Here is a 135725-nt window from a genome sequence, read left to right as displayed (position 1 = left end):
TAAATAATAATGTTATATATATAGGGCGGTAATCAAAATAACTTTATTTTGTTTTGGTATAAAAAAAAATTGGCGTAGATAAGTGTTCAGGCATGGGATGCACATGGGATTAATCAGTATCACAATTAAACAATGTTTGTTGCGTTGCGTGGGGAATCACATAACTAATATATATTCACCACATGAGTTGGGTTCGGAAACTAATCTGGTCGATCGATCGAGAGAGAGAGAGAGAGAGAGAGAGAGAGAGTGAGTGTATTTGCTTTATATGTTTTACTTTTATCTATATTGGGGCTTTCTTTTATTTAGTCAAAACCCGTGTTAATGTCCATTCTTCAACTTTCAATATGATAAACACTGGCATGGCAGTTTAATTTAGAACGTTTGATGTTTCTTTGTAAATCTTCTATACAATTTGTGTTTATAGCTTTAAAATCAAAATTTTAGCTTTAAACTTGTGTTTACATACATACTATTGTCAGGTAAAATAAAAAAGTTCCACCATCAAAGAAGTTAACATAATTAGTTATTTCTAATTAGTGGAAAGGTCGGCGATAGCTTAAATGTATTAAAATTTATATTTTTCCGATAACTTGTTATAAAATCACTTTATGGCCGATGAATTTCTCATTATAATGTGAATTTATCGGTATGATTGGATCTATCCCCGAAAGCTAAATAACCTTTAAACATTCTCGTAATTAATGCGTTCAGGATAGTTGTATTTGGATTGTTTCGAACCGTTTTAATGACTTCAATATCATGCAACAATAAAGTTGATTATTGTCAAAATTCATATTATTTAAAATAAAGTATTGTCGAAATTCACGGTATTATTTATCACTCTAAATATTTGCTTCTTGTCAAAATTCATTCGCTGAAATGTAATGTCGTTGATTTTCCTTTTTCTAGCATGATAGTGCAGATTATTGGTTAGGTTCAATATATTGCCATCAATCCAGCTAGCAATAGTGTATATGTATAACTAAATATCTATTAAATCCTTTAATTTCGAAAATTTGGAATAGTTACATGCATATCCACAATGAATTAAATTGCGTGGGTCCCCAAAATATATAGAAATTAAAGTTTATGAGGTGAACTAAAATAGAGACGTCGTTTTCCATATATTAATTGCACAAAATCTGGATGATCATCTTCGAAGCTGCTTTCATTTAGTAATTGGACATCCCATGTGTTGTTGAAAATTCCACAGTAGACATTAATATATGATTTTTTACCCAACTGGTCCTTCAAATCCAAATCGAATGTCTTATTATCACTATTTACCGACTTTTTCTTCTCTTCTTCTTCGGTACCATCGCTATCTGTGGCCATCGTACACGCTTTAAAATGGCAATATGAATGTGTTTCACTTTATGTTTTGGGTATGTATGCAAGGGAATTATAACCATAAATATCACAAACATTCATTGAAGTGGTCTCGTAGCTTATTGGTATTAATTATAATAACATTCCGTACTTATTATGTTATACAATGACAAATAATACGTATAATATCTTCCCAAAATCTATTTGTAAAAACTTTGATTTTTATGTGTATTTTGGTCATATTGCCGTTGACCACATCATACCAATGTTGTGACTCATCGTCGGCCAACAACAAAAAATGCATTTTTTAAAAAACATATAATATTTGGAAGAAAAAAAATTGAAGCTTTTTTTTTTCCTTATTCACAAAACAATTCAAATTGTATAATAAAATATAAAACCACCGAAATAAAATTGCTTACTCGTAGTAAAAGACTTTACGAAATCTCTGAAAAGATGTTTATTGTAATCTTAATATTTTATTCTGCTATTAAAACATTTTATTATACTTTTATTGGTTTAAAATGCAATAATAGAGAACATTATTTTTAGTAAGAATTTTGATGTTGTGATTGGAGAAGAAAAAAAAAATTGGTACTAAAATTTAACTAAAATAATATAATGTCAACTACTGTGGTTAGAGATGCACTCATAATTATCAGTGTCATAACCAAACAATGAAAGGAGAAAATAGAAATCAAGTACATTGTGGATTTTAGAGTTTAAAAAAAAAAAAAAAAAAAAAAAGCTGATTTGTTTGTACCGCATAATTTCACCGAATTCGCACAACAATTAAAGTGTCCAATAGTTAAGCATCATTAACAGGAAAATTATATTGTGTTATGCTTTAAGCATAAGCATATATCTAAGCATATAGAGATAGTAATGTCAGTTCCATTGATTTGTTTATTTTTATTTTTTACATATACCAGTTGACGATGAATCAATTATCAATATGGTGAAGCCAAGAATTGGATGAAGCATAATTTTTTAGCACTAATCCCGAAGCCACAACTCCAAAAATTTAAAAAGAGACAAAGAGTAAGTGGAAAATAAAAAGGCGTGCTCATCAAAAATCACAAAAAGTGACCCAAAATTCTAAAAAATCAACCTACTTTTGGCCACCAACTTTCTTTGAGTTGAGAATTGAAATATTCAAATTCATGTTGATCTATAGCTTAGCGTGGGAACGTCAAATATCTCTTCTCATCATCATATTTCACTTTTATAATTATATAATTTACATAAACACACACACACACACACACATATATATATATATATATAATTGTTGTCATCTTAAATCATAATTGGAATAGTGTCTTTTTGGTTTCTGAGTGAATCAGGAGATGACACGTGGCGTATCGGGCTTAGGCAGTGCATGCACATAGTGAAGTGCGTATCCGTGAAACCTGCCTGCTTTTGAGCTTCTTACATGCACGCCTTATTTATTTATTCACTTGTTCTCTAATCTAAATTAGTATTTAAAAAAAATTAAATTAGGGATTAATTATGTTTATAATATAATAATAATAATAATCAAGTAATTTATCAGGAAGTCTCACGTCGATTGAGATGTATTTTTGTGATTCTTATAAAGATCATGAGTTATCCTCTTATTGCCAATTGTTTTGGTTTTAAGATGGAACTTCATGATAGTTTAACATGGTATCAGAGTCAAACTCATTCTCGATGATAGGTCACTCGTTTTTACAAACTTCGTGTACCAATTATTCAATCTTGGACGTGAGGGGGTGTATCAGAAAATCCCACATCGACTGATGATGTATCTTTTATACTCTTTATAAAAATCACGAGTTACTCCTCATATTGCCAATTGATTTTAAGATGGAAACTCATGATAATTATTGCAAGTTTATATTCATTCATAATTTTTCGCTCACTGAACATCTATTACACATAATTTAAGATAATTGAAAGGGAGTATATCATACGAGCAAATAAAAAAGTAAATGTATTACTCAAATAAAGGCAACTCGTCTTAAGCATGAGTGAAATTGGTACTTATTAAATTTTGAAGAAATAGTCTATAATTTTTGTGATTTTCATATTTAAATTTAATATAGTTATGGCATTCAAAATCGATACGTATGTATGAGAGAATTAGGGCAGCGCAAAAAAACCGGTAAAACCGTAAACCAGAACGAACCTTTGGTTTTTAAATCGTTGGTCCGATTTTAAACGATTTAAAATTTCATCAGTCCGGTCCGGTCCGGTTTGAACTTGTAAATGGTTCAGTCCGGTCTAAAAAGTCTAAACCGTTGTTTAGACTGAACCGGATCGGTTAGTATTTAAATAAATAAATTAATAAAAAAATATGTCTAAAACGGTCCGGTCTAAAAGAAAACCGGACCGGTTATTATTTTATAAAAATATGCTAAAATAAAATGGTCCTGTCTAAAACGGTCTAATGGTCCAAAACGGTCCGATCTAAAACGATCTAAATGGTCTAAAACGGTTTAAACCGGATCAGACCATTTTAATCGGTTCGGTCCAGTCCGGTCCGGTTTATTTCCTTATTTGATCCGGTCCGGTTTAATTTTTTTAAATCGTTTAAGCCGATTCGGTTTGATTTTTTGATCGATTTTAGATCAGATCGGACCGTGCACACCTTATAGAGAATTCTATAATTATAAGTCTTTGAAAAATGTTTAGATGAAATCACTAATATCTAAATCAACTATACCTATTCGTGCGTATACGAGTGTATAGATCAAGAGACTACAAAAGTCAAAACAAACTATTGGATTAATTTGACAACTCAACTCTTGTCAAAATGTTATTGTGTGGGATAGAGATTATCAACATGACATAAGTTATGCCAATCGTTCTTTGATAATACTCCAAAAAGATAAATCTAACCATCAGATAATATCATAGACAGTAAATTTAATTTTGTTACAATACAGAAGATTGTGGGATGGAATGATTGCATTGCATTATTGAGATTCGGGGCTCCTGATTGATAATGACTTCACATACTAATTAAAGTTAACCACACCACAATCATAATTGATAATGTATTATATAATGTGATTAAGCTAAACCAACACCATGTTACTTCACCAGCTCATCTTCTCTACCCATTCTTGCCCCCACCAATTTTGTCTATTTATTTATTTATTTTAGACCCAACAAAAATAAATAATAATAGTAGATTAGATGCTCCCAGATTTACTGGGAATATGCAATATTTATATATATATATATAGTCCAATAATCCCCTGCCAAAACACAGTCCATTCACGATAGTTGTTGAAAATCAAACATTAAATATGGACCGTGGATGGTGCCACGTCATATGTTTTCTTTTTTCATTGGTAAGGCAAGCTGCCGAAGATGGTCAGAGAAGCAGGTCCCACCACCCGCCTTTCCGGGAAACACGGTCCCCTTCGTGGGACCCATATACACCAACATTTGCTTTTATTTTTTTTTATTTTATTTCTACATCAATATTAGCGTAGATAATTAATTAGCCAAGGAAAATTTTGATCTTTATGCAATATATGTTAATTGAAGTCTAAAAATTATTTGCATTTTTTTCATTAAAATATATATATATATATATATATATATATTTAACCTTGATATACTTCTCATTTTCTCTTAATAAACACAATTCTATATCTCAATCACTAAAAAAAATCTTGTCATCAAATGCAACAAATCTTCGTCCACCGTCGCAATTCTCTGTAGATAATCACTTTTGCGAAACCTCTTAGCTTTTTGTACTTCTTTGTCGCCATTTATACAAAAAAAAAAAAAAAAAATAATTGAAACAAAAGCTTAAGAATTTTGATGCCTATCAAACGTTAATTTGTATTGCTGAATAATGCGATATTTTCGCACACACAAGTGCATAAATCGCTCAAATAATATAAATTAATAAGTACGTGTGTCGAATCTACAAAGATTAAAATTAATTAATATTAAATCAACTAATAAGATTAATTAATAATTACATCAACTAGAACGAGTTAAACTCGAAAGAGGGGAAAAAGGTTGCCACAATTTTTTTGACAAGAAATTAAATAAATCAATTAAATATTAATTTTACGATTATGCGAAGGTAAGGACTATGGTTTCAAAAGTCTATTCGACAATTTGGATTCACATAAATAATGCACGATTTAAACATTCATACTTTGCTAGTCACGTTCTCAATAATAATATCGCTAAGTCTCGAGCATGTAGTAACCTATACATATGCTAGAATTTTATCTCTCGATCTCAATTCCTACAAACAAGACAAACATTAGACACAAAAATGCTTAAACGAATCAGTAACAACGTAGCTATCTCTAGCCTAGGAATGTATTATAGTAATTCAATTAAAAAACATAATAACCCTAATATTTCTCAAGCATCAAGTCAATATAAAATTCATGAACGAGGTAGCTAATCTCATACAAGTATTAATAATATAATTGAATTAAGCAAAACAATATAGAACGAGTAAATACTTCAATAAAGTGAATTTAAATCTATAACCATGTTGAAGACTCGCTACACCATATCACTTAAAGGGGATTGGTCATGGCGACAAGAGTAACAGAAAAGCAAATTAACCAAAAGCAATCCATGACAATCATAATAAACATAAATAGGAGTTCCAAGGATAGGGATAAGAAAGAAAAAAAAACTGAATTCGCAGTTGTCAATCATGACAAACAGTGATTTTCTTCTCCGGTTTCCTCTTTTCTCCCAACTAACCAAACAACTAAGAAAAACTAAAAATAAAATACAAGTGTGCTATTGGATTACAAGAGCTTATTATATAGGTTTTCTGCTGATTTTCGGAGCGATTTGAGTTGTTATTAAAATTGATCCGACGGCTCAAAACGATTCAAAAATTGTTAATTTGTTGTTTTGTCTGACGGGAGGTCACAGCGAGCAAGAAGAAGATCGTGTCGCGCTTCGAAGGATTTGAGAAGCTCGTCGAACGCACATATCGTTCTGGGACTTTTGACGATATTTTGCTGACACCTCGCCGCATGCGGAGAGGAGCTCGCGCCGCGAGGTATGGGATATCACTTCTTCGCGGAACGCGCGTATCGCTCGGTGATTTGCCTAAAGCTCCGCGCGATACGCAAAAATATCACATTTTGGTTTTTTTTTTTTTTGACCGGTTTCGACTTCCGATTGCTTCGTTTTGCTTGAAAATGACTTCGAAGAATTTGTAGAGGCTCTTTTACTCATTTGCACATGTAAATTTTCATAAACACAATAAAACCATCAAAATTACCCAAGAATCCGCTAAATTCAAGTTGAGAAATATGACTAATGAGTACAAAACACACCTATCAAATACGAATAATTTTTTGACTTACTGGTCATCATATATTTAAAATGATTTGTTACAATTTTACTATAGGCTGCCATCATTTTTTAAATTTCACCTGTTGATATTCGTGATACTTTGTTTTAAAGTTTCAATCGTGTGATGTGTTACAATTGTCGGGATATTTTATAATACGCTGCGACGGTTATAGTCGGAGTCTGAGAGATATAGAGAAAGATAATTGATTTCAATAGTGTGTAGAATAAAAAATGGTTACTCTCATTTTGTATCTTCCTATTCTTATATCTATCGCTGACAAAGAAAGACAGTAAAACATGTTATAAATAAACAATTAAGCATGAAGACTTTAATTTAGAATGGCAAGCAAATGGCAAATAATATATATTTCTTTCAACTAGGAAGAATATGATAATGAGGTTTAAGAAACAAGAAACCGACAATTAGAGTTTTAGGTAAGTAGTATTTACACTCATGCCTTTTCTCTCCATGCAACCTTTAATTTGTTATAATTTAATATAAGCAACTAAGAAAAGCTAAGTGACCCATTAAAATAAAAATATTGATAACTAAAATGAAGTATTGAGATATTATATGAATGCGCTCACTTACTGCTGCATAATATTTTTATTATGACGAAAGATATATAATTATATATAAAAAGGCATCTAATCGTAAAATTTAAATAAATATTAAATACTCTATTGGTTCTAGTTAATTAGGGATCGAGAGATCCAATTAGTATTTATAAGTCAGTACACTTTGGTACCGAAATGATAAGTGTTGAGCACTAATATCTATTTTCTATTTTTAGAAACAATACAGAATGTTGGATGAATTCTTTATTTAATTAATATAATTATGAAGTAATGTTATGAGACAAAAATCTCACATACCATACAAAGAAAGAATAATGAATAACTAATATATTATACAGTAATTCTATATATACACTATTATACTTTATACAGTATGCAAAATAATAAGATTTGAATATGAAATAAAATGCCCTTTATCTCGCCAATTTTTTATTTTTTTTTATAATCTTACTTTCATTTCACCAAATTGTTAATGATTAATGGTGTACTTAGAATAAAGAGTTAGGATTGCATATCAATCATCAGGCGAGCTCAGTTTGGTTGGGGCAAGCAAAAGAACAATGTGAAAAGAATATGGTGAAAGAGTCAAAAATTGAAATAATCGATAAGTTCGGGTCCTAAACGAAACCAAAAGGCAGAGTTGTCAAAGTCATAGATACAGCCGCCGACAAATCTGCCACATCATCAAGTACTTTATAGGCCGAGCCGATAGCGTTACTACAACACAAGCAGTTAATTAATAATAATAAAAGAAAAATAAAAGAGTAATTTTAGAGGAGCTCGGTTTTACCCCGGATAGTAATTTTAAGGTATCATAATGGCAGCTCAAAACGCTTTCACACACTTCACAGTCCACTATGTGAGTGTAGGGCCTATTATGGCCCACTATGTTTCATGATTCTTTACCACTTTGTCCTCCAAATTATTGTTTTTAGCTCTATTATTGTATTGACAATGACAATTGTGGAGCATGGCTATTGGATTTTCAGAATTTACGGCAACTCTCTAAAACCATCTAAAAATATAATTTATAATTAAATTATTCACATATTTGTAGGGCCTTATTGATTAGAAGCGGTTCAGCATTAAGAGTATACTTAATTTATAATCATAAATATAAGATATTGAACTTTTCATAGTTAATTATTCAATCAAATACGAATTCCTTAATGTTCACTAGTTTGAAGTTTGAACTTTGATTAACCGTACATAATTGTTTGTCAATCTATAAATCTCAAGTAATGATGTGATCCCATGTTTTCAACACACAATATTTCCGTCCTTTTTTTTCGTCCCTTCTTCTTTTCCCTTATTTAAAAAGTAGTTTTATATTTGTATCACGTTGATGGAACGGAAAACGAACTCTCGTCATTGTATATTTGTTTCTTTTTATTTATTAATAAAAGCTGTATTTCCACTTGTAAGTTGTAACATGATACGTTTATTAATTTATAAAAGATAATAACAATAATAATAAAAGCAGGTGTTGTAAATTTCTACTATTAAGATTTAAGACTACAAATTGGATAGATTAGAGGAGGTTGAATTAATGAAACCAAATACTAACTTAAACGAGAAGCTTTTGTTATCAATTTCCACTGATTTGATGATATAATTAATGCTAAAAATAGGAAACAGAGGGGTAGTTTAGGAAATACGGAAGATAGAAAGAAATGGATTAGTAGGAAAGTAAACCAACCATGGTTACTTAGTAGGAATTTAATAGGGAACTCTCTCTCTCTCTCTCTGGACAGAGAGGTCAAAGGCACACGCACACAGACACAGACATTGTCTGGAAGACAAGACCAACAGAAACAGAAAAGAAGAGGAAGAAGAGGAAAGGAAATAGAAAAGAGAGATTGTCTGGTTGTTGTTGTTGTTGCTGTTGAAGATCAGGTATTCTCTCTATCGGAGAAAAAATGAAGCCGTGAGCTGAGCTAGCCAGAGTTAGAGATAGAGAGAGAGAGGAAGAGGAAGATGAAGGCTCCGGCGACCTCCTCCGTCGGCGGCGGCGCCGGAATCCCGAGCGGAGAAGGTGCGTATTGAGAGAATAGAATAGAGAATGTGTTGACTGTGAGTTGATTGAGTAATGCGTGTTTATAGGGAGTTTGGGCATAATGGAGAAGAAGAGCAGCATAAACCCTGAGCTATGGCAGGCATGTGCTGGTCCGGTGGTGAGCTTGCCGGCGGCGGGGACGCACGTGGTGTACTTCCCGCAGGGCCACAGCGAGCAGGTGGCGGCGTCCATGAACATGAACACCAACGACGCCCAAATCCCGAATTACCCTAACCTCCCCTCAAAGCTCCTCTGTCTCCTCCTCAGTCTCACCTTACACGTAAGTAAGCCTGTCTCTCTCTCTCTCTCTCTCACTCTCATCATCACCTTCTTATTCTCAATTACTGTCTCATCATCTTCATCGTTCAGGCTGATCCGGAGACTGATGAAGTGTATGCTCAGATGACGCTTCAGCCCGTCCCCACCGTAAGAATCCAATGCTTATTTCTTGTTGCTGTTCTTGGTTGTGTTTACATTCTTGTGTTTGGGGTAAAGGTGGACAAGGAGGCGCTGCTGCGGTCGGATCTGGCGCTGAAGAGCAACAAGGCTCAGCCGGAGTTCTTCTGCAAGACCCTCACGGCTAGCGACACCAGCACCCACGGCGGCTTCTCCGTCCCCCGCCGCGCCGCCGAGAAGATCTTCCCTCCCCTCGTCAGTCTTCTTCTTCTTCTTCTTCTCTTTATTATGATTATGGATGATCCGAATTCGTGAGTGTCTTCTTCTTCTTCTTGGGTTAGGATTTCACGATGCAACCGCCGGCGCAGGAGATCGTTGCCAGGGACTTGCACGACAACGTCTGGACGTTCCGCCACATCTACCGCGGTACGATCAACGTGTGTAAAAAGGAAAAGAAATGATAGGAAAACTGATTGGTTGTTGCAATGCAATGCAGGGCAACCGAAGCGGCACTTGCTGACGACGGGTTGGAGTCTGTTTGTGAGCGGGAAGAGGCTCTTCGCGGGGGACTCCGTTCTCTTCATCAGGTCGGTTTGCTTTTTATCCAACGAATAGAGTCGATAGTCGAGTTTCTGTGAATGAAGCCAGTTGATTGGGCAGGGACGAGAAGCAACAGCTGCTTCTGGGGATAAGGAGGGCCAACAGGCAGCCGACGAACCTGTCGTCGTCGGTGCTGTCCAGCGACAGTATGCACATCGGAATCCTGGCGGCTGCCGCCCACGCCGCCGCCAACAACAGCCCATTCACCGTCTTCTACAACCCCAGGTTGGTCCCACCTTCCTTTTTTTCCTATATATATTGTTTCTCAATTTTTTTTTTTGTTTTTGTCTGAGCACAAGACTTTGTTTATGTGTGTTGCAGGGCTAGTCCGTCGGAATTCGTTATTCCGTTAGCCAAGTACTACAAAGCCGTCTACGGAAACCAGTTGTCGCTCGGCATGCGTTTCCGTATGATGTTCGAAACGGAAGAGTCCGGAACGAGAAGGTACTTGTATCTCTCTCTAGAAAACAAGATTCAAGAGAGCTACAGTATTGGAACTTTAATCTCTATTCCTTGTGCAGGTATATGGGAACAATCACTGGCATTACTGATCTCGATCCCGTTAGATGGAAAAACTCGCAGTGGCGTAACTTGCAGGTAAGAAAGCTCATTGATTCCCGTCTCCTCTGTCTTTGTGAATTAGTTTTCGATCGCTAATATAATTATATATTTCCATAGGTTGGCTGGGACGAGTCGAGTGCCGGGGAAAGGCGTAACCGGGTCTCGATCTGGGACATCGAACCCGTCACCGCCCCGTTTTTCATATGTCCACCTCCCTTTTTCAGATCGAAGCGCCCGAGACAACCCGGGATGCCCGGTAAGACAGTGTTTGGAATATTAAAAAATAAATAAATAAATTTTTTTTTTCTGCGAGTTGGTGTGCATGTCTGAGACCTTGGAATTTCGCAGACGACGATTCCTCGGACTTGGACAGCATGTTCAGGAGAACGATGCCGTGGCTGGGCGACGATTACGGGATGAAGGACAACCAGGGATTCCCGGGCCTGAGCCTGATCCAATGGATGAACATGCAGCCCAACAACACTTCTTCCTTACCCAACTCGATCCAGTCCAATTATATGCCTCAGTTCTCGGGTCCGGTCCCGGTCCCACAAAACCTCCCCGGAGCGGACATCTCTCACCAGCTGGGCTTCTCGGCTCCGCAGCAGCCAAACAACTTGCAGTTCAATCAACCCCCGAAACTACAGTCTGCGCTGATTCCGCCGCAGCAGTTGAATGATCTCGCTCACCAACATCAACAACAACAACAACAACAACAAAGACACAACATGGTCAGTCAAGGTCAAGCTCCGAGTCAAGCTCAAGCGCAGAGCTTGCAGACTCAGACGAACAACATGCTCCTCAACCAGCAAATGGTGATGCAAAGCAGTCAGGCTCAGAGAAGCGTCTCTCAAAACCCGCTTCACCATCATCATCAACAACAACAACAACAACAACAACAACAACAACAAAGCTCGATTCAGCAAACCCAGATGCCAGATCAGCAGTTTCACCAACACATGGACAATCAGTTGCATCTCCAGTTCTTGCAGAAGCTGACTCAGCAGCAACAGCAACAGCAACAAGCTTCGCTGCAACCGCCATCTCAGCTCGCTCAAATCCAGGATCAGCAAAGGCAGTTGTTAGACATGTCACAGAGCTTCCCTAAATCGTCGGCCCCGACCTCAGTCTCCACACAAATGGTCACGAGCTCACTGCTTCCCCCCCAATCCGCCGCCGCCACCTCGCAGCATACGCTGAGCCAGAGATTCTCTCACGCGCCACATCAGCAGCAACCAAAGCCACATCAGCAGCAGCAACACCACCCGGGCCATCACTTGGGGGTGACCGGAGCCGGGCAGTCTGGAATCACCGACGACATTCCGTCGTGCTCGACGTCGCCGTCGACGAATAATTGCTCGAACGTCGCTCAGACGGCCATGAACGGGAGACTTCCTCGGAGCTCGGCGATCGTCGAAGACGCGGCTCACTCCGCTGCGGCTATGTTGAACCCCAACGGCTTGGAATTGATCCCCGTCGCGAAATCCGAAGTAAAGCCCACGGTGAACATTGCGAGGAGTCAAAGTCAAGGGCTTTTCGCGCCGCTTGCGTACATGAACGGCACTGCTCAGACAGATTACTTGGACACGTCGTCGTCGACGACGTCAGCGTGCCTTTCTCAGAACGAGATGAACTTGCCGCTGAGCAGCGGGTCGTTGCCTTTCAACACGCAGTCGATGCTGTTCAGAGAAGAGGCTCAAGCGGAGCAGAGGAGCGTTGTCAATCCGTACGGGAATAACAATAACAGTAACATCAACGGTCAACTAGAGGTGCCTCTGGATCCCGATCCTTTGTCGGCCAAGGACTTGGTGGGGCTGGGAAAAGATTACCCGAATAGTAATAATAATAATAATAATAATAATAATAATAATAATAATCTCTCCTCGGGAGATTTGCTCGGCGAGTACCAGAATGGCAAAGAAACTCAGGAGCTGTCGTCTTCCATGTCGTTTGGGGTTCCGGATATGACGTTCGACTCAACGATTGACCACAGCAGTTTCTTAAACAGAGGCCCGTGGGCCCCGGCGCCGCAGTACCAGCGGATGCGCTCGTACACCAAGGTCTCTCTTTGTTTTAGACATATTTCTGAGTGATAATCTTTTTTTTTCTTTCTTTCTTTCAACCTTCTGAAATTGTTTGTTGGAAAAAAAAAGGTGTACAAACGCGGGGCTGTTGGGAGGTGCATAGACATCACGCGTTATTCGGGCTACGATGACCTGAAACAAGACCTTGCTCGAAGATTCGGGATAGAAGGGCAGTTAGAGGAGCGGCAGAGAGTGGGGTGGAAAGTGGTCTACGAGGATCACGAGAACGATGTTTTGCTCGTCGGAGACGACCCGTGGCAGTAAGTTTCGATTTTTTTTTTCTTTTGGGTGTGTGAAATCGGCTTTTCGACAATGACACTGTTTATTTTGTTTTATTTTTTCCAGGGAATTTGTGAACTGTGTACGGTGTATAAGGATATTGTCGCCGCAAGAAGTTCAGCAAATGAGTTTGGACGACGATTTTGGTGGCCGAAGTAGTCTTCCCAACCAAGCCTGTAGCAGCTCCGATGGCGGAAATGCTTGAACACGGAGGAAATGATAGTAATATTAATATTATTATTGCTGTGATTATTATGTTGGGGAAGGGAAGGGAAGGGAAGGGAAGGAAATGCTGATATAGTTGTATTGTAATTTGATTTTTGACGCCCAAGTAAAGTACATTGTAGAATGAAGAATCATAATTTTTTTTAGTGAGTAGTAGTTGAGAGTTGCGTGTGTAAAAATATGTAGAAGAAGAATCAGGTTACCAGGAAAAATGTATGGCTTAATTTAATTAAATATTCCACTGAAACTAGGTGCAATATACAATATACTCGCTTCCAAGCTATATCATGTATTTCATTTCATTTACAAATATTCACTAAAGCATCACTGTACCATAATTCTTTTGATAACAAAATTTTAGAAAATTCTGAGCTTGTCGTTTATTTAAGAAACTACGACAGAAAAATTACATTGCTCTTCTGAATTCTGTTTTGTGGTTCTGTAATAATGGAAAATGAGCCCATAAAAACAGAACAGACAAGCCCAATTTATTAAACCCTAACCAAAACCCCGTTACTTATCTTCTTCTTCTCCAATTCAACGCTTGAACCTCCGGAGCTTTAATGGAGGAACCGGTAATCTCTCCCACGCCGGAGAAGCGCAAGCTCAACGACGACGACGACGTCTCATCGGAATCCGCAAGCGCGAAGCGCCGCAGCCACCAATCGACCCGCACGTGCGTCCACGAGGTCGCTGTCCCGAAAGGCTTCGTCTCCGGCAAGGACGAGGCGATTCACGGAACCCTAGCGGACCCTAGGTTCAATGGCGAGCCGGCGAAAACCTATCCGTTCGCTCTCGACCCGTTCCAGAGCGTGTCCGTGGCGTGCCTGGAGCGAAACGAGTCGGTGCTGGTCTCCGCCCACACCTCCGCCGGAAAAACCGCGGTGGCGGAGTACGCGATCGCGATGAGCTTCCGAGAGAAGCAGAGAGTGATCTACACTTCGCCGCTGAAGGCGCTGAGCAACCAGAAGTACAGAGAGCTGAGCGGAGAGTTCGTCGACGTAGGGCTGATGACCGGCGACGTGACGATATCGCCGAACGCGAGCTGTCTGGTGATGACGACGGAGATTCTCCGGGGAATGCTTTACCGGGGATCGGAGGTGGTGAAGGAAGTGGCGTGGGTGATCTTCGACGAGATCCACTACATGAAGGATCGCGAGCGAGGCGTGGTGTGGGAAGAGAGCATCATCTTCCTCCCGACGGCGATAAAGATGGTGTTCTTGTCGGCGACCATGTCCAACGCCACCGAGTTCGCAGAGTGGATCTGCCACCTCCACTCCCAGCCCTGCCACGTCGTCTACACCGACTTCCGGCCAACGCCGCTCCAGCACTACGCCTTCCCCGTCGGCGGCTCCGGCCTCTACCTCGTCGTCGACGAGAACGAGCAATTCCGCGAAGACAACTTCCTCAAGCTCCACGACACCTTCGCTGCCAAGGTCCTCGACAAGAAATCCGCCGCCACCGGCCGGATCGCTCGCGGCGGCTCCGCCGCTTCCGGCGGATCCGACATCTTCAAGATAGTCAAGGTACACTGAAATGAGACTTCCTTGTGGTGTTTGGATTTAGAAATCCAAGTGACGGGTCGACTCTCTTTCCCTCGGAATTTCCTTTGATTTTTGGGTGTGAACTGTGAAATGGTGTGGTAGATGATCATGGAGAGGAAGTTCCAGCCGGTGATAATCTTCAGCTTCAGCAGGAGAGAGTGCGAACAGCATGCGATGTCGATGTCGAAGCTGGACTTCAACACGAACGAGGAGAAGGAGACGGTGGAGCCCATATTCCGAAACGCGATACAGTGCTTGAACGAGGAAGACCGCGAATTGCCGGCCATCGAGCTCATGTTGCCGTTGCTCCAGCGAGGCATTGCCGTCCACCACTCTGGCCTTCTTCCCGTCATCAAGGAGCTCGTCGAGATTCTTTTCCAAGAAGGCCTCGTCAAGGCGCTCTTTGCCACCGAGACCGTAACACCCCTTTTTTATCCTATGCCTTTGATAACAACGAGAGTTTAGCTTTCCTTTTTATACTAAAGATCTCCCATTTTGTCGCAGTTTGCTATGGGGTTGAATATGCCGGCCAAAACCGTCGTATTCACGGCGGTCAAGAAGTGGGACGGTGATAGTCACCGTTACATCGGATCAGGTGAGTATATCCAGGTGAGTCAACATTACCGCGCCTTCTTTCTTTACTCCTTAGGGTCGAACAAGATATATAATAGAGTAACAGAATGCAAAACCGGCTTCATCTGTAGATTTTGATCGTTTTTACTTCTTTTTTTAAACCGACAGATGAGTGGGCGGGCAGGACGGCGTGGCAAAGATGAACGGGGTATTTGCATTATAATGATTGATGATCAGGTGAGTTTTGCCGCTTGGTTGTTATGGTGTGTGCTTTTTGCTTTTTTAATAAGTTACATTTTCTTTGCAGATGGAGATGAGTACACTTAGGGATATGGTTCTGGGAAAACCAGCCCCTCTAGTGAGTACTTTCAGACTGAGCTACTACTCCATTTTGAATCTAATGAGCCGCGCCGAGGGTCAATTCACCGCCGAGCACGTCATCAAGAATTCGTTCCACCAATTTCAGCACGAGAAGGTCGGTCTCTTTTGCTTCTCCCCTCTTCATTTGCGTTTTGAGTTTTGACTTTTTGTTTTATTTTATTTATTTCCTTGCTGTTTCAGGCTTTACCTGAAATAGGTGAGAGGGTTTCAAAGCTTGAGCAGGAAGTTGCGACCCTTGAGGCAACCGGGGAGGTACCAGTATTATATATGTTAAAATTTACTCATTTATTTGTAGTTAGTTGCTTATTTTTAGTTAATGCAAATTGTTTCTTTTGTGTTAATGTACAGGCCGCTGTTGGCGAGTATCACAAAATCAAACTCGACATAGCCCAACTCGAGAAGAAAATGATGTCAGAAATTATGAGGCCCGAACGAGTGCTCTACTATCTTCAACCCGGCCGTCTGGTATGTGTGCTTTTGCTTTGTTGGTGAAATTTGTTTATGATCCAAAATTGTTTGTGTGCTCGAACACATGCCGTGGAGTAAGGACAAAATCACACTTTATTTTGCGCAAGGACATAGGATTTTCGGCTCATGAAAACACCACTCCCTTCTTTTGGAATTACAAAAAAAAAAAAAGGAGAAAGCTTTAGAAAGGCAAAAGCAAAATACCCTTGAGCCTATATCATCTTCCTTTTCTTTTTGGTTTCAGGTGAGAGTGAGGGAGGGTGGGACGGATTGGGGCTGGGGAGTTGTGGTTAATGTGATAAAGAAGCCCTCGACCGGGTCTTCGATCGGCGGAAATTACATTGTGGACACTTTGCTACACTGTTCGGCCGGCTCGAATGAGCACGGTTCGCGCCCAAAACCATGCCCACCTCGTCCTGGAGAAAAAGGTGAAATGCATGTGGTGAGTCTTGGATTGAACGTAAAGATACACCGAGCACTTGAAGCTACAGTGATAGTGACGACTCACTCGCTCCGTATGTGTATGTGTTATATTAGGTCCCGGTTCAGCTGTACCTGATTTCTTCCATGAGCAGACTCAGAATAGCCGTTCCTGCTGATCTGCGGCCTCTAGAGGCGAGGCAGAGCATTCTTCTTGGGGTACAAGAGCTGGGAACTCGTTTCCCTCAAGGCCTTCCGAAATTAAATCCTGTTTCGGTATAATCTCAGCTTTTCTTCTGGGTTTTTCTCATAAGTAAGAGGGAGGTTTTATAGGAGGATATGTTGATTACAGGACATGGGTGTTGAAGATCCTGGAATCGTTGAATTGGTCAAACAAATCGAGGAACTTGAGAAAAAACTATATTCTCATCCGCTCCATAAGGTTTTTTTTTTTTTTTTTTTTGTATTGCTGGCTGAATAATGTTGATGGTTGAAGGAGAAGCTGTTGCAATTATTATATTACTTGGGCGTCTTACAATTAATTACTCTTTCCTGTCCCAACTGCAGTCTCAAGATGTGGATCAGATTAAATCATTTCAGAGGAAAGCTGAGGTGAATCATGAAATTCAACTACTCAAGACCAAGATGCGCGATTCTCAGGTATGTTTTACTTTGGCACTGTGTCTAACTAGGTGTGCCACAAGTAGTTTCGTGGAGGATTTGGAGCAAATAAGTTGGTATCAGAGTCGATGCTTGTTTTGGGTTTTGACTTTGACTCTTGTTCCACAGGGTCATCAAAAATAATTTATTTTTTGAGAAGACAGCAAAGTTTTCCTATTTATTTGCTGATGCTTAAGTTCTTCTGGTTAAGTATATTGTACTGCTGTTAGGGTAATGTTTGGATTCGTACTTGCACAGTTTGGTATTGGTATTCGTTTTGGGTCAAATTCGTTTCACATTGTCGTAGTGAAAAAAAAGTAGAATTTTATGCGGGCTCTTCAACATTTGTATTAATTTTGAGAAACACGTGCAGCTTCAAAAATTCAGAGACGAGCTTAAGAATCGGTCTCGAGTGTTGAAAAAGCTTGGTCATATAGACGCTGATGGTGTCGTCCAGTTAAAAGGGCGAGCGGCGTGCCTGATTGACACAGGGGACGAACTCCTCGTCACCGAGCTCATGTTCAATGGTACTCAATATATGTATATATATGTATATATATATATATATATATGTATATCTGTAATATGGGAACACAAATATCAAAGTCGAGTAACAAACAATGTTTGTTTGTAAATCAGGCACATTCAACGATCTCGACCATCACCAAATTGCGGCTCTGGCAAGTTGTTTCATTCCCAGCGATAAATCATCGGAGCAGATACAACTGAGGGCAGAGCTTGCAAAGCCATTGCAGCAACTCCAAGACAGTGCGCGCAGAATAGCAGAGGTTCCCTCGCAAATTTCAATTTTAATTTAATATTATCCGATTTGATACTTGACAACTCACTACTATATATATCTTGTGCAGATACAACATGAGTGTAAATTAGAGATAAATATCGACGAATATGTGGAATCGACTGTTAGGCCGTTTTTGATGGATGTTATATATTGCTGGTCAAAGGTAAAGCTCGCTTTTATGTTGTTAATGTATTATTCCATCAGTAAGGGGGTAACAATATGCATATATATATCTTGTTATGACAGGGTGCGAATTTCTCGGATGTAATACAAATGACTGATATGTTTGAGGGCAGTATCATTCGAAGTGCCAGAAGGCTTGATGAGTTTTTGAACCAGGTATAACAAACTATTTCATGTTAATATTTCGATATAAATTGATTGCATTTGTGATGTTTTTTTTTTTGTCCCTCTGTTTAGTTACGCGGCGCTGCCGAGGCCGTGGGAGAAGTTGATTTGGAGAAGAAATTTTCCGGAGCAAGCGAAAGCCTTCGTCGCGGCATCATGTTTGCAAATTCTTTGTACATCTAACATTAAATCATGAATCAGAAATAGTAGATCACACAGAATCATGTTGTATTTTTGGGAGCCTTAAAAAGCTCGTCTTTCACATGTACGAACATTTCAAAGAAGCAATCGATGATTCAATGATTTTTGTAGTACATATTATTCTTTCTTGTCGCTTTGGTTCCTTTCTGTTACATAAAGAGAAGATTAGTTCATTACTGTTGATGGAGAGAGAGTGAGGGAAGAGAGTTTGTTTGTTCTTTTTTTTAACGTTATGGTTTTTACTCAACACTGGATTAAATACATAATTTAATCCTCTATATTAAGTTCCCTTTTCCCTATTCTTGGCCGTTTCTATAACTTCTCTTCTTTCCTTGGTTGAACATATCTATAACCAATTTTCCCTTTATTCATTTACATCGTGTTCGTCTCAACTAAATCATATTCATTTATTCATCTAAGTTTTCTCCGCATATCTAAACGCCTTAGTTTTACACGCACGTTAGTCGGTTGAATGGCGTTTTTTTTTCCCTTCTATATCATATGTTTTGTTATCTCTTTCCCGCGGATGTGTAGTATGATAATAAAATAATTAGATGCCGGTCCATGTTTCAAATACTTTGTTAGCTAAATCATTTTTAAAAGTTATCTCTCACTTTATTATAATGTGAAGTGTAGTAAATTATGTCTCTAAGGACTCTGTCAATGTTTATACACTCGACTATTAACGTAGAACTTGTTTTCTGTTTTTTTTTTTTTTTTGGTGTTTACCAAATCTTGTAACGTGAATCACTTGTTAGCTAGTTCTCTTCTAATTGTTTTTACACTGAGTTTGAATATCACTTTAAGGGCAACGTGATATACATAACTGTTAAGTTTCTGTGACTAATTTTATTCCAAAAATAACGCACGAGAGTAACGTGGTGTGACTTCAACATTTTCAATACATAAACAATGAAAGAGAACGTGACTAGATTAACACGCAGCAAAATAAACCTAAAGAATATGTCTTGAAATCAAAGCAACGAAATCTAAATAATGTCTGATGAAAATGTGTGCGAGAGAAGAGAAGCACTAAATTTTACGCAATCACTTAACTTCACACATCTAGATATCAGTGAAGAGACAGAACTGCCCAAAGAATCAAAGAAAATCTCATCATCTTGAGTTATAGACGAGAACTTAAAAATAAATAAATGATCAAATAAAAACACTAGCATCACTAAATCTTGATATCAGTCAATCTTCTCGTCATTTTTGGAGATGCGATATGTTGTCAATGTTTCAAGACTGTACACAACAACAGGGCAGGCATTCAATGGAAGTCAGACTCTTATCACAAAATAATATGGTTAATTATTAATTGACGATCAGAAAAATAAGAATGTCTTACGTGGCAGAGGGTTTGTAGGCGAGGGGCTATACATGTCCGGCGGTGTTTGGTTGTGCTGTAGCTTAAGCCTTTTTATGTCTTCTTCCATCAATTCCTGAGGAAACAAAAAAGCATGAGTATATACATATCTGTATGAAAATCAAATTCAGAGAGGCAAAGAAAACTCGCCAGCTTGTGTGTCAACAAGAGTGAGGTCTGGTTGAGAAAACGGAATTCGCGGATGTCAAAGTCTTGGGAGGGACTGCTGGCCACGGAGCTTGGAAACAGCCCGAAGTCGACGCTCTCTCGTTCCGAGGCCGTGTCCTCGCACCACGACTTGGGACCCCCTCTCCCCGACGCCACCAATCTGCAAAAACACGACGGTTTATTTATTTACGAGATCACGAGTTACTCTTCGAGCCCCAACAGGTAATTATGATGTGTGAATTAGAGGAGGCTCACATGTTGTTGGCTCCGTGGTGAAGTGGCGGTACGGCGGTCCTGACGTTCTTGAGCTTGCCGAGGTTGGAGATGATGAAGACGTTGCAGAAATCGGGGACCCATTTGACGACGGTGCGCGCGTTGGCGGACCGGTGGTTGAACAGCCTCGACAGTCCCGGCTTCTTCGAGGAAGCGCCCATCAGCAGGTTCCGCACTCGGTGCCGGACCGAGTAGTCCACCAGCGCCTGCCCCACGTCCTCGTCCTCCACCACCACTATCTCGAACCCAATCTATATATATATATATAGTGATCCCACAACTAGCTCTAGTCAAGCATTTCATATGAGACCGATGATGATCATCACTTCTTACTTGTCTGCGGCCACAGAAGCCGCGGAAGGGACGCAGAAGCTCCATCTCCCGCTCGTCCGCCTGTCTCTCCACCACCGCGTGGCCGCCTTATCAAATCAATGTATAAGGACAAACATGTATCATATCATATGATGATCGAGAAAAAAAGGAAAGAGAAGCGGTTAATTACAGGCATAGGCGGAGGTGTCGACAGAGGAGGGGTGGCGGACGTTGAGGAGGACTATGGAGGTGTGGTGCCAGGTGTCGCGGTGGAGAAGCCGATCCACCGCCCATTTCAGGGCGTACTGGCTGGCCTTGTGCTCTCCGTCCACCGCCACTACCACCGATCCCACTCCTTCTTCTTCTTCCTCATCCCCTGACTCTTCCTCTCTCCCCTTCCTCCTCACCTTTCTGCGACCTTCCTCTTTCCCATTCATCGGCATTGTCGTCAACACACAGACAAAGAAGAAGAAGAAGAAGAAGAAGAAGAAGAAGAAGAAGAAGAAGAAGAAGAAAAAGCTACACGTAATGATGATGTAGCAGCAGTTACGTTCTTCATATTCTCTTTTTCCAAAACTAATTACCAAACAAACAGATATGAGTGATTTGTTTTTCAATTTCACGGCTATACCTTCTTCCTAGCTCTCCATCGCTATTCCACTATATATAGACTAATGTAGTTGCACTTCTTCACCTCATTTTAGCCACGTCAGTATTTCAGTTTTTTTGCTTTGTTGCGCGCACACACACGAATAATCATGGGATAATTTATACCAATCGCAGACACAAAAAGAGTAATAAATAATCACTACTAGTAATAGTCTGAGCTAGTAAAATTGTATCCATACATACATATATAACATAATATAGTATCTATCTATGTGTTGAGTTGTAATCAAATGATGTCAATCTCGGTGGTGTGGGTGGACGTGGAGGCAATGAGGGGGTCGTGGTGGCAATTTTCGATTTGATGAAGGGCTTGTTTGAGGTCGAGCCTGGAGTCGACGTCGGGGTGGCAGCAGTCGAGGCCGATCTTGAGGAGCCTGCGGAGGGCGGGGTCCGCGTTGGGGAGGACGGTGTCAGGGTGGGAGGAGGCGGCCCAAGCGAGGAGGTCGTCGTCGCGTTTGGCGGTGAGGGTCTCGAGGATCAGGAGTCCGAGGGACCACACGTCCGACTTCTTGGTGATGCGGCCGTGGTGGACGTACTCGGGGCACATGTACGCCGCCAGCTCCTCCTCCGCGCGCTCCTGGTTTATCAGCGGGCCCAGCCCGTACTCGCTCAGCACCGCCTCCCCCGTCCCCTCCCTCACCACCACGTTCGACGTCCTCAGGTTCCCGTGCGCCGCCATCACCCCCGCCAGCTCCTCTTGCAGATACAGAAGCCCCCTCGCCACCCCCTTCACCATCTTCACCCGCCCCGCCCCGTCCAGCCCCTCTCCTCCCCCGCTACCTGTCATCACCATCATTTTTATTACGAGAGTGACCCGCTATAAATCTGTGTTTTTTGTTTTATTCTTTTTTCAAATTTTAAACATGTTGAGTTGTGGAGCTTGATTTGCCGTCTACACTACGCATAGTGTTTCTGGTTATATATAGTAGTGTACAGGAAAGATTGAATTGAGAGTGAACTACTTTAAATCAGTCTTTGCTTTATGAAGTGTTGGATACCATGAAGAAGGGAGGCCAAGGTGTAGTTTCCGGCAAAGTGGGAGATGAAGAGCTTCTCGTCCCTCTTGAAGTAGAAGGCGATGAGGGGGAGGATGTTGGGGTGGGAGAGGGCTCCGAGGCGCTTCATGTGGTGGTGGAAGTCGTCGCGGCCCACGTTGTTCATGTACTTGAACCTCTTGACCACCACCACGGGGCCGTCCCTCCCCAGAGCGGCCTTGTAGGTCGACCCGAGGCTTCCGCTCCCCAGCATCTCCGCCGACGCCCCCAGAAGCTCCTGCATTCCAAACCGCTCTTCGCCCTCCCTCACAAACCACAGCCTCGACTCCGCGCTCGCCGACTTCCGACCCCCTTGATGCTCTTCCTCCTCCATAGCCTCCACTCCCGACGGCGGCTTTGCCACCCGAAACACTATCACCACCACCGCCCCGATGGCCGAAAGAGCCATCACCACCACGATCGCAACCACCACCACGCTCAACGTCAACGACTTGCTCGGCGTGCATTTCCCCAAGGGCTCTCCGCACAACTCCTCGTTGCCTGTGCATGCAAAGCACGTGTCAGGAATCCCACACTGAAAATGAAAAGAGAATAAGAAGTGAGAGTATAGTAATTACCGTAGAATGAGGTGGCGTTGATGGCCTTGAGGGCGGAGGGGATGGGGCCTCGCAAGAAGTTGTGGGAGACGTTGAAGGAGAGCCAGGGTCGGGGGGCGAAGTCGGGGAGGGGGCCATCGAAGAGGTTGCCCTCGAGGTGGAGGTCGAGGAGCTTGGGCAGCATAACGAGGGAGACGGGGATGGGCCCATCCAGGCGGTTGTGCGCCAGGTGGAGCTTCTTGAGGGACATCATGCGGAGGAAGAGGGCGCTGTCGACGCCTCCGCTGAAGCTGTTCCCGGAGAGGTACAGCGATTTGAGGGACCCCAGCTGGGCCACGTCCGGGAGCGGGCCCGCAAAGTTGTTGTGCATCAGGCTCAGGCTCCTCAGCCGCGGCAGGCTCGCGAGGGCCGCCACGTCCACCTCCCCTCGCAGCGACATGTTCTCGAGCTTCACGCCGTACACGCGCCCTTCCGAGCTGCACAGGATTCCCTCCCACTTCGCCGTGCGGCCCGAGCACGGCTCCTCCGACGGGTCCCACGTCTCCTCCAGAGATGTGCTGTTATCTAGAGAGTATTTGAATCTCAGAAGGAACTCCGAGTCCGACAGCGAAGCCACCGAGGAGGAACCAATGAACAAGAAGAAGAAGAAGAAGAAGAAGAAGAGAGAAGAATGCCTGGATTTGGATCCGGGCAGTGACATTGTGGAGAGGACGCGTGTGGAGTTCATGACATGATGAGAAGAAACAGTAATAGTGAAGGAGCGAAGAGGAAGCAATCAGAGAGAAGAGAAAAGAAGGAAAACAAAGGCGCTGATGATGATTGATCGTTTATATTGATGAAAAAAAAAAATACATGCGATGATTTGGGTGGTTTTTTTTGACAAAGTCTGTTCTTTTGCATGAGAAATACGCTCTCCGCCTTCCAATTGGACAGCTCATCATTGCTAAGCTCACTTTTCACAACTAACTATTGTAATGATTTCTCGTTACATTCGTCACCCAAACCACACTAGTGTAACAAATTAATTAATTACAAATTCCTCAATTAAAAATAAAAAGACCAGCGCATAATAGGTAAATAAATATATAAAAACCACCTTGGTGAATGAATGAATGCTCTGGGATTAATACAAGTAGAAGCTTAAATGGAATGGAATGAAGTGTCATAAAATAAAATGAATATAAATATGAATTCAGTGTTTGGGAATGAGGCAAAATCTGGGATTGAAGTCGGAATAACCGACATCAGCGAGACACAGACCGTCGGGCGGGGCGGGCGGTGCGGTGGCTCGTCTGCAGGTGGCGTCCATCAGCTTGAGCAGCGCGTCTTCGTCTGCTCCCGCTGCCGCCTCCCTCATCGCCGTCGCCACCAACACCCTAACCATCTGTTTAATTTATAATTACAATTACATTGAACACACACACTTACACCTAAACAAGGAGAGAAAATTCATAATGATGATTAGAGAAATACCCTGCGCAGGAATCGATTAGCCACCAATTCAACGCACATAACCCTCGTCCCTTGTACACACTCCCCCTCTTCCTACAGCAACAACGACAACAAAAAAAGTTCATTTGCGTTCTAAACCCAACAAATAAAGAAACATTCATCGGTTGTTTGTAATACCGGATGAGGAGGCAATCTCCCCTCTGCAGCTCGAGCGTGGTACATAAAGCACTCTGTCGGCGGACCTCTGTCAAAGTCAAACCATCCCACAATCAGCTTTTGATTCCATGCATATAGTATTCTCACATTAACTTACGTGTTTCTAGACGGTTTGGTGTCGCGTGCGAATATCTTGTACGACAAAAGCTTCCCTTCTAGTTTCTGCAACAGCCGGTTCACCCGCTCCACTTTGAACTCCATTGGCTTCTCATTCACGTTCACGTTCACGTCCACACCTTGTTCTGTATCCATCGGGAATATGTAAACGTAGCGTCTCCATTTGGCCGAGAAGTTGGGATGGAAAGCGCGCGACACCTACACGAATAGCACACACACACCATATCATATGGATTCCAGCCCCAAAAACAGTCGCATATCACGCACAATTACCTGAGTCACGGATTCGACGCTGAGCTTCCCCGGAGCAGCGCCGTTGATTGCTTCTTCGATGTCCTTACACTCAATGTCTTTCCTCCAAGTGACTACACAGTAGATAGATAGGTACATTATGAGTACGAGAAGAGTGAAGAGCAGCGAGTTAAGAGGAGTGAGACGTACAAAAGGAGCAAACTTGGCGGAGGGCAGTGACGCCCTTGTCGGTGCGGCCAGCAACACAAACCGCCACTCCTTTCTTCTCGTCGTCCCCGAATTTGGCCAGACACGATTCCACCGAGCTGTTGAATCAAAACAAAACGCGTGAGAGACGATCAGAGAAGAGAGAGAGAGAGAGAGAGAGAGAGAGAGAGAGAGAGAGAGAGAGAGAGAGAGAGACCTCTGGACAGTGTTCAAAGAGGGCTGCTTTTGCCAGCCATCGAATGAAGTTCCGTCGTAAGCCAACACCACTTTGAAGGTGGCTCTGCCCCATCTCCCTTTCCCTTTCCCTTTCACTTTCTTCATATCTTCTTCTTCTTCTTCTTCTCCCGAATCTCCGACTTCGTTGCAATCACTATGATTATCATCATCAGCGAGTCCGCCGAACAAGGAAGCCAGTGGAGGAGGAGAAGAAGAAGAATTGGCGACGAGGTTGGCGTAGAAAGCAAGGACAGAGTGCCATGGCCTGGAATAGTACATGAACTCGTAGCTCTCTCTGGCGTCCCAACGCAACAGTCTGCAATCGTCGGTGTGCTCGTAGTGCACGTGTTCGCGTGTGGACGATTCCATGCGAAACCACCTGCGATTGCGAATCAGTACGGTCGGTCTCAGAGAACAAGACACACAGATCATCTCATCGCTTCGTCCCAGCCGCCGCACCACAAGACAGGCTCATCTCGAGAAGAGGGGCCCAAAAAATACGACACTTTTTGGGGTTGATATCTTGTCGTTGTTATTCAATTGAAAAAAAAATGACAAAATTACCGATTTTAAAAGATACGAATTACAATCTATCCGCCTAACTCTCGAAATTCTATTATTAGCTATTCTAATCAAAATAATTGACAATTTTAACCTTGATGATTTCCGGATTCGTTAGTTATTGACAAACTCAATTAAACTTTAGAAGACATATTTTGACGAAGATTTGTTTCTTTCTCAAAATCGCTTTGCCCCATCTTCAAATCTGAAGCAATACTCAATTATTACGATGATGCTAAAAACTCAAACTTTATTTCGAAACCAAGAGTAATAGTTGTGATCATGGGTTACGGGAGGAATGTTCGCGAACAAGTGAATTTTGAATTTAAATATATTGAGGTTTGTGGTGTTTAGTTTGAGTTATGGATATAAATTTTTTATCCAATATTTTTTGTTTTGTTGACATTTATATTTTTGATGTGTTATATTTTATCAATTTTTGTGACAAACTTTTGACTCAAACTCGTTTAGGGATAGGAATATTACAAATTGTTCAAGATCATGCTCTTCCTCCCATTGTCAACATGAAGCTCGTATGTTTCGTGTTACAGATTATTTCCTTAAAAGATTAAGTTTTTACTTCTTAAATTATTTATATTTTCATCTTATTATTATTTCAATTAGCCCAAATGTCTATATCTATTGAATTGGTTATTTGGCAACTTACTGCTTACACTCTTTCAAGTGTGAAAAAATATACACAATTCCAGTGAACTTAAATAATTTCAATAAAAATAAATAAAATTAGAAAGTAAATAATTTTATAACGTATCAATTTCAATAAAAAAAAAGAGTTAATAATAAAAGTTACAATTTTAAAAAATACGAGTAAAAACGGTACTTTTGGAATTTCAGAAACTAACACATGTTCGTGACTTACCCAAGTAATGTCTGTCGGGCTTAAAATTTGATAGGCTGAGTCAATATATTTGGAGGCCCATCTTCTCTCTTTCTCTTCTTCGCCACCTGAAACCAGTCCCGTCACAAGAGTCTATCAAAAAATCCCCTTTCTTCCGCAAAACCGCTGTTTCTATTCTTCAACACTCAACGAGTTTCGTAGTCCATGGATTCCTCGTCAACGCAAATGCTGGTAAGAATTCCTCTACTCACTAACTCGCCCCTTCACTCAGCTCCGATATCATATCTTATCTCCGCAGGAAACCATGGTCGAGTTTCGCGCCGGAAAGATGAACTTCCAAGGCACTAAGGTCGTCCCCGATAGCCGCAAAGGCCTTTTCCGCATAGCAAAGGTACGATACTTTTTTTTTTACTATTATTATTTAAAATATTGTTTTTGTCTCAATCGCAGATTCATATACATATACATATGTGTGTGTGTTACAGGGAGACGAGGGTTTAGTCCACTTTCAGTGGCTCGATCGCACTCTGAACGTCGTAGAAGACGTATCCTAAATTCTGATCATATTCGTTATCTTCAGATAATCAATCTGTGTTTCGATTTCTGCTTCTTGTTTCCCTTTACTTGTCAAGAATCGCAGGACCAGATTATTTTTCCAGATGAAGCCGTTTTCGAAAAGGTCAATCAATCTTCCGGAAGAGTTTACATATTGAAGTTCAACACGGATGATAGGAAGTTCATCTTTTGGATGCAGGTACTCAATCAATCCATAATTTTTTTTTTTTTTTTTTTGTTTTTCTCAATCTTCTTATCATTCGTTTGCTGTTCTCGTGTCTCAGGAGCCCGACCCCGAATCTGACTCCCGGCATTGCATCTCCGTCAACCACTTTATTAATCGGCCTTTAGGTGAGACTTGTATCGACTTGGATTCGATGCTTATGCTGGGTCTACTATTGTTGACTTGCTAATCAATGGATGTCTTTGACTATATCTGTGGTTCTAGACTTCGGAGTTGAAGAAGAGCCCGAAGCTTCTGCTCCGCTTCCAGTCTCTGAAGACACGGCTGGCGATGCAGACGATGATGACGATATCTCCTCAAGGTTGCTTTTCGGAATCCGTTACACTCTTGCTGAATCATTAAAATTTTCTACGAGGATTTCATCTCGTACTAACGGTCTAAGCAATCGGATTTGAATATGACCTTTTTGAAAAAAGTGGCTTTATTTTTTCCTCTTGTAATTTGTTAGGACTCTAGATATTAGAGGATTATAATAATTAGTAGATAAGTTAGGGGTTAATATAGAATGCTTAGAGAAGATGTATTAGCATAAAATAAGAAGAACTAGTGGAGAAAGGTTATTAGAAGAAATTCTAATCTTTTGGGAGAACCAATGGACTCTCGAATTTTCCCCGTGATGCACTTGTGGTTTGGTTTTGATTTTACAAACTGTTGTTGGTTTCCGATTTTCTGGTTTCGAATATTGTTGATTATTAACGGTGAACAATGGTCCCAGGGCTGGAAACTTAATTGTCCCAAACTGGGGAACTGAAGTAAGCGGCGATGTGAGCTCATCATCCGGTGCTGTGAAGCTCGAAGACCTTCAAAGAATCTTGGGTAGCATCGGGCCCGCAGGTACGCAAAGCGTCTCTTCTTCATCACTGTATGTCTCGGTCCTTGTATATTCATGACCGAGGTTTGTTTGAGCTCTATTCTTAACACATTTTACGATTTACCCACTTATTCCAGATGGCGGTGGAGACCCAGATCAAGGTAATTATGAGGTCTTTTTTTATTATTCATTTTTCTAGGAGAAACCATAAGTTTTAATAGAAGTAGGGAAAAAAAAAATTCACACTTGGATTGATTCCAAACTAGGACAAATCTATCTGTCCAGTTTGAATCACCTGCAAAGCATACAAGAATATATTTCAAAATGACACAGAATTGATTCGGTCTTGTCATCTTGTTATGTTGGCTAGGCTTGGGACTGGATGACATATTGAAGCCTGATCTGATAATGCCGTTGTTGGAGACATTGTCTCTGGAGCAGGATTTAGGATCTTACCTACCCGAGGTGAGAAACGCGCGTGTGTGTGTGTCTGCAATTTTTAAACCTCTGTTTTATTATTATTCTGAACACCGATGATGTGGTGCAGGGTCAATGGTCGCCGGAGGATATATTGGAGTTGCTGCAGAGCCCGCCTTTCCGTCAACAAGTTGATTCATTCACCTATGTAATCTCCGAGTCTTTCGTACTCTGTCGTGCTTGTGATGATAAGACTTTAGGCAATCAAATAATTAGCTAAATGTAACGGGTTAGAAGAATAAATCGAAAGGGGAAGGAAATTAGTTTTGGGACCTAGGCTTAGCCTTTTGGAGTGTTTCAATTACCAACGTATTTCTTGTAATTTTCTATCATCCATCGATGAATTTCAAAGGTTCTTATCACGTTGTTGTTTACTCTTTGACATTTTGTACTCCACATGTTATGCAGGTGCTTCGAACCGGACAAATAGATTTGTCCCAATTTGGAATTGACCCGAGTAAATGTAAGTGATGCTCGAACCTCATAACCGATGTTCAATTTTCTGTTTGAGTTTTACGGTCATGTTCTTTCTGTCTAATTTTTAATTTTCAAAATTGATTTGCAGACAAGTTTACTGTGCTATCTTTTCTGGAGGCACTGGAGGATTCAGTCACGAGTGGGTTGAGACAAGATGACAAGGATTTGAGGTCGCAATCTTGCAACCGAAATGATCCCATGGATGAGTCCTCGTAGTAATACTAGTATAGCTGTAACCGAAATACTCTGATGCTGATGTTTTTTTAAATCCCGATTGTTTATTTGTGCTCGGACTTGTTTTCCGGGTCACTTTTTCTGTGGTGTTGAAAGACATTTACATTTATGAAAGCAGGAAAAAAGGAAGATGAATTGATGTCGATATAGCACGGTTTGCATGATATAAAAGGAAAAACAAAAAAGAGTGGATCTACTGCATTTTTCACAACATGCATATTAAAAAAGAATATATTGTTTTAGCAATAGTTCATATGAAATATGTGCAATCATAAAAAAATTCAAAGATTAATGTCATCGGGTTGGTTTGGCTCAATGCAATCTCACGACTATTAAACAAAATCAACCCAAAGTACTTGCGATTTGAATATACTATAACCCAAACTTCTTCCAATTTTATTGGAACTGTCTAAAAAAAAGAGTGTGAGATGATCTTGTTTGGTTTGACGGTTTTCATTAACAACATAGATTGTATATACTAGGTGAAACTCGGTAGCAATGCCAAATGCGTGAGGCTAAGACGATGCCCTTATAAGCATGTTTGTAAGTAAATTAAGGTTAAATCAAATGATTTAACTTGAGCTCGTTTAAAATTTTGATTGACCGTTCTAGCATGTTTTTATTTTTCTAAAAAAAAAGGAGAAAAATCGTCATCATGTTAATCAGGGAATAAATCTAAATTTAGGGTAAAAATCCAAACACAAGTTTAAGGCCCATTAGTGTATTGGGCTTCATCTTCATCGTCTCAAACGGACTAAACCCTAAACCCTCTGAAAGTCATTTACGTCTTCCATTAAAACACAGAAAGCACGAACACGTACACAGTTACTCCGCAAGAAGAATGGGGATCTTCGAGCCGTTCAGAGCAATAGGCTACATCACAACCAGCGTTCCGTTCGCTGTTCAGCGACTGGGCACCGAAACCTTCGTTGCTGTTTCCGTCGGAAAAGCTTTTCAGATTTACAACGTTTGTACTTTCTTTTCAATTCCTTTCTTCTTCAGTGCACCGAAATATTTACCGTTCCTTACTAATTCGAATTAACGTTTCAATTTCTCTCCCCTTCTTCAGTGCGCCAAGCTCAATCTCGTCCTTGTCAGTAAGTCCTCTTCCTTTCTCTTTAGTTTTACTACCATAGCACAAACTGATTTGATTACTGTTCACAAACCTGAAAACATGAAGCTTTGAACTTCAAATTGGCTTCATCAGAAAGCTTAAACTGACTTGCTATGTTCTATAAAATAATGAAGGTCCACAAGTGCCAAAGAAGATCAGAGCTCTTGCGTCGTATCGAGAGCTCACTTTCGTTGCGTATGGAAATGAGATTGCCGTTTTTAAGCGTGCACATAAGGTTAACTTTTTAATTTTATTTTCTTGATCAAGATGAGCTTTCACTGAATCTGTTTCAAGACTGACATTGATTCTCGTCTCTCACCGATCACGCTATTTTATCAGATAGCGACTTGGAACGGGCACAAAGCGAAAGTTTGCTCTTTGGTAATATTCGGAGACCATGTTCTCAGTGTCGACGTCGAGGGGAATCTTTTCATATGGGCTTTCAAGGAAATCGAGGAGGAGAACCTTGCTCCGATTGGACATATCGTGCTCGATAAGAACTTCACTCCGAGCTGTTTGGTTCATCCCGATACTTACCTAAACAAGGTGATTCCTCATCACAATTTTTACCGGCCTTAAAATTGTTGTTCCGAGCTCGAAAATAACGAAACCCATGTGACCAGGTCATTATCGGGAGCCAGGAAGGGTCGCTGCAGCTTTGGAACATAAGTACAAAGAAGAAGCTTTTCGAGTTCAAGGGATGGGAATCTCCGATCACGTGCTGTGTCTCTTCGCCTGCGTTGGACGTCGTTGCTGTTGGGTGCGCCGACGGAACAATTCACGTTCACAATATCCGTTTCGATGAAAAGGTAGTCACGTTCACTAACTCTACCCGAGGTGCTGTGACTGCATTGTCTTTCTGCACAGGTAATGGCGGTGCTTTGATTTATGTTTGAGTTGAATTGAATTGAATTCTATAGTAAAACTAGATCTCACACTCTGTTTATTTTATTTGTTTTTAGATGGGCAACCTCTTTTAGCATCTGGCGGGTCATCGGGCATGATAAGCATATGGAATCTCGAGAAACGGAGGCTCCAATCGGTCGTCAAGGATGCTCACGATAGTTCAATCCTTTCCCTCCATTTCTTTGCCAATGAGCCCGTGCTCATGAGTGCGTCGTCCGACAATTCTATCAAAGTAAGCCTCTTTGCTTAACTTGTCCATAAATTTAGATGCAATTCCCTCATCTCATCTTTGATCATATTGCTCGTGTAGCCCTGTTCTTATCTACATTTTTTTTTCCTTTTTATTTTTCTGTAGATGTGGATTTTCGATACAAGTGATGGAGATCCACGTCTCTTGCGTTTTCGAAGTGGGCACAGTGCTCCTCCACAGTGCATACAGTAATGCTGCTCTTATCTTCTTCATCTTCTTGTAGCTGGTTGTAGACATAATTGTTGCTGTAAATAATATTTACTCTACAGTTAAATATGACATATTGTCATACTTAGTGGAAGAGAGTATTAATTGTAGGGATTTAGACCCTCTATGTACTGCTTAAACAGTCACCCTTGAGTTAGTCGTGCTCATTTTTCATAGTCTTTTTTTTTCTCTCTGCGACTTTGGAAGGTGTTACCTTATATTTCTAACATGACATCTTACTCGATGAATATTGTTGTTCTAGGTTCTATTCTAATGGGAGACACATTCTATCTGCTGGTCAGGATCGTGCATTCCGGCTTTTCTCTGTAGTCCAGGTATGAAGCTTGTAGTTTGTTTACTGTTGTAATTACGTTTAAAGTTTTACCTCTCACTTGATTATATTCACATGTTAACTCTTTGACCGCATGTATCAAAGTCAAGATAATCATTAAATTGACTTTCATTCTAAACGCTTTTGGTTGAACTTTGGCCGCTGAATAGGATTTTTCTCTATTTGAATTTATTAACATTTCATTGGAAAATCGGTTATCCCATGCTTCAATGTAGAAATGAAAAAAATTTGTGGGCTTATGCATAATTTTTAACTCTATCCATAATGTTTCACTTGATGCAAGTAGGATCAACAAAGCAAAGAACTCTCTCAACGCCATGTATCAAAACGAGCCAAGAAACTGAAGATTAAGGTACGTAACAGAGCTCTTTCTAATGAGTTCTCAGGTTTATAAAGATGAAGGTACATAAGCTAGTAAATTCTAAGGTGTATACGTGGCTGTGTTGGATCATTTCAAAATCAGATAATATGTATTTCATATACTAGATGTGCACATCTCAACTTCCTTACCGTTGTTTTGACCAGACCAACTCCTTATTATACATAATGAACTGGCCTCCAATAACCCTCACTCATTTCGAGATTGATGTCCAGTCATTGTGTTTTTTTTTTTCTTCTTTTCTTTATCATACATAATGAACTGGTCTCCAATAACCCTCACTCATTTCTTTCAGGAAGAGGACATAAAACTGAAGCCTGTGATTGCTTTTGATTGCGGTAAGTCATCTGATTATTATATTTTAGATTGACGGAAGTCCCGTGAACTTATTTATCACTTGTCCACAGCCGAAATTAGGGAGCGAGATTGGTGCAATGTGGTTACATGTCACATGGACACTGCACAGGCATATGTGTGGAGACTCCAAAACTTTGTTCTGGGCGAACACATTCTTAAGCCTAGCTCGGAGAAGAAAACACCTGTTAAGGTTAGACCTCGTTCTACTTGTAATATAATAAATAGCATTGTATCATTTTTGGACCACGTTGACTTGAAATGTCTGTTGATCACAGGCGTGTGCTATCAGTGCATGTGGTAATTTTGCGGTGCTGGGGACAGCTGGCGGTTGGATTGAGCGCTTTAATCTTCAATCCGGAATAGGACGAGGTTCTTACCTTGACTCTTTTAAGAGAAGCAGCTCCGCCCATGACTCCGAAGTTGTTGGGATCGCCTGTGATTCGACTAATACTCTGATGATAAGTGCTGGCTATCATGGCGACATCAAGGTTCACATTTCTTTTTCTAAACTAGTGATCTTTCGTTTTGCTATGAATCAGTGCCTAGAATTCAATTTGAACTCGGATTATCTGTTTGTTGGTCACTTTCTCATCTAAAGTCTTGTTTGCCAAATGTGTTGTTGAGCAGGTTTGGGATTTCAAATCGCGCCAGCTTAAGTCCAGATGGGAAATTGGATGCTCTGTTGTGAAGATGATTTTCAATCGTCTCAATGGTAAAGCTGTATTTCATTTGTTAAATTTATGCATCACTGGGGAAATTCTAATTTATTTCACGGCAACTTCCAGGTCTTTTGGCTATAGTGGGCACTGATTTAGTGATCCGACTGTTTGATGTCGCGGCGTTGAGGTTGGTTCGTAAGTTTGAAGGCCATACAGACCGCGTGACTGACATGTGTTTCAGTGAAGATGGGAAATGGCTTTTGTCGACGAGCATGGACGGAACGCTTCGTGTGTGGGACGTGATCTTAGCGAGGCAGATTGACGCCATACATGTTGATGTGTCTATTACATCGCTGGCTCTCTCGCCAAATATGGACATTTTAGCGACTACCCACGTTGATCAAAACGGAGTCTACCTATGGTAAGGGACCCACAACTTATCTCATGCGAAGCCAAAGATTTGTGTTTTATCTTCTGTTATTTATTTATTTGGGAGATGGGTACCAAATTTATATACCAGGGTGAATCAGTCGATGTTCTCTGGAGCTTCTACTGTGGATTCGTATGCGAGCGGGAAGAAAGTTGTGAGTGTAAAGCTACCATCTGTATCTTCAACAAATGGCTCTGAAGCTGAGGATCTGACTAGGCCCCTCGAAAATCCACAGCAACAACCAAAAGAGGCCTCTGTTTTCGATGGTCTTGAATGTCAAATCCCAGATTTAGTCACGCTCTCTCTGCTACCGAAAAGTCAATGGCAGAGTTTGATCCATTTAGACATCATAAAGGTGTGTCTTCTGTTCTATTCGATTCACGTATGATTGCAATGTATTTTAATTCACCGCACATTTGACTGGGGACTTGGAGATATAAAATGTTTTCTGTGCCTTTGTTATCATAATCAGGTTAGGAATAAACCAGTTGAACCCCCAAAGAAACCCGAAAAAGCTCCCTTCTTTTTGCCATCAGTTCCGACTCTCTCTGGTGAAATTTTATTCAAACCCAGCGAGCCAACCAATGAGGAGGCAAAGAAAGACGACCAATCAGAAATCCGTGCGAAACAATCTGATACAGCTTCATCCCAGTTCTTGCGATTCCTTAACTCCGCTGCCGAGATTAAAAACTGTGAGTTAAATGCTATTTCATATATATGTCAGTTTTATCTAGCACTAATGAACGGAGCCATGCAGATGATTTGAGAGTATATTCTAACTGGTTGATCATCATTTTGCCGAACCTTACGTTGCATTATTGTACATAAATGCAGTTTCGGCTTTTACGGATTACATGAAAGGCTTGTCTCCATCAGCACTGGACATGGAACTCCGAATGCTTCAGATCCTAGATGACGATGATCATAATAAGCCTGAGAATCGACCCGAGTTTGCATCAATCGAGCTGCTTATGGATTACTTCACCCACGAGATATCATGCAGGAATAATTTCGAGTTTGTACAAGCCGTCGTTAGGTTGTTTCTCAAGGTAATATTCTTTACATGCTTGTGTGTGGCTGAGCTGAGAAATTGTCGATACCTCTATTTTAAAACCGTGGTGTTGTTCTGTCTATAGATCCATGGTGAAACAATTCGGTGCCATCCGGGATTGCAAGAAAAGGCGAGAAAGCTGTTGGAGATACAGCGTGGCGTGTGGGAAAGATTAGACAAATTGTTCCAGAGCAGTCGATGCATGGTCACTTTCTTAAGCAACTCACAGTTCTAACTGTTTGTCTTGTACCATTTTAGATGATGTATATCAAAATTTTGACTCACCCAAATCAGACTTTAATTTTTTCATTTATATGATATCCACAGTTCTAGATACGCAAGCATTTTTCTTATTCTTCATCGAGTGTAATTTACCACATCACAAGGTTTAAAAATAGAACTGGGAAGAATCTGGTTTCAAAAGAACACGGTTGAGATATTCTCCAAGTGCCCAAATGGGAAAGATGTTTCTGTAGTTTGAGTAACTGATCATGCAGGTCTTGTTAAACACTCCCATAATCTCTTGCTGAGGAAACTCTCCGTTCTTCATCTGGGACATAATCAACAGTTTTGCCGCTTGGTGCAACGGAGTCGGGTCTCTCTCGGCCTGACCCGCTTGAATGAGACCCAACATGGCCCACGAAGTGTTGACCAAGTGCGGTTTGTTTCCCTCGAGATTCGTGTAGACCTTGTTATGGCAAGAGAGGTAGCTCTCTCCCCATCCGCCCGAGTCTGGAAGCTGCTTGGAGAGCAAGAACCGGCAAGCCCTTCTGAGGCTGTCGCAGTTGAGAAAGGTCCTTCCAGAGGCCACGAGGGCTTTGATGGCGAACCAGGTGGCGTAGGTGTAGCACACTCCCCAAGAGCCGTACCACGACCCATCTTCTAGTTGGACCGACTCTATGAAGAACACCGCTTTGTCGATGCAGGCTTGGATGTCTTTTGTGCGGTGACCCGGGCGAGTCTTCTTGAAAGTCTCGAGGGCTTGAACCACCGAAGAAGTGCACTCGACGTATTGGTAGTCGATCATGATGTCGGCAAAGACTTGGACGGGGTTGAGAGCCTCGAGGAAGGCGTAGGAGCGGGTAAGCTCGTAGGACGCGAAGCCTCCGTTGGGGTTTTGGAGTGACAATAGAAGGTGAAGGGAGTCGTGGAGTTGGGATTCTGGCATCGAGCCTCGGCCGAGCAGGAGAGCGACGTGGAGAGCGGTGGCGGTGCAGTCGGAGGCCGGCCAAGCGCAGTCGGGGGTGGAGAACGACCACCCTCCTTTCGAGATGTGCCTGAAACAGTGACCAATATGGTCGTTGAAATCGCTGCGTATTTGGGTTTTGTTGATGAAACTGCTGGCCCTGCGCAGCATAGACGAGATGCGAGGAAGGTCAAGGGTTTTGGAGGAGCATAGCAAGGCTTGAACGGCGAAAGAGACGTCCCATAATTGCGAGCCGTTGTAGCCTTGCATTTTCATGCCATCCTCGGCAACCCACAAATAGTCTTTCACTCGGCTCAGGTGCCTCTTGAATGCTTCTGAGTTGGGCTCCTCAACCCAACAGCATATCATGTTCAACACCTACACGCATAAGGGATCATTTTTTTTTTGAAGTCAGCTTCGCTGCAGTGAGGATAGAACCCACGACCTCCACACATGAGTTGGTGTAGAATTACCACTAGGTTATCCTATCATTAATATTCTCGAATTCATGTGTAAATATATTAGTAATAATTTTATGCGCGTACCTTGTTGACGGGTCCAAGGCAGACGTAGTTGGTAGTGTGGTCCTCGGAGTGGACGTATTGCATCACAATGCGGAGAGCCTTTTCCCTGAGCTTGCTGAAAGGCCATTTGCGCAAAACAGGCTCTCCAAAGCCGTGAAGACAACCCCACAAAACCCGTTGTAGATCACTATTGTTGTTGTGACCGGGCGTGTACAAGTCTTGGTCGTGGCACATGTTTCGTGAGGCGTCCCAGTCGACGGTGTGATAAGCAACGGTGTAGAGCTCGTCCCTGAGCGAGGCCACGGTGGGGGTGATGGGCCCCACAAAGCGGGTGGCGTACAAGTATGAGATCGGAAGATAGACCATCCTGGTGTGGCACCACATGCGCCCCGGGTGCAGGGGGTTGAGGGTGTACGGTAGCAGCCATAGCTCGGGGGGCACCGGATTGTTGCCCCTCCACTCGTACACCCCCAACACCGACAGCCACATCTTCCCCCACGACGGAATCCCCTGCACGCCGCCGCGCCGGAGAATCCAGCCGCGCGCTTTTTCGAGGCCGCTCTCGCCCAGAAGACGCAGCGCCACGTAGGACAGGGCGGTGCAGAACATGGTGCTCTTTCCTTCTATGTGCAACCCCCATCCTCCGTCTTCGTTCTTTCATTATGTAATAATCCAATATATAAATCATTAATTAATCATGTAACGTAATACTATATATATATATATATATATATGTATATATTAGATACGGACCTGATGGTTGTAGATGTAACGACACATCTCGATTCGATGGTGGTGAGTCAATACGGTATTAAGAGCGCCAGTTACATATAATCCAATGACCTATCACGTGTTAACAGTATATGCTCGATCATTATCACTTATTATTATTAACCAAACGCAAAACATGTGCTTTGTCGTCAACGCAAGTTTTCTAAGCTACACCTAGTCACCTACGCACACATATGAGATAGATATGCCACGTTCAATATATAGGTAAAAGGTGGTCAATAATTCAATAATCGACAGGATCATATATCAATTATAATTTGTTGCAGGGGGCCATTGATGCAAAATAATAATAAATAAAAAATTTAAATAGTTGGTCTTACTCTTAGTATGGTGTATAATAATATTGAGTGGTTGGAATTGGCATGGGATCTTCAAGTTTTGTACTTTTATATTTAAATATATAGCAATTAATCGGAAATTTTTTATTCAACGTAGTTAACATTTAGCAACACGATGAGAGTAAAATACATTAATGTCGTAGTCACTAGTCGCACGTCCTTTTTGTTTCTATTTTTATTTATGTATTATTAATCAACCATGCATATGTATGTACAAATAGAAATATAAAATATAGGAATGATCGAGGAAACGAACCAGTGCAGGCAGAAGAAACAAAGGGCCGCCATAATCTGCAGGCCAAAACCCATCCTCTGTCTGAAGCTTTGAGAACATCGTGACTGCTTTCGCCAGAGCTCTCTCCACCACCACCACCTCCGATACTTGTTGGTCGTCCACGTCATCCTCATCACTCATGTACTCTTCGCTCGCAAACTGTAATCAACATGGAAGATCAGCTAGCTAGCTAGCTAGATGAGCATGAGCATATATATATAGTCAAATAAACCTGGAATCTCATGAGAAGATCGGAGCTGTGCTTGTTGGTGAAGCGGTTCGCGTGAAAGCCACGGCGAGCTTTGTGGATGAGATCATGATGACGTGAGCATTCCGTCGCAGCGTCGAACTCCCAAAACTGTCTTCCCACGTGCGAGTTTCTGCTCTTCACCCACGGATCATCCTCACCTTCCGATATCTTTAGCCTCCACATCTCTCTCTCTCACTTTTATGATCTTCTTGTTATGATCAATTGAAATGTTCCCTATTACTTATAAGAAAAAGAAGACGAAGAAGAATGATGTACAAGAGTACTGAGGCCAATGATATTAATTTCGGAAATCCTCTTTGGCACGGGTAATAAAGCACTGATCTTTCGTATTACAACACAATTACTCAACTGCCCTCACTACTATAGTCCACCTTCAAAACGCAATTACGCCATTAGAAAATATAAAATGTACTAGTTTATGTTATCATATTCAGTATACATACAATAAAAAGTCTACAGTGGTACCCGTATATTGCTAATGCTTATGGCACACGATACAAAAGTCAGAAACAGAAAATAAAATCACGTACAATCCACCTTCAAATCTCAATCACGTCAATACTCAATGCCCTCAATTAGATGTCTTACAATATTCATTTTAGTACAATAATATTACAAAAAATTAGTAAAATATATAGTCAATCAGATTATTTTTAATTCCAGAGCGTGTCCTTTTAGCATTTAAATCCGAAAATATTTGAATTTTTAATATTTTTAAATATCCCGAAATTCAGTGTGAACAAAATTTGGTGATTAATTTCGGATCCTTATTTTTAGCAATTGATATATATATTGTTTCCTTATTAGTTATATTTCCTTAATAGTTGTTTATTCTTATTTTATTTCAAGTGCTCATTTTTTTTTCCATTCAAACTTCTTAAAATTGCACCGATTCACACGATGACTGTGTTTTCTTTGATTGAATCAGGTGGGGTTCTTTATTTTTTGAATATTTCTGCTGCTTTCACACATGTTTACGTTAAATTACCCTTTTATTTACGTATAATTAATGTCGTTGTTATGTTACAGTTAAACTTTTTGATCAACAATGTCTGAAAAATCATTATCCATTGTCTGGTGGTGTAACACAGAATGTAATCAAAATGATTATAAACTGTAATCATAATATTTATGCCATTTTCGCACAAGTTTACGTTAAATTACCCTTTTACGTATATTTACTGTCGCTGTTATGTTACAGTTAAGCTTTTTGAACGACAATGACTACTGGGAAGATGAACGGATTTCCTCTTTGGGGAAGAAAGATGAACTTCCGTTTTTTGGGTTGCGGTTATCAATTTGATTTTTAATGCCCTCAATTCGCGCATTCAATTCCCGATTTACTTGGTCTTTTTTATTTAAATATTATTAGAAAGTCTGATTGGGCAGGAATGAATTCGGGGCAATTTAGTAAAGTTGGCCGTGTAATTAAAATCTGATAGCTATTTACCTAATACTTACAAAACCTTGGCTATTTAACAATTCTGAACGTTTAAGTTGGCTATTTTACTAAATTACCCATAAAATTAAGGAAAAATTGTACAAAAATAGCCATTTGAAACTTATTGATTAGCAAAATATTCAAAGTTTCAAGTTTTCAGCAAAATACCAAAATTTACGTTTTCAAAATGTTTTTGATAGCCAAGATTAATTTTTTTTTAACGATTATTATAAGCGATTTATCACTTTCAAATAAATTAACCTTGGGGTCAAAAATTTTTTTGAAACCAAATTACTGCACATTTTGGCTATTCCACTAAATTAAGACAAACCTTTAATATTTTGCAAATTCATAATTTTAAATTGGCTATTTAACTACATCATCCTAAAGTTCATAACTTTTTCTCTCATCCATCAGATCATAATCAAAGATATCTATTTCCTTATATTTTTTTATATATTTAAGGAATCTAGATATTCGAGAATAATGAGGACAATATCTTATTTCCTTATTTAATGGAGAGGATATCTCTACCATTATTATTCTCATATATATTAGGAAATTAATTATGAGAGAGAACAAATAACAATATCTTATTTCCTTATTTAATGGAGAGAATATATCTACCATTATTATTCTCTCTTTTATTTAATTAGTTATCTGTCTTCTTTTCCACAAATCTAGCAACTAATTAAAGAGAGAATATTGGGTATTTTCTACCTAAAGTCGGCGCCCATTATTGCTAGTACTGGGCCAAGGAATCTAGAATTTTACAGTGTCTATAAGGCCCAACTTAAAATTCAATTAATTATTTACTTGATCCAACAATAAATAATTAATTCCACAATAAACATTTAATTCGAAAAATAGAAAAATTTCCGAATGAATGTCGCTAAGCCATTTACAACTGTGAGATTGTAATAATAATATTCATTATTACCATAGAGTTCTTATTCCTCTTTTTTATCAAAGTCGAATCGGAGACTATGGACCAAGTAATAGAAGTTTAACAAATCCGATGAAAAAGAAGAAAAAGTCATTTATCTTTTTCCATCGATTCATCTAATCTTGGTCAAATACTCCACCATGTAAGCCAAGACTGAACTCTCCTATATACTAGAATTATATTTACTCATCGTGACGAGTGTCCACTAATCTAGTCAATTCGTGAACAAGATATATACTCTAGGTTCAACCCGTATCGAGAAAGGTCAATTATTTCGTTATACCTTCTTGATACATATATACCCTAAGCACCGTTGCTTCCCCGGAGATTCTTCTAGACGTTACTTACTTCAAAAGTGCTAGCAATCTGTCGGTTCTGGAATCAACCTTTAGATGAGTGAACATTAACCTTCTCTCAGGAAGGTTGGATTCCGTATCTGTCAACTAGTTTCTTCTCAAATCATATTCACAATTCCCAAGACATAAGTTTAATCAGAGTCTCAGTAGCCTTTAACGAAATGAGGCAAATGACCCGGCGATTAACAAAATAGTTAAAGTTTCAATAATTTTTCAACAAACTACTAAAATTTACGTTTTCAAAATATTTTTGACAGCTAAGATTAATTTTTTTTTTACGATTATTATAAATAATTTATCACTTAAAAAAATTAATTTTTGGGTCAAATTTTTTTTTGAAATCAAATTATTGTACATTTTTTGCTATTTCACTTAACTAAAACAAACTTTGACTATTTGACAAATTCATAATTTTAAATTAACTATTTAACTACGTCATCCTAAAATTAAATAAAATTAAATGTTAGCAGGGAGGAAGAGAGGACTTTTCGCGAGAAAGGCTGATAATTACTCTTGATTTGAACAAAATGTATCGTCAATGTCTCTTCACACTTTTTTTTTTTTTTCAAATATATATTTATTGCTTATTGTTATCTGTCAATGTTAATATTATTGCTTATTGTTCTCTGTCAATGTTATTATTGCTTATTAAGATTCGCACACACACACAATTATACTATTGACTTCTTCTAGGTCAAGCCCTAATGTATGATCACACCTGGGCTAAATAGTAATAAAATCTTCTAAATCGTCGTTTTTATCTCACTGGAGAGTATTTTCGATTCCACGTGAGAATGTAATTTTTTCATGATGAAAAAATAACCCTATAACATTAGCTTATTTTATATAGCCCTCCTCAATTAAAAAAATAAATAAATAATATTAGAGTGTATGTTATATACTTATATCGCCAATATATATGCACAAGAATTTGTGAACAAAAATCTATGTTTATGTAGCCGGAACTAAAATAATTGTTGTCGGTATTTTTCGAAAATTATTAAATTCTTTGTGACTAACAATAAATTCCACAAAAATACTATTTGGGCCCGTAAAGACTAAAAAGTCCATCCAGAGCGAGCCCGCAATGAAAAAACCTCGAAAAATGAAGAAATGAGCAAAAAGCACCTTGGCGCATCACTCCTGGAATCCAACACGCCGCGACACGTCGGAAATCAATCGCGCGCATTTGATTTCTCATGCGCGCGCCCGACCTTCGTCTACTCTGACTTTTGGGGCTCTTTTCAGCCCTCCAACCACAATAAATCAAGAGTCGTAAAACACAATCACTCGATTTCAAAGTCGTGAAACGCTGTCGAGGTCCTTCCGTACATAATTTCACTCTGATCGTTTTGCGCCCCGGGAACGTGAGGTGTGATTATTGAATAAAATTAAACACCAATAAACTTTACATAACTATCCAACGGTGCATACTCAGTTATTTACTTTACAAGTCCAAAGATAAAAGAAAAGAAACGAAAATAAAATAAACCTTCAACACTTGATAGTCTATCCAGTGAAAACCTTCAAACTCTAGACCACACTTAACCCCGAGGTCTTCCTAACCCTTCTTCTTCTCACATCCTGATTATAAGAAAATTTTGAAGAAAATATGGGTGAGCCTGAGGCTCAGTAAGTGCTATAGTAATGGTTTGATTTTTAAAAAGATTTTCGAAAATAATACTTTCTTTATAATAATAATATTCTTGTCACGCGTAAATCACCATACACGTACACATATAATAATATTCATATACGTGTAAATCACCATACACGTACAAGTATAACTTGCAGGAATGTAAATTGCATGAATGTAAATGACAGAAATGTAAATGACGGAATGCTGATGCTAGAAATGTAAATGCAAGAAATGCAAATGAATTTAAATGTGCCTTTAAGGCCATTTAAACGTGTACTATTTCCTGAGCCCCTGCCAACATAACCCGTGACAGTCCTCTGATCAGAATTGTGCACTCTCCACACCCTTATATATATACGATGCACTCTCCGCTTCATATATATACGTTTCCGGCTCTATCAGGATATACAAAACATTTTATTTTGCAAATACGGGATATATGTATAATATCGAAAATATTCTCAACTTCATAATCGGATATCCCGAGTTGAAGTTCCGTCACATTTTTCTGAAAAATGGTTTAGGTTTCACGGCACGTTCGCTCATTTCGAAAATAATATATACTCGAGGCCAAACCATAAAATAAGGAGAGAATGGTTATAATAACCTACCACGAAATTAAGCGTCTATGTCGCTCGTCCACGAGACGTTCGCTCGCTCCGTGAACCCGAACGTTCATTAAAACCGAGAATCCAGACGTTCACTTACACCATGAACCCTCTAAACGACTTTCAGTCTCGAGTCCTATCACGATAAATCAAACCGACTCTCAATCAGAATTCTACAAGTAATTCACGATACTCATACTCAAGCGCACGATTTAAAATCGTAGGACCCAAAGACATATCTAATTATAAAATCCAAGTCCTCAGAACAAAGGTCCAAACGATAGGAGAACAAGTAAACTCGAATGGAAAATCCATGACCAACTCAAAAACCCGAGAAACAACTCTAATAAGCATGTGTTACACCTTAGAGACACAAGGTAACCTTACTCTGATACCAATTGAAAAAATAGATCTACTGTTTAGGTGATGTTTTTACGGATGTTCTAACAGGTTAAGTAACAAATTATCAGTTTAACAAATTAACATAAGAATGTAAACTGAAAGTAAATGGACACAAGAGATGGTAACCCAGTTTGGCCAACTGTGCCTACTTCTGGGGGGATAATACTCCCAATGGAAAGAGAAACTTCACTAGACGGTAGAGTAAGTACATCTTCGAACGATCATGGATGATCACCTTTCATGTCTCCTCAACTTCAAGCTACCCTAGTGATTTCTAACCCAAGCTCCCCATGTGTTTGAACTCTCCTCACTTTCCACTCACACTCTCTTAGTGTTTCATCAACGCTTATAACAATACATGTTTACAATAACCCGAATCAGCTGCACAACAAACTCTGTGACCAGCTCTAACAATGGTTGTTAATCCTAACAGAGCACATACACACCTCGAAAATGCAAAGTATCGGATATGACGATTGCAACAAGATACCAGGATCAACAACCCTACCCCAAAGAGAAAGCGAACCTTTTATAAGACACATACAAGCATAATGTCCTGGGCTAGGGTTTCCCATTACACTTGGAGAACGCTCATTGGATGGTCAGAAATCACACGAAAGCGAATCAGACAAAAAAGATCTGTCAGCAGATACACGTCACAACTCTGACGTATAAAGTGAATAATAAGACGTTTCCAACATCAGAGAGAATAATAACTTTTCCATAAAAAACAGTCAACACTAAAATAACAACGTTTAATCATTTCGTCAATGGTGTTTATACTTAATTTATTAATAATTATGAACTGGATCATTAAGGTAACTTTTAGACTTGATAAGCAAGAAAGAATATATATTTTTGTTTTAGAAAAACATATATATATATATATATATATATATATATATATATTATTTAATCTATGAACACAGTAAATTTTAAGGATTTGTATATATATAAAAAAATAGACAAGTAAAAAACAGAAGAAAGAAAAGTAGTGAATTTCAGCGGTTTGTATCCTTTGTATTAAAGAAAAAAATTCGATTAAAGAAAAAATTTTGATTTAAATTTTAATCGAAATTATTCGGTTAAAATTAACCGTACGGTTAATTTTAATTGAATTTTCGGTTAAAATTAATCGTACGGTTAATTTTAACCGAATAAAAAAACAATTAACCTAGGTTAATTGAAAAATTAATCGTACTGTACAATCACATCATGTGGATGTGGCTTAAAGAAAGTGTTAAAACAATACGTGGGAATGTGGGATACGTAAGCAATTGTCCACTTTTGCTGCAGTTGTCCACTTTTCGGTTAAAACAATTAATTGTCCACTTTTCTATTTCGGTTAACAATTAACCGTGAGAAAAAAATTCGGTTAACCGAATTTTCAAGTTTACTTTGTATACTTTAACACAGTTATAGGACAGAGTGGGAACCGTGCTGGACACGTGGCGAAAGATGATAGGATTTATTCAAATCAGAGCGCGAATTTTGAAGCAAAAAAAAGCGAGACCCACACATAACTAATAATAAGAAGTAACCACATCAACAACACTGGTTGTGTATTTGAAATTTGAAAACCCAGGCCCGCAATCGGATCTGATCCGCGGCGGCGAAGATGAAAGCTCAGTTCGAGGTGAAGCAGAAGACACTGGCGGCTCTGAACAAGCTCTCAGATCGCGACACCTTCCAACTGGCGTCGGAGCAGCTCCAGAAGACGGCCGAGTCTCTCACCGCCGAAACGCTCTGGCCGTTCCTGTCGTGCGTCGTGGACTGCGACTCGAACCACAAACCGGCCCTACGGCGGGAATGCCTCCGCCTGATGGCCGCCGTGGCGTCGGCCCACCCTTCCCTGGCGGGCCCGCACCTCTCGAAGCTGGTCTCCGCTCTCCTCCGCCGCCTGCGAGACCCCGACGCGTGCGTCCGAGACGCGTGCCTCCACGCGGTGTCGGTGTTCTCGTCGGCGCTCCGCAACTCGTTCGTGTCGTTGGCGAGGCCGCTGTTCGAGGCTCTGGCGGAGCACAACAAGCAGCTCCAGTCCGGCGCGGCTCTGTCCCTCGCCGCGCTCATTCGGCACACGTGCGACACTCCTCTTCCGACCTCCGTTCTCCACCGCATGCTCTCTCGCACCACCAAGATGCTCTCCAACCCTCACTTCCTCGCCAAACCCGCCCTCGCCGAACTCAACGCCGTCCTCATCCAGGTCCAATTTCTTCTCCTTCCCTTTTTTTACTCTATTCATGAGAACAATCTTCATTACTGATTGATCTGCGTGCGTGTGGTTGCATCTATTTCCAGGCTGGCGGTGGCCAGAAGAGCGTGGCGGCAGCGATGGCGGCGATCGAGGCATGTCTGAAGAGCAGCGATTGGCCGACGAGGAAGGCGGCTGCGGAGGCGTTGGGGGAGCTGGGTGCGAGCCAGGGGTTGGGGCATTTCAGGGCCGGGTGCGTGCGGTCGCTGGAGTGTTGCCGTTTCGACAAAGTCAAGCCCGTCCGCGACTCCGTCTCCAACGCCCTCCGCTGCTGGACCGCCCTCCCCCAAACCCCCTCCGAATCCGCTTCTTCCCACAGACACCGCTTCTCCGGCGACGTCGCCACCAAGACCCGGGCTCCTTTCTCCCTCGCCAACAAGCCGCGCACCAGCAAGGCTAATAAGGACGACGATTGGCTCGTCGAGATCGCCGTTCCCAAGACCCGCTCCGACCAACACAACAATGATCAACACTCCGAGTGTAGCAGCTCCGTCACTAAGAACTTCGACAGCATGAGCGCTGACTACGTCGATGACGACAAGCCTGAACTCAGCTCCTCTGTCACCGACAAGTTCGAGACGCAGCTCGCTGACAACAAAGTTAGCCTTCCAAAGCTGTTTGACAGGTTCTCATCCGAGGACACCTGTAGCGTGGAACAGAGTTACTCGACCAAGGCCCGGGACCGGACAAGTCTCGATTCTACTGTAACTTCCACGGGCCCTCCAATGGAAGACGACATGGCTTTCATCAGGAAGCGACTTTTGCTCATTGAAGAGAAGCAGTCTAGCTTGATGGATCTCTTTCAGGTAGAAATCAGATCCTAGTTAAAGATTTCAATTTGTCTTTTCCGAAGTTATCCGTAATTTTTTTTCCCTATCTATTGAAAGGCGTTTTCAACGGGAATCATGGATAATCTGGCCGTGTTGCAATCGAGGATGGCGCGTTTAGAGGACGTGGTGGCTCGGAACGCAGTGCACAGAGACGAGGAACGGTCGACTCTGGCGAAGCAACTCCAGACGATGAACACTCCAAGGCCGTCTGTCGATCTCCGAGCTAGAAAGCCATCGCTGGTGTCTACGAGAGAGAGAAGAAGCACGTCGACGAAGCCCGACGCAAACATGTGGGCTGATAATAACGCCAGAGCCGCGAGCCACGGCAACGTGTTCGGCTCGGCCCCGAGAAAGAGCGGTTTGGAGAGCAAGCACAGTGTGTGGAAACGGGTGAAAGGGTTTGTGTGTGAAGGGGACGTTGAGTCAGCGTACTCGGAGGCTCTCTGCTGCGGAGACGAGCTCATCTTGGCCGAGCTCATGGACTGCACCGGCCCAGTCCTTGAATGCCTGTCGTCCAGGAACATCAACGACGTCCTCGACACTCTCGCATCGTATCTCGCTCAGCACAAATTTACTGCTTCCGTGTTCCCTTGGTTGCAACAGGCAAGTCCACAGTTAGTTTATTTTCGCTACTTATATCATCGCTTTTGTATCGTCTCGTCTCGCAAATGACATGTTGTTTCGTGTGTTTTGCAGGTTGTTGACTTGAGCAACGTTCACGGGCCGAATCACATCGTTCTGACCACGAAAGCGAGGCAAAATCTGTTGTCTGCGCTTCAGGAGGCTCTGAGCATGGACTTCTCGAATCCTTTGGAGAAACGGTGCATTAGTCAGATAGCTGTAAAACTTCATCACATATGGGGTAATAGTTGTAGCTTTCGTGCCTCGGTAGTATTGCATCTCAGATACAGGAAATTGTTGCTAAGTGCATGCTTCTTCTTTTTTTGTTGTTGCAGGAAATGGATCGTAATTATGTTGATAGGAAAATTACCGTCGCAAAATCATTTACCGAAGATTACTGTTTGGTAACTGGCACCGGTTAATGACAAAAATTTCGTAAGGGAAAAAAGAAGTCAAATCTTTGAAGTCAGCGAGGTCTAACGTCTTACATTATGAAGTATCATAAATGCCTACTTCTCAGCCATTATTGTGGCCGGCTTTTAGAATATGTTGGTTCTGAGTGAGCTGTTAGAAAGCAAGGGAAGTTTTAAGCTCAGACTGTTGTTTAATGATATTATTATGTTATTTCATTTATGTCCGAGGCCACTCCGGTGTGACTGAACCGATTGTCATAAATTATGTGTTCTTTTTAAATTATTTATTAGTCATTCAATTCAGACACTCGTTCTTCTTTCAGAGGTAAACAGACGTCAACAAGAAATAATCATGACAATTAAGTAAGGAACTTTAAGAAGAAGAAAACAGACGTAATTAGGATTATTATACTCCAGTTCTTATACCTTTTTTTTTTTTGTCAAAGTCAAACGGCTATTTAGTGACAATTCTGTCTTTTATGTTCAGATTTTCAAATAAAAACCTTTAAAGTGTTTTCCCGTTTCTGCAAAAACATAATGGACTCATGGGATTGCCTTTGACCCATACATACTAATTCACCAAAAAAAAAAAAGATTTCTTTATAAAGAGGAAGAATGAGTTACAAAAAAAGAAAAATAGAATACAAGAGAGAGCAAGCAAGTGGAGAGAGAAGGTGAGGGGCGTTGTACAATTCAACCACTAGCCATGAAAATCGGTCAAAAGAAAAGGTCAGCTTCTGGCGGAGGCTGGTCTGTGGTCGTGATCGCGTTGAGGCGTGTGAGTTGGAAGCACCGAATCGCGTGGCGTGCTTTTGGTTGTCCCATTCTCTGCTGCGTTTGCTTTGGGAGCCTCGTAGAGAGTTATGCCGGTTCGAAGCATTTCGTCTTCCTCTTCTTCTTCTTCCTTGGCCTGAAAGGCCTCGAGGATCTCGACGACCTGGACCATCAGAGGCCTCCCTTTCGGGTTCTGGCTGAGGCAGAGGTACGCGAGATGGGCGACCTTCATGGCCGTCTTGGTCGAGTATTGGCCTTCCATTCTCGGGTCCAGAATGCGCAGCAGCTTCTTGTTGTGGTTCAAGAGCGGGCGAGCCCACTCCACGAGGTTGTGCTCTCGGCTCGGCCGGCTCTTGTCCATCGCTCTCCTTCCGATCAGCATCTCCAGAAGGACCACTCCGAACCCGTATATGTCGCTCCGAGCCGTTAGATGCCCTGCTTCCCAACACATTTCTCGAATGTAAAACAAAGACAAGACGGAACAAATGCCGGTTCAAACTCAAAACTCACCGGTCATCACGTACTCGGGAGCAGCGTAGCCGTACGTGCCCATGACCCGCGTCGAAACGTGGGTTTGGTCGCCCATCGGCCCTTCCTTTGCGAGACCAAAGTCCGAAAGCTTTGCGTTGAAATCCTGCACGCACGAACGAGGGTCGATCGTTGAGATACCAAGTGCATATGGACGTGATTCTGAGTGAGTGGGTGAGTAAACTAACCGCGTCCAACAAGATGTTAGAGGTCTTGAAGTCGCGGTAAATGATGGGCCTCTCGGCGCCGTGAAGAAAGGCCAGTCCTTTGGCAGCGCCCAAAGCGATCTTCATGCGCCGAGACCAACTCAGCGGACACCCCACCCCTGAATCAGAATCAGTAAATCAGAATCAGTATTGAATAATGTTTGCGAAGAAGAATCACAGCACTGACGTCGGAACAAGTGCTTCTCGAGGCTTCCGCTGGCCATGTACTCGTAAACCAGAAGGCGGTGGTCGTCTTCGCAGCAGTAGCCGATGAGCTTGACCAGGTTGTCGTGGCGAACCTGTCCCAAGTAGTTGACCTCCGCCTGAAAATGTATGTTGATTAAACACGACGGCATAGGCATTGGCAGAGAGAGAGAGAGAGAGAGAGAGAGACGGACCAGCCATTCTCGGTCGCCCTGGTAGCCCTCTCGGTTGAGCTCCTTGATGGCGACTTGGAGGCCGTCGTCGATGGTGCCTTTGTAGACGACACCGAAGCCGCCCTCGCCGAGGATCAAGTCCGGACGGAACCGCTTGGTGGCGATCCTCATCTGGTCGTAGCTGAATATGTCCACGTTGGTGGACCCAGTGTTCTCACGCAGATCTCTCACGTTCCTCTGCGCCAACGGACCTGTGTTTGTGTTTGTGTTTTTGCTTCTCTCTCCCGTCTCCGTCTCCGACGACACCAATCCCACTTTCAATCCAACTCACATTCATTAGATGAAGAGATCAATCAACACACAAAGTCAATCTGGGGAACAACTTACCGGGAATGCGGCGAATGGGCTGCCGTGGATCGTCGTCGATGCTGAAACAAATCCCCATGGAAATGTAACCCTAACTCTCACTCCAACGCACCATTAACAGAAGACGAAGATGAGTCAAGTTTGAAGATCCCTTCTTTCTCAATCGGTTTTGAGACAATAACAGTTTGTTTTCCAACTTCAATCAACCAACCAAATCCGAGTCATCACTTCCTTTCTATTTATCTTTTTCTAATAATGATAATAATAATAATAATAATTAATAATGCGGCTTCTAGCTCTACTCTTAACTCTTCTAAAACTAAGATTGGATTTTCCTTTTTAAGGAAAAACAATAATGGTAACTAAAAGAACCAACCCTTCTTTTTGGCTTTCATCTTATTTATGTAAAAAAAAAAAAAAAAAAAAAAAATACACACATTGATTGGCAACGACCACAAAGTCAAGCCATCCCCATAAATCAACCGCATATTAAAAAAAAAGGAAATTATTGCAAAAAAAAAAAAAAAAAAAAACTCAATGTTTACTTACCGCTTATAACATTTAAATACTAAAATTTAAAAAGTTGTGAAAAAGTACTAAAAATCAATAATTTGTCTCTCCGTTACAACCCTTGGCGTTAAATCAAATGACATTACACGTGTCATAATCTGATAATTTGTTTATCTCTTTTTCTCTCTCTCTGAAATCATCACAGTTAAAATACAATAATTATTTTTCTGCAATTAAACCAAACATCCAAATCCAAAGACACAAACACTAGTGAATTAACGAGCAAGCCATCCCTAATGACCGATTGCACTTTTCAAACTCATTCGCACACTCTAAACCCACTACATCGAATCAAACCCATTCTTTCTTTATCGCCTCAATTCTCGCCGGTTAGAAATTTTTAGAGTGGTGATAATTTCTCTCTTGACGGCAACGTGGTTCACCGGAGTGGGTTTCTGATCTTCGCCAGGGACGAAAGCAAAACCACCACCCGCAATTTCGGCCAGCGTGAATACAACCTCTGATCTCGGCCAAAGTTTAAAATTTGCAATTTTGTTTTATTTTGGGGAAAATGAAAGTTTTTCAAGGGTCTGTATAATATAGTGGGTGGAGTTAGATGTTCTTCTTCAATATTGAGTTTTTTTGCCGTCATTTCCTCTGAAAAAAATAATTGTCAGTTTTATTTTATTTTTCTAAGGGAAAATATCTAGAGTATCCCTCGTGTTTAATCGAAATGCGAGATTTATCACCTCTATTTCTAGAAATATCAGATATATCCCTTCAGTTTAATATAAATGACATATACCTCCCCTAAAAAAATGTTATATTACAAATATCACCATTTTCGTTTATTTTTTTACAAAAAAATAATTTGAACTCCTCAAAATACCCTTAATAGAATAAATATTTATTTACTATTTTATTAAAAAAAATCAAAATCTCTCTTTATAAAAAAAAAAAATCTTAACTTTTTATAAAGAAATTTTTTAATTTAATTTTTTTGTATATAGAATAGAAGATTAAAAATTATTTCATTAAGGGTATTTAGGGGATTTCAAATTATTTTTTTGTAAAAAATAAACGAAAAATGGTGATATTTGTAATATAATATTTTTGTAGGGGATGTATAAGTCATTTATATTAAACTGGAGGGATATGTCTGATATTTCTAAAAATGGAGGGGATAAATCTCGCATTTCGATTAAACACAAGGGATACTATTGATATTTTCCCTTTTTCTAACCACACCGTTAAAAAAAAAAAGAAAAAAAAAAGAGAGACTTATTTACCAAAGTTATTTTCCTGAACATATGTTATTTATTTATTTATTTTTATCTATAGGAGCATTGGTAATACATCTTTTGCTGTATGTAATATGGATAATTATAAATGTAAACAAGTAAGTTGTTTGGGAATGCAAGGTAATAAGATTGCTCCCTCACCAGTAAGATGCGAATAGCCTTTATCCAATCTATTTTAAATTAGATGTTGATGCTTCACTCGCGTCAAAGATTACACTTTTATAATAATGGCTTATCTATACATAATTTTAAAAAAACCAACATCCAATCCTACACATCAATTTGCCGAACTGGGCTGCGATCTCGATATTGAGCCGATTAGCTCACCGATAAATGGACGAATGAGAAGATAACAAAAAAAAAAAAAAAGGTTTTAAACTACATATATAAGTTAATTATGTAGAATCTTGAGCAAATATTATGCAAAATAAAAACAAAGACTGTTTTGATAAAATCGAATTTTTTGAAACAATGAATAAAAACAGATACGAAATTACAAAATCAATAACATAAATATATCAACTTTACCTGCTCCAAACAAAGATTTAAATTTCGGGGAATGACGTCGAAATTACGAGTTTTGGACATTGCCGGCACAAAAATGACAATTTGTCGTTTCGTGTATTTTTGTCGACGACATTCCCCGGAGATGTCGTTTTTTTGTCGTCGTCGAAATGCCCAAAGTTGTCGTTTGGTTTAGCGTATAAAGATAAAAAATTTCAGGGCAAGTCGAGGTCATTTCGGTCGAACGAACCCTAACTTTTTCTCTCATTCACGCAGACGAAGGCCGACGAAACTCCACCGCGATTCCCACCAAGCCGAGGTAATGTCGACAGATCCTTCAAGAAATCAACATTATTTCCGTAATCTGGCCGTAATTCTGGCGATCTGGCAGATATTTGCCCGTCAAATTGTGTCGGCCGTGTAAAAATACTAATTTTTGTATTGCTGTGATTTATTTTGTAAAATGTTTGTGAATGAAACATGTATATTTATGTTGTGCGGTCGTCATATTTATTTTTTCAAATTTTTTTATTAGGTTCCGAAAATATTTGGTGTTTATATAGTCGTTTCGTCATTCACGAGAGTGTGCCGGTGAACAAAGTGAAGTCCCACCATTTTCATAATATGATGCACGAAGCGTCGGAAATAGGTAAGGGAACTTGTAAAATTGTTAGGTGAATACTGAAGAATTGATTAAAGGGTTTTTGATTATCTCATTTTGTAGCCGAATGGTGGAACATGTTCGAGATCGAGACACCGACGTCAAGGAGGTTGGTCATGCAAATCCCTTCGCAAACATCATCGGCATGTGAACGAAATTGAAGCACTTTTGCTCTAGTCCACACCAAAGAGCGAAACCATCTTGCTTACAAAAGGTTGGAACAACTCGTCTTTTGTATCTACAATATGAAGTTACAACTCAGAGACCGTAAAGACAGGTACGAAAATAATGAGAGGCGAGATCCGTTCGACATCATAGAAAGTTCAATGCAAGCCATGGGAGACGATGTGGACAATGATATTCTTCTTGAATGGATTCGACCTATCCACCTTGATGATGAATCGCAACGGCCCGAGCCATAAGTTGCTGCACAAGCTCAATCAGAAGGTATCAATGTCGAACGAGTATTGAGTGAAGAGGTGGGTGTAACTTCATCCGAAGATGACGTTGATGGTGGTCATGGTGGTGATACTGGTGGTACTAGTGGTGGTGGTGGTGTTGACGTTGCTAGTGGCAGTTGTGGTGGTGGTGGTGTTGACGTTGCTAGTGGCAGTGGTGGTGGTGGTCATAGTGGTGATGGTGGTGGTGGTCTTCCTTATGATCTCTGGACTATGGAATCAGGATACCAAGTTGCGCAAGATGAGGACTACGGAGCGCGCGATCCAGTTGGAAGGTATGTTCATTAATATGTTTTATGTATTCGATTGATCTTCATGCAATTTACTGTCTATCAGGTCCGATCAATTCTATAATTTTGAGACTGAACAATGTAGTGGTGGTAGAAAAATGAGAATGAGTTCCACCATGTCCATGACCTCTACTGATTATGATGTCGACTCCATAGCGACTCAATTTGGTCAATGTCGTTTAACTAAATGTCGTCTCAATCATACGGTGAAGGTTCGTATGCGTATCCTTACCCATGTCCTTATCCAGTGCCTGTGCCTGTACCTGTTCCCGTCCTCACCCCCATGGACAACGTAGATGATGATTCGCCTCAAATTATTGGATATACGGTCGAGACGCTTCTTGGGGAATCACCTGAGTATCCCGTCCTTGCATGACATAGGGATAACCAGTGTTGTTGGAGATAACCAGTTTAACTACAACGCTCATTTCTTAAACTACCGAACCAACTATGGGGATCACATGACATGGGCCGATTACTGTGATCTCCAAGCACGAACCGGGGGTTTCTACTAACCCCTCCGCCACTCAACCTACTATTGAGTCGTTTTTATCTTTCTTGAACTGAATATGTGTTATGAAATTTCGTTGTTTTTTGGACATTTTTTTTTGGTCATGTGTGAACTTATTACGCGTGTTGAAGACTTGAATTTGGAGTTTAAACTTATTATATGTGTGTTTGAAACTACTTTTTACGTGTTTGATGTATGCATTTTTTTTTCTTATATTCATAATTATGCAACATTATTTCGTCGGCATTTCCGTGTTTTATCGAAATTTTCGTCGGTATTTTTGAAGCAAATTTTGGCATTTTTTCCGTCGCAGTTCTCATCGATTACCGTAGTTTCTTTTTTTTGAGACCATCGGCACGAAATCGGAAAATCAATGAAGATGAAGAATTCGAAAGTGTTTGACTATAAGAAATATAAATTATAATCATGAACTTGACAAACAACATTATAAAGAAATTTTGAAAAAGATGATTGAACCAATATTGTTTCAAAACACGCCAAATCAATAAAATATGCTCAAAAGAATTCAAATTTAGATAAGAAATTATATGAACAAAAAAACAAAAAGTTTCGTTTATTTATGTTTATTTTTATAGAATTCATTTACAAAAAGTTTCGGCCAAATTCTCGTCTAAAACAATTGTAAGCAAGGTATTTGTTGTTGTTCACGTCCATGAGATAAAGAGAAAGTTCATAAGTGAAAAATAGCTAATCACTATAAATATTAAAGCAAATCATATAATTAAAATTAATTTAAAAAAATAATATATATATATATATATATATATATTTTAATTTTAAAAACCAAACCTTGTAACCGATAAATACAATTACAATCGAAAATAGAAAATATAATATTAATACCAAAAAATTCATTTGGCTATTTATTCAATTTTTTTTTTCGAAGCATTTACTATAAAGTATAATGTAATTGGTAAAGTTTCAATGGCTTAATTAGTCATATTTTTTTTTTAAAAATAACAGTGTTGGTGTCAAAATAAAAATTTCAAGGTGTTGTTTTGACTCTTCGGCACTACAAAAGAGAGTGAAAAAAAAAATTATAGGGTAATGTAGCTAAATAACTAATTTAAAGTTATGAGTTTACAAAACAGTCAAGGTTTGTTTTACTTTAGTGAAATAACCAAAATGTGCATCAATCTGATTTAATTTTTTTTTTTTTTGAAAGCAAGATTAATTTTTTTGAAAATGATAAATTGCTTATAATAATCGTCAGAACTTTTAATTTTGGCTGTCGAAAAAATTTTGAGGACGTAAATTTGGCTAATTTTCTGAAAAGTTGAAACTTTGGCTATTTTGCTAATCAATAAGTTTCAAATGATTATTTTGTACGATTTTTCTAAAATTATATATGAATTAATTATGATTAAAATATGCGTTTAAATCTAGTCCCACTCTTCTCTGCACCACCGGTCCACTGATGCCACTCTATGAATTAATTTTCTGTAATTATAACGTTTCATTTACCCTCTACTTAATGGGCTAGGCTGGGCTGCTATCCTTGTTCGAGTTTCCTATCAATGGGCTAAGTTGGGCTGCAATTGTAAGCCGAGTCTCCTATTAATGGGGGCTGCAATTCATACGATTTCCTTAAAGGGATTTTTCTTACTCTAAGATAAAAAAAAAAATGAGATTTTTCAAACTTTATTTATTTTTTTTAAAAAAAATTCACAAATAAAACTTCATTTTGAGAGATAATTTTTTTTTCTACTTTTTACCTTCGCTTTGCCGAATTATAATGATAATTTTACCATTGTTTCATCTTTCAATTATAACATATTAATCTAGTTTTACCAATTAATTTGAATCATACCAGTTAATTACCCCCCCAAAAAAAAAATTAACTTCCACGTTTTCATTCTCTCTCTTCATCTCCTTCGTTCACTTCACTCGCTCTCGTTTCTCTACTTCACCGATCGATCGTTCTGGTTCTTCACCGGGGCGCGAAGAGAAAAAAAAACCTCACCTTTCTTTCGCAGACCCCATTTTTTTCACAGTCTTCTTCTTCTTCATTCTCCTTCCCTGACCGAAATGAAGAAGACAGTTGGTCCCAAAACCAAGAAACCCATAAAACTTAGAAAACGTTCGAAACAAGATTCTCATCAAACACTCACAAAAAACCCTTCGCCTGAGACACATGCAACATCGCGTCGAAGTCCACGAGTGGGTCACGACGCCATAGTCGTAGTCGAGAAGAAGGCGGCTTCTGTGACGAAGAAATCTACACGACGAAGAAGAGAAAGCAATCATCGCCGCCAAAGTCTTCTGCCAAACGCCAAAAAACTGAGGATCCTGGATCGTCTAACTCCTTCGATTTTGTAGTCGGAGCATTCTTCATGGCCCCGTGCTAAATATAACCATGGATGTGGATTATCGAATTCAGTGAGTACTTTGTAAAAATGTGCTGATTTATAACATTGTTTTGGTATGAAAATTGTTAGAAATGTGTTGTAGTATTTCAGGAATTCAAATCGCGAATTTTTTTCGATTTGCTAATATCCTAAACATTGCTGCTTTATTTGCTCTTGCACTCCTCCCCCTACTTTCCATAATAGGACCTCTGACCATGAAGAAGAGCCTTGAGTCTTTCTTCGCATCTCTTCATTCAAGACACTACTCTTCACCTAATCCATAGTCATGATGTCATTCGGGGCCGAGTTCGATAATGACGTTCGGAACGTCTCCCACGAGACGTACCAAGTAACCACAAGCCTTGAACCTCATCTTCGAAGTTGATCTTCATCCCAACTAACTAATTAATGACCCCATTGGAATTTGTTCAAGTGATCTTTCATGGCCGTGCCGTCTTGATACTTCAATCCCATCATTTTTTTTTTATCATAAACAATTTATTGTTCCCGGTTTTTCGAGCATATAGTTCTTCAAGCTTTTTCACAAAGAACTCACGTCTTTCTCTTCACTGATGTGGTTGAGGACATTATTATCTACGCACTGCCGGATATAGCCACAAACATGTCGGTGACACAATTTCCACTCATCGTCGGTTTTACTCCCCGGATTTTCTGTTACAAACACGAGCAAATAATTATCCTTCACATAGAGCAAGTCCATCTTTCACTTCCACACATTGTAGTTGGAGCCGTTCAACGTAACCATTCTATTTGTGTTGCTTTCCATGGTTGCACGGTGCACAAGGTTCCTGTTAGTGATTATAGCACCTTAATAACCATATTAGTTGCGGAATTGATTAATTACACTATCAAGAGCTAATTAATATGATGGTCATATAACAAGATCTAGATTTATTCATTAATTATTCAGAAAAGCTATATCAAGCAACCAACAAGAATAGTTTAAAGATTCAGAAAGACTCACATAATTTGGCTCAGCTACAGAATCTTCAAGCTTTCACTGCTAAGTCTTCAGTCTTATAAAGATTATCACCTCATGCTTTGTTCCTTGGAATGTGAATAAATGAACTGGCCAGTGTCCAAATTGAGTCATGACTCTTTTGGATGAATCAATGAGACTTGTTAGCTCATCATCAATACATTGTTTCTAACTTGTTCACAAGCGACAAAGGAGTTGAGGAAATAACAACTAGAAGGGTAAAATGGTAATTTTGTAAATCCCATCTAGTTGATGATATTCATGAATGGTAAATATAGATAATATTCAATGGATCCACTCATCACAATTAAGAAGAATTCTTGAGTAGAAAATATATTCATTTGAACCGAGAGATTTAAGTGTCAACTCTTTAGTGGAGTCAGTTGACATTAAGCTAGAACTTAGAAAAAGTTCGTGAACTTTTGAGTCCAAGTATGCTAGCTCAAGCTTTGTTCATTTGGATCCATGAGGTCACTACCATAAGTCATTAGAGTAGGATTAGTTAAACATGAAAGCCAAGTAAAAACAAGTTCAAATGTTGAACTAGACAAGTTTTACGAAAATTGTCTAAAGGGTAATTTTGTCTTTTTGACATGGGATGATATGAATGTCAATAAATAAGTTTTTTGATATTGTCATATGATGACAATGATATTAAGTCACACGGCCAACATCCTTGGATTGGGCCTTGAGGATTAATTTCATTTCATGGAAATTTATGTGAAAATTCTCAATGTACTTTTCTTATGTTGTCATGAACAAATAAATAAACATCTAGAAGCATGTTCTAGAAGCCCTTAATTTCGTGCACCATCATAGAAGAAAGAGGGATTATTTTGTGCATTGATGTATCTGCCAAAAGAAAAAGAGGAAACAAATTTCCTCTAGAAGGAAATCAAGAGGGGCGGCCAAAGAGGGAGAAAACAAATGAGGAAACAAATCCAAGGACTTGGTGCATCATGTTGTACGTCCAATGCAAGGAAGGGGAAACCAAATATTTGCTCATTAATATGTGATATTCAATAGAGATGAGAAAACTACCTTTTGAAGGTAATCCTCCTCCTATAAATACCACACCTTATTCACAATTCACAACACACAAGTTTTAGAGATTGAGAGCTTCTCTCTCTAACCCTTGACCGCCCACCCTCTCTCTCTCTATCTCATCTTGTCCTCTTTGTTTTGGCACCTAGGTCCTCATTAGACCTAGCGTTTTATTTTAGCTCTTTGGCTCAAAGACTTGTTCATGAGTCATAGTGTTTAAAAGTGCCCATACACAAAATCCTAACCACACTCAAAGATTCTAGTGGTAGAAACTTTCGTGGTTGCTCACAAGTTCAAGAATACTAGTGCGAAAGGCGAGCTGCGTGGTGAGACGAGTAAAAACATTCCTAAAGCTTCTCAACGTTCAAGCTCCATTCAAGGTTGGAACCGAGTAAAAACTAAATGTAGTTTTAAAATTTTAAATTATATGTTCATGCACTTTGTCTAGGTTGTAAAAACGTTTTACGTGTTTTAAAGAAATTTTTTATATTTCGCCGCTTGCTAGAAGCGATAAATATTTTATGTATCCCAGATCTATTCCAACACAACAATGCTTAGGGCTAATAGGTGTTAAGAAAAGTATAACAGAATAATGGACTTTTCTCGACTTGAGTTGAACCTGGAGGATCTTGATCATGAACTGACTATATCAGTGGACACTCGTCACGATGAGTAAATATAATTCTAGTACCAAGGAGGATTCAGTCTTGGCTTGCAAGGTGGAGTCTGACCAAGATTAGACAAATGGATGTAGAAAAGAGAAATGACTTTGGTATTTTCATCGAATTTGTTAAGCTTCTAATACTAGGTCCATAGTCTCCGATTCGGCTATGATAAAGGCAGACAAGAACTTTCGAATAATAATGTTTTCATTATTATAATCTCACTAGCTGTAATTGTGATTGACAACATCAATTCTGAAATATGAGTATTTGCATAATTAAATAATTATTTATGGTAGTCTTAATTATTTATTGTTTGATCAAGTAAATAATTAATCAATTACTTATTTGTTTATTGTTGGACCAAGTAAATGAATAATTAATTGGGTTTTAAGCAATTGAGCCTTCCACAAAATGAGGTGCACGAATTTTAGGAGATTTTGGCACATGATTTGCGCAAATCCTCCTTGGCCGAGAGGTAGAAATTCGTCCATGACATACATTGATACTTACTAATATTTTCTCTTTAGTTGTTTAAATAAAGGAGAGAGAAAAATATTTAAAAGGAAATAATATATTGTCCTTTATTTTCTTTCATGAATATAAGGAGAGAATAATATTTAAAAGGAAATAAAATATTGTCATTTATTCTCTCTCATGAATATTAATGAGAATATATTTAAAAGGAAATAAAATATTGTCATTTAATCTCTTTCATGAGAGAATAATATTTAAAATGAAATACGATATTTCCTTTATTCTCTCATTAATAAATATTCTCTATTTAAACATGAAATAAAATCTCATAGATATTGATCTGATTGCTGAGAGAGAAAATATGATTCATGAGATAAGATCCAATGGCCAAGCTTAGATTCACTAGTGTGAACACAATAAAAGGAAATAATATATCATTTCCACTACTATAAATATGTAGTTTATGAGAAGAGAAAAAAAACACTTATGTGCATTAGAAATTTTCGACCAAGAGAGCCTCTCTCTCTCTCGGTCGACTCTCCCCCTCCCCTCTTGAAACTCCGTGATTCCAATCCCATAAATACGGTACGATCTAAACACCTCGTTTTAGATCGTAGTAAGATAAAGATTGTGCTCACTCCTTATTCGTCTCGGAGATTACTTTCGGAAGATTACGGTGTCATCACAGATGAGTTCAGAGCATAGAGGAGCTAAAGCTTGAAGAATGAGCTAAAAGCTTGAAGATAGTCTTTTTTAAGACTGAAGACGGTGGAGTTAAAGCTTGAAGATTCAGTAGCTGATCCAAAACATGTAAGTATTATTGAATCTCTAAACCTAGCTCTTATTGGTTGCTTGATATTGCTTTCGTGAATGATTAATAAGTAAATCTAGATCTTGTTAGATAACCATAATATTAATTAGCTCTTGTTACTGTAATTAATATTTTCCGCACTTAATATGGTTATCAAGGTGCAATAATCACCAACACTTCCGTACGTTCATACTTCCGAAGTGCGTAATCTATCGGTTTTGGAATCAACCCTTAGGTGAGAGAATGTTTACCTTCTTTCAGGAAGGTTGGATTTTGTATCTGTAAATCACTTCCCACTCGAACCATGTTCCGAAACTCCCAAGACATAAGATGTGATTAGCATGATAGTGGCCTTTTAGCGAATGAGTCAAAGAGCGCAGTAACATGATACAGTGTCCATGATCACTTTCGGATTTAGATCAAGTCTCACTGTGACCATCATCAACGACCTCGGTTAGTATGTCGTAACGATCCTTAAACGACACATCTACAACCAAGACCTGTCCAGGTCGTACACTTACCACAAGTGTAGAATGCTCCCACTAAGTGATCAACATTCACTTGTGTTCCACATATATGATTTTAGATTCAGCTACCCAAGCATGAATCAATCATCGACCAGTTTTAGTTCACCGCCCAAGCTCAGATGCCGAGCATGTGACTCAGTTTGATACGGAGACTATGAGTTGATGAATGTTTGATAAATCTTAATGTATAAAAAATAACGCTTTGGATTCGAATAAATTATAAATGACAAAACTTTATTTTATCAATGTTTTCAACGAGAATTTACATAAGCATCTTCTCGTGGGCAAGAATTCATAACATTTCCAACCGTAGCTCTGATACCACTCTGTTGGGAAAAATCACCTGAAACAATACGGAATATGATTTTTCCTAACCTTCTTGTGCACAATTAAATCCAATACGGCAAACCAATCAAGCCAAACACAAAGCAAAACAAATAATCCACACTAATCAACACAACTAATTTTAGCACGGAAAACCCTCAAGACGAGAGTAAAAAAGTACGGGACCCGTAGGCCGCTTAATAAACCTTCCACTAACAATATAATGGGTACATCAATGTCATCTCCAATACATAGAGGTTCGTCATCATCAACAACATCATCATCTGAATAAGATGACATAAAAGAGGAACAATCTCACCAAGTGGTGGAATACCCAAATCGGGTATTTAGAGAGCAAGTCAAAAAAGTCAACACCACTAGGAATGACGAGCACCATGCAACGAATCTCCACTCCAAATTTGAACAAAAACGGACACCATTTGACTATCGAATCTCTTGTAAATTGCCCAAACCCTATCTTTCATCTTCTTTCTCTTCTCTATCTTTTATCTCCAATTTTCTTTTGTTTTTAGAAACACCGTTTGTGCAAATTGATTTGCACGATACATACTCCACAAAAGCCAAAACGCAAGTTTTTCTTTTGATTTTCCTTTTTTTTTTTTTTATTATAGTGGGCTTTGCCCTTATTTCTTTGCCAAGGCCAAACGTGGTCAAGACCACAACATAGAGAGCATTTTATTCCCATAAAAAGTGGGCAAGCAATAAGAAGAAAAGCAATGGCGTCATGCTTTGAAACCGCCATGGCTAACCTCCGCTTGTTGCAGAGCGACCTATGTGCAAAAATGCCTTGTCATGTTAATCGATTATTTAACTGCAACACCCGTATTAATATTGATTTCTGCGTAACTAATCAATTATAAGGGATACAACTAATTAGTTGCGGTTTAAGCTATGAATATTCATCTCTTTCAATCTTACTAGCTAGTTTTAATCTTTATTCATCCTTATACATTTTAATGGAACTAATTAATATCGATAAAAAAAATTACACAATAATCATATGAAACAAACCGATTAAAGTATGCGACAATCTGTTCCGATGCAAGAAATTGATAAATATAAAACAGTGCGTAAAAAAGTAAATGACACAAAGAATGTTAACTCAGTTCGATGCGACACCACCTGCTCTAGAGGACAGTGTACCTAGTTAAAAGAAAATTCACTATATAAAAAGCAATCACTAGTACAACAATAGTCATATATGAACCATCTCCGCTTCCATGCTTTTTTCTTATTACTATCCGTGAATTCCAACTTAGGCTCCCCTTGGATCTTAGCTCCCCTTACTTTAACTCTCAGACACTCTCCCAAGTGTTACGTAATCTTCGATGTCAATCGGTCTTGAATATTTCAATCACGAAATCACAGATGCCACACATTCTCTAACACTCAGTAGATCTGGAATAGTGTCTAGAGAATCACACCACACTCATTACACAATTAGTTTCTCAATTTGACAATCGTGCACGTTTAGGAACCCTAAAAGTATGAGTTAATGCGTCAAGACTACTAAGGGCAGAACCTTTAAGTTTTATAGAAGTCAACACATCTGGAAGTCGAATTAGAGTTTCTTTACGCATTCATGCGGAAAAAATATATGTAGTAGATCTTTTGCGAATCATTCTGACGAAATATGAAACTTGCCAGAAATACATTTCTGCACACAGTGGCCAAAATGTCTCAACATATCTTGGAGCATATTGCAAGACATCTTGCCAAACAAAATTATACTAAAAAAATAAGCCAACAACACACATAACAATAAAAATAATTATGCATTTTTGTAAAATAGTCGACAACAAAAAATTAGAGTAAAATATCCAAAGTTTGACATTGTCAATATTTTTTTTTTTTAAACTGCCAATAACTTTCATCGATAGTGTCAAAAAAAATTATCAACACTAAATAATTGAGTATTTGTGTAAATCTTAATTATTTCATTCTTGTACGCAAACTTTAACCATATACAAATGGGTAATTAAGCTAAGTAGCCTCCTGAAAATAGCCAATTTATTTTTAGCCAACGTTCTGTAAATAAGTGGTAAATAGCCCGGATGATTTATTAACAGCCAAAATTTGACTAGACTACCCTTTTCTTTTTCCCGCCCAGTTTCGTTATTAATCAGCTCAAATATTTCGTTATTAATGCTCGCGAAAATCTAGGAAGTAATTAAAACCGTGTAGATGCGTTCACACACAACCGCCCACATTAATTTCCATAAAAAAAAAGAAGAAGAACCCCAAACGATAATATCCTCTCACGAATCTGTTGGAGCGATTTCTGCAGACCTCGAAGACGAGTCCATCGCAGATGGAGGCAGGTGCTCGAGCCGCACCTGAGAAGGAGATCCTCGACCGGGTCAAGCTGGAGTGGCTGGCGACGCACGCGAGGGAAGCCGCGACCGACGATGGCGGAGATCGAGTCGCGTCGGACCGTCGGAGAGCGCGCGCGAAGGAGATCGCGACCGGCGATGGCTGGGAAGCGCAGATCCGAGTGTCAACGAGCGTTGTTGAGCGACCACGAGCCGATCCAATATCCAAGCCGCGAGCGAGCGAGGATGAGGCGCGCAACAACCTAGGGCGTGACCTAGGTCGGGATTTCGCGGCGACCTAGGGCACGGCGGCGGAGGAGCGTGGCGACTTGGAGGCCCGCCGGCCGGAGGAGATCCAAGGCGTGGAGTCTTGAAGAAGTCTCCAGCCCGAGTCCATCGACTATCCGATCTTTGCCGCGATCTCGTTGAGGCCGTGCGATCTAAGCAGTGACGATCTTCTTCTCTGGCGCCGAAAGGATAATCGACAATTGGAGGACGGTCATGTTTGAGCATCAAGCCGATTTTGGAGATTCACGCCGCCATTTTGATGGCGGTCAAGTCACCATCGCTGCCGGTGACCTCCGAGGTCCGCGTAGGAAGAGACAGACATATGATTAAATAAGAAGAACAGTTTGTTTTTTTTTTGTTGTTGTTCATAGAAAACATATTTACAGTATATTCGTGTAAATAAGAAGCATATTTACAATATATTCATTGTAAATACAAAGCATATTTACAGTATATTCATTGTAAATAAGAAGCTTATTTACAGTTGTTGAAATCGAGCTCGTCAGCTCGCCCTTCCGCGTCGAGCTCGTCAGCTCGCCCTTCCGCGTCGAGCTCGCCAGCTCGTCCTTCCGCGTCGAGCTTGCCTCGGAAGTCCTCTCCTTGGAACTCATTCCTCATGGGAAATTGTCGCATTTATTTCTCATGTTATTTCCGATGTCTTGCTCTCTGTGTATATTTATTATTCTCTTTTTCCTAGAAGTTGTTATTACACATGTATTTATTACATTCTCTCTTGTACCCACCATATGTATAAATAGGTGATACAAATTAATATTAAATATAAGAAATATTAAAAGTCTCGGAACACTCTCTCTCTCTTCTCCGATTCTCTCTTTCTTTATCTTCTCTCCAGATTCGACTCTCTCTCTCTCTAAACTTCAACATGGTATCAGAGCAGGGAAAATCAACCACCATGAACACCACTCAGACCACGCCCACTCAGTCGCAATCTGAATCCTTCTCCCAACATATCACGAGCCACAAACTCAATGGCCACAACTTCCTACAGTGGTCCCAATCTGTGCTCATGTTCATATCGGGACGAGGTAAAGATGACTACCTCACAGGCGTGGCCACATCTCCTGTGATCGAAGATCCGACGTTCAAGAGTTGGAAGGCCGAAAACAGCATGGTGATGTCCTGGCTCATAAACTCTATGCTCCCCGAAATCGGAGAAACCTTCATCCTTTACCGAACGGCAGCAGAAATCTGGCAAGCAGCTAGAGAAATCTTCTCCAACTCAGAAGATATGTCCGAGCTGTTTGAAACTGAGAACACTCTCCACGACTTACGTCAAGGAGAGATGTCTGTTACTAAGTTCTTCAGCTCGCTCACACATCTATGGCAGAAGATCGACCTCTACGAACAGCACCAGTGGACCAGCTCCGAAGACTCAAAAATCTACCGCAGGATAGTGGAGACCAAACGTGTGTTTAAACTACTATCCGGCCTCAGCCAAGACCTTGATGAGGTCAGAGGTCGGATACTTAGTACAAAACCACTACCATCTCTCCGTGAAGCCTTCTCCGCGGTCAGACACGAGGAAAGCAGGAGGAAACTCATGCTGGGAGTTATCAAATCGAGCCCACTTCCGGGCTCATCCTCGGACTCGTCCGCCCTCACCACGCATGGAGACGAAGTTCTTGCAGCCCGCGTCTCAACAGAGAAACCTCGCAAACCTCACCCCTACTGCGATCATTGCAGACAACCTGGACACCTCCGAGAAACCTGCTGGAAACTGCATGGGAAACCACCGAGCTCGAAGTCTACCCAAGATACTAAGGATCCTAACACAGTCGGAAACTTAGTATCCACCTCGTCCGCTGCCTCGACCTCGACCTCAGACTCCTCTCCCTTCAGCAACGACCAGCTCGCTATTCTCCAGAAGCTTCTTCAACAAGTCCAACTCAGTGGAGAACACTCGGGCATTGGCCCTCTAGGTAACTCTCCTAGAGCCCTCAATGTAAGCTCAGAGAATCTCACAGCATGGATTGTCGACTTCGGTGCCACTGATCACATGACTGGTAATCGAAATCTGTTCACAACTTACTCCGCTTGTAATAAAAGCATATCAGTCACCATCGCCAACGGAGCCAAGACTCAAGTCACTGGTATTGGCACCGTTGTCTTGACAAAGTCCATGAGGCTAGACTCGGTGTTCTTTGTGCCTCAACTACAATGCAATCTCTTCTATGTGCATAAGATCAACCAAGACTCTAAGTGCCGAACTGTTTTTGATGGAAGTTTATGTGTGTTTCAGGAACAGGCCACGGGGAGACAGATTGGTAATACCGAGCTGAGTACCGGACTCTATGTCATCAAGCCAGAACAGCCCGCCATGTGTCAGCTCGCCCAACATTCACCCCAGTACAAAGAGATCATGCTCAATCACCTTAGACTAGGGCATCCAAATTTCATGTATCTCAAAAGAATGTTTCCTTCTTTGTTTATCAATAAAAATATCAATTCCATTCAGTGTGACATGTGTGAGTTCGCCAAACATTCTCGAAGCTCGTATCACCCCACCTCGTACAAACCATCTCGTCATTTTGCCACAATTCACAGTGATATATGGGGGCCCTCAAAAGTTCTCAATATCACTGGAATTTGATGGTTCCTTCTCTTTGTTGACGACCACACTAGACTCAGTTGGATATACATGATGAAACAAAAATCTGAAACATCCAATCTATTCAAAACCTTTCACAAAATGATCCAAACACAGTTCGACACATCCATTCAAATTGTCCACACTGACAACGCTCGAGATTACTTTAATTCTGAGCTCGGCGATTTCTTCAAAACACATGGCATAATTCACTCCAGCTCGTGCGTTCATACCCCGCAACAAAATGGGGTAGCCGAGCGGAAAAATCGACACATTCTCGAGGTCGCCCGAGCCATCATGTTCTCCTCAAACGTCCCATCTCATTTTTTGGGAGAAGCTGTCCTCACAGCCACCTACCTCATAAACAGAATGCCATCTCGTGTCCTTGGCTATAAAATCCCATCTCAAGTCCTCCTAGAGACATACCCTCACTGTCGACTCATCTCAACCCTACCTGCGAAAATGTTCGGCTGTTCAGTCTTCACTCATTCTTATGGCCAAAGTAAACTTGAACCAAAATCGCTCAAATGCATCTTCCTTGGCTATTCAGCAACCCAGAAAGGCTACAAATGCTATGAACCCCGATCACGAAAATTCATAGTCTCAATGGATGTATCTTTTCATGAGTTCAGTCCTTACTTCGCCAATTCAGCTCGTCAGGGGGAGAATGACGAAAATGACTTCCCAAATTGGCTCATCATAAACCCAGAATTCAGCTCGCCTCAAAATCCGACCTCACCTGTCTCAGAAATTCCCAGCTCGCCTCAAAATCCGACCTCACATGTTCCAGAAATTCCCAGCTCGCCGACCTCACCTGTTCAAGAAATTCCCAGCTCGCAAGCCTCTGAACCCTCTCCATGCGAACTGAATATCACCCAGAGTCCGGTACAAGCTCGCGACCAAGATGTCTCTCCGAACTTGAACCACGACACTATTGAACAAGGTAACATCGAATCTCCAGACTTACCCATTGCATTGAGAAAACCTCATCGGTCGTGTGCTCAATACAGGATGGCGGATTACGTGTACTATGGGAATTCATCTACGAGCTACCAAGCCTATGTGGCGAAGTTAGATGAAGGAAAAGTGCCGAACTCCATCGATGAAGCCCTTCAAAGTTCCGAGTGGCGAGACGCAAGTCATGCTGAGATCCAAGCCCTCGAAAAGAATGATACGTGGGATATCGTCGAGCTACCACCAAGCAAGCGAACTGTTGGATGTAGATGGCTCTTCACCATCAAACACAATCCAGATGGGACAGTGGAAAGATACAAAGCCCGACTTGTCGCAAAAGGGTACACGCAGGCGTATGGCATTGACTATCAAGAAACATTCGCTCCAGTTGCAAAGTTCAATACCATCAGAATCCTCCTTTCACTAGCAGCCAACTTAGATTGGCCTCTCATCCAGCTCGATGTAAAGAATGCTTTTCTAAACGGCGAACTGGAAGAGGAAGTCTACATGCAACTCCCACCAGGATTTGACAAAGATCAAGGAGCCAATAAAGTTTGCAAACTCAAGAAGTCACTATACGGACTAAAACAGTCCCCTCGAGCATGGTTCGGAAAATTCACCAACGTGCTCAAACGTTGTGACTACGAGCAGAGTCAAGCAGATCCAACACTCTTCTCAAAAATCTCCACACAAGGCAAGCACACCATTCTTAGTGTGTATGTGGACGATATAGTCATCACCGGAGACGACCTGGAAGAGATCAGGAGGCTGAAGCAAACTTTGTCATATGAGTTCGAAGTCAAGGACCTCGGCAGCCTACGATACTTCCTCGGCATGGAGGTAGCTCGATCAGAAAAGGGATCTCTTTTTCCCAGCGCAAGTACACGTTGGATCTCCTCAAAGAAACTGGCAGGCTTGGCTGCAAACCAATTGACACTCCGATGGATGCCAATGTGAAACTTCTAGCTCGCACCAACGAGGCCGCCACCGACAAAGAAAGATTTCAGCAGCTCGTAGGAAAACTCGTCTACCTAACTCACACGAGACCAGATATTGGATTCGCAGTGAGTATGGTAAGTCGATTCATGAGTAATCCCTCAGAAACTCACATGGACGCAGTCATGAGGATTCTTCAATACCTCAAATCTGCCCCAGGGACTGGTCTCTCCAATACCTCAATTATCAACACTAAATAATTGAGTATTTGTGTAAATCTTAATTATTTCATTCTTCTAGGCAAACTTTAACCATATACAAATTTATTTCTAGTAATTGGTTATGTAACTACGAGACCCATATTATAATATTGATTTTTGAATGGCTAATGAATATTAGGCAAGTAAATGAAGTTGCGGTCAAATCTATGAAGCTAGCAAAAGAATATGGAAAGCGATATATATTTGGTTTGACGTACGTAGCCGTTAGCTTTCGCTAAAATGGCCAATAAAATTCATGTACGTACAATTTTGTTATTATTGACTCTTAAGGGGTGGTATTATTTGACATGTGCATGCGATTGGCCATATTATTAAATATGCAAAAGCTTCTCTCTCTTGTTTTTTGTGTGTTTTTCAACCCATTAATCAGATTTTCTTCCACTTCCAGGTGCCATTCTTTGACAATAATACGCTTGATATTGAGACCTTCTTAGTAGTTATTATTTGAGCAGCGTAATCGATAATCTATCAGACTATTGCATATGAATCAATGAGTATATTTACTGCCAGTAGCCCGCCATCTTAGACGATTATTGACATTAAATGAATAAAGAGCTAACTAATGAGCCAAAATAATCTAATTAATTAATCAATTAACACATGTTTCATCAAACTATACTCCTTTACTGGTATTTGAACTACCTCATATCGTCACTACTATGCCTAGCGTGTGATGATATTTAAATATAATAAAGTTAAAGAAAAGAAAATGAAGAATAATATAAAATAAAATAATAAATATAAAAACGTCTGGACATGTCACATAAATGCATAGCTATAGATCCAGCAAAAAGAATTACGATTTTCCCACAATAACTATAAATTAACCGGCTTTAGGATAATATAGTTGATAGACATTTATTAATTGTCAATGATAACCAGCTTAGGCCTTAGTATATCATCACATGCGTTGACTTTGACGTGCCAAACTAGTTTTTTTTCTTGTGAAGAGAAGAAAAAATAAGAAACAGACAAAGTAAAAGTGTTGGTATAAAAGTCAGCTATATTATAACGACGACAACAATAATAAGCTAGCTTCGTTCTTTCACAAATGACATGACCTGATTCAACTATTCATCCAATCATAAAATTGATTAATGAAATAGCATATGTTAAATCGTTTCTTCGATTTAACATTTGTGGACATATTGTGTGCTTGGAATAGTCACGTGATTAATGTTGAATGAACTCAAAATCACTTTTCGATATTCCAAAAAGTTCAAAGAAGTTTAGGATAAGCCTAAAGCCCAAAACATCTGAGAGTTTCAGATGAATATTTGAATCATGTTTTGGAATAAAAAATCACTCTTCAAGATTCCAAATGACTCAAGAAAGGTCAAGACAATGCCCAACGAGTCCAAGAGTTTCATAGGATCCTTGAATCGTGTAATCGGTCGATGAAATTTCCCTCTTACTAAATGAAGAGCATGAGAATTGATTTCTCAAGCTCTTAGACACTTTTAGAGAAGAAAATGTAATTTGGCTTTGTTAGCCTTGGTTTGTGAGAAAAAATGTTTGAGAGAGTAAATATTTCTTCTCCCGTTCCGGAGAGAATGAAAGTAGATTACTTCTCTCTTTTTTGTGTTTTTATTGTGTGAGTGAAGTGGTTTTTTTTTTTTTTAATCTCAAATGTATATGTGAGGAAAAAAAATCAAGAGAGAAAAGTGAAAGAGAAATTTGGCATGGATTTGCATAGGTTTTTCATTTTTTAGAGAAAATGATGGAGTGAAGAGGGTATTTATGTATTTTGCGGTCGTGTTGAGGGTTTTTGAGGTGTTTTCTGAGTCTCAGCCGAGATGACTTCAAAAATGGCGAAAAAATGTACTTTGGGCAGATTGTTTTGATCATGGGCGAGCAAAAATACTTCCCAGGCGGGAGGAAAATCAATTTTTGGGCGGGAGGGTGAGATACACGCGCGCGGAAAGAATTTTCGCGACTGGGCGGGCGCGTGAGGCTGAGTGACGCATGTGTGCAAGAAAGCTGAAGGAATGGCAAGATTGGTTGGCTGGCCTTTTAAGAAGTGTGGGGGCAAGTGCAATTGTGGGTTACTGAAATATGGGCAAACACCAATAAAGATTTAGGATAAAAATGGCCTCAACTAATATCAATTTTGATAATTTGGACCAAAATAGTAACAATTATGTTTTTGGACACTTTTAGTAGTAACTGTAGACATAAAAGTATACAATTGTCATAAACTGTAGACTTACAAGTCTATAATTAACAACAGTTGTAGATATATAAGTATATAGTTACTATTAAAAGTGTCTAAAAACATAGTTGTTACTATTTTGATCCAAATTATTAAAATTGCTACTAATTGAGACCATTACACTGTTACCCCATCTAGATACTAAATACGTAACACTCGTAACGTTTCATCCCCTCAAATCTGAAATCGTGCGCTACGGACCCTAAAATTTTACATTCTAACAAACGCCTCTTTCTGTCAAAATTTTTTGTGACAATGTTAAAAAATTAAAGACAAAAAAAGTATTTTTCTTTTCTTTTCTTTTCTTCATTGTTTTATTTTTATTTATTTATTAATATGTTTAAAAAATAAAAAATGAAAATTTGAAAACATTAGCCATTGTAGTTCACACCAATCTCACGCATCTTGATGAGCACCGTGGAAGAGATCTCCTCAGCGGAGGACTCCAAGATTCATCTTGAAGGGCCAGTGCTTTGATGTCACTCTGGACAAAAGTATCGTTGAATTTCCTTTCAATCAACCTATTCGCATCGAATACGGTGTTGATGGGGTTCACGATGTTGATTTCGACTCGGTCGTGTTGCCAAACACCGACGCACGAGTAAGTCGTACTGAGATTGATCCCGATCACTGGTCCATCTCCCTTTGTAGCCATCGGTGGAAATAAAAGCATAGCTTCGGAAAGCAAGAACGACTGCCTTCAAAGTCAAAATCTTAACGCTCTTAACCCACAATCACACGAGCTCTTCTTTGTAATCTCCCCCACCGCGCTACCAATCCGCGATGATCTCCATCAATGAGCTTCATCGCCTCCACCTGCGTGCACGCAAGATGTTCGAATAAGTGTCCCCACAAAAAAATGAGGCTAACATTGATAAGAATTGTTCGATCTCTTCCTTGGGAATGAAAACATGTTAGGACTCGCCGACGTTTGAGTTCTTGCTTTGGAGAATGTACTACAATGTGGTAGGGCATGGAGGAGGGGTCGAGGTAGGAGAGAATTATGTAGCCGCTAGTGAGCTCGACGGAAGGCATGAAGGTTTTGATGAAGGACTTGAACGATGAAGAAGAAGATAAATAAAAACAAAAAACAAAAAAAAATGCTAGATGGGATATTTAGTTAATAATTTTTTTAATGATTTATCATAGGCATCAATAAGGGGTATTATCATAATTTCCAAAAAAGTCATTCACGTGCATAAAGTATAACCTCAGATTGGACGGCCGTCACAACAATTTTGACAGATTGAGGTGTATGTTACAATGTAGGATTTCAGAGTCTGTGGTGCACGATTTCAGATTTGAAGGGGTGAAACATTACAAGAACAAGAAATTACCTCCGCGAATGATATTATTGGTCTAATCATCTTTCCCACATTGTTGCATCATTATATATATTGGCTATGTTTGGCTCAGCTTGATTTTAGTTTTTTCTAAAAGTTAAATCATATTTAATTGTTTGGTAAAATTACTTTTTCTAAAAACTAAAAAGTGTTTTTGAATATTTTAATTAAAAAACTAAAAGCTACAATTTGAAGCTTTTGTACGTATATTTATTTGTTAGTTTTTAGTTTCTCTCTCTTAATCTTTTTTTTCTCTTACACTAACTTTTAATTCTAATTATCTTTATATGCTTTTATCAAATAATTTTTTTGAAGTGACCAAAATTTATAATTTATTTTTTACAATCTATGACACCCACTTTGATATATTTTTATATACCAAAAAATATCTTATTATTATTAATTACATTTTATATAAATAATTATTAATTATATACATTAATATGTATTTTACCAAACATTAAATCAGATTTTGCTAAAAGCTACAGTTATTTTACAATAGTTTACCAAACACCAATCTGTTTTTTGAAACAACAGTTTTTTCGTACATCTATTTTAAAATCATTTTTTTTAAAGGCAAAGTTACGCCAAACGCAGCCATTATCATCAACTCCTTAAGTACATCTTAAGTTATATATTTTATATTTTTGTCTTTAATCTCATAATTATATAATAATTTATCAATTACATTCAATATTTAAGGACAAATACAAAAACGCACAAATATAAAGAATAACCTTTAAGCTTCACATTTTAAGTAGCAATTTTTTAGTGCCATCTTTTGTGTTTGGTGGCATCATAAAACTAGACAAGGCCTATCAGTGTCACTACTAATATACCGCCTAATGGCTTGGCAAGACCTGTCACTACTAATATATATGTACAACCAGTAAACTCTAATAAACGATTTGAAAGATGGTCATTATTAGAACAAAAGATCTAGAATTGAACTGTGGATATACCAAACTAAATCACAAACAGGAGAAAATAAAAAACCAACCAAAGAAAAAAAAATTAAACAAAATAAAAACTTTAAAATTCAATTCATGTTCTTAACAACGCAGCATCCTCTGAGTAGTATTCCATCCAACTCACTCCATGCTCCTTAAACTCGAGGTCGGGGAAGAAGATTGACACTCAACCGCAACTGAGAAGGCCTTGTCAAAGTGTACCTAAGATTGACACTCCGTTCCGTTGATGTTGTGTTCCGTCGAACACGGGATCAATGGAACGGAGGACAATGAAGATAGACGACGGACAAAGGCTTCGCTGACTCCCACTGAGGGCTCTAGTTTATTCCAAATTTGCCACAATTCAAACCCCTTTTCAAAAGTAATATGTGCATAGGTAGTCAACTAACTTGAAAATATTACGTGAATATATTTCTCCTAAAGCTGATACAATTTTATTCAATTTTTTTTTTATTTAGTCCTCATAGAAATTATTGAGAAGTGAAATAGAGAATCAAATACAAAATTACTTCTAAAAATATCAATTACAAAATAACACTAGATTTTTTTTTTATTAAGTACATATTTTAGGGGGAACAAAATCACAAATATATGGTGGTATTTGCTTGGAAATTTAGCGAGGCACGTTGAAGTCAAGTTAAGTGTATCCGTAGTGTGTTTAGACCAACATAATTTTTTTGACCATGATTTCAACTAATTTGTTAGGAAAGTTTCCTTTAGTTGTAGTGTGTAACTCGTTTTACGAATACTATTCATACAATAAAGATATATATATATATATATATATATATATATATATATGTATGTATGTGTGTGTGTAGTAATGCGTATAGAATAATGATATATGATAATAATAATAATAATAATAATAAAGCTAAAGGGAAACGAGTTTCTACTTTCTAATACAAAAAAGCGTATGGACATTCACATATATATGACTTTTGACCTAGCCAGCAAAACGAGTAAACAAAACAATTGTCCAGTTATAATTTTCCCACCACTTTATTTAGGCGACAAAACCGGCTTTGTTAGGATAATTAGTTGATATTACATTAGCCAAATTCATAACACCATTTGGGCACGTCAATAAATCAAACAAGGGATACTATACTAGCATATATTAATAAAATTATCAGAGTTTACTTTAGTTGACTTTGACGTATACGTGCCTAACTATTTCATTTCTCTCTCTTTCTCTTTGTAGTAATCATGGCTAATAAGAAATAATTAAACCTAACAATAGGAAGATGCTAGTGCTATAAATATAAGGTAGCGAGAGAGTGAGAAACCACCAACGCAGCATTAATAGAAAAGCTAGTATCTATCAGTATACATTGACATATCAATAGCAACATAGCAATATAGCAAGAGCAATATGAATAGCAATACGAATATGTTATGGGCGGTGAGCTTGGTGGTGGGAGGTGCAATAGCGGTGTTATCGGGGTGGGTGGCGATGCTGTTCCAGAAGCACCGGTCGATGTTCTCCGGGGCGGGGCTGCCTCCGGGGAGGATAGGGCTGCCGGTGATCGGGGAGACGCTGGAGTTCCTGTCCACCGGGTGGAAGGGGCGGCCGGAGAAGTTCATCTTCGACCGCATGGGGGAGCACTCGTCGGCGGTGTTCAAGACGTCGCTGGTGGGGGAGCCGGCGGCGGTGTTCTGCGGGGCCGCGTGCAACAAGTTCCTGTTCTCGAACGAGAACAAGCTGGTGGCCGTGTGGTGGCCGTCCTCCGTCAACAAGGTGTTCCCGGCGTCCAACCTGAGCAGCGCCCAGGAGGAGGCCAAGAAGATGCGCCGCCTCCTCCCCGGCTTCATGAAGCCCGAGGCCCTGCACCGGTACGTGCCCCTCATGGACACCATCGCCCGCCGCTGCTTCGCGGAGGGCTGGGACGGCCGCGATCAGGTCAAGGTCTTTCCCTTGGCCAAGCGCTACACCTTCTGGCTCGCCGCCCGCGTCTTCCTCAGCATGGACGACCCCGCCCAGGTGGCCGCCCTCGAGGTCCCCTTCGGCCACATCGCCTCCGGCATCATCTCCATGCCCCTCGACCTCCCCGGGACGCCCTTCCGCAGGGCCATCCGAGCCTCCCAGTTCGTGCGCGCCGAGCTCGCCACTATCATCAAGGAGAGGAGGACGGACGCGGCGCCGCCGCCGGACATCCTGTCCCACATGCTGGCCACGTGCACCGCCGAGGGGGTCAAGATGAGCGACGCCGACGTGGCGGACAAGATCCTGGGCCTGCTGATCGGGGGCCACGACACGGCCAGCGCGGCCTGCACCTTCGTGATGAAGTACCTGGCGGAGTACCCCGAGGTGTACTCGGCGGTGCACGCGGAGCAGATGTCGGTGCTGGCCGAGAAGGAGAGGCAAGGGCGGGATTTGCTGGACTGGGAGGACCTGCGCAGCATGAAGTACTCGTGGAACGTGGCGCAGGAGGTGCTGAGGGTGGCGCCGCCGCTGCAGGGGGCCTTCCGGGAGGTGCTGACGGAGTTTGTGTTCGGAGGGTTCAGGATCCCCAAAGGGTGGAAGCTGTACTGGAGCGCCAACTCGACGCACAAGAGCGAGCAGTACTTCCCCGACCCCGAGCGGTTCGACCCCACGCGGTTCGAGGGCAAGGGGCCGGCGCCCTACACCTTCGTGCCCTTCGGAGGGGGGCCCAGGATGTGCCCCGGGAAGGAGTACGCCCGCCTCGAGATTCTGGTGTTCATCCACAACCTCGTCACGCGCTTCCGGTGGGAAAAGGTTCTTCCGGAGGAGGGCATCGTCGTCGACCCACTCCCCATTCCCGTCCACGGCCTCCCCGTCCGCCTCTTCCCCCACCCCACCACCACTACCACTACCACTACCCCAGCTGCATGATTATTCTTTCTCCTCTCCTCATCTCATATTCTATTACAATGCCTTGCCTTGTGGTCCATTTCTGTTTACCCAAATAAATTCAAACGTTACATCATTATTTTTTTGTTCTTTTTTATGCATGATTCAAAAATGTCTTGGTTTAATGATTTCACTTGTGGAAACCTTTTAAGAGTGCACGCAATAGTCATATAAATCCATGTTTTCCACAAGAAAAGATTAGCAGCATGCTCAAGTTAAGTATGATTGATTGATTTTTTCGAAATACCGATAGAGAGTGGTAGGTGAGGTGATGTCACGCTATCACTATATATTTCACGTCACTAACCAGTCATCTTTTGGATGTGTCAAAAAGATCTAACGCCAAATATCTGCTTTGACTTCACAACTTGTCTATACCAGACTTCTTCATCTTGACTATTGTCTCTTAACTTACCACACATTTACAGTGGGATTTGCAAGAAAGAAAATATCGCAAGCAAGCAATGGGTTAAATATCTTGTTTATTGATTGATTTGCCTCTGTCTCAAAGGTATCTTTACAATTCCTTCCGGCAAAGAATTCGACACACACACACACACACACAGACAACAAATGGTATTGTAGGCTTTAGTATACATTTCCACCTTCCTATCCAACCAACCAACGCCTAAGCAAAAGATTGAAAACAAAAAAAAAAGAAGAGTTGAGCTATGAAACACCTAGCATTGTTGAGAAGCCACCACAACAAATTAAGAGAAACAAAAAAAAAAGAAGAAACAGGTCAGATTGCAATAGACTGACTGCCCCGGATACCATCCAATCCAATCCAATCCAATCATCTCTAACTAGGATTCTTTCTGCGTCTCGCCCGCTGTGGCTCCTAATACGAGGCCTTGAGCCAAGTTCGACGCCAACTGATTCACGGAGTCTTGTCTCGAGCTCGCACCGACTTCGCAGCTCGCCTCCGTTTCCGTCGTTGCCGGGCCGGCTTGGTGCTGCCTCGATTTCCGGTCCCTCAATGCTTTCTCTCTGTCGTCGTAAAAGTAGAAATCGTCGAGGATGCACGTCCGCGCCTCGTGCTCCTTGAATATCTTCAACATTTCAATCCCCTGTTTCACTCCCACCTGATAATAACAATAACACCAACATATCAATACATACAACATTTAATCCCAATAAAAGAGAAGATCTTGAAGCAGTACCTCCTGAGAATCTCTACTGTGAGTGACGGGCTTGTTGTCGTTGTTGTCGAGGAGGATATGGCGGAACCGAATGTTGGGTACATCCTTCACGATGTGCCATTTCACCGGGAATTGCCCGGTCCACCTGTCTTGCTGCCAATATTCCGCGTCCTTCTCAAAATTCACAGATCCCACCATCTCCGCTACCCCGCAGAACTGTCCGCTCGCGTTGACCTGTTCCCACCATACCATCGGGTATAAGATAATGCTCTTTCATAGCCTGGACAGTAACTAACAAGAAACACGCTGATATACATATATATATGTACATATTCATACCGAGAAAAACAGGAAGACCGGGCAGTTAGGTTTCTTCTCCTTTGCCTCTACATAAGCAGCGTCAAGTTTCTTGTTCCCGTGTGGCGTACTAGCCCAAACACCGTACTTGATGCTCTTATGAACATTATCTTCGCTGAAAGACTTGATGATGAAGAATCTCGCGTCCTCGTAATCGGTCGCGAAATCCTGTCTGTTGAACGAATCCAGAAGAATTCCCGAAGCGGAAAGAGTCTTTTTGCCGCCGCCTGATATAGATCCCGGTTCGATGGCACTCTTTCCTTTGATTTTGGAAGCCCTCGGACCCCGATTACGGTCGTTGAAGATATCGTTGGAGAAACTTACCGAGTCCAGGTCCTTAATATTAGTATCCACTCTTCTTCTTCCTTTGTCGAGAGCAAACTGATTTAGATCACTAGGAACCGAGTAAGGAAACGAAGCACCACCAAAGCTGGAAGTTTGGTAAGAAGCCCCTGCAAGAGGATACTGAGAGCCCGACACCAACCCGAATCCAGGGTTTGATCTCTGTTGCTGAGGAACCTGAAAAGGAAAATCATAAATTAAATATCTATGGTTGGCTTTAGGTGTTTCAAGGGTACCAGTTGAAGACAAACCTGAGGGAAATTGCTGTCGTAAGAGCCGAGGATGCCCATGGGCTGGGGATAGGGCAAGGGGTTGGAATTGAGGTTTGGGAAATTGAGGCCGAAGAGCATGTTGTCGGATTCGGGGGTTTGGGGATAGTATGACGGAGAGAAAGGGAGCTGCTGGGCGGAGTAGAGTTGGCCGTCCACCATGAACGGAGGCAGAGCCGATCCCACCGGAGAATACTGTCCGTATCCCATCTCTGTGTTGTACCCGTAACCCGAATGGAACATCACCGATGGATTCTCATTGTACACAACCTATCATCATCATCATCATCATACTAACCGTTAAAAAGAGGGATAGAAATTGCAGCAGCAAAAGGGAGAATTTGGGGGAGTGGTACCGGAGACATGACATGCAAGCCGTCGGCGTTCATGTACTGGGAATATCCGTTCCAGGTTCCGGCGGTGCTGGCGTACCCTGGATTGGTCAACACGTTGGATCAGATGTATTGAAAAGGAGCAATGCAGAAATGTGGACCAAGGCTAACCAGGATACGGAACGGTGTGATCTTGGGCGGCGTACGCAGGGTCGACCTGGGATTCGCGTTTCGGCGAAAGTGGCTGATCAGAAATTTACACGAAAATGAAGTCGCAGAGCAATTAAGAACAAGCGGAAACCAATTAGTGGAGAGATTAGGGCGATAAATAAAGTACCTGATTGCCAGGTCTGTCTCCTGCATTAAACAACAATCACAGAAAATGAGTTCTCAGATTGGGAAAACCAAAAAAGCATCGCGGAATATGTTTAGGGAAACAAACGAACCTGACGAAATGACTCGATCGCGGTCGTCGCGAGGCGCGTCCATCCCTAGATCTGATAGCGATTCGTTGGTAATGCGAAGAGAAGAAGCGAAATCGAGGTTTTGTTCTGGGTAAGGGTTTTAGTTCAGACAGAGGGGAAAGGAACGGAGAAAAGAAGGAACATAAATAAATAAGGAACAAGAAATAAAAATAAAGAAGAAGATGAACTCGGGTCGGATCGGGTCGGGTCAAGTCTGAATAAATGAATTAAATACTTTTATAAATCAGAAGAGAGAGATAGAGAGTTAGGGTTTAGAGAGAAGAGAAGGGGAAGATGAGCCGGGGCGTGGTGGGAGTGGTGGTGTCGAACAAGATGCAGAAGTCGGTGGTGGTGGCGGTGGATCGGCTGTGGTTCCACCCACTGTACAAGCGGCACGTGAAGCGCACTTCCCGGTTCATGGCTCACGACGAGGACAACCGCTGCAACATCGGAGACAGAGTTATGCTCGATCCCACCCGCCCGCTCAGCAAAAACAAGCGCTGGAACGTCGCCGAGATCGTCAAGAAAGCCACCGTTTACGTCTACACTCCCAGGTCTCATCTCTCGCTCTCCCAGTCCTCTCCTTCTTTCTTTCTTCTTCTCCGATGATCAATTATTCACTCCCGATTTCCCTCTCTTCTTTGCAGAACCGCTGAAACTGCCGGAGCCGCCGCGACCGCCGGTGCCAAAGCCGCCTCGTGAGCTTTTGAAAGTTGTCTTCTTTGTAACAATTAGTCTCCATAACAGTTCAAGCTTCTTATTTACACAGTTATTAATGTGACATTTTATATGAGATCACCCACTCTGTGTCCCAATCTGATGCAATAAGTACTTTCCCAGGGTAGATTTTTGACTCCTTGTAATTACTTTCAACGCATTGCCTAAGAAATAAATTTAATTAGTACGAGTCGAGTTGTGCTTTTCAGTATTTTAGTTAGAAGAAAACAAGCAGAAAATCATAAAAGAGATCGATCATAAAATAAAATAAAAAAGGTCAACTGGTTTCCTTATTGAGCTGAAGCCGACTGAATCCGCGACGTGTCTTCAGTCGGCGTTGTCGCATTTCTGTTTGGATCTGTTCCACGCCACTCCAGTTCCCATTTTCCGCGAAAACCATACCGAGCAAGGTGTAATTAGAACCATTATTGGGATCTGATTCGATCAATCGGTGTGCCAGCAATTCTGCGATATCCAATCTCCCATGAAGCTTACAGCTCGACATCAAGGAGGTCCAAATTGCAGGGCTGGGAGCCATGGGCATAGCTTCCACGACCTCACACGCGTACTCGATCTTCCCCGATCTCCCGAGCATGTCCACATATGCGGCGTAGTGCTCTACGCTCATCGCGGTGCTTCTGCTTTGTACGAGATTCCGGAAGATTCCGTGCCCCTCTTCGACCATCCCAGCTCGACCGCAAGCTCCCAAGACAGCGAGGAACGTGATTTCGTCCGTTTCCACTCCCTCCGTTTGCATCTGGCGGAAGAGCTGCAGAGCTTCTGTGCCGCTGCCGTTGATGCCTAAGCCGTCGATCATCGTGCTCCACGATATGCAGTCCTTGCTCTCCATCTCTGCGAAGATCCGGCGAGCCGCTCCGATGCAGCCACACTTTGCGTACATGTTTACCAGCGCGTTCCCGAGGAAGACGTGCCGAGAGCTGAGACCGGATTTGAGAGCGCGCGCGTGGACTTGAGAGCCGAGGTCCGACGAAGATAGAGAGATGCTTGCGGAGACGAGGGCCAAGAAAGTCACGGAGTTCGGCGGTGTTCCCTCCGATTGCATCCGGTTGAAGAGCTTTACAGCCTCGCGTCCGTTGCTGTGCTCGATCATCGAGCTCCACATCACGACGTCTCTCGTACCGGACGTCTCGAATACGAGCCGAGCGGTGGACGCATCGCCACATTTGCAGTACATGTGGAGGAGAGCCGCGGAGAAGCGAGGGTCCGCGTGGAATCCGCGGCGGAAGGCGTAGCCGTGAAGCTCTTTCCCGAGGAGTGTCGAAGTGCAAGCCGGTAGAGCCGTGATGAGGGTGACTCGGTTGGGGGTCGAGCCTCGAAGCTGCATGGCTCGGAGGCAACGCAGAGCGGCGACGTAGTCGGCGCTGGAAACGCAGCCGGAAATGAGGGCGGTCCAAGACACTTGGTTGCTGTTTGGGATGGCGTCGAAGATGTGCAAGGCCTGGGCCGGGGAGCGGCGGCAAGTGAAGTACAAGTGTAGGAGAGCCGTGGAGAGGAAATCGGAGGGTTGGATTCCGGGGTGAGTGAGAGAGAGGGCGTGAATCTGGAGGCTGAGCCGGGACTCTCCCTCACGACCGCAAGCGGAGACAACCGCCGCCAGAAGCTCCGGCTTGGCCACGAAGCCAGACGAGTGCATGCGAGTGAGGAGACGGAAGGCTCGGGCGGGGGAGTCGCGGACAAGAGACGAGTTGATGATGGAGTTCCAGGAGATGGTGTCTCTGTGGGGCATTTCGTCGAACACTCTGAGTGCGGCGGAGAAGCAGGTCTTGGAGTAGGCGGAGATGAGGGAGTTTGAGAGGACGGTGTCGCCGGAGTAACCGCATTTGATGGCCACGCAGTGGAGGCGTGGGAGGAGAGACGCCGGAGACGCCTTGACAAGCGAGGGTAGGGTGGCGCATTTGTCAACCCACATACTGTATTTGTAATGTGTCATACTCGTACGTACGTACGTAACGTATATCTCTCCTCGTCCTCGAAATATATATGATCCTGATGTTGAGGACGCAAAAGTCCCATGCCACACAAATTCTGCTTCTTTTGTCGCCTCATGCAAAACAGCATGCAAACTAACCCTCTCCCCATGTATATATATAGAGAGAGAGCGTAGACACACAAAGAGACTCGTATTGAATTACACACAATGAAGGATTCAGATAATGGGGAATCAAAGTTGGCAAAGAAGGTGGTGAGTTGGTGGTTGGTTTGGGTGTTGTTGGGAGCCGTATTGGCGCACCACCACTTGCTGTCGTGGTCAAAGGGAGACTTGGCGTTGGGGGCGGCGCTGCTGGCAGTGATTGCGATCCTCTACCTGGACGCTACGCCGCGACCCACTTACCTGCTGGACTTTGCCTGCTATCGGCCGCCCGACCACGACAAGATCTCGAAAGCGGAGTTTGTGGACCTCGCTCGGCGCTCCGGAAGCTTCCCCGAGTCGGCGGTGGAGTTCCAGGAGGCGGTGCTGCGCGGCAGTGGCATCGGGGACGAGAGCTACGTGCCGCGGGTGGTGTTCCGGCGCGGGCACGCGATCGGGCTGAGGGAGGGGAGGGAGGAGGCGGCGGCGGCCATGTGCGGGGCGGTGGACGCGGTGCTGGCGGCCACGGGGGTGGGGCCCGCGCAGGTGGGGGTGCTGGTGGTGAACTGCGGGGTGCTGAACACGACGCCCTCGCTGGCGGCCATGCTCATCAACCGCTACAAGCTGGGGCGCAGCGTGCAGAGCTTCAACCTCGGGGGGATGGGGTGCTCCGCGGGGGTGGTGGCCGTCGAGGTGGCCGCCGACCTCCTCCGAGTGCACAGCGAGGCCACCTACGCCCTCGTCGTCAGCACCGAGGCCGTCACCTTCACCTGGTACAAGGGCCCCGACCCCGACAAGCTCCTCCCCAACTGCTTTCTGCGCAGCGGGGCCGCCGCCGTGCTGCTCTCGGGGGCGCGCCGCCACCGCTGGCGGGCCAAGTACCGCCTCCGCGCCCTCCACAGGGCCATCACCGCCCCCGGCAGCGAGATCCGCATGGCGGAGGACGGGGCGGGGACCATGGGGGTGTCGGTGGGCCCGGGGGTGGTGGAGGCCGTGCTGGCGGGGATCCCCAAGGAGCCGCCGCGGTGCGACCACGTGTGCGTGTCGGCCATGGGGAAGCAGGTGCTGGACGCGGTGCAGGAGAAACTCGGGCTTTGCGAGGCCCAAATGGAGCCGTCGAGGAAGACCCTCGAGCGCTTCGGGAACACGTCCAGCAGCAGCATATGGTACGAACTCGCCTACTTGGAGCGGCATAACAGGGTCAAGACCGGCCACCGCATTTGGCAGATCGCGTTCGGGTCCGGAATCAAGTGCAACACCATGCTCTGGGAGGCTCTCAGGAATACCAAACCACCGCCAACTCAGTCTCCTTCTCCTTGGGATCCCTGAATTTTTCCCGTCTCTAATTCGACTATTTATGTATGTATCACAAATTTAAACTAAAGCTTTATCGCCTGTACTTCAAAACATTCTAACGGACCAGTTTATTGCCTCACATCAAGTATTTATATTTTATATATTAATTCTGGCAGAAAAAAGTTATGCTTCGACTGTAAAGAATGGGGTAATTTCTTTTAATAGAAAGAAATAAAAACACACTGAGGTTACAAGTTAATGTACCAGGGATGTGCTTTCACCACAAAATGAAACGTCAAAATCAAAGACCGGATCGGAACAAAAATATGAACAAAATAATACACACATCAAGGCCGCTGATACTTGTGCTCTAACTCATGTGTTCTATAGGCGTGAGAAACAAATGCAATTATCACTCAAGATTGATTAACATACAACACCGGAACAAGGCCAGCCATCTTGCCATCTCTTCCTGGCCGTTTCTTCTTCACCTGAAATATAAATTTATATATTATTAACAGTGTTCGAGCGTGATAGAACAAAATAGGACTTTTTGTCACTTACGTAGAACCACCCATCTACTTCGTATTCTATATCAACTTCTTCTCCTGCTGTCAAATTTAACTGCATAGAGTGGAATATGTGTTAATTTTGTAACCAATACACGCCTGAATTGTCCATCTTTCCAATGCTAAACAGCTTAAATATTACCTCGTCATCGCCACCGGCAGTGAAGTCATAGAGCGCAGTTCCTTGTTGTGGATTTGCGCTCGCAGAAGATGTGCGCTCATCTTCTTGAGACCCGAAACTTTGGGATCCTCGTGAACCTAAACGGTTCTCATATGATGACTCGAACTTTTGCCTAACTGGTGAAGAGTACGGCGGAGGCTCTTCTCTTATCTGCACAAACATTCACGAGTTTCCGAATGATGATATTTCTTTTCCGTTTTATGATAGACTCTTCCAAACAAAACCTACCGGAGAAGTAGCTCGACCCTCATATATCGAGGGACCACTTGTCGATGGATTGCTGAATCTGCTACCACCTGATCTCTCCTGTTACACATTATATTTTAGCTGAATTTAGATGATGTTCAAACCTACACCAAACCGAGTAATTATCTGACTCCTAACACTAGCGGGAAAAAATATAAGTCAAAAGTGATCATAGATCAGTGAGTTCATTGTATGTACCGGGCGAGAGCTGAACAGGGAAGGGTAGTTCATTCCACCAAAGTGGGATGATATTGAAGTTTCGACAGAGCCCGTGGAGTCAGGAGACGATGACCCACCTGACCTTGCATCTTCCTGCAAATCAAACAGATACACAACTAGTAAGCGATGAAGAGCTTCCCACAGTTTAGTTGTCGGTCAATTTATCAACTAAATTTCAACGTTCAAATTGAGTATAAGTGCATACCTCTATTTCTGTAGTCTCTAAAAGTGTCTTTGCCCACAAATCATCGTAACTAACCGAAGGTCTAGATATGATATTCTCGTCGTCAACATCCGGAGCATCGGTTCCAGCCCCGGCCAGAAATTCATTAACCTAAAATCAAATTTTGGAGTAAATTAAGATGATACAGATGTGCATAATATATATGAAGCTCAATATTGAATGATGAAATCTCTACCCTGCTCATGGCTGGAGCATTGTTTCCAAACAATCCATCGTCGCCAAGACCAGTTGCCCATGCATTTACTAGGTCATCATCAAGTGCATCAGATTTGGTTGGTGCTGGTTTAGTAGATTCATATATGAGATCAGAAATTCCAGTCGCAAAAGCTGGATCATTCAAACCAGTTGATGCACTAATGTTGTGCTTCGAGCGATAGATGTCAATCAGTTTTCCACTGAAGAAACAAACAACAGAAATCAGCATCGGAACAGAAATCTATGCAGAGACAAATTAGTAATCCTGAAACAACAGCAGTGCATACACCTGCAAGACACTAGTAGTATTGAGATGTTAAAGCATCATATTGGACTTGCACGAATTTGCTTCTACAAGAAATAAGAATTATCGACTTATGGGACTCATACACGTACATAGTGTAGATTTATTTTTTACCTTATTGGCCCCAGAGGTAGATACTTTGCTCTTGGAACGAAGCAAAACAGTGAAACAAGATCAAGCAGCCTTTCATGGGTCTCATATAGCTTCTTAAGTTCGTCATCGGTCCACTCCTTTTTTGCATTGTCGTGATAGCGAATGTCCCTGATTATCCACACAGTCAAAGGGGTGGTACAGCAGCAAGACATGAGAAAGAAAGAGACAGCGACTCGGGTACTTACTTTATCAAATCGTCTTGTGCTCTGTACATTTCATCAAGCACCTTAATCATAGGAGTGATCAAAACTCCAAGGCCAGTTCCGCTGGCCCCTTGATCTTCCCCATTACTGAGATGCATCTCGGATAGTTGAGACTGGACACCACCCTGAGCTAACGTGTGTAAGAACTCATAGATCTGTAGCCTATAAGGCTCGCCGGACCTAACTGCTATGGTCGTAAGAGCTTGAGCAGCAATAATGCGAACCTGGTTAGTCACATACACAGAGAAGGTGTAAGCGCAACTTTGGAAGGAAGAGAAGACATGGAGAAACAAACTTGATGGGTTTATACTAAAAACAAGGTCAATGGGGGCGGAAATCCTTGGAGAATAAAGGAAGAGGTAGTAAGAGACGGTGAAGGCAAAAGAGCTGTGTACCTCCCAGCTGCCACTGAATGCACACCTTTGGAGGCGAGTCAATGCACCAGCAAGAGTAGGGTTGCGAGAACTAGCAGCAGCGACCATCTTATCAGCATCTAGCATCATGAGTGCAGTGCCCGGAGGAGTTGCCGACTCCCAAGCATACTCAGAAGCAGCGTAGTTTGCATTTTCTCCCAAAAACCATACCTGTGGGGTACATCAGAATACTCTGCATCAGACTTAATAACAAGTCCGGAAGCAGGATACACAAGACGCGTATATGCTTACTGCTGCTTGAACTAGTCTCTGTAAGGCCAGCGCTGACTTTGGATCTGAAGCCGAGACTTTATCTACGGATGTCAACCCCAGCATCGACCCGGGCTGTGGCGGTGGAAGATCAAGAACTATGGTCACAGCCTCTAAAGCCGTGTGTTTTCCCTCAGGGCCAGCTCCAACGAGGCATGTCTAAAACATCAATCATATTGAACATCTACGTTATAAAAAGCAGAGGAGGTAAAACAATAGACCGCAAAGCACTGAATATACATACACATTTTTTTTTAGTGAAGGAACAAATAGAAAGTATTAGAAACAATTCTTTGATAGTTCGCCAGGTGGAGGGACAGAAAAATTATGCATTAATTCGGTACACCATAAGCAGGATGATTACAATTACTTGATATCAGATAGAAGAGAATATACTTTAACTTTATTACTTATTATCATGAGATGGAACAAAACCTACCTTCCATAGTAGTTGCAGCACATCAGCATCAATCTTCCCAGGAACTTTAGTCGCAAAGATCCTTGCAATTTCAAGAAGCGTAACTGCCATGTCTGGGGTCGCCTATTATTGTGTACCAAATTATTGAAAACTAAAAAAAAATATTGGACAGCAAAATAATAATTTATTTACTTTGAAAGGGAAGAAAATGAATGAACTTGTAATATTTGACAAAGTCAAGCTCGATTCCCCAAAATTGCATGCCCATAATTCAATAATTACAACCACACCACACAATAGTGAACAATACTAAACAGCTACACACAGTTGAAATAATGAATGGCCACATGACATAAGTGCCTCATCTTGAGGAAACACATAAGCAACAGAAAGACAGTCCCCGATATGTCACATATGCAAATTAATATCATAAACTAGCATATTAGGAACCCAAAAGAAGATATTTGGGTTAAGTGTCAAATAGCGAAAATGACTAAATGAGCTTAATGTGTAGCATTTCAGTAAGAATGTGAGTAAAAGGCATTGTAATTTCATATCATACCTTAAAACGAGCATGTAAAGTAAGTAAAACATCATTGAGGAGTGTGGCTGGCCAAGCTGGATCGGAGAGTTCTGATGCAATAATGGATTTCAGTTCATCAAATGAATCGTGAGGGCTTTGCATCCAGATCAGAGCTTTAATAACCATTGCTCGAACGTACACACATTCACATGCAACAGTTGTTCGCACTACTTCCATCAACGAAGCTAACAAACTTGCAATTGTATCTTTGCCACCACTTCCACCAGAAAAAGAAGCGCTCCGACGACCACCTATAGGATTCAGATAATTGTGAACCCTCACAACATTTGATCCAGTGATGCTAATCATCAAAAGATAATACAAGATTTGCATGGAGTACTGGAGAGAGAATTACTAGCAGAAAGCGAATTTTCAACAGCATCTGAATCCTCATGTGCCTCCGAGAAAGCATTAAGATGCACGCCTTCATCAATGTCCTGTATGCCTAAGGCAAATGCAGCAGCGCGACTTTTCCCCATCTCCTGCACAACTCTTGATGCTGCATGAAGTACTGGCCTAGAGAAGCTACGGAAAGAACTTTCCAGCCTGGATATATAAATTTAAAAGAGACGGGATGGTTCACATAACTAATAAATGCAATCGAGCAAAACGGTAAATCCCGAACTTGGATAGAGCCTCTAATAGTAAGTGGTTGAGAGCGAGCTCTTTCACCTTCTCATTACAAGTTTTATAAGAGGTTGTGGACGCCTCGTCTTTTGAGCTTTGTCTTTGGGGGCTTCCTTCAGAGAGGGAGCTTCTGGCAATTTGAGAATCTCTCTTGTTAACCGATACCACCCAGCAGCTCTCTCTTCAGTCCTACATTGGTGGTTTGATAGAGCAGATGACGTGTCTTATATTCCATAATACTAATTGGAAAATAGAATTTGTGAAAAGGGATGGTGAAAAACAGCAAGCAATGAACACATTGGAAAAACACCTCTCTGCATTGTCGTTCTTTCCCAGCACGCAAAAGATCGCCTCAAAACATACTCTTTCGCTAGGATCCAGGAGGAGTTGATACAGCACAGAGTTAAACTGAGATTTAATATCAGGCCTCTCTGCAAAAACAATATTTTGGCCTTAGTAATCCCTGGGAAAAGAGAGAATAGAACCCAAGAAATAAATTGAGATTACCATCTAGTGCTCGAGCTCGAGATATTGTATGGCATAATTTAGCTAACGCGACTCTTGCAAGAACATCGTGCAAATGCAGAACATCCTGCAGAGCCCCTGCCCACATAAGAACACCACGAGACTTGCATGTCAAGCCAATTAGCGTCGATAAAAAAAAATGGTTTTCAATTGGTCACATTCATGCTCATATACGTAAAATGTGCACATGAGAAAGAAGCTAGACAAACGGGACAAGCATACCTCCAGGCTGAGCAAGTTTTCCTGCATGATAATAAGGACGAGGTCAGACACTGATGATTAAAAGAAATGTATGCATTGTAACTACAACTATGTAAGTCGAAAGTATTCAGTCAAGTCACCTATGGCCATTGCAACAGCGTAGGTGTCTCTGGTAGCTAGTTCGGACAGAATCTCCAAAGAATGCCTCACAGCGACCGGGTCAGCAAATGAAACCCTGTGAACTCAAACATAAAGACAATTACTTTACTTCATAGAACACAAACTACTCAATGCTAGCAGCAGAGAGGTGGTTACCCCTGTGCAGCTCTATGTAGAAAGGCCGGGTTCCCGGGGTCGAGGGGAAGCCTTCTGAGAGCACTGAGGGCCGCATATTGCAAGTTGCTGCGGATCACAAACTGAAACAGAACGAAACATTACACACAATCACAATGGCATGAGAATGTAGTCACATTATACCTCCTTGTCGCCGCCTTTAGTCCCAAAGACGCCCTTCTTGCGTTTCTGCGGGGCATCGGCCACCTGATCGAGAATCCCGAACACAATTTCGTACAGTTTGGACAGAATGTCGGAATTGGAGGAGGGAGCGTATGTGAGAGCCTTGAGAGCTTGCAGTCTCCTTGCATGAACTGGTAAACGAACAATGAGTTACGGTTACACTTACATGGATATGTGCTATATACGAACTTACTTGGCAGCCTTACCGAGATCATCTCTTCAATGTACGTAAATGAAACTGAGCTTTGTTCACAGATTAGTCTCAGTGTCTATAATTATGTTTATTTTGCTTTCACATTTCCAATAGTAATCACAGTCATTACATAAACACATACACTTCTGAGCTATATATGAGCTTGACATCCTCACTGGGATCATACCAATACTCCTAACCAGCTGCCAACTCTAATAGAACTATTTATTATTGAAAAGTCATCACTAGAAATATCGGCATGAATTGGCATTTGCTATTGGAGAAACTAGAAATTCTATGAGTCAAAACTCATAATTAGGCTATTAATAAAAAAAAAAAAAAAAACACTTGATCTAAGTCTAACACAAGCTAATTTTTTCATTTTTAATCATCTAAACCGGAATTGTACAAGCAATCGGAAGAAAATAAGCAAGAGTGGGCGGTGGAAGCAGATCAAGACTTACAGTCGATTTGAGCGTTGTTTGCCTCGTCCGTGAGCTGAGCGACGATCCTGGGGACGACGTCGGCGCGGGTGACGCCGCCGACGGCGTCGATGTCGGCGAGGGCGTCCCAGTTGGGGGTGGGAATGCCGCCGTGGGAGCCGGTGGAGTCGGAGAGGATTCTGGCGAGGTAGTAATAGACGTATCGGAGGACGGTGCGGTCGTCGCACTGCTGGTGGAGCATCAGGAGCGACGGAGCCAGAGACGGATCGACGGAGTTGTAGACGGCGAGCTTCGGGAACACGTGGTTCAGCAGCTGCCTCTGCGAGCTCTTCTGGTCCGACGCCGCCGCCAGCTCGTGGATGCTCCGAGCTAGCTGCGAGTACGACACCGCTTTCTTCTTCTCCCTCCCTCCGCTCTTAATGTTCATGTTCAGGTTCAGGTTCGGCATCCGAACCACCGCGGCTTTCGCGGCCGAGATCGTGTCGTTCTGGATCTGAAGCAGAGACGCTCTCTTCGACCTCTTCTCTCCTCCGCCCCCGACCGTCGAAGAAGAAGAAGAAAAAGACGATGACGACGCCGCGGCGGCCGTGGAGGGGTCCGCCGTGATCAGATCCATCAGCGTCGTCCCCGAGGAATCCTGTTTGTTCATTTTCCGTCACAATTCTGTTTTACGATTGAAATGGTAGTTCGAGATTTAAGAAAACACTTACCGCCATGGCGCAAAATGTCCGATCGGAGAACGAGAGAGATTGAGACAGAGACTAACTAAATTTATTTCAGTAAATTTACAGGCAAAGCAAACAAGAAAATAAAAATAATTAAATAATAAAAAATTTAAAAATAAACATATCTGGAGCACCCAAGAAAGAGTTTTTTTTAAAAAAAAAAAAAGTTTAATTTCATTTTAACTTATGTCTAATCTTTCGTTAGATTATGTGTTATATGATCGCACGTAGGTTAAAATATGGTGATTAAATTTTATTTTTTGGAAGTTTGAGACTATTTGCGGTGAAGTTTTAGGTCAATCCACAATGTTAACGCCGATTGTATATTAACACTTAGAACATCACGGAGTTTGATTCATGCGTATAATGAGATGACTCATGAATTAAAATGGTAGTGAAATCTCTAATTTGTTGTCTTTGTCTAGTCGAAAAGTGGTTTTCAACTTCTCGTCGAAAAGTAGTTTTCAACTCCTCGTCGAATGAGAAAGTTAGAGAGATTTATGAGCTAAAAGGGCTTAGAGGGATTTTTTCCGAATCACGCTCCGACGTTCAATATTAGTTCATGGAGCTAAGTAAGGTGAGGAATCTAAATCTCATCTTGAGAATATATAAAGAAGATATATTTATAACTAAAAAAAGAATAAGATGTGAGAGAGACAATTTTTTTCCTAGTTGAAAAAACTTTAACTTCAAACTTATGAGGGAAATAGGCATTTTTAGGAATATTGAAACTTGAAGGGCTTGGTGAACTTGAGTGACTTTGGCACGGACTAAGGCCATAGTGGTCGAAGATCTCTTTGACGTGGACTAGAACTAGAAGACCGTGGATCTGTTTGCCACGGACTAGAACGATAAGGCCTTGAACTTTCTTGACGTATAAGTTTAGCCTTGCGCCTTTTTCTAAGATTTTAGCGAAGTCTTGAGAGGACCTCGCGTTGGTTAGTGATTTTGTTTATAGGCGTTGATTTTGGGACCCTTTTTTAGAGGGAATGTCAATTTTCCTAATAAACAATAGTTTACATGTAGGAAACTATTGAATACAAAGTGTTCGGATTTTAATCGGATTGTTTCAAAATTTTGAACGATCCGAATTTTTTTTGTTCTGGAGGGAGAGATCCAAAAATTTTAAAATTCTTAAATCTAAGTTTAACAATGAGCAATTATGCTAGTAGCCTAATAGGTTATCCTCTTTTTTAAAAGAGAAATTTCATTTTGTATACTTCAAAAGTGAATAAATATCAAGGCTAGACCCACTAATTCAAAAATAACAAAAATTGGATTTTTGACCCAATTTCAGACAAAAATGTTCTTTCAGTCCATTTAACCATATTTCTCTCATTCTCTCTAATGTTCTCATTTCCTCCATTCTCTCTTTATCTCTACCCTCAAATCCTCTCTCTATTTGGTGGAATTCGCTGTAAAATGGGTAAGTTCACTTCTGTAATAATTTTATATCGATTTAGTGATATGTTTTGAGGGAAATTAAAAAAAAATAAAAAAATAAAAAAGATCTAAGAAAAAAAATTATGAAATTCTCATTATTTCCGATGAGATCCGATAGTTTAGGATGAAATTTAACTATTATTTATTATGAAAATCATGTTGAAATAGGAAAAAAAATTAAGAAATTTTCCAATGGGATCCAATGGGTTCCGATGGATAAGATGATTTGCGATGGTATCCGATGAATTAAGATGAGGTCCGATGAACTCCGAATTGTTGATTCCGTTTTCTTTCCGTTTCATTAAAGCCTAAGAACTGCTGCCTTGATCCATTGCCAATGAGTGTACTAATTACATTACTTGATTACCGGGTATTAACTCAAGAGAATATGCTCTGACGTGGGGCTTAGTAACCCATATGATGAATGATTTACTGATTTTAGTGAATTTTTGGCGTTTTTACAGTGTTTTTCTTGTTTAACGATACGTGGAAGAAAGAAGAACACTTATGGGTGTTCAGTAATGCAATTACATTTGCTATTGATGTTTCGAAATGCATAACCTACAATGAGTTAGTTGATAAGGTATATGATACGATCGGTGTAGGCAGATTCACGTTTGACTTAAAACTTGAAGTCTCATACGCAACAAGTACGATTCTGATGGCTCCTATTGTTTTGAGGAACGATGCCAACGTCTTGAATTATATGAAGCACAAGAATCGTAAGAGAGTTCCACTTTGTGTAAGCTTGGTATTGTAAAAAATCATAGCGTCAAGTGCATATCAAGCATTAGCTAAATGGAAAATGTGATGATAGAATAATTGCCTCGCTTTGAGCCAAACAAGAGACTGAATAATCTTATTATCAACGACCGACACAATGTTCCTATCATCAACAACGGACACAATAGTGGCGAAGATGACTTGCATAAGGGTGACGAAGATAATGTGTACAAGGGTGATGAAGACGAAGTGTACATGAGTGAAAGAGATGATTACCACAACAGTGACACATGTGATGAAGTAAACAGTGACAAATGTGATGAACACAACAATGACGGAGATGATGGACACATCAGTGACAAAGGTGATGGACACAATAAGGACATAAGTGAAGAATGTGAAGAATTCGCGAACCTCGAAGAATATGAAGATTTTGTGGGTAATTTATGGTACTATCGGGACACTGTTAACTGTCATGTGAGCCTCCTAGAATAGAATCACCAATGGAGTGTGTGCATTACTCATGGAAAGCGTCCGAGTTCACAGATGATGATGTTGTCAAGGAAGAATCAAGTCAATGTCCAAGTCAACATCCAACTTCTTCCACATGTAATATAAATGAGATATACTTAAATTTGCAAATGAAATAAGTTACGTTATTAAAATTTGAACTATTGAATGTAACATGTAAGCTCATAAGATATATATATATATATATATATATATATATATATATATATATATATTGGGAAAGAGTTTGAGATCAAGAAACAATCGAACAAAGAGATCCACCTCTACGCTCTAAAAAATAATTTTGAATTTAGAGTGAAATCTTCTTCGTAAAAAGATTGTATATGCCGACGTAAATAATGTTGCATAATTATTAATATAACAAATAAATTAGTTTCAAACACACACATAATAAATTTAAACTCCAAATTCAAGTCTCCAACACACGTAATAATTTCACATATCATAAAAGAAACATAAACAAAAGGTCTAAAACACTTAATATAGGTTAAAAAACAAAGATAAGTTCAAAACACATATTAAGTTCATCATAGATAAAAAGACACAATAGTAGGTTGACTCAATAGTAAGTTCAAAACACATATTCTAACTTTGAAATCTAAGTCTCAAATATAAAATAAATTTGGATTCTATTAAAAAATAAATTGAGAAAAACATATGTGAACCACACAACATAAATACACATCTTTCATTCAGCAAGACTTTTCCAAAAAAAATTAAAACGATTCGATTTCATCACAAACTTAAACTGTCGGCACAAAACAGTGGGAATAATACGGGAATTTTGGCGACATTCCCAAGAAATGACGAAAATATTGTTGATTTTGCACAGTCGAAATAATGAGGGCACGGTCGAAATTCCTGGGAATGCCGACGAAAAAAATACGCGAAACGACAAATGTTCATTTTTGTGCCGGAATCCCAAAAATAACAAAATTTCCACGTAATTTTCCCGAAATACCCCGAAATTTTAAACATTGGGTATATCATATGCAAAAATTATATGTGCACATGGAAGCTAAGAGGTGTTGTGCAGTGATCTGATATGTGGCAGATTACATCTTACGAGAATAAACACTCTTACTCGCGTGTGGTTTGAACAGAGAGTCATCGATGAGCTGCTCCATGGGTCATTGTGGACATTTTAAAGATAACTATACTATTAGCTCTATGGTTGAGTATTCGGCGCATAACGTAAGAGATGAAGTCAATGCAAGATGGAGTGTTAGCATATCGTACCTGAAGGCTTGGAGATCCAGAGAGAAAGTTATTGTGTACGTGAGTGGTACATCATAACAATCTTATCAGAAGTTACGGTCTTGACTATACATGTTGCAACAAAAGAATCATGGACTTTGATTATCTTTCACAAATTCAAGTACGTTTTCTTTTTTATTGGGGCGTACTGTAAAAGATTCAACTCATATCGGCTGGTCATATCATTGGACGGTGCATTTTTAAGACAAAATATGGTGGACAATTGCTATGCGCAATTGCAATGGATGAAAATTCACAGTTATATCCACTTGAATTTGGGGTTGTAGACAATGAGTGTCATGCTTTGTGGATTTAGTTTTTGAGGAAGTTGAGAAAAGTTATCGATGAAGACATATCAGATTTGACGTTTATATCCGATCAACATATTAACATCATATACGGTGTCAAAGTTATATTCTTTGATATCTCTCACGGAGCATACTATCATTATTTACAAACTGAATGTCCAACAGCTCAAGAGTCAAGAATGATCATTTGCCGCATTGAACTCCACGACAATTTTTTTATTACCATTTATCATTTTGTTTTGCTCAAAATTATTTTATCATTTTTCATCTTTATTTTAAGTAAATTTATTAGACAAACAAAGCAAGGACTAGAGAGTCCACTTCAATTGGGAAAAAAAAAGGAAAGAAGAGCGAGAGTGAAATGTTTGTATGAGAGGGAGAGCAAAAATGGAAGCCGAGAGTGAGAGAAGAGCAACGTCGTCTCGGAAGATGACTTCATATCTTCTTCATCTTGTCTTCGTCGTTTTACTGGTCCGCTCTGTTCTGGTTTAGTCTGCGATAACTGTACGAGTCTTTGTTTTGTTTGTGTGTTAATTACAAATGTGTCCTCACAGGCATTTCCGAGGTTCTCCGATGCGGCGAGTTCATCCTCGTCGTCAGTGTTCTCTCTGTTCAACCTCCGAGAGAGGAGCCGATTCTGGAGCGATTCCGTCATCCGCGGCCGAGGTGATTGAATCACTAACCTCTCTGATTCTCTTTAGTCTCTCCGATTCCTAACTCCATCGTCCGTATCAGATTTCGATGACTTGCAATCTTCACTCCCCGCTGGTCGCCTTCTCAATTACACCAAAGCTGGTACGACTCTCTCTCTCTCTCTCTCTCTCTCTCTCTCTTATATTACAGTTACGAGCCCTAAATCCTCGCTGTTTCATCAGGGAACATCGCCAGTTATCTCAACCTTCTCGAAATTGATTCGATGTACCTTCCAGTTCCAATCAATTTCATCTTTGTAGGCTTCGAAGGCAAAGGAAACCAAGGTAATGTTGTGTAATTTAGTGCAATGCAATATAATGTCTATGAGGATTGTTCTGACGCTGTTGTGTGCTTGTTCAGAATTTAAGCTTGAATCCGATGAACTCGAGCGATGGTTTACCAAAATTGACCACGTCTTTGAACACACTCGGGTTCCATTGCACAAACACCGCCACCATCACCCTGCTCCCAGTCACGTAAATTACAAGTACGTAACACGCAGAGCCGGAGGCTTGATGAGGGAGGGCTAATTTGAAAATGAAATCTCAGGAGGGGCTAATATGAAATTAACTGTGTAAACTAAGAAATTAATTAAACAAGCAAAAATGAAAAACAATATTTGATGGGGGGCTGGTAACAACACGGTCTTTGCTTTCAAATGTTAGTGTTCTTCCATTGACCGCGCCTTTTCTTATTTTTATTTTTTGTGTGAAGCTTTTCTGTTCATGCCATAGTCATGGGAGAAAAGGTCGGTTCTGTGTTTGAGCGTGCGTTGAGTGTCTTGGCCCGCCCCGAGAATGTCTCTGCAGACAAGTAAGTCACCTGATTTGTTACATTTTTGGGGTTCACAAATGAATTATTGTCGCTTGCTTTATTCAGGGATGACAACGAGGGTGCTGTTTCGCAAGTTGATCTGGATGTTATGGATGTTCTCTTCACCGGCCTTGTTGACTATCTTCGACTTGAAAACGCATATAACATTTTCATTTTGAATCCCAAGCGCCCAAACAAAGTACCGAAATACGGATACAGGTGCGTTTTGTTTCTGTTTTCCGTGTCATTTTTTTGTTGTCTTCACTTATTAACTGATTCGGAATGGTGTGCAGAAGAGGTTTGTCGGAATCAGAAATTGAATTTCTCAAACAGGCATGTCTTTCTAATAAGTTCTCTCTGTCTCTTATTACATGTTTAGTTTCCTGTGATTCCTCTGTATTTTCCTAACAGTCTCTGTCGTGTATAGAACAAGAGTTTGCAAACAACGATTCTCCAGTCAAGAAGTACTCCACAAACAGTATTTGGTATTATCTCCTTACAAGCTATTCTTTGTGTTAGCATTTACTGATTGAATTCCTCTTCTTTTTTCCTGTAAGAGATCTATATCATGTCCAGAACTCTTTTCTCACTTTATTTTCCTTTCATTTTCATGGTGTTATATCATTTTCTAATTGGAGAGTTCTACATGGAAAATTATTACATACAGCGCTGGAAAAGATCAAGAAACCGTTGTATGAAAAGCATCCTGGGTTAGAGTTTGCCTTTAGAATAACCGAAGACAGTGAAACAGTAAGCTTTTTCTTATCTTACGTCTTAGCATATGGAAATTATTGACTGTTCTGTTATCTCAAATTGTTACCAGGAAGGGTGGTACAATATGTGCCAGGATGGACTGAATGAAATTGAGAAGTCAAGTCACGGAAAGGATACCGCTGCTATCATTCAGAGCAAAGTTTTGCAAGTATACTTCACTTTAATATGTTGATAGATTTTATAGAACGAATGCTAATCTGATTCTGAAAGAGTATTTAATACTTTCATCTCTCTTTTCTTCTTCTTCTTCTTCTTTTTTTTTTTCTTTTTTTTTTTAAGTTATTGAAAGGAAAAAGCGAAGACTTGAATCTTCTTTATAAAAAGGAGTTGAAATCCGGAGAGTTTAGTAATGTTCAAGCGGAATGTCTTACAGATACATGGATTGGAAAGGAAAGGTAAAAAACTGGGTCAATTGTAACACACAGGAATGTACACGACTTGACAATGCTTGAATAATGCATGTTCTAAATCAGGTGGGCCTTTATTGATTTGAGTGCCGGGCCTTTCTCTTGGGGGCCCGCTGTTGGTGGAGAAGGTGTACGCACGGAACTGGGTTTACCCAACATACAAAAAACAACTGGTGCAGTTCCAGGTACACACACACACACACACACACACACACACACACACACACACATATATATATATATATATTTTTTTTTACATTTGTTCGGATCCAACTGAGTTCACCGACTACAATGATATTCTGCTTTGGATGATAAAAACATGGCAATGTAATGCTGAATGCTTCAAATAAGCTTTTGGAGTCCCAATTTTTCACTTGCTATTTTTATTTTGTACCTGTGGTATCTAGCATAGGCTAATTGGTAATTCCACACCACCTCCAAAGTGGAGGTTGTGGGTTCAATCCCCACTAGCACCGAAGCTGCCTTCAAATTTTTTTTTTTTTTTTTTTTTGTACCAAATGCAATTATTTGTCGAATAATATGAGAATTGTTTTATATTTTTATGACATTTTGAGGTCATATTAGTTAATCTTTTCCTCCTCTTTTGACTTTCTTCAGGACTCAAGACCCATAAATTTTTTAGTGTGGGTGGAGGCCTTATCACTAAGCTAACCTTTCTTGTCTTGTGTTATCTTCTTTTACACAGAAATATCAGAAGATGAAGCTGAAAATCGCTTGCAAGATGCTATTCAAGAAAAGTTTGCTGTTTTTGGTGATGTATGTGCATGCGTTATTTTATTTTTATTATATAAAAAATTTCCTTTACTTTGTTGTCCAAAAATCAGTTATTAAATTACCGATAAAACCATGGAGGTGTGGAAAATCTTAGCCTTGCCTTTTAGAAGCTAATTTTGTTAATTGCCATTGATGTGAGCTGTGCAGAAAGATCATCAAGCCATTGATATTCTTCTAGCAGAGATAGATATATACGAACTCTTCACCTTCAAACATTGCAAAGGAAGAAAATCTAAGCTTGCTCTCTGTGAAGGTATAGCCCTTACATCTGAAGTTCTTCTGTCTTTTGATAATATATGATATACTGGTAGTTTCTTTTCGGGGAAGGGGAAAAAAAAAGAGATCGATCAATCATTTCATTAAGATTGCGCTGTTTGTGATGTCATTTACCTTGAGCTTATTCTAATGACAACTTCATCTTTGTTTAGAACTTGACGAAAGAATGCGAGACTTGAAAAATGAGCTCCAGTCTTTTGAAGGTGAAGAATACGATGAAAATCATAAGAAAAAGGCCGTAGAAGCGTTAAAGCGAATGGAAAACTGGAATTTGTTCACTGATAATCACGAGGTACAGTACTTTGTTTGGATGTTCTCTAGTGTCCGATAATGTGTACGAGACTGTCTACATTCACCCAAGGGCTTGCTTTATACCACTTGTTTCTTTTTGTCAGGCCCAGGAACACCAGAATTACACTGTTGCTCGTGACACTTTTCTTGCACATTTAGGTGCAACATTGTGGAAATCTATGAGACACGTCATATCACCTTCCATTGCTGAAGGAGCATTTCACTACTATGAAAAGATATCTTTTCAGCTTTATTTTGTCACGCAGGAGGTATGCTACTAGTTAGAGAATTTTCAATGCAAAACGAAATTACTCCTTGTACCGAGTTTTCAACTTTAATCCCAAAAATACCGTGAAAAGTTTTTCTCTTTTGCTCTTCTATTTTTTTTAAGCTTTTTAATATTAAAAGTGTTGTACGGGTAAAATTGTCTAAACTATGAGTAAACATGCAGTTCTGGAAATTTGAAAATTAACCTGTATTTTTTTAATTCTTATCTTGAAAACCGGTATTCATGTCATTTTCCCATAAACTTATCATATTTTATATGCAAGCAGAAATACAGACGGCTTGACCAATTACCTGTTGACCTTGATGCTCTAAAGAATGGGCTTAAGTCGTTGTTGCTAGCTTCGCAGAAATTCTCATTTGATCCTCACATGTAAGCATTCCTGTTTATATACTTCAATCAATGTAGGCACTAAATGCAATGCTAAATAAATGTTGTGACACTTTCCAGGTTCCCTCTGTCCGAGGATCCTGCTTTGGCAATGGCATTTTCCGTGGCACGCCGAGCCGCTGCTGTCCCGCTGTTGCTTGTTAATGGAACTTACCGGAAGAATATTCACACTTATCTTGATTCTTCCATCCTTCAGTATCAACTACAAAGGCTGAACGAACATAGCTTGCTTAAAGGTTCTTGCTTTTTCATCCTTCCACTCTTTTCAGCTCAAGAATTTTTGGTCATTAACTCCTATCTTTTTTATGATACCGTCTTCTTTATTTTTGGGATTTATAATTAAAACGAGCGGTTTTGGATTTGAGTACAAACGCCTGGGTATTTTGGATTACATGCTCTAGAATATATCTTTCTAAGGTCGCACTTCACTACTATACCCTACAATTATTAGTAACTCCGCAACTCAAAAACCCTTGTTTGCACAATGGAGGGATGTGCTGTAATACCAGGGAGTGTGAAGTTTGGGAACATGGCTATTTTATGCTAACCAATTGTTTGCATGTCAACTCTGCAGGGGCACATGCCCAGAGCAGGTCAACACTTGAAGTTCCGATCTTTTGGTTTATTCACGGGGAGCCCTTGTTCGTCGATAAATATTATCAGGCAAAGGCGCTTTCAGACATGGTGGTGGTTGTACAGTCAGAGACAGCTTCTTGGGAAAGCCATCTACAGTGCAATGGGAAGTCCCTTTTGTGGGATCTAAGGTACATTTTTTTTTTGTATTCCGTCGAAATTTATGGTACTGCATTTCGTTTATGACTGTGAAGTGATCATTTTTGTCTTTACCATTCCATGGGTTTCTTAGGAGACCCATAAAAGCTGCAATGGCTGCTACTTCCGAACATTTGGCTGGACTCTTACCCTTGCATCTGGTATACAGTGAAGCCCACGAGAGTGCTATAGAGGTACGTATATTCATTTACCTGAATTTGTGGATTTGGATCTGTGGTGACTCAGCGTTCTCGTGCTGATAGGACTGGATGTGGTCGGTCGGATGCAATCCTTACTCAACGACTTCCCAAGGGTGGCACCTTTCGGCGTTTCAGTCCGATACCATATCTCGGAGTTATCTCATCACAGCTTTGGACGAGTCAATACGGATCGTCAATTCAGCCATTCATCTTCTAATCATGGAGCGCACATGTATCCTTGTTTTTCGAATGATTATCATGCTATTTCTTTGTTAAATATTTAAAACTCAATGATCAGCTGTTAGAGGCTTAACAGAGGTGGTTCAGCTGAAAAAACCTTCAAACTGTTCCACTCCCAGGAGCGTGAGCTTGTGAATAAGTACAATTATGTAGTTAGTCTATGGCGAAGAGTGAGTTTATGTTATTGGTTTCCCTTGCCATCAATTTGGCTGAAAGTGTTGGTCAAATTCCGATAAACATCTGGTTCCACTTGCAGATTTCAACTGTTACCGGAGAATTGCGCTACGGGGATGCTGCGAGGCTGCTAAATACCTTAGAGGACGCGTCTAGAAGGTTAGAGTTTTCATAATTTGCACTTGTTGGTGATATCTTTATTTTTTTGGTTGAATAATTAAGTGAAAAAGTTGGTAATTGGCAGATTTTATGAGCAAGCAAATGCAACGATAGCAAGTCTGCACCCGATCCACTGTACAAAAGTGAGAAAAGTTGAAGTGGTGTTCGACCTCACCACAATTCCTGCTTTTGCTGTTGTGTCGGCCATCGTGCTGTACAGCGTGCTCAGGCCCAGGCGAGCCAAGCCTAAAATCAATTGAACTGGTTTTCCCGATGCCAATGTAACATCATGTCATTGAGTTTTTTCAAGTATTGGTTATAACATGTCATCGTGCTGTACAGCGTGCTCAGGCCCAGGCGAGTTCCTTTAATTTTATGTCATTTGCACGGGAACATGGTATAGATTTTGTCTTTTCTTACCCTAGTGGCTAAAATACGAAGTTTTGTTATTTTTTTTAGGCAGTTCCCAAAATGAAAAACAATAGGGGTTAAACAAATGAAGACGAAAGAATGAGAAACTTGTTGAGTTTTTTAGCCATATTTGAATCCTCGACTATTTGAACACTTCGAAGTTGTCAAAATTGCTCGCTGCCGTTGTCTTGTCATTCGTCTTCTAGATTTTATTTATGTAATATTTGCAATACCAATGACTTTGTCAGGACCCGTTGGGGATCAGATCTAAAATGCCATACGCATTACCATATGGTAGTATTACTATTAATCGATCTCGTTCTTCTTCTTTGCTGAAAAGTGGCCTCCAGTTCTGTCTCACCTGTAAAACAAAGAAAGTGAGTCACAGACAAAAAGCGGGTAACGGGTAAAGTATAAACTTTTGTCTTGCTCGATTTGTAAAATTTAAACAAATAAACGAGCTCTGTTGTTGCAAATGAATTTTCAAGGAATTTATGGTCCAATGGATTTATCGAATTAATTTAAATTATGATAAGGTGGTGAGAAATCTCGGAAATAAATAAATAAAATCTCGAGTTGACTCGAGTATTAATTAATTTTTCGAAGTAACGTTCCGAAAATTAATTTATATAATAAATTCTCAATAATGAGAATTATTCCCGAGACACCTTAAATATATTTAAATTAATCGAAATTAAACGAGAAAATTCTTGTTTTGCATCATATAATTATAATCCATTTAACTATGGATTTAAATAAATAATTATATGCGTGGGACGTATTTGCAACAATAAAAATTGGTTGTGGTGGAATTTGGAGACCAAAAGAAGGTTTTTTGGGTGAGGGATTAAAGTGGAAATTTGGAGATTCTGTAAAATCTTATCCTGAATCTCATTGGTTACAATTAAACCTTATCTCCTTCATGCCATGAATGATATATTGCCAAGTCAAAACACGCAGCTAATCAGGAAGAAAGAAGGAAAATATATATATATATATATATATATATATATATATATATATTCGGCCATATTTCTTCATCATCGATCACCACCAACACCATCTCATACCTCTCACTCCTTTTCTTCACCATCGCGCGCCATCACTCTCACCCGAGCTCTCTCCACCACGCGCGCCAACCAAAAGAAAAATAACGTCGCCGTGAGCCGTGTGGACGCCGGAGCAAGAGCGACCACCGGGAAAGGGGAAGTGAGAACCGGAGAACTTGATTTCGTGATTGGAGGTGAGAATTTCTCAAACCCGAAATGGATTTTCGTTCCTAGGGTTCAAGCTCAAATTGGGGGTTTTGCTTTAGTGATGGATTTCAGAGAAATTATTGTGTTATTAGACTCGGTTGACGATGTGTTTGGTGTGGATTTGATGTTTGAGCAAGGTTTTCTTGGATTGAAATTTTTTGGCCGAATCTGAGAATAAACGGACGTGTCCGGTCATCTGTGTTATGAATTGAATTATGTTGATATTTTTCCTGGATAGTAGCCGTTACGGGCTTTCTAAAATGACCAAGAACGTGTAAATCCATTGAGTATTGATTTAGTTATGAATTTTTGAAGTCGTGGGTTTAAAGCTGTGAACTGTGATTTCCCGAGCAGCGACCCGAATTTTCGGACAGTTTTTCAGATAGCTATGGTGCTTGAAATTGGTCGTAAAATAGGTCGTTAGAAAGCTACGGATGTTAGTTCCGTTATGGTTTTGGAATCGTTGGTTTTCGTTTTGTGTAGCTAAAGTTATGATACGTTTTTCAGCTGTTACTCGGGTATGTTTCTCGTTATGGCTGATTTGACGAGTATAAACTCGTGTTGGTTTGAACGAGATCTTGTTATGTGACCTATGGGCTAACAAGATCATAACATGATCATAACATCACATAACAAAGACGGTTCATAAATCTCGTTCAAACCAACACGAGTTTATACTCGTCAAATCAGCCATAACGAGAAACATACCCGAGTAACAGCTGAAAAACGTATCATAACTTTAGCTACACAAAACGAAAACCAACGATTCCAGAACCATAACGGAACTAACATCCGTAGCTTTCTAACGACCTATTTTACGACCAATTTCAAGCACCATAGCTATCTGAAAAACTGTCCGAAAATTCGGGTCGCTGCTCGGGAAATCACAGTTCACAGCTTTAAACCCACGACTTCAAAAATTCATAACTAAATCAATACTCAATGGATTTACACGTTCTTGGTCATTTTAGAAAGCCCGTAACGGCTACTATCCAGGAAAAATATCAACATAATTCATTTCATAACACAGATGACCGGACACGTCCGTTTATTCTCAGATTCGGCCAAAAAATTTCAATCCAAGAAAACCTTGCTCAAACATCAAATCCACACCAAACACATCGTCAACCGAGTCTAATAACAAAATAAACACAATAATTTCTCTGAAATCCATCACTAAAGCAAAACCCCCAATTTGAGCTTGAACCCTAGGAACGAAAATCCATTTCGGGTTTGAGAAATTCTCACCTCCAATCACGAAATCAAGTTCTCCGGTTCTCACTTCCCCTTTCCCGGTGGTCGCTCTTGCTCCGGCGTCCACACGGCTCACGGCGACGTTATTTTTCTTTTGGTTGGCGCGCGTGGTGGAGAGAGCTCGGGTGAGAGTGATGGCGCGCGATGGTGAAGAAAAGAAGGAGTGAGAGGTATGAGATGGTGTTGGTGGTGATCGATGATGAAGAAATATGGCCGAATATATATATATATATATATATATATATATATTTTTTTTTTTTCCTTCTTTCTTCCTGGTTAGCTGCGTGTTTTGACTTGGCAATATATCATTCATGGCATGAAGGAGATAAGGTTTAATTGTAACCAATGAGATTCAGGATAAGATTTTACAGAATCTCCAAATTTCCACTTTAATCCCTCACCCAAAAAACCTTCTTTTGGTCTCCAAATTCCACCACAACCAATTTTTATTGTTGCAAATACGTCCCACGCATATAATTATTTATTTAAATCCATAGTTAAATGGATTATAATTATATGATGCAAAACAAGAATTTTCTCGTTTAATTTCGATTAATTTAAATATATTTAAGGTGTCTCGGGAATAATTCTCATTATTGAGAATTTATTATATAAATTAATTTTCGGAACGTTACTTCGAAAAATTAATTAATACTCGAGTCAACTCGAGATTTTATTTATTTATTTCCGAGATTTCTCACCACCTTATCATAATTTAAATTAATTCGATAAATCCATTGGACCATAAATTCCTTGAAAATTCATTTGCAACAACAGAGCTCGTTTATTTGTTTAAATTTTACAAATCGAGCAAGACAAAAGTTTATACTTTACAATCCTCACCCCCTTAAAAGAGTTTCATCCTCGAAACTTAGAGCAAGGCATGGTATTTCTTTTGCATCTCGCTCTCGAGCTCCCAGGTGGCTTCTTCTACGGCATGTCTTTTCCACAACACCTTGACCAGGTGAATAGTCTTATTCCTCAAGACTTTCTCCTTTCGGTCGGGGATTGCGACAGCCGGTTCCTCATATCTGACATCAGGAGAGATCTCCACTTCTTGATCCTGTAGTACATGTGAAGGATCAGACACGTACTTTCGCAACATTGATACATAAAAGACGTCATGGAGATTTGACATGGACGGCGGCAAGGCTAGACGATACGCTGTCTTGCCTACGCGTTCAAGAATCTCAAAAGGTCCAACGTATCTCGGGCTTAGCTTCTCTTTTTTCCCGAATCTCATCACTCCTCGCATCGGTGAAACTTTTAGGAAGACTTTCTCTCCTGCCTCAAATTCTAGAGGTCTTCTACGCTTATCTGCGTAGCTCTTCTGACGACTTTGTGCTGTCTTCATCCGGGCTTGAATTTTCTTGATTGCTTCGGTGGTCTGCTCGAGCAATTCAGGCCCGATGAACTTGCTCTCACCAGCTTCATCCCAATGAACTGGAGAGCGACACTTTCGCCCATAAAGAGCTTCGTAGGGTGCCATCCCAATCGTCGCTTGATAACTGTTGTTGTACGAGAACTCGACCAAGGGAAGATAACGACTCCACGAGCCGTGGACAGTCAAAACACATGCTCGGAGCATATCTTCTAACACTTGGATCGTGCGTTCACTCTGGCCGTCAGTTTGGGGATGAAATGCAGTGCTGAATTTCAGTCGCGTCCCCAAATGCTGTTGTAAACTCTTCCAAAATTTGGATGTGAAACGAGCATCACGGTCAAAGACGATTGAGCTAGGAACTCCATGTAGGCGTACAATCTCCCTAATGTAGACCTCAGCAAGTTTATCCACGGTGTGAGTGGTCTTTATAGGTAGAAAATGAGCTGATTTGGTCAATCTGTCAACAATAACCCAAACTGAATCCTAGCCAGTTGTGGTTTTAGGTAAACCAGACACGAAATCCATCGTAATCTGTTCCCATTTCCATTGCGGAATCTCTAATGGTTGTAGCAATCCCGCGGGTTTTTGGTGTTCCGCCTTAATTTGTTGACAGGTAAGACATCTTTGAACAAATTCAGCTACATCTTTCTTCATTCCTGGCCACCAGTAGACTTTTTTCAAGTCTTGATACATCTTTGTCTCACCTAGATGTACAGAATATGGTGTTCCATGAGCTTCTTCCATCAATTGTCTCTTGATCTCCTCATTGGACGATATGCAAATTATGCCGTTGCACCTCAGAATTTCCTTCTCATCCAACTTAAATTCACCTTCTACGCCATTATGCGCCTCAAACATCTTCCCAAGAAGATACTCGTCCGCATATTGACCATCCTTGATCTGTTCCAGCAACATCGGACGCACGCTGAGAGCAGCTAACCTTCCAATGATCAGCTGAAGCTCTAGTTGCTGAACATCGTCTTTTAGTTGAAGAGATGTTTCAACCAAACTTGCTAAGGACGCTACAGATTTGCGGCTAAGTGCATCTGCGACTTTATTTGCCTTACCAGGATGATAATGCAAATCAAAGTCATAGTCATTCAGAAGTTCCATCCAACGTCCTTGACGCATGTTCAGCTCTTTCCGAGTAAAGAGATATTTCAGCGTCTTATGGTCCGTATAGATGTCGCAATGAACTCCATACAAATAATGTCTCCATATCTTCAGCGCAAAAACAACAGCTGCAAGTTCTAGATCGTGTGTAGGGTACCGAGTCTCATAATCATTCAGTTGTCGATAGGAATGGCAACGGGTACGGGTTTTAGCGGGTACACCATTACCATACCCGTCCCCGCCAAAACAAATACCCGTTAGCCCATACCCGTTAACCCGTTTATTTAAACGGGGCGGGTAACGGGTATACCCGCCGGGTGACGGGTGCCAAAAATATGCACCCGTTAAACCGTTAACCCGCTTTTTTTAATAAAAAAAATTCGACTCATATTATAAGAAAAAAATTGTCACTACTACATAGGTTATATAGTAGTATAAAAACTGAAATTATATGTGTGAGAGTACGTATAAGTTATATCGAAATTCTATGATTTTTTTTACGGGTCGGGTATGTTATTTCCGCCACCCGACCCGTACCCGCTAAATATGATAACGGGTATTACCCGTTAACCCATTTGAGCGGGTATCACCCAGCCCGTTTAGTTCGGATACCCGACGGGCTAACGGGTTTCGGATTAAACGGCCATTCCTAGCTGTCGAGAGGCATATGCGATGACTTTCCCATGCTGCATCAGTACCGCACCTAAACCTTGCTTAGATGCATCACAGTAGATAGCAAATCCATCATCTCCCTGTGGAATTGTGAGGACTGGCGCTGTTGTCAGGCGATTTTTCAGTTCTTGAAAGCTTTTCTCACACGTCTCGGACCAGATAAACTTTTGTCCTTTACGAGTCAATTGGGTCAGAGGCATGGCTAATTTAGAAAATCCTTCCACGAACTTTCTATAGTAGCCTGCTAAGCCCAAGAAGCTTCTCACTTCAGTGATGGTCTTCGGCTGACTCCATTGTTTCACAGCTTCCACCTTAGATGGATCTACCATAATATCAGCGCTACTAACGACATGGCCGAGGAAAACAACCCGTTCTAGCCAAAATTCACGTTTTGAAAATTTGGCGTACATTGAGAATTGACGAGGAATTATAGACAAGCCTCGGTCTCAAATAACCGACGTGCAAATTCTTTTGAGGAGCGCACGAGGACAAGTAGTCCGATTTGAAGCGTCGAGGCCATAAAGTCAAGCAATTTGACAATTCCAAGTAAGTGAGGAGACATAAGTCAACTACTTACCAATGAAATAACCTTGTTTGTTTGTGCATTTATTTGTTAGTAAACAAGAGTAGGAAAAGCCTTTAAAGACACAAACACCAACTACTTGGAATGCAGAGTGACGGGAACGGACCGGGACAACATGTGAGAATTGACGAGGAATTAAAGACAAGCCTCGGTCTCAAATAACCGACGTGCAAATTCTTTTGAGGAGCGCACGAGGACAAGTAGTCCGATTTGAAGCGTCGAGGCCATAAAGTCAAGCAATTTGACAATTCCAAGTAAGTGAGGAGACATAAGTCAACTACTTACCAAGGGAATAACCTTGTTTGTTTGTGCATTTATTTGTTAGTAAACAAGAGTAGGAAAAGCCTTAAAAGACACAAACACCAAAGATTAAGGCTTCGGCCACTCTTTATGGAAAACTTAGTTCGGGTTTTACCCGTAGGTTCAAATGCTAACTTGAACCAGCCACGTTGTTATTTGTTGTAGCTAGATCCCTCTACTAATCATAGGGATAGGTTAGATCAGAGGTGTCAGGAGAGCAGAAACGGACTCTCGGATTCGAACCGAGGGTAGAAGTACCGGCAGTCAAGTCCCGAGTCTTCAACCTAAAATACTTAACGAGCAATAAAAGGGAAACAATAATTCTTTCGGGATTTATCCCGAGACGCTCTCCTGTATATGCTTAGTCGTGTACTCTATATGCTAGAGTACCCAAAGATTAAAAACGTTGTCGGTGGTACCTACAAGTCAATGACTTGTATGAAGCGGATTTAAAAATCCGTCGCTGAGTACTCTTTACGCAATGGGTGAAGGTCGCGATTCGCGAGCTCATTGCGGGACTGGGGACTCGACGGTAGCTGATGCAGGCACCGTATGGCGGAATGGGTGAAGGTCGCGATTCACGAGCTCATTGTCGTCAGAGCCCAGTATGCGTTGACGTCATAATAAAAAGAAGATGGTACCACTAGTGGATCCCAGACAAAACGAAAACTCTTAGGCCAGCGGAAGACTGCTGCTCGAAGTCTGAAGTTGGTCTCTTGTCATTCCGGAGGTTATGACAGAGAGATGTATAACCTTGCGGAGTGACAAGTGTTAGCTAGGATGTGATCACACATTATGCATGCTATAGAATTAGCGGTTTTTGCATCCTGCATTTCTCTGTGTTTGTTTGCACGTCACATGGCTTTGCATTAGTTGTTTTCCTTTCATAGGTTAGACTCCCGCTTACTGAGTCAATCGACTCATAGTTTTATGACCCTTGGTAATATAGAGAAGGAAAAAGCTTGTAAGCGGGAAACGAGATCGAAGACCGAGACCGAGCGCGTATTGCCTTGACCTATGGGCTATGGGGTTTCTTAACCGGGAGTTAGTGTCTTTTGTTAAAACGTTCCGGAACGTATTTGTATAGGAGTCGCTATAAGACTAAGTTATAAAAGCGAAAAATTTCCCCGGATTTTCGCAAACTATTTTAATATATAAAAGTATTATGATCTATTGTTTAATATGTATGATATGAGAGTTGATCGGTCGCGGCTCGTGGGCGAGCTGTCGCTCGCGGGTCGTGACACGGGCAACCAGCGTGTATTCTATACGGTGGTGTGCATTCTAACACTCAAGATTAGTACTTAATGTTAAGTGAACAAGGGGATGGGTTTAGAACAAGGTTTAAAATTTTGGGAATTGTCGAGGAAATGTCGCCGAAATTTTGGAAATCAGAGGAGTCCGGCACAAATGTTGCTATATAAGCGTTTCGCCTTTTTTGCCGAGGAAATGGCATGTCGTTTTGTTTCCCGGCGAGCATAGTGAAAATTCAACAAAAAATCGGTGAGACATCAGCTCGTCAGTTCGGTGGTGAGGTAGAGAGAACTTTTGGTCTGTAAAAAAATTGGTGCTGAAGAAGAAGGTGAAGGAGGAGAGAGAGAATGAGAGAGGCAATGGCCCACTATTAAAAAAAAAAGTTTGTATACTTATAATATAATAAATAAAAGAACTACATATGTACTCATATTGTCATACACCAACTTTCGATGTCCTTTGATTTCTATAGTTTTTATTAAAAAGTAGACACTGTAGACTGTAGAAAAAAAGATGGAGATACTATTTTTTTTTTGAAATAAGGACACTTCTTTTAAAAATGTTATATATTAATTATTACAAAATTCAATACCACTTATTATTGTCGGTGGTTTTCGAAAATTATTAAATTCCTCGTGTGACTTACGAAGAATTCCGCGTCGAACCCCAAATTCGGAGGCCCAACGGGCCGAGCCACGAAAAGCCCATCAAGGACCACTTCAAACAGGCCTAAAAGCGAGCTCGCGTCCAGCGCACAGAGCAGGGTTCACCATCGCGCGTTCCGCGCCAAGTTTTTGCGTGCCCGCTCGCTGCGTGTGCGCCCCGAAACCGCCTCGCGCATCCGAAACCCGTGGTCCGCTCCCCGAGGTGCGTCCAGAGACCCTCCTAGGCATCCTTATTCACTATAAATACCCCTTCTCAGTGAGAGGGAGAGACACTATCATTGCTCTTCAAGATTACTCGCTTTCAGAGTTCTGAAATGCTGCCAGATACTTTTTGAGCATAATTTCCTCTGATCGAGTGCTTAATCTAGCGCACGAGCTTCCCCTAGGATTTTGTACTGAAAATCTCCTACGCGTCCCACGCACAAGCTGCGCTTAGGATTTTCCACTGAAAATCTCCTACGTGTCCAACGCACAAAGCTGCGTCCTGAATTTTCCATTGAGAATCTCCTACGTCTCCAAAGAGAGAAAACACGCATTCTCTCTCGGGTCACTCGATCCTAGAGTCTTGAGACATCGCCGAGGACTCCTCCGCGATCCGTTTCCTCTGTCGAACATACCCTCCAGGCTCCGCGTCTCATACAGCGTATACACACGCCTCGAACTACATTCTGACTTGATCCCGCAACGCGGGTACGTAGGAAACATTATTAAGTGTATGAAGTATAAATTTTATTTGTTATATTTAAAATTATGCAACATTATTTTCATCGATATTTCCGTGTTTTATCAAAACCATTGTTGGCACTGCAATTTCCGTCGGCGCAATTTTTTCAAATTTCCACATTATTTCAGTCGTAATTTCCGTCGGCCAGTGCAATTTTCGATTTTTGAGACCATCGACACGAAATCGGCCGTCGGCATTTCGATCATTGGTTTAGAGAGATAAATTGAGGAGCCTTTAAGATCATTCATTTGGCATTTCATGGGGAAGTTGTGGATATCCGAAATGATATTTTTCTGACAATTATAAAACCAGGTAATGAGTTATCTGTGAAATTGTTCCAGAATATATGGGAAACCTCCGAATTGATAATATCTTGAAAATTATAAAACGAGGTAATGAGTTATCTGTGGAATATGTTTCCAGAATAATATTAGAGATGGGCTTTATAAAAGAAGAGGGCAATGTGGGTTGGGCCGAAAAGTAGGAGTACAAAAATTAGGGAAAGTATAGTTAGAGAGGGATCTTGGTGTGCGCGACTGAGAGTGATGGAGGAGAGAGAAGAAGGAGAAGGAGGGTCGTCGTCGTATAGGTACTGGGTTCGGGGTCGGAAAGACGACGCCGTTCCGGTGCCGGAGCCTCGGAAGCTGACGGGCGGAGAAGTGAATCGGAAAGGCGGCGAGGCATTAGGGTCGGTGTGGAACCAGGCGGGAACTTGGGAGGAGCGGAGCGTCAACAAGTGGGCGTCGCAGAGGCTCAAAGACCTGATCTTGTCGGTGGATCCGTTGCGATTCTCCACCGGCAACGCCCGGATCTCCGATGTCAGCAAATGCGAGGGCGATGTGAGTCACAGTGTGTTGATCACAAAGAGTTTGATATTAGAAACTGAAATCGAAAGTGGTGGTGCAGGCTGTGGTGGTGACGGTGCGGAACAAGAAGCGAGTGGGCTATTCGTACCAAGTGTCGGTGAGCGTGAAAGGAGAGTGGGTCATCGGCGACGGCGCTGAGCCCACGGCGGTGAAAGCCCAGCTCCACATCCCAGACATCTCCTTGGGCGAAGTTGATGAGTTGCAGGTACGGAGTTGAGTTGAGTTGAGTTTGATATTTGAATCTGCTCTGTTTGTTTATGCTCATGTTTTGCAGTTGGAAGTGAAAGTGAATGACGATGTTGGTGGGGCCGACAAGGTGCGAATCACCAACGACTTGAAGCTGTTTCTGCAGCCCCTCCAACACAAGCTGCTTCAGTTTGAGCAGGACCTCAAGGACAGATAATTCCCTGTGTTTCTCTATCTCATACATTCTTGTCATTTCCTTGAGATCGTAGTCTCAAAAACAAGAATCAAGTTGTTGCAAACATGATAAATGAAGGACCTTTTTTTTATAATCAAATTATTGTATCCTTGAGACTATAGTCTCGAATCTGGCCCAGCAATTTGCAGCAGGCTGAGTCTTCAGGATCTTATACAAGCTCACTTTCAAGGGTTATTGTTTGTTTGTTATCTCATAACGTTATGGGAATTTATCTCTAACTTGTCTCGCACATGATCTAGCCACAGCCAATCGTTTCGCCCAAATGAATTGTTATAGCATGCAAGCAAACACAAAGCTGGATTTCGACAAGAACTAGACAAAACAGAAAAACATAGCTCCACTGCTATATGTTGGGTATTACCTTTGCCTTCGCTCATACAACTGTAAATCGAGTGCCCGCTTCAATGTCGGTTTCTTAATCACAGTGGAAAGGACAGAGCGAGTCAAACTCGAACGACGTCCCTCTGGTTCGTTCTATCGGCGAATGTTTGATGGCCTTCAATTCAACGTCATTGGTACTGTATTTTTTTTTTTTTATGAAATTGGCTCGTCTTACACCTAAATTGACATAACTCAGTCAGGGAAACAATCCACAAAAAATAGGACACTATAATCAATTAACAAATATGTACCATCTTTTTTGTTTTTTTATGCCTAAAATACACGAACGAGTGGAAATGAGCTATGTATGGTTTCAGATAGTGTAATATGTTTCATGAGAAGTGAGTCAAAAGAGTCCCGTTACTAATAAGCATATCTGCATATCACTATAGCCGTATCAATAAAGAAGTAAATTCTTAAACGTGTTCACTAATGAATAATGAGAGACAAATTACGACCTACCTTTCTCTAATTCAATCAAACGTGAAATTTGATTATAAAGGGCCAAGTGCTGACCAACTTTTTGCTGTGATTCAATGAATAACACAGTGCATATAATTATGTACCATCTCTACACCAATACTTGGAAAGACATAGAGTACACTATATATTATGTCATTAATTAAAGATTAATCAAGCATGATGCTAGCTAGCAGCCACTTATCATTTCATGTGACCATCGCACTTTTTCCCTTGAACAATCATAAATCGAACTTTTATTATAAACTAATTAACCCCAAAAAGAATGATCAGCCAATAACCAGTTGTGTGCAATGCAGTGAACCTTGACAAAAGTAAATGTAATTAAAATATTATTAAATATAAAATCTTATTTTTAACTTGCATAACCTAACTAATGCCACCCATTGGTTTGAATGTAAAGCAAACGATTGGTGTGTGCGTGTTAACTACAAACTCTTTTCTTTTTCTTTTCTTTTTCTTTTTTTAAATAATTTGTTTTAAAAAAAATTAGAAAATTGACAGCAATAATATCATTTACTTGACAATTACCAAAAATCAACCAAAATTCAAGATTCGACACATATATTACTAAATCACTTATGCAAAGATTGTAATACCCTTAATAAAATCTGTTATGTAACGAAATCATGAATTTCGTGTCGCATCTGTCACGAAATATTGATTATAAAAAAATGAATTGTTGTTCAAATCTGCTGCCATATGAAACATAACTTTCAAAGAAAAAAAAATCCACCGGCTATTGAGCAAATCTCTTGTTCTTGACATTATTATCTAACACCAAAACACAAAATGAAAAATGAAATGTCCAAAGCTTCTTTAAATCCGAGGCAATATTGTTTCTTTAATCTTATATATAATGATAGACTCTTCTTGCGGTGGTAATAACGCGTTCCGACTCTCATACTCTTCAAGCTCACCGTTACCACCCGAGAGCCTCAATTGCAAATTTAGCACCGTGAAAGAAAATTCATCTCCCCCCGCAGCTTTTTCGAGGACGTTGTATCCGAGGCGATATTGCTTTGTTGCCTCAGCCGATTGGTCAAACCGTGTAAAAGACAAGCGTGACAATTTATTTGGACAAATACCCGGCACCGCCAAAAATCCACTTTTTTCGACCGATCTCTTTCCCAGCCCAAGCATTGGCTCTACAATTAAATTCTTCTTTCTTTCATACCAAAAAAATCACCGATTAGTCGGTCGAACGCGGAGACCCAGCGACTTAGCAAGAAGATCCGTGTCATTCAAAAATCTATTTCACGATTCAGATTAACAATTAAAAAAAAAAAAAAAAATTCTTATGAAATTGGATATCTATAGCAAATTATTGATTTAATTTGTATATACCTGGCGGACCCTCGTACACACTTGGAGTGGCCCAGGCCACCCTCACCTTTTCACCATAAAAAAAAATTAATAAATAAATGTTTAATGTATTATTTAATCTTACGATTATAGATAGGATCCTTATACAATTCCCTTCTTATGTAGGCTGCGGTGTTTTGATATTAATATTGTTAATAATTATAAAAAGGTAAAAAAAAACAATAGTTTCTACAAATTATTTCCAATATTGTTCGACATGTGCAATATATTTAATTTAGACAAAATAGATCGTAACCTATAACTTTTTTTTTTAATGAAGCATATTATATGTAATAATACGGTGTTAACAAATTATTTTTCTACAAGTTTTAGTACACATTAACTATTTTTTATTAGTACGTATTGACTAATTTGTTACCACTTCTAATACTTTTGAATATTGTTCATTTTTAAAGATAATATTGTGGATTTTTTTTTTTTATGATAAATCAATAAATATTGTTGATTTTTTTATTGGCGGCCACCCTCGATTTATATTTTTGGTTCCATGGCCAGGATACCGTTCATGCCGGAGATGGAGTGAGCAGCGTATAAGCAGCGTTCAACGGAGAGAGCTTCAAGGACGGAGAGGAGGTCGTCGACGAAGGAATCTAGGGTTGAGTATCGCCGGAAATAGAAGTGGTTGGAATCGACGCTGCCAGCAAAGACCAGGTCGTAGAGGACAAACCCATTCTCTTCTTTGGCTTCGATAGAATTGGAAAAGAAATAGGAATTGCAATTGAAATGATAAGAGATTGAAGTTTTGGAGTTTGTGGGTAAAGAAATTTCATTAAGAGTATTATAGTAGCTTCACCATCCATATAGTAATAGAGGTGTCAATATTTAACTTTTGGTTAATATTTGGTAAATGTATAGAAAATAGTATAATAGCTGTCAATATTCCCATAAATTGTGGTTCCTATCATTGTCTAATTGGTAATTACACAACACCTCCAACGTAGAGGTCGTGGATTCAATCCAGTGTCAGTCAAGTTACCTTTAAAAAAAAAAATTATCCCCATAAATTAAGGTTTTTTTTTTTCTTTTCTTTCATCTTTTCATTATATTACTTTGAGATAAATGGCATTTTATAAATTTATAATTACAAAGCACGCATGTTTTTTTTTAATATAATTTGCATATATTGTATTTTACAATATGTTAAAAGAAATTTATTGGATAAATCATTATCAAATTTGAAGTCCATATACGTAGGAGAAATTATATAAAAACAGATAACTGCGATCATTGAATATTTTCATTAGTGGAGATTTATTTATTATAAATGTGAATTTTGGTAGTGTGATAAGAATTGTGGCATCCACGCGAAAGTAGGTATTAAGTTGTTTGTTTTAGCATGGAGATTCGTGGTTTCCACACGAAAGTAGCTTCTGTGTTTGTATAAAAAATCCTACAATCCTTATAATAATTTATGTTTCCATTACTGAACAAAAAAGTTGTACAACTTCTTCTCATTTTGTCTCTATTGTATATACCGAACGCCGTACGTGTCATACATTATCATTACTTAGTTTCCAATCCAAATAAATAAACACTATATTAAATCCAATATCAGACGCTTTAAAAAAAAAAAAAAAAAAATCCAATATCAGACGAGTTATTCTCAACTCATACATATATCAACGCACTGCACACACGTATTAGTGATGGTAGTGCTATTATTATAGCTTATTTCCACCATTGTCCTTTTTTTTTGCATGACCAGTCTTCGAACTTTAAAAAATTTGGAACAGCTGGCCGTTTTGCGTAATTTTCGTTAACAAAATTTCCTTGCATAATCTCAAGTATGCGCAATCTTATTTATTAGAATAAAATGGTCATTTTATGCAAATGATCAATTCGTGAGTCAAACTTACGTCGTGGTGATCCACGTGTCAACTTTGAATATTACTGGTGTAAAAAAAGCTAAATCAACCAGTGCGTAAAATTCAAGAATGATAATAGTCATATTATTATTATTGCATTCTAGAACTATCCTCTTTGCGATAATTTCCCATCAGAATGGAGTAACCAACGAGAGTCTTGATATAGCAGACAAGAATTCATACCACGTACGCGCACATTGGAATATTTGCGCCTGATGTATTGTGTTGAATTAATAATCACTTATAAGAGTTAATTAGTTATACAAAACTCCACTCCCAATGATAAATAATAATCGAGATTATCCTACTTAACAATTAGATAGCTAGGGGGTTAATTAATCCTTCAATATGTCCGATCAAGTAGGCATGAATTGATATATTGGGAATCCGACGTAGCTCCCATGATGAAAAAGGGTTTTGTTCTGATTGCTACCAACTTATAATACTAGTGTATTCTATATATAAATACTTTTTTTTATGTATATTTCTTGTTCTTCGAGAGATACATTTACATACCTAGATATAGATATGGTTTGTGGAATATCCATTATTGGTTGAACTTGCTAGCCACGTATCCCTTGTATTTCAACTTGAAGATTGAGTGGTGATATAAATTATATAGTCATTTCATTTCTTATATATAATATGCTCACGCTTGACTCTCTCTTACCAAGAATTGTATTTAAGTCGCCAGCCAAGCGTTTATCGCGACTTGATCGTATTATATAGATATATCAATTTATTAATGGGTCGATGAATGAGAAGAGGAGAAGCAAATAACTATAAAAGCATATGTATTCTTGGCAAGATTTTATGTTCTATACCTTCTACTCTCAAAGGAAATTGGTTTCGTAAATAGACATATCGAAGCTCAAAATCATTTCTCATCACTCCAATATTAGAGGTACGTACCGAACTAATTCTTTAACACATATATAATTAGCCTCTTCGCATGCATGCAAGCGTGTGCTTCTCGTTTATATGCTTTCTTCTCTCTCTCTCTTGATCCACGCATTTCTTACATACATATATGTGTATGTAATATATATATATATATATATATATATATATATATATATATATACACACACACACAGGGAAGGAGAAGCTCACCAAATAAGCAAATCTATAAATTTTCAAGATAAAAAATGTAAAATCATTTAAAAATAGGCCAAAAGTGTAAAATTTGAAAGGATGGGAGTTTGAGCACCCCCCAACTTACCTTAATGTAGCTCCATCTCTGTGATATTAATACATGCATCGATGTACACTTATCACGCATTTTTCAACGTATACAATCACAAGTAGATGAATAGTCCATCTCTGTTATAATAATACATGCATCCATGTACACTTATCACGCATTTTTCAACGTATACAATCACAAGTAGATGAATAGTTTGCGTACGCCCGCGCATATATATATATATATATATATATATATGTATGTATATATATGTGTGTATATATATATATATATATATATATATATGCACACACAGTGGCGGAGCCACGTGGAAATTTTACTCTAATTTTTTTTTTCATTTTTTTATATTTAGTCCTAATTTATATGATTTTTTTATTTACCCCCCTTTAAAATTTGTTTCCAAATTTGCCCTGACTTCAATTTGGATTGTGCATAATTTTCCTATATATCATAGATTATACATACTATACATTTTACATGGTTTCTGGAAGAAGCCAAACACGTAAAATATACTATTCACGCGTGCCGTGTGATATTTCGCCTTTTATTAAAAAAAAAGAAAAGTAATTATAATAAGGAATTCCTTAACTAAGCTAATTATTATAAACTCAACTCAAGTATGTGATGGCTGACAAAGTCTCCACTAAAAAGTACTGCACAAAAGAGAGCAATAAGTACGGCGAAGAATACAGCGGGCTAGATTATATCCAAATCAAATTAATATTTATAATATTGTACGGAGTACTCGCTTTTGAGTGTCCTTCAAATCTTATTATCCACCACCACATTCATTATATAGAACACTGTTTATATGCACTTGATAGTAAATTCTTTTCCTTTATATTACACTCAAAATGCTTAGCAGTAGTAGCACCAATGTCTTCTGTCTATAATTAGTTCTTTCTTTTTTCCAAGTATTATTATCCAAGTCAGTGATGCCAGTCTAAACTGACTTGACTTAGAAAAAAGGTGCGTGATTATTAATACTAATGTCATTAATTGGCTTCAAAATCTCCGAATAAGTGGATGCCTAAATTATATATATACTTGGAAAAAAGAAAGAAAAGTTTCATTATTTTTCTCTTTTTTTATGTTATCTTTGTGAAGCACATTTTCGTTTCCACGGATGCTAACGAATGAATATAATTCCAAGGTTCTCACACCCGAACTAACCGGCCAGGAGAAATTGCATGTGACAATATTCTTCTTGAAGTAATCATAAGAATAATAATGTGTTTAAAATTTTTATAACGAAAATAATATTTTTTAAATTGTAAATAATTATTAATTTTTTTACGTTTTACAAATTTTGTTCACAAAAATTATTTATTGTTGTGAGCTCTATTTAACTTTATTTATGGTTTATAGTTTTATTTATTAGAAAAATAATTTCAAATAAAATATATGTGGTTAAACAGAACAGTACTATTGTTAAAAGGATCTAAAACAGCCACTTCATCTCATGCATGCACATATTTCTCTAGTTATCTAATTTTATTAGTTTTCATATTGTACGTATTTAAGTTAATGTGAACCGAACATCCTGCCGATTATATACAAACATATAAATTGTGTGTGCAAGCGAGCGAACTGGTGGAGGCGGGGCTCCGATTTAGGGGCATAAGCAGTTAGGCTTGTACATCGGATTGGGTTATTCGGGTTTGTACATTTCATGAATCCGACTCAAAATTTTCGGTTTGTCATTTTTATAACCCAACCCAAACCGTTTATAATACTGAAACCAAACCAATCCGAACCGATATTAATCGGGTTGGTTTGGTTTGATTCATTTGGAGTGGTTTACGTCGGGTTGTTCGGGTTAATTTGTCACAACAAAGGTACAAAATAGAATCGTTGAATCAAATTCATATAAAAAAACCATGCAAATACTAAGAATAAATAAATTATGTCTCATCTCAAATTTCATACTCCATAAAAATCTAGACCTCGTGAAAAATCTGTAAAGTAAAAAAAAAATGAGTTGTTGAAACTAATATAAGTAAGTCTTTATGATCATATTGAGTCTACTTATATTATCTATTTACCAACCGTCGTGAGCATAAATATACACCTACAAAATAATTAATTAATTTAAAAATGCATTTATATTTTTTTTTAAAACCATAAAGTATATGGTGTATTTTTTTTATTTTACCTTGATAACATTTTTCATTTTTTTAGAGAATATTTTTTTATTTTAACGGGATAGGGTTGGTTTGGTTCAACCCAATCTCATGACGATCAAAAACCAAACCAACCCGAAACACTTGCGGGTTGGGTTGGTTTCAACCCAAATTTTTTCGGGTTGTAATGGGACGGGTTAAAAAAGAGTGCGGTTTGGTTTGGGTGATCGGATTGTTTGGTTTGTCGGTTCTCATGAACACCCCTAAGCACCTAAGCAGTAGTGTTTAAATTTAATAAGAAAAATATACCAAAATCTTAATATAATTTATTTTGGACGGGGCATCTGACCCTGGCTCTGAGATATAGCTCCATCCATATATCTAAAAGTGTGTGTATATATATATATATATATATATATATACACGCATATAAGGTACAACCTCACGTTGATATATAAACATAATTTTAAAGATGTTGAAAGAATAGAAGGAAAAATAGAAGCGCCGTCCCGTCCTTCCTATATAGACACGGAGACAAAAACAAGGTTCTCATAATAATAGCTATATTTTATTTAACAAAGCAAGAGATTAGTTGTTGGAAGATGAAATATTGAATTTGCGTTATTTGTTTGTTTATAATTTAGTATAGTTGAAAGAGTCATCTGGGGATAGAAGAACTAAGGGAGGTTTGTTGCAATTATATAAGCTGCCTATTTTTTTTTTTTTTTGAGGACCAAATTTGTGTCCTTGCTCTAATTACAAACTGGTCATACGTCATCAAATGTTGATTATAATATATTATATAGATCGTGTCCATCGAATATTTGGTTAATTAAAAAAATATTTACGTTATATATTTTTCGTATTAAAGTCTTATATTTAAATATATAAAATATCCTGTCGATTTGTATCTAATATATAATTATGATTTATTTGAACTATGAATAGATAAATAAAAATTAAAAATAATAATTATTAATAAATACGAGAGATGTCAATTTTGTCATTTATGTATTCATATCAATTTAACAAACTATAAATCTGTTTATACTAACAGTAACATATTATTTTAAAAATAGTTTATCAAATATACTTGGACTTTCATAATGTTATGAAAGCACGACACTTAGAAACTAGCTAACATCTTCATTTATTCCCATTCATATAAAAGCATACTCATTTATTGTACTATATATAATGCTACTAATATAAAACTGTAACTGCATCTAGAATGATGTGCCAAATTCAATAAACGAAAAGTTAATTAAGACGTCATGTAATCGTTTCGTGTAGTCGTCCATAATTCAAAATTAACGATTAATTAGCAATATCATCTTAAATTATTAATGAAACTGCGTCGGCTTTGGCTTCGGCTTCACTATTGTTGCCTTTCTCTTATAAATGGCCCCCCAAAAAATTCAGAAAATAAAAGGAAGAGTTGTTGACCAAAATTCAAATTTAAAGCATATACATATAATATAAATGTTAAAAATGTAATGTAGTGTAGTTGTTTCCAAGTGTATGTTCCTGGAAGATATCGAGGGGAGGTGTTAATTGAATGACTCAACTGAGGATGGTTTATTATTGTATTGGGATCTATAAATAGCGTTTTATGGGATTGAAGAGTTGTGGCATGGTCTGTCACATCTCACATTTGGAAGGGTTTAAAGGTTTGGTGTGTTTTTGTTTCCAAAAGGATGAAAATCATGAATGGAAAGTAACGTTGGTACTTTGATGAGTGTGAGCAGATCTATAAAGTAGAATAAATCCTTTGAATCTTATCTCAAATAAGTTGGTAAAACGGGAATCCAACTTTGATCTTATCTCTGGTTATGTGGGTGTATGAGTATAAGTGTGATATAAGAGCGGATAACGGAATGAGTGTGAGCAGTTCATCATCATCATATTCTTACAGGTTGGTCAGAATGGCGGGCGAGACAAGCAGCAAGTGGAGATTGCCGGTGGGCGTTTTCTTTAGAGATGCAAGGTACGTACACGTGGATGAATGAGTTATATATAACAATTATAATCCAATTAATTAATGGGATGTGTAGGCATGTATTGAAATGGGATTCAATTGGGAAGGAGATTATGGGAATAGCATTGCCAGCAGCGCTGGGAGTGGCAGCTGACCCACTGGCCTCACTCATCGACACAGCCTTCATTGGCCACATCGGTACATACATACATACATGTACATGCATGCATATATGAATCATCATCATCCATGTCATCCATGTTCCAATATTCATCAGGGGCGGTTGAGCTGGCGGCGGCAGGGGTGTCGATAGCGCTGTTCAACCAGGCGTCGCGCATCACGATATTCCCGCTGGTGAGCATCACGACGTCGTTCGTGGCCCAGGAGGACACCATGGCCAACATGGCCCAATCCCAATCCCAAGACTGCGAAAAGGCAACACACCACACAGAGAAGCGCCACATCGCGTCTGCCTCCACGGCCCTCATCTTTGGCGTCATTCTGGGCCTCTTGCAAGCCATCTTCCTCATCTTCATGGCCACAACTCTCTTGGGTGTCATGGGAGTCAAACACGTACGTACTGTCTCACTCTCACTCTCTATCACTCTCATCATTCATTCATTAATGGTATGTGGGTACGTGGTATTTAATTACAGGATTCTGCCATGATGGGTCCCGCGCACAAGTACTTGGTCACGCGGGCCTTTGGGGCGCCGGCGGTGCTGCTCACGCTGGCCATGCAAGGCATCTTCCGAGGATTTAAGGACACAACCACGCCTCTTTACGTCATTCGTACGTACACCTATAATTAACTAGTATTATTGAATATATATTATTGATACATATTTTTATATCTTTGCAGTGTTTGGTTACTCCCTAAACGTGGCCCTCGACCCCATTCTCATCTTCGTCTGCGGCCTGGGAATCAGAGGAGCTGCCCTTGCTCACGTGCTTTCACAGTCAGCACCTTCTTAATAATACTTCATTCATTCCCCTAACTAACTAATCATCACTTATAATCTGCTTAATTAAGGTACTTGATGGCGCTGATCCTCTTCTTAATCCTAATGAGAAAAGTTAATCTTATGCCACCCAGTCTCAAAGACTTGCAATTCGCCCGCTTCCTCAAAAATGGTATATTTATTATATACATGCATTCCTTGTTATTAAAATTTGATTCGATTTTAATTTTTTTTTTTTTGGGGGGGAAAAAAACAAAAGGGTTTTACTTGTTGACAAGGGTGATAGCGGTGACATTTTGCGTGACACTGGCGGCGTCGTTGGCGGCTCGGCTGGGGGCGACGCCCATGGCGGCCTTCCAAACTTGCTTACAGGTTTGGCTGACTTCGTCTCTTCTGGCGGACGGCTTGGCCATAGCCATTCAGGCCATTCTCGCCTGCGCTTTCACTGAGAAAGACTATCACAAAGCCACCGCCGCCGCCACTCGAGTCCTACAGATGAGCTTTCTTCTTGGAATTGCTTTGTCACTCCTTGTTGGAGTTGGACTCTACTTTGGAGCTCCCGTCTTCTCTACCGATCCTAATGTTTTGCACCTTATCAGAATCGGACTCCCGGTAATTAACTACATATATCCATGTCATCATTCACTTCTACTTATAACTAGTAATAATGTCGACACACATCTCATTCCTGTAAATAAATATATGTTTATTGCCAAAAACGACAGTTCGTCGCAGCCACGCAGCCCATCAACTCTCTATCATTTGTGTTTGACGGAGTCAACTTTGGAGCTTCCGATTTTGTTTACTCCGCCTACTCACTGGTACGTAGTCCGTACTAACCAAACACTCGTCAAATTAATAAATATACTATTTGAATAAATAACATATCTATATACTTGTGGACATATATATATATATATATTAGGTTCTTGTGGCCATAGCAAGCGTGGCAGCCTTGATATTTCTTTCAAAGACTCATGGTTTTGTTGGCTTATGGATTGCTCTTACAATCTACATGACTCTTAGAGCCTTTGCTGGCGTATGGAGGTACTATAATTCACTTCTAATCTCTTTTTTTCTTCAATGTATATAGTTTTTCATTTTATATTTTTTTTATGTGCAGAATGGGAACTGGAACTGGACCTTGGAGTTTTCTTAGGGGGACAAGATCTATACAAATGTAATATGAATTTGATATATAGAAGAGGAAAAAAATAGTAGTTTATATTAATGTGTGTCGTCAATGTTGGAATAATGTTTTTTTTTTTTTTTTTTGACGGGACTGTTCGAATAATGTTATTATACAGCATATACATAGTGTTGTAGCTAATTGTACGCTTCTTGTTTGGTTTTGTTGCATGTGTTTTTGTTCCAATATTTATATATAATAAGACACATTTTGGGTTTTTGGTTGGGAAATTCTGGTCTTTAAAGATAGTTGGCCTATGTTCTTTGGGAGGAATAAAACAACAAAAAGGCAATTATCACATCGATAATAAATATACTACTCGCTTGCTCTTTCTTTTTTCCTTTCTTTTTTGGCTGGGAATACTACTTGCGTTCTTGCTTGCTTCACGTGTGCCTAGAAGCGGCAAATCTCTAGTATTTGTATTTCAAGCCAAGGATTAAAATCTCGCGACCGTACCGCACTTCTAATTTTGAGGATATCTCTTCTCATATCGTGGTATTCCGTGGTATTTGATGAACGTTCGGGGTATCTCGTACCGTGTGGTAAACCGTATTCTGCAGGATATACTGCACAAAAAAAGATGTTCCGGGGGTATTTAAACAACTTTTTAATTAGGATTTTGTTTAAATTTAGGATACACAAAAAATTAAATTTTAAAATTAAATTTTCAACATTTAACACTTCTAAGTGGAGGACTCGAACCCCCTAAAATAGAATTCTAAATATTACAAATTACATCTAAATCAACAAAATAAATATTTAAATTCAGATTTAAAAAAAAAAAACTCATTTCAAAACAACAACATCAACATTAACATCTAATTATTCAAATAACTACCTAAATTCGGATTATAAAAAGTCCATATTATTGTAGACTTTTTTATTTTTATTCTATGTTATGTAAGAATTTTTTAAATATTTATACACTACATTCTTTTTGGTAAGTAGGCTAGGGTATTTGACGATATTCCTCGACGATAACGATATTTTCAACGGTATATATTTTTTTAATTCCACGGTATTCTTCTGGTTTAGCTTCGGAATCAGTAAAATCTGAGTCTCGTAATGATATCGGTATTTCATAATAATATATGCATGTATATATCATATATATATAAGGGAGGGAGGTATGCAAGTATGCGTTGCATGCACCAAAAAGAAGGGAAAAAGGGGAGAAGAATTGCAAGTCATTAAATATGCAATGCATTTAGAAGGAAGGAGGCCATTATATAATACAGCTCAAAAATGACCTGGCAGTATACATATATATATGTGTGTATAATAGCGCAGAGTTTAATATATGTTATGGTTTCACATTTGACATCATGCTCTCCGACAAAAAAACATTAAGAACAACTTAAGGAGGAAGCAAAGGTAAACAACACACACCGACCTCTTGAGAGCGATACCCAAAACAAAACAATACATTAAAATATTGATTATTATTTATAATAAAGTCCCACCCACCCACCCATTTATGGGATCACCAACCTATCACTTTCAGGCCCACATTTAACACTTCTATTCCTTTCATTACATTCATGCACTCTCACTCTACTCTATTATTAACTGCTTTCTCTTTTCTTCATTAATATCTCCAACACACTGTCTTCTCAACAAAGATTGCAAGAATCCAAAAACACAACCAATTCCATAAACCAAATATGCCCAGTAATTAAATAAATAAAGGTATTGATATTCAAATAAAATAAATAACTTTAGTTCAGTTCTACACAAAGCTTCTCCGTTGTCCCCTCATCACTCAACTGAACTCGAAAATGATTCAACTCTTCAGTTTTGGAGCTTTTGCCCCCACTTTCTTTTTTTTCCTTTTCCTCTAGTCAAAATTACAAATATTAGAACATTGAAAATATTTTTTAAAAAAAATTAAGAAAAAAAATACAAAAGCTCCTGAAACTTGTTGCAGAGCTTTGACATAAAAAGACTGCTAGATTTGGAAGAGGGAGAATATGCCAAACTTGAGCGGCTTTCCTTGATACAAAAGTTCAGACACAGATTGTCTTCTTCTTCCTCATTTTCTTTCCACATCTCTGCTATAAAGAATAATATGGTGCGAATTGAATAATGTTTGGGAGAGCAATCCTAGACCCGCTCTTTCTTCTTCACAACTTATCCTAGCGTTACCACGTCTTCACCAAAAAAGAGAATCCCATCCCCAGAGCACAGAAATCAAAATGCAATTAAAACATATACATGTACCTTCTTCTTCTTCTTCTTCTTCTTCTTATCTTCACTTCAATTACCTATATCCATGAGTGAAATTGAGTATGACTTTGCCTAGACTAAGCAAGTTGCATTTGCTCAACCCACGCTCCCAAAACAGAGTGATCGGGTTGAGTCTCTCTCTCTCCTCCAGCGGCTGGAACAGAGCGAGCCACCTTCATCTCGGGTGGAGATTCCTTGACCAGAGACTGGACCCACGACAAGTCGGGCTCCTCCGCGTTGTTCCCCAGCTCAAACGACGACGACCTCCTCATCATCACCCCCCTCGGCTCCTCTCCTCCGTTCACACACCAATCCGAGGAACCCCATTTCGGGTTCGACCACGGACTCACAGGAGAGCCAACGATGTGGTGCTGGTTGTTGGTGTTGGATCCGCCGAGGTCTCTCGAGCTGAGGGTGCGCAGGTGCTTGTCGCGCGCCGCCAGACGGGCGGCCATCGGGGAGATGGGCTCGAGGCTCCTGGGAGACATCCTCCCCGGGGACAGGGGCAGGCCGGCTGCGAAGAGGAGGGGATGATGGTCGGCCGTGTTGATGGGCTTCAGCATGCTCTGCTGCTGCTGGAACTGGTTCATCAGAGCCGACTTGTGAGTGGGAGAGAACGTCGACACCGCCGCCGCCAGATGGGAGTCTGCCGCCGCCGCCGCCGCAAACAGGTCTTCGCGGCGCCGCGAGTAGCACCCCAGCTCGTTCATCAGCTGCTGCTGGGCGTCGAACTCCAGCAGCATGTTGAGGTCGTCGGGGCCCATGTCGCGAGCGCACAGCGACGACCTCAGCCGGCTCGCCACCGGGGACATGGGCTGCCCGAACGGCGAGGGCGGCGGGGAATGCACCGCCGCGTTGTTGTTGTTATTGTTGCCGTTGCTGTAGAGAGGCCTGAGCTCGTCGGTGCGGTGGGCGAAGAAGCAGACGCGGCGGCTGCAGGCGGTGCCGTCCTTGCAGAGGCGGGTGCGGTACTGGGCGGGGTGCAGCCAGCACTCGAACACGCCGTGGGCGTAGTCGCAGAGGTCCCCGCGCCGGCACGCCCCTTTGCGGAACTCCGGGCACGGCACGCAGCTGTAGTGGAACTTGCGCGGGTCCCGCCGGCGCGCGTTCTCCCCCGGGTGCACGAAGGGGCACTCCGTCCAGTCGTGGGAGTAGGCCCGCGAGCACGGCCGCACCTTGAACGAGAACATGCGGAACTCGTCCGTCGCGTACATGCTGTTCTTTATGTCCGGAATCGAAGGGTCCATCGGGTACTCCTTCCTCCCAGACACCGCCTCGTTCGAACCCACCCTCACGTTCCCGCCCGACACCCACAGAAGCTCCTCCAGAGCCGCCCTCGCGCTCTGCACCTTCGGGTGCGCAACAATTACGTCAACGGGCCGCTGACCATTGCCATCCACGCAGTTCGGGTCCGCACCCGCCGCCAAAAGCAGCTTCACCACGTCGACGGTGTTGAGCGAGCCCCCAGAGGCGGCGCAGTGAAGAGCGCTGGTCTTGTCCACGCCACACGAGAGGTTCACGTCAACCTCGGGGCACGACAGTATCACCTTGAGCACGTCAACATTGCCGTAAGTCGCGGCTACCATTAACGGAGTCCGGTAGTCCGAAACAACATGCTTCGAACCTTTCCCTCGGCTGTACCACACTCCCGCCTCGTTGATCGAAGAAGAATCGCGCTCCATCGACAGCTTCAGCCCGTCCATATCGTTGTTAGAAGCGAATTCTAACAGACTATCGAAACAATCTTCAGCTTCCACGCTTAGATTATTCATCTCTCTACTGCTACCTACGGCTTCACCGCTTGCTTGACTTGATGCACTTTTGGATGGCTCCGGACAACCACACATTCTTCGCCGACCCCAAATAATATTTTCAAACCTTAACAAACCAACAAACAAACAAGAGCAACGGATAGTATCAGTTTTTAAACTAAGCTTCATAAATCACATCATACAAAAATTTCGGAGGCTACATACACAAGAGTCTTTAGGGTTTTCTTTAGTCGAGAATTCAAGGAACAAGCAGAGGCCTAGAGGTACAAGAGAAATAAAGCCGAATATTTATACAGATCTTGGATTACCATAAACCAATTCCAGGGAGCTAAGAACAACACAAAAGGCACAAGACTACAGAGAAAAGACACTAGAGAGAATCTAACCTATCACTCCACATCAAAAATCGGCACAGGCTAATCTAGAATAATCAGAAACGAATATATCACTTCCAAGTTGCATAAAGTAACCAAATTGGATTATTCTTATTCCTATGAAGAAAAACAAAGGTATGATCTTCCGAGATATCAGACATCTGATACTGAATCAACATAGAATGAAATGCATTCCGAATATATTCACATGACAAAGAAGAAGGAAAAAAATCAGTCAGGTAAAACCAATATCCAAACTTTGGCATATAAATTTGAGAGACGGAAAAATCTCCATATAGAAGCTTGAAGTTATTTTCATTCTAAGAAAAATGAAGACACAGAAATTCTTCCAAGCTACATCAAATCATAATCAGCTTATCATAGTTGTTCAAGTCAAACCTAGCGACACCAAAAACAATCATTAAGATTAGAGTTACTCAGGCAGACTCAAGTTTTTCGGGAAAAAAGAAATTGAAATATAAAAAGATACATGCGATAAGTAGGTTTTTTATTCTCTTTTTTCAATATACGAATAAGTGGACTTACAGATTGTGAGAATTAGATAGAATGAAGAGCGAAATATCAGTGTTGGAGTGGGCGAATCATCGATCTGAAGAGAATTACTTAAAGAGCGACGATGCGTCAGTGTTTTCGAAAACTGTAGAACAGAGATTTATAGACGAAGAAGAAGATCTTAAAGAATCGAAAACAAAAACTTCGACTGATTCCATCGATGAGACCGATAAAACATCACAACAACGCAAAGAGAGAGAGAGAGAGAGAGAGAGAGAGAGAGAGAGAGAGAGAATAACGTCTGAGAGAAATGAAACGAAATGAGATTGAAATGAAACTTAATTTGGGTCTAATTTGGAAGAGAGTTTATGAAGCAGAGAGAGAGAGAGAGAGAGAGGAAAAAAATAGAGAGCGCGCGTTGAAACTCGCACCAAATGAAAATGGAATGACAGACAAATGAAGTTAAATTCAAGTCAATTTCTTTATTAATTTATGATAGAAAAATAGAGAAGAGAAAAGGAGTCCGAGTGTCAGTGAGTGGTGAAATGTTGGGAATTCAAGTAAATTGGAACCAGGCTTTGAGTTCCACCAATAAAAAATTGTCTAGTGCTAGTCAATTTTAAAGTCAAAATCACATCTAAAATAAAATCTCGTCTTTTGTTTTGTTTTTCGTTATTTTTTTATATGAAAAATTTTATACTTTAATACATTTCTAAATCAATCTCAATCTAAGGCTAACCTCTTGGCATGGCACAAGAGAAAAAGCGGATGGAAACAAAAAAAAAACAAAAACAAAAACAAAAACAAAAAAGGTATGGCCTAAAGTTGAAATTTTACTAGTAGCCTTTAAGATTTGACGATCTTTTTTCTCTAAACAAAAAATCTAATGATTTATAAGTTTTTTTTAATCAAATTTATGAGTTATTATATATATGCACACACGACTTCTCGAATGTTATAGGGTTATTATAAAATTTTATAATATTGATGTTGTATTTTAATAAATTCGTATGTTGTAATTTATAACATGGACTATGATCAACTATAGAGGATTATTTAAGTTAGACTTAAAATAATTCTTTTATATTTTTCAATCGAAGATAAGCATATATATCTTCTCGCCCATAAATAAATGATGATTTCAAACTATAAAAATTTTAGCAGCATACGATTCAGATTCTAAAGATTAGTTGGAGGAATCAGACTTTAAAAGGTGCGTTAAACGAAAGCTCGCATTTTATCATTATTCATTATTTTAAATTTTTTGATAAATTTAGCATCTAGGCGAAAAAAAACTCTTGACAAGAGAATTTATATTATTTATATTGTACGGTAGTTCATCATTTTCATGAAAATTTCCTCTATGGCGCCAAAAATGGCACATGGTCATGACAGGGCACCTTACGAGGAACAAAAGGAAGGAGGGACAATTCTAATTTAATAAAGTTGCAAAAAGAATTATATAAAAAAAAAAAAAAAAAAAAAATATAGGTATAGATATATATACTATAACATTTGTCAACTCAGTATAATACTCGACATAATTTATTGGGTACGTGACAAATTAAATAGCGAGGAAAGACAAATGGTTAAAAGATTGCACGTTCCGAATTTTGATGAACAAAAAGTGCCCCATTTGATGGGAGCTCTCAGTCTCTTCTCATTTCTGCAACCGATGATTTTGGCGACATATAAGTTCATGTATATTGTCAATGTTTTTTTATTTTTATTTTTTACTATATTTGTCGATGTTCTTTCTTTTAGACGTATAACTAATTACACCTTGTAACATATGGCGATATTCACAGCAAACGGAAATGGTGTGTAGTAAAATGCAGTGTTTTTTTTTTCTGTTGAGCTTTGTTATTTGCAGTTTAGCTACAGCTATAAAAGTCAGGCCATGGATCTAATCTAACAAACCATTAGAGACAGTGACTTTGATTTTGTCAAGCCGACTTATATTGGATTTGCACTATAATGACATTGGAGAAGCAGAGCCGTGTGGTTGGGTTGGGCCCACTTGGGTTTTGTCGACATCCACGTCACCGGACACGTGCCCATTGTATGTGTCGTCTCTCAATCTACTAGTTACTTCTTTGTCGTTGGTTTCATTCAGTTTTGAAAGCGACATCAGAAGAATCTGTTCCCTACACAATTAATGTCCATATCTCTTTGTAAGACTTTGGCCCATTTAGTTTATAGCCCTTAATCAGACTCGGAAAGCCTGACAACCAGCGTACTCATAATCATATACATGACCTAAACAAGAGAAAATTCCACACATACTCTAATTCGATGAGTAGCTAAAATTTTCAATATATTACATACGTATTCGTACTTCATTTTGGAGAGAATTTTTTTACCGCTACATAAAATAATGATACGTAAACAAATTAAGAAAAAGTTGAATTAAACAGTGGATGAGAAGCGAGGGTGGAGATTAATTAGTTGATTTAGCGAAGCCGGTAATCAAAAAGGGGAAAATAAATACATGGCATTATTAGGGATGAAGACATGTATGTAGATGGTGGTAATTACAAAGCAAAAGGGCGTATTAGACTTGAAAAGGCTTGTTTTTGGTTCCTTGAACACAGTTCTTAAAAAGTTGCTTGAGTCCTCCCTTCTTCTTAGACTTGTTCTTCTCCTCCGCCGCCACCTCTTGTTCCATCTGCACACACAGCTGATTAATTAACAGTAACACACAGCTCATCAGGCGACGTTGAAATTAATCTCTTTGTATTTGTGTTTTTGTAACTACGTTACCTTAACGACGCGGTCCTCGAGGGTGATGAGCCTGTGGATGAGTGAGCCCTTGAGCTCCGCCTCCACCATCACCGTGTTGATCGGACGGCACTGCTTCTCCATGCTCCTCGGCGACAAGTCCTCCACGGACGACACGTGTCCGTCGCTAGTGGACGGCGTCGACGCACACGACGACGATCTCTGGCCTCCTCTTACCTCTTCCAGCTCTCTCAATATGTTGTCCAACCGATCAAGTTTGGAGAGAACGGGCTCGTCGCCCATGTTTTTCATGATGATAATAATATTTCAAACGGCGGTGGTGACCAATGCCGAGGCAGGAGGTTTCCTTAAATACCAATCCAAAATATGGTTGTGGCTCGACACGTTTCAATTGCAACACCCAGCTTCTTACACAATGCGCGACACGTAGTCAACTAGTGCATCTGCATGCACACACATATACAGGTTTCTTCTCACAACATATATATATATATATCAACACTTATCTATTACGTTATATTATACACACTGACTATATAGTTAGCCGCTTATGGATAAGAATTGCGTGCGACTCAAGTCAAATAACAGATTGAATGAAATGAATTAACCATTTTTTCATATATAGATAGATATATATAAGCTTTGGGTTGGGACGTTGAGTCCAGTGTTTGACAAAAACTTAAGAAAAGAAGAAAAGATTCACATGAGGACAAAACAGATGTTGGTAAATAATAAGAATAATGGGAAGAATAATCAGCAGTTGATTCCGCACATGAGGATGTCTGGGCCCTGGACGCGGGAGGTGAAGGGGTCGACGCGGACCCAGAGCAGGGAGAAGATGGAGGCGAGCAGGATGGACCAGACGACGACGATGGTGGGGGTGCGGTTCTGGCGGCCCATGAGGCCCTTGAGGAAAGGGTAGAGGTGGACGATGACCCAGAAGGCGAAGAAGAGCTTGCCGAAGAGGGGGCCCCACGACTGGTAGCCGCTGTTGATGGCGTAGGAGATGCCGGCCACCACCCCCACCAGGTTGATGATGAGCAGCGTGGTGGGGGGGATCAGCAGCGTCGTCCACTTGAACAGGTACAGCTCCTGGAAGTCCCCGTCCTCGTCGTTGGCCTTGGACGTCACCGTGAAGTTGGTGTCGATCCCCGCCAGCACCTTGAGCAGCCCCTGGAAGACCGCAAACAGGTGCGCCGACACCCCCCCGATCACCCAGAACTGCTCGTTCCTCCACCACTCGTCGATCCCCACCCCGCTCCACCGCATCTCCAGGATCCCCGTCGCAAAGATGGACAGGAAGAGGGTGATGAACCAGATGCTGGCCAGGTTGCTGATCTGCGGGATGATGAACTTGTTGGTCAGCAGGCACACCGCCGGGAGGGTGCAGTACGCCAGCAGCGGGATCGAGGTGATGGGGTAGATGGTCGTGTTCACGTACGCGAACCGCTCCAGCCACTTGAGCCGCCCGCTGTACCCGTACCAGATGGGGCAGTGCCGGCTCAGCAGGATCTCCACCGACCCCAGGGCCCACCGCAGCACCTGGTTCAGCCGGTCCGACAGGTTGATGGGGGCCGACCCCTTGAAGGCCGCCAGCTTCGGCATGCAGTAGATGGAGCGCCACCCGCGCGCGTGCATCTTGAACCCCGTCAGGATGTCCTCCGTCACCGACCCGTAGATCCACCCGATCTCCTGCCCCCAGTCCGTCTTGTCCTCGTACCCGCAGCTGATCACGTGGATGGCCTCCTTGAGCAGCGTCTCCGGGGTGGCCGACTGCGGCACCCCCCCGTTCTCCATCAGCGTGGACGCCACAAACACCGCCGACTGCCCGAACCGCTTCTCCAGGCTCATCTGCGACATCAGCACCGACTTGTCGTCGTCCAGCCCCGCCCCTTCCACCCCCTCCTCGATGTCCTCCAGGCTGAAGATGGGCACCGTCGCGTCCACGTGCTGCTTCTTCTTCGACTTCTTCCCCCCCTCCGATCCCCCCTTCTTCTTCTTCCGCGCCCCCCCGCACAGCCCCGCCATCATCCCCCCTTTCTTGTGCTTCGCCTTCACCGGCGGCTCGTACCCGTACAGCGCCGTCCTGTTGAACACGCACCCCGTCCCCACGTACACCGGCCCTTGAATCCCGTCCAACCCTCTCAAGTTGATCTGTCAAGCCATACACACCCACCTCCCTCAATCAATCAACACCACACTACATGACACAACAACACACTCAACACATAACAACAACAACTACTCACATCGAAGAACACCGTGTTCCGATTCGCATATCTGTCGTTCCTGTCAATCCCGTCAAACCTCTGCGGGAACTGCACGTAGCACACGTTCTTCCCCAGGTTTGGGTCCATCAAGAAGCACATCGACTCCCGCAACGCCTTGCTGTTGTTGATGTAGTGATCACAATCCAGATTCAATAAGAAAGGCCCGTTCGTCAGAACAGCCGACACTCTCACCTGATACATTTCTGTTTTGTCAGAAACCAAACATAACACAAAAACTATAACGCTGTTGTGGCTTCTTGGTGCTTACAAGTGCATTCATGGCACCGGCCTTCTTGTGGTGTTGGAAACCCGGACGCTTCTCACGAGAAACGTAAACCATGCGAGGAAGCTCGTTGCCTTCCACATCAAGCCCTCCACTCTGTCCCAAGAAAACCTGCAAAACCCAATACAGCACGGTGAGAGACTAAACACACAGACGGGAATATTCGGCCCAACCAACTGAACTGAATCCTCCGACGCATATACCTGAATCATCCCAGGATGGTCTCTCGTGTTGTTTCCTGGCCATGGGGTACCATCTTGCATGATCCATCCTTCTTCCGGAATTTTCTGCGCCTTTGAAACAAGTCCATTCACACGGATTTTGAACTCTTCGTATTCCCTCTGAACACATCAAGAGAAAGAAACCCAAAAAAAAAAAAAAGCAAGTGTCAAAATAAGCACACTATAGAAAGCAAAAGCACTCCGTTTGATCACTCACCTTCATTGCTCGACGGTCTTTGACAAATGAAGGTTGGACCTTGTCCTTCAAGTAGTCGATCTTCTGCGTAAAGTACCACTCGGGAGCGCGGGGCTCGATGGCATACTTCTTGCAGAAAGGGACCCACTTCCTGGCAAACTCGGAGGTCTCGGAGAGAGCCTCGAAGGTGAGCATGGCCGCACCATCGTCAGAGACGTAGCAGGAGACCTTGTCGACAGGGTAGTCGACGGCCAGGATGGAGAGCACTGTGTTGGCCGTCACAAGCGGAGGCTCTTTGAGCGGGTCCACCGTACTGACAAATATATCGACGGCGGCCAGCTGGGACGGCTCTCCCTCGCGGTCGTACCGCAGAGACAGCCTGTCGAGATATGTTTCTCGGTTGACGGGGAGCCACTTGGGGAACTGGTCGAGAATCCAGGAGATGGCAAACCAGATCTCGCAGATGACAGAGATGAGCCAGAGGGCAAAGGCGTTGGGCACGGGGTTCGTGATCCGGTAATGCAAGAAGATGCAGAGGATGATGAGCCGCAGCACAATGACCATCCGATACGGATTAATCCTCGAAGAAGGAATGGAGACCTTTCTCGACAGAGGCTGCCTGGCTTCGTCGTTCCTGGGCAACACACACATACATACATAGAGCCATAAGATAAGAGAGAGAAATGGAGTTTTGTTTGGAATAATCCATAATGAGAGACTTACAGCAAGGAGTCGTCGACAAGGACGTCGGTGGAGGCGTCGATGTCGGCGCCGCCCCTTTCGGAAGTGGGGTGGCCGGTGCTCATGGGAGCGGTGTTGGCGTTCTTGTCCTGCTTCATCTTCCACCCGTCCACTCTCT

The 135725-nt window shown here is 40.7% G+C and overlaps 18 protein-coding genes and 3 pseudogenes across 26 annotated transcripts; 11 read left to right on the top strand and 10 right to left on the bottom strand.

Annotated features, from left to right (window-relative positions):
* The first annotated feature begins 8789 nt into the window (after positions 1 to 8789).
* Positions 8790 to 13686, top strand: LOC149382768 (auxin response factor 19-like). Of its 2 annotated transcripts, XM_089628405.1 has the most exons (13): positions 8790 to 9286; positions 9355 to 9587; positions 9677 to 9733; positions 9803 to 9958; positions 10045 to 10129; positions 10200 to 10290; positions 10364 to 10528; positions 10625 to 10747; positions 10825 to 10900; positions 10982 to 11120; positions 11213 to 12924; positions 13018 to 13208; positions 13294 to 13686. In XM_089628405.1, the coding sequence occupies exons 1-13, from the start codon at positions 9229 to 9231 to the stop codon at positions 13430 to 13432; spliced, it is 3225 nt and encodes a 1074-aa protein (XP_089484531.1). In that variant the 5' UTR covers positions 8790 to 9228; the 3' UTR covers positions 13433 to 13686. The 2 variants fall into 2 exon arrangements, with proteins under 2 accessions (XP_089484531.1, XP_089484530.1); XM_089628404.1 differs by having other exon boundaries at positions 9677 to 9958.
* Positions 13687 to 13937: 251 nt separating this feature from the next.
* On the top strand, positions 13938 to 18964 carry HEN2 (RNA helicase, ATP-dependent, SK12/DOB1 protein). Its single transcript, XM_089628406.1, has 16 exons — positions 13938 to 14978; positions 15099 to 15413; positions 15501 to 15605; positions 15738 to 15806; positions 15877 to 16044; positions 16131 to 16202; positions 16299 to 16415; positions 16663 to 16860; positions 16956 to 17114; positions 17191 to 17280; positions 17406 to 17498; positions 17872 to 18025; positions 18138 to 18286; positions 18368 to 18463; positions 18547 to 18639; positions 18721 to 18964. Exons 1-16 carry the CDS (start codon positions 14016 to 14018, stop codon positions 18829 to 18831), a joined length of 2952 nt encoding a protein of 983 aa, XP_089484532.1. The 5' UTR covers positions 13938 to 14015; the 3' UTR covers positions 18832 to 18964.
* A 2655-nt stretch (positions 18965 to 21619) lies between these two features.
* On the bottom strand, positions 21620 to 24049 carry LOC149382766 (pollen receptor-like kinase 1 pseudogene; annotated as a pseudogene). The gene is made up of 3 exons (XR_016301746.1): positions 23253 to 24049; positions 22639 to 23175; positions 21620 to 22420 (listed from the first exon to the last, which is right to left on the bottom strand). The product of XR_016301746.1 is annotated as a pollen receptor-like kinase 1 pseudogene (transcript).
* A 135-nt stretch (positions 24050 to 24184) lies between these two features.
* LOC149382765 (Pseudouridine synthase family protein) lies at positions 24185 to 26191 on the bottom strand. Its single transcript, XM_089629274.1, has 7 exons — positions 25672 to 26191; positions 25458 to 25573; positions 25290 to 25381; positions 24997 to 25214; positions 24861 to 24927; positions 24705 to 24776; positions 24185 to 24615 (listed from the first exon to the last, which is right to left on the bottom strand). Exons 1-7 carry the CDS (start codon positions 26121 to 26123, stop codon positions 24424 to 24426), a joined length of 1209 nt encoding a protein of 402 aa, XP_089485400.1. The 5' UTR covers positions 26124 to 26191; the 3' UTR covers positions 24185 to 24423.
* A 1003-nt stretch (positions 26192 to 27194) lies between these two features.
* Positions 27195 to 30054, top strand: RPN13 (regulatory particle non-ATPase 13). Its single transcript, XM_089629573.1, has 12 exons — positions 27195 to 27342; positions 27410 to 27502; positions 27597 to 27656; positions 27752 to 27865; positions 27951 to 28017; positions 28115 to 28211; positions 28626 to 28744; positions 28859 to 28882; positions 29092 to 29186; positions 29269 to 29346; positions 29607 to 29661; positions 29764 to 30054. Exons 1-12 carry the CDS (start codon positions 27316 to 27318, stop codon positions 29889 to 29891), a joined length of 957 nt encoding a protein of 318 aa, XP_089485699.1. The 5' UTR covers positions 27195 to 27315; the 3' UTR covers positions 29892 to 30054.
* Positions 30055 to 30700: 646 nt separating this feature from the next.
* Positions 30701 to 35950, top strand: LOC149382763 (transducin family protein / WD-40 repeat family protein). The gene is made up of 18 exons (XM_089627625.1): positions 30701 to 30876; positions 30979 to 31006; positions 31158 to 31258; positions 31363 to 31569; positions 31647 to 31890; positions 31986 to 32161; positions 32285 to 32367; positions 32649 to 32721; positions 33025 to 33090; positions 33413 to 33455; positions 33525 to 33664; positions 33750 to 33962; positions 34102 to 34186; positions 34260 to 34554; positions 34654 to 34918; positions 35036 to 35255; positions 35398 to 35612; positions 35700 to 35950. Exons 1-18 carry the CDS (start codon positions 30751 to 30753, stop codon positions 35847 to 35849), a joined length of 2730 nt encoding a protein of 909 aa, XP_089483751.1. The 5' UTR covers positions 30701 to 30750; the 3' UTR covers positions 35850 to 35950.
* A 43-nt stretch (positions 35951 to 35993) lies between these two features.
* On the bottom strand, positions 35994 to 39272 carry CAS1 (cycloartenol synthase 1). Its single transcript, XM_089627626.1, has 5 exons — positions 38961 to 39272; positions 38711 to 38887; positions 38078 to 38167; positions 37346 to 37978; positions 35994 to 37178 (listed from the first exon to the last, which is right to left on the bottom strand). Exons 1-5 carry the CDS (start codon positions 39159 to 39161, stop codon positions 36003 to 36005), a joined length of 2277 nt encoding a protein of 758 aa, XP_089483752.1. The 5' UTR covers positions 39162 to 39272; the 3' UTR covers positions 35994 to 36002.
* A 6655-nt stretch (positions 39273 to 45927) lies between these two features.
* LOC149382761 (ARM repeat superfamily protein) lies at positions 45928 to 48811 on the top strand. The gene is made up of 5 exons (XM_089628575.1): positions 45928 to 46594; positions 46690 to 47448; positions 47530 to 48075; positions 48169 to 48334; positions 48429 to 48811. Exons 1-5 carry the CDS (start codon positions 46010 to 46012, stop codon positions 48440 to 48442), a joined length of 2070 nt encoding a protein of 689 aa, XP_089484701.1. The 5' UTR covers positions 45928 to 46009; the 3' UTR covers positions 48443 to 48811.
* A 276-nt stretch (positions 48812 to 49087) lies between these two features.
* On the bottom strand, positions 49088 to 51012 carry LOC149382760 (Protein kinase superfamily protein). The gene is made up of 6 exons (XM_089628576.1): positions 50779 to 51012; positions 50413 to 50705; positions 50202 to 50337; positions 49997 to 50133; positions 49791 to 49914; positions 49088 to 49715 (listed from the first exon to the last, which is right to left on the bottom strand). Exons 1-6 carry the CDS (start codon positions 50834 to 50836, stop codon positions 49237 to 49239), a joined length of 1227 nt encoding a protein of 408 aa, XP_089484702.1. The 5' UTR covers positions 50837 to 51012; the 3' UTR covers positions 49088 to 49236.
* Positions 51013 to 75352: 24340 nt separating this feature from the next.
* CYP716A1 (cytochrome P450, family 716, subfamily A, polypeptide 1) lies at positions 75353 to 77083 on the top strand. Its single transcript, XM_089629566.1, has one exon. It carries the CDS (start codon positions 75508 to 75510, stop codon positions 76987 to 76989), a length of 1482 nt encoding a protein of 493 aa, XP_089485692.1. The 5' UTR covers positions 75353 to 75507; the 3' UTR covers positions 76990 to 77083.
* Positions 77084 to 77472: 389 nt separating this feature from the next.
* ECT10 (evolutionarily conserved C-terminal region 10) lies at positions 77473 to 80058 on the bottom strand. Of its 2 annotated transcripts, none has more exons than XM_089628783.1 (8): positions 79896 to 80058; positions 79787 to 79806; positions 79621 to 79693; positions 79474 to 79550; positions 79100 to 79387; positions 78489 to 79025; positions 78171 to 78383; positions 77473 to 78092 (listed from the first exon to the last, which is right to left on the bottom strand). In XM_089628783.1, the coding sequence occupies exons 1-8, from the start codon at positions 79936 to 79938 to the stop codon at positions 77814 to 77816; spliced, it is 1530 nt and encodes a 509-aa protein (XP_089484909.1). In that variant the 5' UTR covers positions 79939 to 80058; the 3' UTR covers positions 77473 to 77813. The 2 variants fall into 2 exon arrangements, with proteins under 2 accessions (XP_089484909.1, XP_089484910.1); XM_089628784.1 differs by having other exon boundaries at positions 79621 to 79666.
* A 149-nt stretch (positions 80059 to 80207) lies between these two features.
* Positions 80208 to 80757, top strand: LOC149382757 (uncharacterized). The gene is made up of 2 exons (XM_089628786.1): positions 80208 to 80467; positions 80561 to 80757. The coding sequence occupies exons 1-2, from the start codon at positions 80208 to 80210 to the stop codon at positions 80613 to 80615; spliced, it is 315 nt and encodes a 104-aa protein (XP_089484912.1). The 3' UTR covers positions 80616 to 80757.
* On the bottom strand, positions 80627 to 82646 carry LOC149382756 (pentatricopeptide repeat-containing protein At4g31070, mitochondrial-like). The gene has a single exon (XM_089628782.1). The coding sequence runs from the start codon at positions 82579 to 82581 to the stop codon at positions 80908 to 80910; it is 1674 nt and encodes a 557-aa protein (XP_089484908.1). The 5' UTR covers positions 82582 to 82646; the 3' UTR covers positions 80627 to 80907.
* A 97-nt stretch (positions 82647 to 82743) lies between these two features.
* LOC149382755 (3-ketoacyl-CoA synthase 15 pseudogene) lies at positions 82744 to 84143 on the top strand (annotated as a pseudogene).
* A 65-nt stretch (positions 84144 to 84208) lies between these two features.
* On the bottom strand, positions 84209 to 91300 carry LOC149382754 (SH3 domain-containing protein). Its single transcript, XM_089628781.1, has 23 exons — positions 91229 to 91300; positions 90540 to 91155; positions 89844 to 90013; positions 89682 to 89782; positions 89507 to 89601; positions 89388 to 89408; positions 89148 to 89243; positions 88951 to 89071; positions 88686 to 88829; positions 88369 to 88559; positions 87993 to 88264; positions 87452 to 87553; positions 86995 to 87171; positions 86725 to 86913; positions 86312 to 86553; positions 86088 to 86234; positions 85650 to 85869; positions 85436 to 85564; positions 85210 to 85323; positions 84994 to 85071; positions 84727 to 84915; positions 84580 to 84639; positions 84209 to 84506 (listed from the first exon to the last, which is right to left on the bottom strand). Exons 1-23 carry the CDS (start codon positions 91232 to 91234, stop codon positions 84432 to 84434), a joined length of 3555 nt encoding a protein of 1184 aa, XP_089484907.1. The 5' UTR covers positions 91235 to 91300; the 3' UTR covers positions 84209 to 84431.
* A 4501-nt stretch (positions 91301 to 95801) lies between these two features.
* Positions 95802 to 102308, top strand: LOC149382753 (uncharacterized). Of its 2 annotated transcripts, none has more exons than XM_089628095.1 (25): positions 95802 to 95976; positions 96060 to 96171; positions 96241 to 96300; positions 96381 to 96482; positions 96559 to 96685; positions 96913 to 97011; positions 97078 to 97230; positions 97305 to 97344; positions 97439 to 97496; positions 97679 to 97761; positions 97835 to 97933; positions 98065 to 98180; positions 98259 to 98377; positions 98899 to 98969; positions 99135 to 99240; positions 99416 to 99555; positions 99659 to 99823; positions 100109 to 100212; positions 100291 to 100466; positions 100805 to 100994; positions 101096 to 101195; positions 101265 to 101433; positions 101529 to 101611; positions 101698 to 101774; positions 101860 to 102308. In XM_089628095.1, the coding sequence occupies exons 1-25, from the start codon at positions 95875 to 95877 to the stop codon at positions 102032 to 102034; spliced, it is 2826 nt and encodes a 941-aa protein (XP_089484221.1). In that variant the 5' UTR covers positions 95802 to 95874; the 3' UTR covers positions 102035 to 102308. The 2 variants fall into 2 exon arrangements, with proteins under 2 accessions (XP_089484221.1, XP_089484220.1); XM_089628094.1 differs by having other exon boundaries at positions 97652 to 97761.
* A 9580-nt stretch (positions 102309 to 111888) lies between these two features.
* On the top strand, positions 111889 to 112776 carry LOC149382752 (chaperone binding / ATPase activator). The gene is made up of 3 exons (XM_089628078.1): positions 111889 to 112229; positions 112297 to 112461; positions 112531 to 112776. The coding sequence occupies exons 1-3, from the start codon at positions 111936 to 111938 to the stop codon at positions 112657 to 112659; spliced, it is 588 nt and encodes a 195-aa protein (XP_089484204.1). The 5' UTR covers positions 111889 to 111935; the 3' UTR covers positions 112660 to 112776.
* A 4559-nt stretch (positions 112777 to 117335) lies between these two features.
* LOC149382751 (protein DETOXIFICATION 43-like) lies at positions 117336 to 124486 on the top strand. 2 transcript variants are annotated; one of them, XM_089628588.1, is made up of 11 exons: positions 117336 to 117714; positions 122056 to 122127; positions 122195 to 122316; positions 122396 to 122691; positions 122775 to 122910; positions 122981 to 123077; positions 123152 to 123252; positions 123340 to 123692; positions 123806 to 123901; positions 124006 to 124127; positions 124204 to 124486. In XM_089628588.1, exons 2-11 carry the CDS (start codon positions 122066 to 122068, stop codon positions 124262 to 124264), a joined length of 1446 nt encoding a protein of 481 aa, XP_089484714.1. In that variant the 5' UTR covers positions 117336 to 117714; positions 122056 to 122065; the 3' UTR covers positions 124265 to 124486. The 2 variants fall into 2 exon arrangements, with proteins under 2 accessions (XP_089484714.1, XP_089484713.1); XM_089628587.1 differs by lacking the exon at positions 117336 to 117714 and having other exon boundaries at positions 122018 to 122127.
* A 1458-nt stretch (positions 124487 to 125944) lies between these two features.
* On the bottom strand, positions 125945 to 129495 carry LOC149382750 (zinc finger CCCH domain-containing protein 30 pseudogene; annotated as a pseudogene). Of its 2 annotated transcripts, none has more exons than XR_016301721.1 (2): positions 129188 to 129495; positions 125945 to 128373 (listed from the first exon to the last, which is right to left on the bottom strand). The product of XR_016301721.1 is annotated as a zinc finger CCCH domain-containing protein 30 pseudogene, transcript variant X1 (transcript). The 2 variants fall into 2 exon arrangements; XR_016301722.1 differs by lacking the exon at positions 129188 to 129495 and adding an exon at positions 128472 to 128528.
* Positions 129496 to 131450: 1955 nt separating this feature from the next.
* LOC149382749 (uncharacterized) lies at positions 131451 to 132274 on the bottom strand. 2 transcript variants are annotated; one of them, XM_089628097.1, is made up of 2 exons: positions 131918 to 132274; positions 131451 to 131834 (listed from the first exon to the last, which is right to left on the bottom strand). In XM_089628097.1, exons 1-2 carry the CDS (start codon positions 132185 to 132187, stop codon positions 131709 to 131711), a joined length of 396 nt encoding a protein of 131 aa, XP_089484223.1. In that variant the 5' UTR covers positions 132188 to 132274; the 3' UTR covers positions 131451 to 131708. The 2 variants fall into 2 exon arrangements, with proteins under 2 accessions (XP_089484223.1, XP_089484224.1); XM_089628098.1 differs by having other exon boundaries at positions 131451 to 131822; positions 131918 to 132258.
* Positions 132275 to 132387: 113 nt separating this feature from the next.
* LOC149382748 (cellulose synthase A catalytic subunit 3 [UDP-forming]) lies at positions 132388 to 135719 on the bottom strand. The gene is made up of 6 exons (XM_089628096.1): positions 135590 to 135719; positions 134888 to 135500; positions 134653 to 134790; positions 134435 to 134560; positions 134146 to 134358; positions 132388 to 134050 (listed from the first exon to the last, which is right to left on the bottom strand). Exons 1-6 carry the CDS (start codon positions 135703 to 135705, stop codon positions 132650 to 132652), a joined length of 2607 nt encoding a protein of 868 aa, XP_089484222.1. The 5' UTR covers positions 135706 to 135719; the 3' UTR covers positions 132388 to 132649.
* Between the last annotated feature and the right edge of the window lie 6 nt (positions 135720 to 135725).

Source organism: Urtica dioica, chromosome 10, assembly GCF_054948205.1.
Source record: "Urtica dioica subsp. dioica isolate 48M chromosome 10, U.dioica_male_clone48M_v1_H2, whole genome shotgun sequence".
Classification (NCBI taxonomy): domain Eukaryota; kingdom Viridiplantae; phylum Streptophyta; class Magnoliopsida; order Rosales; family Urticaceae; genus Urtica; species Urtica dioica.
The sequence above is the reverse complement of the archived record's forward strand: the minus strand, read 5'-3'. Positions and strand labels throughout refer to the sequence as shown.

Bases quoted from the DNA above. Each gene is read 5' to 3' on its own strand.
- CAS1 (XM_089627626.1), bottom strand. From the start codon at position 39,161: ATGTGGAGGCTAAAGATATCGGAAGGTGAGGATGATCCGTGGGTGAAG. The intron at 38,888-38,960 runs GTTTATTTGACT...TGTTGATTACAG, and splicing joins ATCTTCTCATGAGATTCCAG to TTTGCGAGCGAAGAGTACAT. The intron at 38,168-38,710 runs GTTCGTTTCCTC...AACACGTGATAG, and splicing joins TGTTTCTTCTGCCTGCACTG to GTCATTGGATTATATGTAAC.
- LOC149382761 (XM_089628575.1), top strand. From the start codon at position 46,010: ATGAAAGCTCAGTTCGAGGTGAAGCAGAAGACACTGGCGGCTCTGAAC. The intron at 47,449-47,529 runs GTAGAAATCAGA...ATCTATTGAAAG, and splicing joins GCTTGATGGATCTCTTTCAG to GCGTTTTCAACGGGAATCAT. The intron at 48,076-48,168 runs GCAAGTCCACAG...TGTGTTTTGCAG, and splicing joins TGTTCCCTTGGTTGCAACAG to GTTGTTGACTTGAGCAACGT.
- RPN13 (XM_089629573.1), top strand. From the start codon at position 27,316: ATGGATTCCTCGTCAACGCAAATGCTG. The intron at 27,657-27,751 runs GTATCCTAAATT...CAAGAATCGCAG, and splicing joins CTCTGAACGTCGTAGAAGAC to GACCAGATTATTTTTCCAGA. The intron at 29,662-29,763 runs GTAAGTGATGCT...ATTGATTTGCAG, and splicing joins TGGAATTGACCCGAGTAAAT to ACAAGTTTACTGTGCTATCT.
- LOC149382757 (XM_089628786.1), top strand. From the start codon at position 80,208: ATGAGCCGGGGCGTGGTGGGAGTGGTGGTGTCGAACAAGATGCAGAAG. The intron at 80,468-80,560 runs GTCTCATCTCTC...TCTTCTTTGCAG, and splicing joins GTTTACGTCTACACTCCCAG to AACCGCTGAAACTGCCGGAG.
- LOC149382768 (XM_089628404.1), top strand. From the start codon at position 9,229: ATGAAGGCTCCGGCGACCTCCTCCGTCGGCGGCGGCGCCGGAATCCCG. The intron at 10,130-10,199 runs GTACGATCAACG...AATGCAATGCAG, and splicing joins GTTCCGCCACATCTACCGCG to GGCAACCGAAGCGGCACTTG. The intron at 10,748-10,824 runs GTACTTGTATCT...TTCCTTGTGCAG, and splicing joins GAAGAGTCCGGAACGAGAAG to GTATATGGGAACAATCACTG.
- LOC149382760 (XM_089628576.1), bottom strand. From the start codon at position 50,836: ATGGGGATTTGTTTCAGCATCGACGACGATCCACGGCAGCCCATTCGC. The intron at 50,338-50,412 runs GTCCGTCTCTCT...ATACATTTTCAG, and splicing joins AGGGCGACCGAGAATGGCTG to GCGGAGGTCAACTACTTGGG. The intron at 49,716-49,790 runs GTGAGTTTTGAG...GTTGGGAAGCAG, and splicing joins TCCCGAGTACGTGATGACCG to GGCATCTAACGGCTCGGAGC.
- LOC149382765 (XM_089629274.1), bottom strand. From the start codon at position 26,123: ATGATCTGTGTGTCTTGTTCTCTGAGACCGACCGTACTGATTCGCAAT. The intron at 25,574-25,671 runs GTCTCTCTCTCT...TTGATTCAACAG, and splicing joins TCTTTGAACACTGTCCAGAG to CTCGGTGGAATCGTGTCTGG. The intron at 24,616-24,704 runs GTATTTCTCTAA...TAAATTAAACAG, and splicing joins CTAATCGATTCCTGCGCAGG to ATGGTTAGGGTGTTGGTGGC.
- HEN2 (XM_089628406.1), top strand. From the start codon at position 14,016: ATGGAGGAACCGGTAATCTCTCCCACGCCGGAGAAGCGCAAGCTCAAC. The intron at 17,499-17,871 runs GTATGTTTTACT...AAACACGTGCAG, and splicing joins CCAAGATGCGCGATTCTCAG to CTTCAAAAATTCAGAGACGA. The intron at 18,640-18,720 runs GTATAACAAACT...CCCTCTGTTTAG, and splicing joins TTGATGAGTTTTTGAACCAG to TTACGCGGCGCTGCCGAGGC.
- LOC149382753 (XM_089628094.1), top strand. From the start codon at position 95,875: ATGAGAGGGAGAGCAAAAATGGAAGCCGAGAGTGAGAGAAGAGCAACG. The intron at 95,977-96,059 runs GTCCGCTCTGTT...GTGTCCTCACAG, and splicing joins TTGTCTTCGTCGTTTTACTG to GCATTTCCGAGGTTCTCCGA. The intron at 98,970-99,134 runs GTATGTGCATGC...TGAGCTGTGCAG, and splicing joins AGTTTGCTGTTTTTGGTGAT to AAAGATCATCAAGCCATTGA.
- LOC149382763 (XM_089627625.1), top strand. From the start codon at position 30,751: ATGGGGATCTTCGAGCCGTTCAGAGCAATAGGCTACATCACAACCAGC. The intron at 33,091-33,412 runs GTACGTAACAGA...CATTTCTTTCAG, and splicing joins CCAAGAAACTGAAGATTAAG to GAAGAGGACATAAAACTGAA. The intron at 35,613-35,699 runs GTAATATTCTTT...TTCTGTCTATAG, and splicing joins TCGTTAGGTTGTTTCTCAAG to ATCCATGGTGAAACAATTCG.
- LOC149382754 (XM_089628781.1), bottom strand. The intron at 90,014-90,539 runs GTAAGTCTTGAT...TTCGTTTACCAG, and splicing joins AAACAACGCTCAAATCGACT to TTCATGCAAGGAGACTGCAA. The intron at 86,235-86,311 runs GTAAGTACCCGA...GTGGATAATCAG, and splicing joins GCACAAGACGATTTGATAAA to GGACATTCGCTATCACGACA.
- LOC149382752 (XM_089628078.1), top strand. From the start codon at position 111,936: ATGGAGGAGAGAGAAGAAGGAGAAGGAGGGTCGTCGTCGTATAGGTAC. The intron at 112,230-112,296 runs GTGAGTCACAGT...GTGGTGGTGCAG, and splicing joins TCAGCAAATGCGAGGGCGAT to GCTGTGGTGGTGACGGTGCG. The intron at 112,462-112,530 runs GTACGGAGTTGA...CATGTTTTGCAG, and splicing joins GCGAAGTTGATGAGTTGCAG to TTGGAAGTGAAAGTGAATGA.
- CYP716A1 (XM_089629566.1), top strand. From the start codon at position 75,508: ATGAATAGCAATACGAATATGTTATGGGCGGTGAGCTTGGTGGTGGGA.
- LOC149382749 (XM_089628097.1), bottom strand. From the start codon at position 132,187: ATGAAAAACATGGGCGACGAGCCCGTTCTCTCCAAACTTGATCGGTTG. The intron at 131,835-131,917 runs GTAACGTAGTTA...TTAATTAATCAG, and splicing joins TCGAGGACCGCGTCGTTAAG to CTGTGTGTGCAGATGGAACA.
- LOC149382751 (XM_089628587.1), top strand. From the start codon at position 122,018: ATGAGTGTGAGCAGTTCATCATCATCATATTCTTACAGGTTGGTCAGA. The intron at 123,253-123,339 runs GTATATTTATTA...AAAAAACAAAAG, and splicing joins CGCCCGCTTCCTCAAAAATG to GGTTTTACTTGTTGACAAGG. The intron at 123,902-124,005 runs GTACGTAGTCCG...TATATATATTAG, and splicing joins TTTACTCCGCCTACTCACTG to GTTCTTGTGGCCATAGCAAG.
- LOC149382756 (XM_089628782.1), bottom strand. From the start codon at position 82,581: ATGACACATTACAAATACAGTATGTGGGTTGACAAATGCGCCACCCTA.
- ECT10 (XM_089628783.1), bottom strand. From the start codon at position 79,938: ATGGACGCGCCTCGCGACGACCGCGATCGAGTCATTTCGTCAG. The intron at 79,694-79,786 runs GTACTTTATTTA...ATTTCTGATCAG, and splicing joins GAGACAGACCTGGCAATCAG to CCACTTTCGCCGAAACGCGA. The intron at 78,093-78,170 runs GTACTGCTTCAA...TGTTATTATCAG, and splicing joins ACAGTAGAGATTCTCAGGAG to GTGGGAGTGAAACAGGGGAT.
- LOC149382748 (XM_089628096.1), bottom strand. From the start codon at position 135,705: ATGAAGCAGGACAAGAACGCCAACACCGCTCCCATGAGCACCGGCCAC. The intron at 134,791-134,887 runs GTGAGTGATCAA...TGATGTGTTCAG, and splicing joins AAGACCGTCGAGCAATGAAG to AGGGAATACGAAGAGTTCAA. The intron at 134,359-134,434 runs GTAAGCACCAAG...GAAATGTATCAG, and splicing joins CCGGTGCCATGAATGCACTT to GTGAGAGTGTCGGCTGTTCT.